Source organism: Sciurus vulgaris (assembly GCF_902686455.1).
Source record: "Sciurus vulgaris genome assembly, chromosome: 15".
Lineage (NCBI taxonomy): Eukaryota > Metazoa > Chordata > Mammalia > Rodentia > Sciuridae > Sciurus > Sciurus vulgaris.
Window position 1 is genome coordinate 88,182,273 of NC_136476.1, and position 140,260 is coordinate 88,322,532.

The 140,260-nt window shown below is 62.5% G+C and overlaps 2 protein-coding genes across 3 annotated transcripts; one reads left to right on the forward strand and one right to left on the reverse strand.

The window, feature by feature from the left end:
* Positions 1 to 25,443: 25,443 nt before the first annotated feature.
* On the reverse strand, positions 25,444 to 119,156 carry RXRA (retinoid X receptor alpha). 2 transcript variants are annotated; one of them, XM_079111932.1, is made up of 10 exons: positions 119,012 to 119,156; positions 52,940 to 53,205; positions 47,808 to 47,958; positions 47,214 to 47,393; positions 40,185 to 40,354; positions 36,259 to 36,388; positions 32,614 to 32,746; positions 31,106 to 31,197; positions 29,658 to 29,763; positions 25,444 to 28,515 (listed from the first exon to the last, which is right to left on the reverse strand). In XM_079111932.1, the coding sequence occupies exons 1-10, from the start codon at positions 119,037 to 119,039 to the stop codon at positions 28,368 to 28,370; spliced, it is 1,404 nt and encodes a 467-aa protein (XP_078968058.1). In that variant the 5' UTR covers positions 119,040 to 119,156; the 3' UTR covers positions 25,444 to 28,367. The 2 variants fall into 2 exon arrangements, with proteins under 2 accessions (XP_078968058.1, XP_078968057.1); XM_079111931.1 differs by lacking the exon at positions 119,012 to 119,156 and adding an exon at positions 114,093 to 114,112.
* On the forward strand, positions 91,909 to 105,145 carry LOC306644922 (uncharacterized protein; the record flags this gene model as incomplete). The annotated part of the gene is made up of 3 exons (XM_079112169.1): positions 91,909 to 91,989; positions 102,911 to 104,187; positions 105,050 to 105,145. 2 exons carry the CDS (start codon positions 91,909 to 91,911, stop codon positions 103,880 to 103,882), a joined length of 1,053 nt encoding a protein of 350 aa, XP_078968295.1. The 3' UTR covers positions 103,883 to 104,187; positions 105,050 to 105,145.
* Positions 119,157 to 140,260: the final 21,104 nt, after the last annotated feature.

Here is a 140,260-nt window from a genome sequence, read left to right on the forward strand (position 1 = left end):
CAGGCGGCCCTGGTCACCCACCTAGTATTCATGCCCTGGGGTGGCCACTTCCTGAGTCTAGGCTGAATTAGCCAACAGACTATGGAGAAGCGTTACACAAGACCATGACGTCCAACTCCCTGAACACCGTGCCCAGCTGGCTTGGCTGAAGCCAGCAGTCATTCTGGAGAGCCCCAGGGCCACAAACTGAGGACAGCCAGCCAATAGCCTGCAGGAAACGGAGGCCCTTGATCCTACAACGTGAGCTGAGTTCTGCGAATGGAGAGTTGGGAGCAAATCTTCCCATTGGTGTTTTGAAAAAAAGCATTCCATGCTGAAGCGGGTTTCTGGAGACTGGCAGGACCCCTCCAAGGCCTTACCATGTCTGAGCAGCGTAGCAGGGAAGACACCGGGACACCTCAGGGACAGCCCTCCTGCCGGACGGGGTGAGGACAGTGCCTCCCACCCAGATGCCACATGGCCACTAGTCCTGCAGGGAGCAGCTGCTGTCTCTGGTCACGCCACACTGGACCCCTGTCCAGCAGACAGAGTAGCCCGGGGAGCCCAGGTCGGTGCCAAGTCGCACTTTCTGAAGCCAGTTCCTGCCTGACTCACGTTCTGTTGCTGCCGTGTTGCAGGACTGAGAGGTCACCTCTCCCGTCAACCCCTGAGCAAACCAAAACGAGCAGCTCTTGCCTTCCTCCAGGAGCATGAAGGTGTCTGTGGTCCAGCCGCTCCGAGCTCCCTGCCCGGCTCATCACCAGTCCACACGGCGAAGCCCAGGAAGGACCTGGAGCTTCACCCAAAGCCCAGGGCCGACAGGAGCCCCCACACTGGGGGCTGGGCCTCCAGCTGCCACCTGCTTGTCCCATAAGCCCAGCTGCTGGGCTCAGAGCAGCACCCATACACCCAGCCAGATGGGCCCTGGTCCTGCCTGGAAGTAGGGTCAGGTGACATTGTGGCTGATGCCTTATCAGCCATACAGAGGGGACTAGCCCAAAGCAAGAAGGCACCTAGGCAAAGTGGACCAGAGGCCACGAAGGAAGAGCACAAGGGATTAGGTCCCCAGAGAGGTGGAGCCAGGGGCCAGGTCATGAAATCATATGGGGCAGGCGCGACTTGGGCGTACTCTCCCTAGACACAGGATTTGTACCCTGGCCAGGAAAGCACACAAGCCCCTTGGAGGGACCGTGGTTAGGACCCATGCCTCCTGCAGGGCCATCTGAAGAGAGGGTTTGTGTCTCTGCGAAGCAGTCCTGCAGAGACTGAGAACCCATCAGGGACGCCAGGTCCCCAAGGGCTGGGCTTGGACACGCCTGCCATAATCTTTCAAAGGATACTACTGCTACTTCCCAGAGCCCCTGGGAGCAGTGCCGGGGCACGAGCTGCCACGGTGCCCCCAGAGGCTGCTCTCAGTGTGGGCTCAGCCGAGACAGGATTCCCTCCGGCCGCCCCCAGGCGAGGCCTTGAATGACGGCAGGGCAGGCCCTCCCCACCCACCCCTGAGCCCAGCTGGGCAGACATGGGTTCCCTCAGCTCCCAGCTCCCTCCACTCCCTGCAGGAGAGACCCAGGCTTGGCCTGGGAGAAGCCGGGAAGCTTCCTCAAGTACTGACTGCAGGGCTATCGTCCGTCCCCTGGGAAGGAGTCTCCTGATCTGCACCCGAAGCGCCTCAGCGTGTGACGCGACCTGATGAAACCTAAGCCCGCCGGGCATCTGGCTCCCCAGACCAATCTCAGGGAGACTGGGCTGCTCCCACTCCAGTGAGCTCAAGAGCCATCACAGGGCGAGTGCGTCCCGCCAGGCCAGAGGGGAAGAGCCGCCGGCTCCAACCCACTCCAGCGCCGCGCCTGCCCCAGATTCCCAGCCCGGCGCACGCACGGCCTCGGACCCAGGTAGGGGCTCTCCCACAGCCCCACTCCCCATGGCTGAGTCAGTCCTGGTGGAGACCACAGCTCAACCCTGCCTCCTGAGGTCTGGGCTGGGCGCACAGCCTGCCTCCCGGTGACACAGGAGAAGCCAGCTGTGGGCAGCCGCAGGGAGAGGTAGGGAAGGCATCCCAGTCCTGCCTCCTCTCTGCCTGGGCCCTACAGCCTGGTGCCATGCTCTGCACCAGGGGCCAGGGACCTCTGGGGTTTCCGGCCGGGCCCCAGTCCTACAGTCTAGAACCTTCTACAGCTAACCCCACCGCCCAAGCTCTGGGCAGGTGGGAGGGGCCCCAGCAGCACTTCCAGAGTTTAAGAATTCAGGAAGTACCAGGCTTCATGAATTCTCTCAGCTGCCCATTGTCCAGGTGGGGAAACTGAGGCTCAGCAGAGCCATGTGCACAAGGCTAGTCCCTCTCCAGGGTCCAATGCGATGCCAGGGTGTGTCCTACCCTCGCCTCTACCGAATCTGTTTCAGAGCCACCCGCCCCTCGCACACCAGCAAGCAGGCCCTTGGCAAGCCCTGTGCCACCCTCACTGCCCCCGGCCTGCCCATGGCTCTGAGCTGGAGGAGCTCCCTTGACTCCAGGGCAACCGCCGACCCCCACCCTCAGAATGAGTGGCCCGGACGGAGGCCCCTGGCTGGACTGCAGGCCTGGCTCTCGTGAGGGGCTCTGGGGTGAGTGCAGTGGGCTTGCAGCTTGCGTGGGCACAGGGGGACAGGTGGGGACAGGTGGGGACAGGGCACAAGGAGGGCTTCCAGACCAGCCCCATCCCTGGGCGGGGAATCCGCCCGGGAGCAGCTCCCTGGCCAGGCTCAGCCTCTCCCTGCGGCCCAGACTCCCTGGGAAGCAGCCCAGAAAAGGAGGAGGGAAGGTCATTTCCTGAACGTGTTGGAGGAAAGGACAGTGTGCAGCCCCTCCTCCAGGGGGTTCCAGATACCACGTTCGCCCGCCACGGGCTAGGGGCCCCACAGATGGGCAGCACCCCTCCTCGCCCGGCCCTCACGTACCTTCTCTTCAAGTCCTTCTTGGCTTCTGCCCCTCCGTCCCCCCTGGGGAGACGGCTCCTCGCCCAGCTTCTCTCCGGACAGCAGGGAGGCTGGTCCCTGGGGCGCTGACCAGGGCGGGGTGCAGGCCAGTTCTCTCCCACCAGCAGGTGACTGCCCAGCCCTCTGGGGCCTGGAAGGCTCTTCCTGGGCAGCCTTCCCCACGCCTCAGCCTGTCTTCCTCCATATGCCAGGGCACAGGGGAAACGGCTGGGCACAGGACAGAGAGGGCCTCCCTTCGATGTCCCATGACTAGAGGGCACAGAGGAGCGTGGGGCACCAGCCCAAGGGGCCAAGAGATAAGACCAGCCAAGACAGAGGTCTGGGAGGTGCACCAGGCAGAGGCAGCAGCAAATGCCAACCCCAGCCAACAGCCTCCACAGAGGTCCTGCTGGGGCAGGGGCCCAGGTCACCAAGCTCAGGCTTGAAGCTTCTCCCAGTCAGACTTCAGGTGCATTCCCAGCGCAGGCTAACCTGGGGAGCCCGCTGTGACAGGTGCCCGCAGCTCTCAGGAGACGATGGGGCATTTGCCCAGAAACCCCCTCCGTGCTGCCAGCAGATGCCTCGACACACGGCAAGTGCATGGGGCTGCTCCCACCAGGGCAAGGCAGGCTGTGGGGACACAGGGCTCTGGAGGGGACTCGGGGGCCCAGGGGCTCAGCAAGGCTGGGCAGAGGAGCTGGTTCTAAGGACAGTGGGGAGCCCAGGCAGCTGTACTCAGGACACATCATCTCACATCAAGGAAGAGTCCTCACCTGGCCCATGACTCTCCACCTGCTCAGCTTCCACCCTGGCTTCCTCGGTGACCGCCTGGGACAGCTGCGTGAACAGGACTGACTTGGGCACCCAGCCCTCAGGTGGCTCACACCAACACAGAGGCAGGAACTTCACCTCCAGGCCCCCAGTCACCCCGCTCCTGGGCGCCCCATCCAGGAGATAGCCCACCTCAGAGCTGAGCCTCGTACCACCCCGGGGCACCCAGTGCTCAGCAGGCAGGTGGGCTCCTGAGTGCTTCAAGAGGAAGGCCAGTCAGCCAGGGCCCCGCATTCCGGAGCTGCCTGCTGAAGCCTGTCAAGTCCCAGCAGCCTCAGCAGGACAGGCGCTGCAGGACGCACTTCCCAGAGCAGGTACAGGAAAGCCCCAGGGCTGAGAAAAGGAGGGTTGAGAGGACCCTGCCCAGCCTGCCCAACTGTGCAGGCCAGCCCCCTCGCTCCTGCCCAATCCAGTGGCTTCTCCAGGCAGGACGGGGGTGAGGCAGCCCCGGGCTGGCACAGGTGAGGGAGCCCAGGTGGTAGGGCAGCTCCAACATGTGATCCTGCAGCCCCGGCCTGCAGGATCCCCAGAGAACACCATCACTTGATTCCAGACTAATTGGCATTAAATTGGACAGTCAAGTCAAGAGGTCAAATTCCAAAGTATCATTAAGCAAAACACCGGCCACGGCCGAGGAGACCGCCAGAGCCAATGGGAGGCCTGTCCCCTGGAACGAGACAGCGAGAAGCTCGGGAGGTGGGGGCGCTGGTCACTGAGCCCCGCTGCCTGGGCCCGCGGAACTGCTCCGTGCGGCCCCCTCGGGCTGCGGGGCTGTTTCCTCCCAGCCGGGGTAGATGAGCTCTCTCACTCAGCACCACTCGAGAGGAGCGCAAGTCCAGAGTCCAGGCCCGAGCCTCGCTGTTCCGTGCCACTGGGGACCATTCTCGGGGGCAGGAGAGAGAGGACACCTACCTCCCCAGCCAAAGGGAAAATGAACTGGAGCCACAGGGAAGCACTGACGCCCAGGCCCGTGCGTACACAGTAGGCATGGATCAACCTTGAACCTGAGCCTACAAGGAGCCCGCCTTGGAGGGCCACCCTTTGTCCCCTCAGCGGGGAAGCCCAGGTCCTCAGACTCTGCCTGAGAGTGGAGGGCGCTGCAGGGTGGGCCAGGTCCCTGGGGTCTGACCCCGGCTGGGTCTCCCTGCCTGGGCCGTGGCTCCCTTAGCCGCAGGGAGGTGACCTCCCACCACTGTTCATATCCCTATCCCAGCAGTGACAGGCACTGAATGGAGCCTCTTCAGAAGCACCAGGGAGCCATCCGGGAGCTGGAACTCAGGGAGGCGCTGAGTGACCTGCCTCAGGCACACAGGTCCGCAGGACCAGGACCAGGCTGGACCGTGCCTTTGCTCTGGGCAGGGGCTGAGCCTCCCAACAGCTCCATCCCTAAGAGCACAAAATAGCCTGAGGAAGGGGCTGTTGTCCAGTCCAGGGGCCCACCCACTACTGGGGCTCATACCCAGCCTGGCCTGCACACCTCAGGGACAGCCGGCTGGGGACACCACAGAGCTCCGACCACCAGGCTGAGGGCCAGGCACACATGTATCTAGGGCCACAAGAGGTTAGGCTTGGGGCAGCCACAGAAGCAGGGGGAGGCTGAGATCCACAGCCTGTGCACTGCGGTCCCACAGGGTCCCCCGCTCAGGAGGGCCTTGATCAGGAGGACCGTCCTGTGCCCAGGGGACGCTGCTTGGTCTGATGCTCTGTGCTGCCCTCTAGAAACTCTCCATGATTTTCATTTGAATGTGAGGCCCCTCGTCTTCCTAGTGTGCAGAGCTCTAAAATTCTGAAGGGTCCAGCTCCTGCACTGGGTGGGGGTAGGCCTGTGCCTTGGCTTCGGCTCTGAAATGAGGCTGGGGCACAGTTCCCAGGTGGTCTGGGGCAGGGGAAAGAAACAGGGGCAGAGCTGCAAAGTCCTGGGCAGATGGTGGGCTGGGGAGAAGGGCCAGGCCAGGATGGACCCCAGCACCCCAGGGGCTCTTGCCCTTTTGCACAGGACAGCCTTCCCTCCCCCAGAGATCCAGGCCTCCTGTAGAGGCTGCTGCATGTTTTCCGAGGTGTTTTAAGCCTCTTTTGGCAACGCTGCAGCTCCTCCATGGCCAGAGTCACCCTGACACAAGACCAGCCTGACCCAGCACCTGGCTTCCTGGCCCGTGGGTGGGGAGGGGCGGGAGGCGCACCCCCTCAGGCCTCTCCCAGCCCCGCCCGCTCCCAGATGCCATGCTACCTGCCCTCTTCCGTTGGCCTCTGAGCCTCTGCGCCTCTGCAGCGATCCACAGCATCAATGGCACCATTTGGACGCTGAGGTGACACTGGGCGGCTGCCCTCAGGCCAACCAGCCTAGACCCTTCATGGTGCAGGGGAGAAACCAAGGACCAGAGCGGGAGGAGTGGGCCAGTGTCTCAGCAAATGGCCAGCTGGGGACAGTCCGGCCTTCCACAGGCATGGGCCCCCAGGTGGCCAGTCTCCCCAGAGCTCTCTCTGGTGCATCTAAACTGACCCAAGAGTGGAGACAGAGACCCAGGGAGCAACATCGCCTCCGTGTCACAGACCAGAGACAGGCCTAGAGAGGCGAGCAGACCTGCTGTGGCCACTTACAGTGCCAGGAGCAAGGTTCCATGGGGCCAGGGCTGCGGCTGGTCAGGCCTGGCCCCATGGACGCACACAGCCTGAGCATGGACAGGCCTTCAGGTGGGCACAGAGGTCCCAGCCTCAGCCTGCCGGGCACTGGGGCCTGAGGCAAATGTGGACAGTCCAGCCTCAAATTCCCCTGGGGACCTTGGCCAAGTCACTTTATCCCCATCATGGTTTGAATTTAAATGTCCCCCAAAGGCCCACGTGATGAAGGTCTGGTCCCCAGTGGGTGGCAGTATTGGAGGTGGCGGAGCCTTTAGGCGGTGGGGCCCAGGGGAAGGGAGTTAGTCACTGGGGGTGCGTGTGCAGGGGAGCAGGGCCCTTCCTCTCCCTCTGCTTCCCGGCTGCCGTAAGTGGAGCAGTTTCCTCCATTATGTGCTCCCCACTGTAACGCTGTGCCCCGCCACAGGCCCAAAGCTTTAGGGCCAAGTAACCATGCGCCAAAAGAAACCTTTCCTCCTTTTAAGTTATTATCTCAGGGGTTTTGTCACAGCAGCAGAAAGCAGACCAGCACAGCCGCTCAGCCTTACCATCCTCTCTGTAAGCGAGACTAGTATGACCATGACTGATACTCTACCCCTATTGCTGATCCCAGGCCCTATTCATGGCGGGGGCAGTAAAAACCAGTAGCACATTCTAGAAAGGAGAGAGTGCCTGTGAAAGACTTGGGGGCGTGAGTAGGAGTTCCCAGTCTGACCAGCTAAGACGGGGACCCAGGCACCCTGGTGCACAGTGGGGACCCACCCTGGCAGGACCGGGCACACCTCCCCCTGTCACCTCAGTTGCCTTGGCGTGCAGGGCTCCAGGGGAAGCGGCTGTCAGGGAGGAAACCTTTTCCTCTACCTCTGAGGTGAGCTGACTGGGGTCCTATAAATTAAACTGGCAAGAAAATGATTAGCAAGAGGACATTTCTTTCGAGTACACATGTTGTAGGAGTTCACAGAAAAATGTGACTCTAATGGGCAACTGGCTTTTGGAGCTCACACGCCATCTTAGGGCTGCTGAACAGGGGGAGGGGAGGGAGAGAAGGGTGCTGGCAGGTGGACAGATTGCTCTGGGGAAGGGTATTTGGCCCCTAAGAGAGTGGATGTGCCCGTGTGTGCCTGGGGTGGCGGAGACGTCCCCTGTCCCGTGGGAACAGCTAGGGCCATGCTTCCAGACTCTGGTTTTAGGCAGGTCTCAGAAGCTCGCTGCTCTGCTGGGAATGGCCTGCAGCCCGCTCTGCGAGCTCTGCAGTCCCCACTGGATCTCTGTCCTGCAGGTCGGCCAGCTTCCCGGCTCAGGGCTGAGGGAAGGGGCTCAGAGAAGCTCAGGCTTGGTCAGGGTCCCTGCAAGGCCCTAAGGAGGACTCCCTGCCCCATGCCCGGGCCGTGTGCCTGTCACAGTGTGACTCCAGGCTGCAGGCTGGGGCCCTCTCCCTCTCTTCCTTCCCCTCTCACAGGTCACACGGGGACTCTGGGGCCCTGTCCCTGCATGCCAGTGAAGGGGACCCTAGGAAGGGGACAAGGGGAGGCAGAATCTCAGAGGGTTAGGGGTCCTCAGGGCTCCATTCCACCTCCAGCCTCCCCCAGCTCAGCCCCTGCAGGGGCCACTCATGCCTCAGGGTGCCTAGTGCAGGTGACTGTCCATCCCAATTTTGGGCCTTGTGGGACCATGAGAGCCAAGGCCAGTGGGCCTGGAACTGAGGAGGGACGCAGGTCCACAGTGGACACGGGCCGAGTCACTGCACAGACACAAGGGGGCCAGCCTAGGGAGCCACCTGTGGAAACGGGCACAGGCTCAGCACCACGGGCCTCCAGGGGAGACAGAGGCCCCAGCTTTCTGGCTCTCCCAAGAGGCCTGTGCGCCTCCCCCTGCCCAGGAGCCCACGTGCTCCTCCACGAAGCCACCTGTAGGTGTGAGGTCCTCACTGGTGATAGTCACAGCTGGGAGCCCCAGAGTGTCTCGTCCCCATGTGCCCCACTCTGGTGTCCCCTGCAGGACGACTCTCGCACTCAACAGGAGCTCTGCCTGTGGGGTCTCCGTGGGCGGAGGCTGCCAGCCCAGAAGGAACTGGCCACCCAGATCCCAAATCGACAGCACCGAGACTCAGGGATGGCACAGGTCACGGTGGGCAACGGGCCTCGTTCACATTCAGGAGGCTGCTGGGGCTATCATCCGCACCCAGGGCAGCCCCGCCCTGCTGGCCACGGTGCATTTCCTGCCTGGAAACACCTCCCCTCAGACACCCGCTGGACACCTCTGCAGGGTCACGCTGGGAGCAGGGTCATGCTGGGAGCAGGGAGGAAGGTGGCAGGCACAGCTCAGTGGGGAAGAGGACAGGCCACTTGCCCCCAGGTCCCACTCAGAGCTTCACCTGGGGGCTTTCAGCAGAATGGCAGGGGGAGGGTCATCTGCAGAGCGAGGTGGCCAGGGGTGGGAGGTCTGGGACACTGCTGCTGCTGTTGCCCCTGAAGGTCCTGTGGCAGTGATGGTGGCCTCAAGGGAAGTGGCCACAAGACAGACCGGAATGGGAGGCAGCCCACCAGGAGCCGAAGCCCCCACAGCGACCCCCAGGCACAGGTCCTTCCAAACGGCCTTGAGCGGCGCCCTCTTTCCTCCTTTAAAGGTTTTTATCCATTTTTAATTAAGAGACTCCCGGACTGCCCGGGACAGACTGCCCATGACCTGCACTGATGCCCAGCCTTCCGGAGCACGGCAGTGCAGGGCAGCAGGCCCACCGACAGACGCCCGGTGGCCCCGAGGACCACAGCCGCCTGTCCACGTGCCAGGGCCACGTTCCGGCCACTCCTCAGCCCCCGCGGGCCAGACTGTCTGGCTGCTGAGCTGTTTTAAAGGTCTGTTTTCCTCTGTCCAACAAAACGGATGCCTCACTCAGCCGCCATCTGTCCTCAGGCAGGAAAATGCAACAGGAGCTTCCCTCTGTCCTGGTGGAGCAGGCCTGGACGCAGAGCAGAGGCAGAAGGTGCAGGGACCTGAAGCCACCTGGGGACACACCCAGCCTGCCCTCCTGTGCCTGACCCTACCCCAATCTGGGCGCTGGCTTGCTCCAAAGCCCCAAGGGGCCTGGCACCCAGCCCATGGCCACTGCCTGTCCTTCTCCAGCTTCCCCACTGTGGCCCCCACTCTCCGCTATAGTTCCCCTTGGTCACTTCCAGGCTGTGCTGTCCCAGCTCTCCCAAGGAGGTGGCCTGGGCACAGACGTGCCCAGGCTATTGGTGTGGCCCCTTGTCCCCCACCTTCTGCTCCTGACTGGATGCTGGGCCGAATCTTCATGCAGCTTCCAGGGCCACAGAGGGACTTCCATGATTATGCTTAGGTCACAGGTGAGGACACAGGCCACATCTCTGGGCTGCAATGCTCATCATTCTCTCCACCCCTCCTCTTAAGCACATGTCCCATGAAATCCTTGCAGGACCCAATAAGCTCTGCAGCCCTGGGTGGAGACACAGCAGGAGGCATGGCGCCCACCTCACGGCAAACTCGCCCCCAGCCCCTCCTGCACAGGGGCACCAGGGTCCTGTCGAGGACATCAGAGAAAGTGGGCCACAGGTCAGTGCCACAAGGGTTATGGAGGAGAAGTGGCTGGTCCCACTGCTGGGACCTGGCTCAGCCCAGGGGCACAATCTGAGGGCCAGGTGACCAGGACGATCCTGGGAGTTGGTGGGGTGGCTACCAGGCCTGGCTCCTCTGCCTTGGCATGCTGGAGACCTTGTGCTGTGGACACCAGCCGCCATGTTGTGAGGACACTGGGGTGGCCCCCTGGAGTGCAGTGGAGGGGCTCCCCGGCCTCAGACACTGTCCCGTGTTCTCCGTGTTTAACCACTTGGCCCCCAGCCCACACGTGGCAGGCCCCGCCCTCCTGGGGTGGGCTTAGGGGCAGCAGCTTGGAGTAAAAGGGAGTCTCAAGGTCCTCCAAGACACTCCTGGGGATCCTCTCAGGGGACAAGGATGACATGTCTCGTCCACAGCCCACCAGGGACATAGGAGTAGCTGGATCCAGAGACAGCTCCAGCCCGGGAGGAAGAGGAGGCAGCACCAACCCCGGGGCCAAGGCCTTCCTCAAGGCTGGGCCCTCACCAGGGGCTCAGAGCCACTGCCCGGCCTCCAGCAGCAGGGAGGGGTGGAAGAAGAGGCGGCTATCACATAGGCCTGCCGCCTGCGGACAGCCGCTGTCCAGGACCCTCCGCTACCTCTCAGCTGCAGGGCGCGGCTTCTCAGGGAGGGGCCATTCCTGCCAGTCAGGGTTCCAGAGCCTTCCCTCCCTGCTGTGGCACAAGTCTGACAGCCTCCATCGCACCCAGTGCCCCTGTTGCAGCTTCTCAGGGGACAGTCTGAGGCGGAGCCATTTGCTTGGTAGCAGAGCTTCTGGAAGGAGGCAGACGATCCAGTCCACTCCTAGCTGATGATGCTTGCTAGAAGAGTGCCCAGCCAGACCCAGGTGGTTCTCACATCCTCCTGCTTGGAGGCTCCAAGCCCTGTCAGGCTCCTACGGATGCTAAAATCCCAAAGGCACAGGTCCTTTGGCACAGCGGTTCCACTTCTGAAACGCCATTTGGTAGAAATACTTGGAAAAGGTCGTGTAGAAGGCCCACGGGGGTCCAAGCTGGTAAGATTCCCACTGGGAAGAGTCACATGCACAGTGATTGTACACGATTAGGGGTCCCAGGGCCCCAGGACAGAAAGAATGGGCAGCTCCATATGCAATGCCCGGGAAAGCACCCGGGCTTGGCTGCAAAGGGGAGGGAGCTATGAAAGATGGTGTCCAAGTGTCAGTGTGGAGGGGCAAGCACCAAGTGGCAGAAAGACCCCTGAGCTCACCCTGGAAGGTCCCTTCTGGTGCACATGCACGTGTCTGTGCTCCCTTCTCCCTGCCTGAGAAGCAGCGTGTCTGGGCAGAACTAGGGCTTTGTGACCTTCAGTTAACATCTTCCCCTGCTAGGCCTCAGTGTCCCTTTGGCCACCCAGCAGGTCTCTCAGAGATGGGACCCCAGGAGGCCCTAGTGCACCCCACTGAACACAGGCTGCAGGGTGTGGAAGCTCCTGACGTGGAGGCCAGGCAGGTGCAGAGGGAGAGTACATGAGCATCCAGCCCACCTGTGCCCAGGGGTCAGGGTCAGGCCCAGAGTTCAGCATGCCCCACCATCTGGACCACACATGAGAGCAATAACAGGAGAGGTGAGCAACAGGCCTCCCACACAGCCAGAGACTGCAGAGCAGTGGCCAGTGCCCGGCCAGGCCCACGGCAGCAGCAGATCTTCAGAGAACAAGAGGACATCATCACACAGAAACCAAGACTTGAGACTGTCCACAAACACTTGCAGGACACAGAGGTCAGAGGAATGTGGTGGGGTTCACCTAAGGAGAGAGAAACCCAGGCAGGCAAGAGCTGCTCAGTGGGCTTCCTGGAGAGGGGCTCCCGGGAGGTCACAGGCCTCCTGGAGAAGCCCAGGGCTACGTGGCAAAGGCCCTGGACAGCGAGCAGTTCCCCAGAGCCGGGCCTCACCTGCAACCAGGCCCAGCCTGCAGGTCTCCTTCCGGGTCAGAGCTGCAGGGGAAGTACCAGGAGGTGAGGTCCCCAGCTCGGCTCTCCAGCTGACCCTGAGCCGCGGTCACCCCGCCCACAGCCCTGCACGCCCCCAGTGCACATCCTGGGCTCCAGAGCTGCAAAGGCACTTCCCTGGGGAGGGGTCAGGGCTCCAGGGAGGGCTTCAGTCCAGCCCTGCAAAGAACTGGCAGGGGACATGGGCAGGCAGTTGCCTCCTGTGTGACTGGGGTCTGAGGTCAAGGCTCCTGGGGGGTCTTCAGGGAGGCCGCTCCCAAGCCCAGCAACACAGTGAGCCCCACACCCTGCACTCCCCAGGAGGAGCCCACCCACCTCTGGGTCACTGGCTATCCCTTGTCCTTGCTGGCTGACTTGAGCAGGGACTCCCCCTTCCAACCCAGAGCCCCCACCCCAGCAGCAGCACGTCTAAAACCTGGAGTCTGACCCCTCCTGGGGCTACAGCCCCACCCAGGCCAAAGGAAAGTCCAGGCCCAAGAACTGCACAGCCCTGCCAGGCCCACAGGGGGTGGGAGGCGCCCGTCGCACTGGTACGCAGCAGCCAGCAGCTACTTTCCACGGAAAAAATGCCTTCAGGCCCCCCAGGCCGGAAGCCCAGCCATGACTCAAGCCTCTGCTGCCACCTACGGCTTCCCAGCCAGTCGGCCTGAGTCTTGCCCCCACCCCCGCCCTGGCTCCAGGCAGGGCCCCAAGGTCAGCCCCTGAGACCCCACAGCAGACCACGACCTCTGCCTCTCACCCTGGGGACAGCTGGAGCCCACCCACCCGACCAGCACAGGCCTCCTGACAAGGGCAAACTCAGCTTCCCATCCTATAAGACACAGTCAGGGTGACCGCAGGGTGGCTTCCAATGGTCCCTGAAGTTCCCAGGCAGCTCGCTCAGGGGAGACCCAGCCAGGGGCATCGGCCCTGAGTCCCATGGGACTGAGACCCAAGAGCAGGGCCTTGGTGCCCAGGCTGGGCCCCCGTGGATCTGAGCCTGGCCCCTGGGCAGGCCCAGAGAAGCCTTGCTCACCTGCCCGGTCACTGGCTTCTCTGTTAGATTTGCCCCACGACACATTTCTGACATGACACAAGGCCAGGCCACCTGTCCAGCCCTGTCTGTGCTGTCCTGCGAGAGGACAGCACTCGTGTCCAACGTGTTGACACGTGGCAGAGCCCCACCTCCAGCTGTGGGAGGGCCCTGGGGCGACCCCAGGGGAGGCTGTGGTCCTTCCCTGAGGGCTGGGCTCTGCCAGGTGGGGTCAGCACCCTCCTCTGTACCCTGAGGACCATGGCATGGCTGCTCCTCCAGAGTGGGCAGGCCCAGGGCTCAGAATCTTCCCCAGGCAGGAGGGACCAAGGGACGTTGCCATCCTCAACCTTCCTGCGCACAGTGACCATGGGGACACAGAGAGGGTCACGGACACCTGGCCCACCCGGGCGAGTGCGGCCGTGGCATGCTAGAAGCAGGGAGCCCAGCGGGCCTGCCGGGAAGCCACGCCTGGCCTGGCTCCCTCGCCACGCGAAGGCATGGGGAAGGGCAGGGCCTGCCCAGGGAAGGTCGGACTTCCTCCCCAGAGCCCACAGTCAGGACAGTGGACCGAGCTGAGCATCTTGGGAGCTGGCAGCCTCCCGTCCCACGGAGGGCGTGGGGAAGAAGCAGCCCAGTGAGCCCCCCGCGAAAGACTCCGTGCTGCCGGCCTCTGCCTCTCCCCTGCTGGGAAAGACCCCTGAGGTCCACACGAGGGCCAGGAGCCTCTGGGGACGGACTCCACGGTGTGTGTCACCAACCACCTTCATATTTTCCCACTGACGTCAGCGCGTGGTCTGAAGGGCTGCGAAACCTCACGGGCATAATTGCAGTTGTCTCTGCAAAGTGAAGTCAGATGGCCGCTCCCGCCGGCCCGCCCCCACGCCTCTCCCTGTTGTGTTCCTTGGACCCCGTCCAGATGTTCCCTGCAGCAACAACCCTCCAAAACTTCACAAAAAGAGAGCGAGCCGCGCTTCCTGCCTGCTGGGTGAAGTGGCGACGTGGCGGGGCGGGGGCGGCCACGTCCACAGGCCGGGCGAGGGAGTGGCCACGTCGCAGCCAGGAGCATCTGGCTCATTGGGTCCAAGTCTCGGACACTGAGAGGACACAGCCGAGGGGCCACGGGCATTGGGACTGTCCCAGATGCTGAGGCCCCGGCCAGGCTGTGGGCCGAGCAGAGGCTGTGGCCGACAACGGGCAGGGCAGTGTGGTTGAAAGCAGGCTCCGGACTCAGACTGCCCTGGATGGGAGTGGTCACAGGACCTTCCACTCCAGTGTCTGACCAGTCTCTGACCATCAGGACCTAGGGCCCGGGCCAATGCACCTGGAGGCAGGTGTGACCCTGCCACGCGCTCTCAAGGACAGAGAGGGTGGCCTCCACCGGCTCATGGGGAAGGAGTCTGAGCACCCTGGGGACACAGAGGGACATGCGCCCTGGGCAGGGGAAATGAAGACCTGGGGGCTCCACCCAGTGCTGCGGGCCACAACCACCTTGGGGGGCCGCCCTCGGGGCCCTGGTCTGGGCCCAGACGCCTGAACACTGCCGAAGCTGGGCAGTGGCAGTCTCCCCCAAGCCACAGGAGAGAGCCCAGTGCTGTCCTGGGGACCCACTTACCCCGTCCAGTCAGCAGAGTCTTCCTGTCCAGGGTCCTCCTGGGCAGCACCCTTCCACCTCTGCACTGCCTCCCACGCCCAGAGGATTCAGAAAATGGGGGCCAGGAGGGGTGCTCTCTCCATCTGCACCACCCCCAGGTCCCAGGAGACGTCCCGATGGGCCGAGCAGAGGAAGGTAGGGAAAGCTTGCGGAGGGTGTGAGAACCCGGTGGGGACCGGAAGGGACCGGAGACCAGCCCCTGCAGCCACCTCCCACCAGCTGCCCTCAGAACCGTCCACAGGAGCACTGACCCTGCAGTACAGGGTCCCCAGACCACCCTTGGGCCCAGGCTGCACAAGAGGACTCGTGGCAGGACAGTTGTACTCTTGTCAGGGCTTCCCACAGTGGAAGAACACACCCTAAGCCCGTGGAGGGGACGGAGCAGGTCAGGTCCAGAGAGAGGCACAAGCTCCCATCGCCCGCCCCGGAGCTGAGCGGACGTTCTTGGTGTTCCCGGAACGTGTGTGTAAGGGACCAGGAAGTCCACTGGAGCTCAGGCCCTGGGGCTTACAGGGGTGGACAGTCAACACACCTGACCGCTGCACGCTGACCTCAGTCCACGCCTGAAACCGGGCCTGGCGCCGGCTGCGGCCCTGGGTGGGCCTCCTTCTGGTCAGCACGGGAGCTCCTCTCTGTGAGACGCGGCTCGGACTTGACAGAGTGGGACGTGCTTTCAGACTGCTGGGCCCGCCAGACCCTTCAGGGACCCCCAAGAAGAACAAGATGGGACCAGCCAGCCCCGGAAGGGGCACGAGTGTCACGCAAGCACCACAAAGGGGAGGATGGAGCTTGTGACGTAGGGCGAAGCCCTGAGGAGGGCCAAGTGTGGGAAAGGGAGACCTGGCTGCCCTACCCCCACCACCAGAGCACAGGACATACAGCAGATTCCAGAACAATGCCTCTCCATCAAAGGGAGGCCGAGGCCTGGGGAGCAGAGGTACAGGCCTCTGGCCACACACACCTGTCAGGCTCAGCCTCACCATGACTGTGTCCCCAGAGGTGAGCTGATGCGGGTTTCACCCTTCGATTCTAGGACTTTCGGAAGATCCGTGTCTCAGAGTTTCTATGAGAACAGTAGCTGTCCAGACCGGCCTTGGAATACGGATGGAGGGAGCGCTGGGCAGCCCCACGAGGCAGCTCTCACCTGGCCCCCACTCCTGGGGAGGGTTCGCGTCAGGCTGCAGCAAGTGCCTGCACTTAGACCCAGGGAAACTGGCCATCGAGCCCGGTGAGAGGCCAGTTCAGGAATCCCACTGCCCTCCTCCCCAACACCGGGGAGAAGTTTCCAGAAGCTGCATGGGAAGCAGCTAGGTGACCTTGGTAAGCCTCGAAAAAGAGTGGTGGGACCAGGTGGCTCAGTCCAGTGGCCCAGCCATGTAGCCCAACACCAGGGCCCCTCCCTGGGCAGGCCTGTGGGCCCCCCAGGTCCTGGGCACCAGAAGGGATGACCAGGGTTGTCCTAACTGGCTTCCTAGGGAAGTGGGTCCCTAACCTCTCCAGCAACACCACCCACAGGAGAAGCCAGGTCTGCGCGGGGATCTGCCAGGCTCGGGAGAGCTCCTCACACTGCGCCCCGGCCACCCACAGAGCTGGACTCAGGGTCCTCAGGAGGTGGCAGTCAGCAGCTGGGCTTCAGGACCTCAGCGCTACGGCGGCAAGATCACCAGTGTGGCCCAAAGGGCAGGAATAGGTGACAGACTCTGGCAGCTCCTTGGGAGTGCCTGAAGGGAAGGTGTAGAGGCCTGGTTTCTGCAGACTGACCGATCTTCATGAGACTTCCCGGGAACGACACCGGAAGACATTCTTTTCCATACTTGTTCCCCAAGAACGATCCCTCCACAGTGCCCAGCTCGAAGTCACCTCTTCTGGGGAACTTCCAGCCCCTCCTCCACTGTCGCCCTGTGACCCACAGCGTCTAGAAGGGCCTCCTCTTGGAGCATTCAGCCCACACCTGCTGCCTGCGTCAGGCCCCAGAGAGGGTTCCCGGCCTGCACCATCCAACACGGGAGCCACTGGAAATGCAGCCTGCTGACTGCAGACAGACGTCCTCAGAGGGAAAAGCACACACCCAGTTTCAAGGACTTGGTACCAAAATAAACGTAGAGCTGGGTGTGGTGGCACAGCCCACGATCCCAGGTACTCAGGATGCTGAGGCAGGAGTGTCCCAAGTTCAAGACCAGTCTCAGCAACGTAGCAAGATCTTCTCAAAATAAAAAGAGAGGGCTAGGGAAGTGGTTCTGTGCAAAGCGCCCCTGGGCTCAATCTCCAGTACCAAAAAAAAAAAAAAAAAAAAGGTAAAATCTCACTAGTGATTTTTATATTGATTGCATGTGCAAATGATAACATTCTTATACACTGGATTAAAATATTCAGTTTATTTCGCCTGAGTTTAACGTGGCCTCTAGGGATCTTTTAGTTCCCATTGCATATGTGATCCATGTTGGATTTCTGCTCGGCAGACTTGCTAACTCTGCTCTCTCCAGGAGCCAAGCCCATGGGCTGGCCCACGCAGCTCCCAGGCAGTGTTTGTTGAATGAATAAGTGAACCAATCATGGATGAGTGGGTGCAGGGGGCAACACCATCCCATTGCCCTGGAGCCTCAGATTTACACTGCGCTGGACAGCTGTGCCCTGGCAGGGTACAGATGACTGGTCAAGTTCACTGCCCCAGAGCTCCCTTCTCTGGGTCTGCAACCCAGCCATGCAGTCAGCCCCCCGGAGTCTGGAGTGCATTCTCCAGCCAGAGAGGAGCTGCTGAAGTTTGAAAACCAGCTCCTGACCAAGCCTGAAGCCTGGGCAGGGTGCAGGGCCACTGCTGGGCAGTCTTGCACTCCCTGGCACCTGAGCAGCTGGTGGGGCAAGGGGCACCCTCCTCACCCACTGCACCCGGAGTGTGGGATGAGAGTGTGAGTGAGGGGCAGGCAGGGCTCCATCCTCCGTGGTCCACCCTGGACAGAATGCCCCTAAGCCTGGGACAGAGCAGAAAGAGGCATCTGCAAACCCAACTGAGCAGCAAGTTCCAGGGCTGGGCCGATGTGGGCGGGAGGGCTAGAGAAGGTTACCAGGGAGACGGCAGCAGAGCCAATCAGCGGGTCCGCAGTAGAGGATGAGGTGCGCTCAGCGGGGTGACGCTGCCCTCTGGTGGTGCACGGGGGTGCTGACAGCGCGGCGCTGGCTCCTCCAGGTCCGGGGCAGGCCCCGTCTCATGATGCTTTTCTCTCGGATATGTTTAAAATAGCCAGGTGGGGCTGATGTGCAAACAGCCCACGTGAGCCCCTCTGGGGAAGGAAGCTGGACGTCTCAGGTCGCAGCGGGTCTCAGAAGTGTCCTGCCCTACCCAGAGAAGTTTCTCTGGTTACGGTGTTCCTCTTCCATTGCCCCCATGCTGAGGAAGCAAAGCTGCAGGGACTAGAGTCCGCGGGATGCCTCTTGCCTTGAAGATGACTCCATTCAGCGTTAGGGTCCACAGACCCTGTGTGCAGACAGGCTTTAATGAACTTGTTCAATCAACTGTTTTGGTCTCATAAACCCTAAAGCTGCAAATGTGAGGCGACTCCAGCTTGGAATGATGGGGGGGGCTGCCCACTGTTGACGCAGAGAATCGCGACCCAGCTTGACAAGCCATCGCGAAGCATTAAGACGGCATGAGGGCCTCTGCCAGCGGCAGGATGGGGGCTGTTCAGGGACTCCACACAGGCTGGCAGGAGCAACAGAAACCGCCACTGAGGGCGCTGTCCTCTGCCACCCCACACTCCTACTGGCCCATCCAGGCAAGGTGGGCACAGTGGCACTCCCTGGGCCTGCGACGGTACCTCCTGTATGTTCCTAAGCTGGAGCAGAAGCAGCACTCCCGCCCGCCAGGCCGTTGCTGGGATGTGCACTCGGGATGCCCGCCCGAGAGCCCCTCACTCTGCTTCCCTTCTGTTCCTGACTCTCACACTGACCCTGACATCTTGGCCTCTACCCGAGACCCAAAGCACAGGTGAGCTGACCTTCTGTTCCCCGTCAGCCCTATGAGGCCCTGCTCACCCCGGGAGCAGCCCCACATGCCTGCGCCGCAGGGTGCCCCAGGACCCTCCTTACAGTAACCCACATCTCTCACAGACCTTGTGCACGCCACCTACCATCCACCTCCCCAGGCACCAGAGAAGCCACGTGTGGGCAAAGGCAGGGAGGCTGCCAAACCACCCCCTAGAGGGCGTCAGTCCTCAGTGAAGCACAGCGGCTACTAGCCCTGGGGGGGAGTGGTCACCTGCACTTGAGCCGCCACTCTGGGAAGTGGCTGGTGTGTCCCTCCATGCCTGAGCAAGGGCCTCGGGTCAGGTCACTTGGACCCTAACCTTTGAAGGGTAGGAGGGAGGGGAGGAGCCCAGGAGTCTCAGGCACCTCACAGCCTCTTCCCAAGGCCAGGCCCCAGAGCTCTGTGCTCACCCACCCATCTGCCTGTCTGTATGTCTCCCCTCTGTCCCCAACTATGGGGCAGTAACGAAGACTGGGATCTCTTTGGAAAGCGACGTCCTCTGGAATACCTGGAATACCTTGTGGCAGGTTTTTGGCCAACAGGCTGCTCTCCATGAGTAAAAGTTCAGGCAACCTTTGTGACTTTTTAAATGCACACCGCTGCTTCCATTTTCTAAATTAAAAAGCCTTTTCATCTTAGAATAGCTCTGAACCCGCCAAGGAGTTGCAGAGATGTGCCGAGTCCCCTGGTGCCCTCTCTGGCTTTCCCTCTTGCGTGAGCACGGCCTGTCCACATGACCAACGCAGCAGCACTGACACCTGGTGACCACGCCCCTTGGTCACCACCTCTCCTTAGGCTCCTCTTGGCTATGACAGCAATTCAGACCATCCTCGTTCATGACCTGGACAGCCTTTAGGAGACCAGCCTTGACCGTTGATGGGGGCCCCTTTGGGATGTCCAGGTCTTCTCTCATGGTCAGATGGGTGGCGGTGTCTGAGGGGACGGTCACAGAGGTGAGGCTGCACCAGCCTCCTGGCCGAGGCCCAGCTCTGCTCCCCTTCTCTTGCCCTGCCCTCTGGGTGGGGCGGTGGCTGGAGGCTGCACTCCACCCGAGCACTGGGCATCCACACAGAGTTCGGATTCTTCTGGTCTCCTCTCCATTTATTTATTTGTTCAATCACTTATTTATGTGAGCCGGCTCGTGGCTATTTTATACTTGGAGTTATGATCCAATTACCGTGCTATTTATTTTGCTGCAGCTCGTGGAGTTCCTGCCTTGGGCACTGGGGACCATTTGGGGCCATGTCCCCGAGACGCAGCCTCATCATTGTGTTTGTCTTTCTTTAGCACGTCTTCACTTTTGCTTCCGGCACTGCACGTGCTCCAGGCTCCTCCCAGGGGTTTCCAGTCCTCACCGCTGCCATCTCTCCAAGGATCGATCCGCTGTTCTCTGCTGGAGAAGTTTCAGAAACCAAGACCTGGGGCTGGGTGCTCGAGGCCGCCGGGAGGTATTTGCTCCTCTCGTTGGCAGACGGGGAGAACGCTGTCCTGCTGTGTGCCCCCATCTAGAGACCTTTCCATGGGCCCACCTGCACGGAGCTGAGGCTCACCCTGGCGTCTCCGCTCCACCCTCGCCGTGGCTCCTGCTCCTCCCTTGCTCGTCTGCACCTTCTGCCCCAGTAGGGACCCCCTGGTCCCCACAGCACTTCACTGTGCACATCGGGTCTGCCGCAGGAGAGCTGCCAGCCAGGGCCCAGGGCCACCCTCCAGCCCCCACCTCCTCCCATGCATTCTGGCCAGCTCAGCACCCTCCCAGAGGCCACTTCTTCATCTGTGACACGATGGACTGTGCGGTGTCCACTTTCTCCCCCACGTCCTCCGAGTGGTCCAGCAAAGCTCCCTCATGGGCTGTAAAGTTCTGTGGGTTTTCACGAGCATGTAGGGACGAGCATCCCCCAGTCTAGTGTGGCCAGGGCAGATCTGCTACCCTCAGAAATGCCCCCAGGTTTCTCCTGCGCAGCCCTCATCCCAGAGGACCACAGCCAACCGCGATGGAGCTTCCTAAATGCCACGCACTACGCGGCCCCGTTCTCCCCAAGCTCCCCCTAGTGAAGTGCATCTGAGACGCCTGGTGTCCTTGGAGGCCCGGCAGCTCATCCCATCACTGCTGAGCACTGCTCCGTCTGCCTCCAGAAGGGCGTCCTGCCGACTCCGGCTCGGGAACGAGGGAGAGTTGCTAAAACGTTCACCAGTGGGTTTGTGAGTGGACGTGAGCTTGCAGACCAGGGGCACATGCCTTGGGGCAAAATTGCTGGACGACCTTACACTCTGCGCAACCGACCAAGCTGCCTTCCAGATGGCTATCCCTAGCCTCCTGGAGGGGACGTGGGCATGGAGCTGAAGTGCAGGTCCTCTCTGAGCCCCCTACTGCCCTGGTGGGGATCTAGAGTCAGGATCGTCCCCACACAGGGCTCTCGCCAGGAATGGGAAGGAGAGGCCACAGGCGTCTGCCTAGGACACACCACCCTCAGCTCAGGGGCTCACATCAACACCCCTCTGCCCAGCCTGGGCTCCACCTCAGGTGCCACCCAGGCCTCAGGCAGCAGTCGCAGGCTCCCCAGGGCATGAGGTCCTCAGAGGCAGGTGTGGAGTCTGCTCTTGTCCAGAGGGCTGGCCTGGGGCAGAGGCCTACTTCTTGGGCCTGCTCTGCCTAGCCCGGGTCAGTAACCCCCTTGGGCCCTATTTCTAGCCTGGGCAGTGGGCTGTCCACCTGAGGTCACATTACTGCTCTCATCTCTGATAGGAGCTCAGGCTGTGGGACCCCAGGCATTCAGGACACCTCGCTCACCGCTGTCCTCTCACACCAGACAGCAGGCCAGATCAGGGGAACAGGCGTTCTTGCCCACCCCTCCTGGCCTCGGCTCTGGGCCTGGGGGTGCACCACCCACGACAGGCCGGGCCAGGCAGTGACCGCCGCCTGACTGGAATAGCTAGGGATGAAGGCCCGGCGCCAGCCAGTCGCCCCCAGACAGCTTCCTTTTCTTCACGGGGCCCGGGATCTTGTCAGAGCAGCTTCTCTCAGTGGGTCCAGGCTGGCACTCATCCCACCCTGAGGGAGGGGGCCAGGAGGAGAGGCCTGGAGGTCCAGGAAGTCCGGCTGAGCTGCCCAGGAGTTCAGCCCTACAACTCCTCCCTGCCCTGGTGGGGTAGCTGAGTGTTTCTTGGGGTGGGGCCCAGGCCAGATGGACAAAAAGATGGGGGGAGGGAAGAGGAAGGGAAGATGGTGGAAGGAAGGACGGAAGGAAGGAAGGAAGGAGGAAAGAGCGGGGAAGGAGGGAGGGAGGAAAGGAGGAGGAAGGGAAGATGGTGGAAGGAAGGAGGGAGGAGGGAGGGAGGAAAGGAAGATGGTGGAAGGAAGGAAGGAGGGAGGGAGGGAGGAAAGGAAGAAAGGAGGAGGAAGGGAAGGTAGTGAATAGAAGGGAGGAAGGAAGGAGGGAGAGTGGGTTGGTGGATGGATGGATGGATGGACAGATGGATGGGTATATGGAAAGACAGGAGGATAGAAGAGGGGAGGAAGAAAGGATAAAGGGAGGGAGGGAGGAAAGAAGAGAAGGCAGGGTAGATGAGCAGACAGATGGGGGAAGAAAGATGACAGAGCACCCAGTCCCCTCCAGGCCTTCCTCTCCTGGCGGGACCCTATCCAGTTCCGACCTGTCCTTGGACCTGCAGGCTCTGTGGCTCACCACCAAGGGCACCACAGGGTCTCACCTTCTTTAGTCCCTCTCCCTGCAGCAAAGAGCGTGGCACCTGCTCCAGGGCTCCGGGTCCACAGCTCTGACCTTTCCCAAGATGGATCCCCAGGCTGAATCCCCAAGGTTCCAGCCCCACCCCTGCCTCCCCCCACCCCCACCCAGCCCCTGCGTTAAGAGCCTCTTCACACCAAAAAGTATATGCAACCACTGGACCTTTGGTCACCCGGGTGGTGGGACTGTCCTCATTACAGAGGTGAGGAAGCCAAGGCCCAGGGAGGACAGGACCCACCTGCGTCCCACCCTGCTGCCAGGCACAGTGGGCTGCTCACCCAGCCTTCACCTGCTCCTCCTGGGTCTTAGTGAAACGCCCATGAAGGTGCTCAGTTCCTGCCCGGACCTGACCTCCAGCAGGGCCGCAGCTGGCCATCAGATTCTGCAAATCCCCCAGTGATTTTAATGTGCAGGAAGTCTGTGGACCCCGAGCCACCAAAAGAAACTAGCAGACCCCCGGGGAGAGGGGAACGGCTTGTCCCAGCGCCTCCAGCAGGGGGCAGTGCAGCTTCACACTCGGGCTCCGGAGCGGAGTTGCACGAAGGTCCTGAGGACCAGCGCACCCTCCAGGTGCAGGGCAGCGGTGGGGCGGTGGGGCGGGGGCCCGGTGGGCAGTGAGGGATACGGGTGGTCTGGTCTCATCTCAGCCTCGCCTCCGGGAAAAACTTCCCAGGGACTCTGCTGGGGCTGAGACCCCTCCCCTGCTTCCTCCAGCCTCTGTGGCATGGGGAGGCAACCTGCACTGCTGGGTGGTGGACCGTGTAGGCTGGACGGCCCACCTCACCTTCACTCTGGGTCACAGGGAGCCCCCAGCAGCCTGGACACCCACTCCCACCCGCGGAGAAGGCTGGGACCCTTGGAGTCTTTAAGGGGCTGAGGGCTGAGAGCAGGGAAGGCCCCTCCCCTGACGCGGTCCCTGCTCTAGTCCCCTCTTGCCTGGACTTCCCTGACCACCTCTGGTCCCTCCTGAGTGCCACTGTCCTTGGTGTAGCATGGCCCAGGCCCTCTGTCCTGGGCATCCACTGCCCACACCAGGTCCTCTGGGGGTTCATCCCCGTTCTCTCCTAGAAGCCCCACTCCCCAAGCACACCTTCCCCCCACGCTTTAATGATGAAAGAGCCCCTTCCCCTTGAGGCCCACACAGGGCCAGGCACACGAGTGCCCAGCAACACCCCACCCAAGGTCCTGCCTCCTCCCCCACTGAGGCCTGAGACCCCACCCCACCCTGGCCTCCTGGTCACGAACCCCAGGCCCTGTGCTGGCTTAGCCCGTCACCACCTGATTCTTGCTGGTGAAACACTTATCAAGTCCAGCATCTCTGGTCCAGAGGGACTGCCCCGGGCAGGTGTTGCCATGGCAACCAGGGGGAGCAGGGCGGTTGGAGGCCAGGTTTCCGTGCAATGCAGACACAGGCAGCTGCTGGGGCTTCTGCTCCATGGGCGGGGCGTTGGGTGATGCTCACACCCCTGGGGTCGCTGGTCATCTCCCACACTCCCTTCAGAGTCCCAGGCCAGGGCCCAGCCCACCTGGCCTCGCTTGCCTCAGTGCTGCTGGCCCCCATCCCACCAGTTGTGACCAGCACAGGGTCCTGAAGTACGCCCACCTCCTGTCTTCCCCGGAGAAGCAGTGGCCTGTTCTGCATCTTTGTCCCTTGTGCTCACCCTAGTCCCCCTGCAGGCAGGGGATGAGTATCCATGGAAGCCATGCCCAAAACCCAGGAGGGCATGGGGAGCCATCAGGATGGACGCAGCCTTGAACCCAAGACCGTCAGTGAGCATGTGCAAGGCAGGGCGAGACCTCAGCCAGGCGACACCAGGTTCCTGGGTCTCTTCTAGACGGGGAGGGGCCACATGTGTGGGATTCTATCACAGGGAGCCAAGCGAGTGGGCAGGCTGGGGGGCTGATGGGGCCCTTGGAGTTGGCAGCAGGACGGCAGTGAGTCCAGATGGCACGCCCTGTCTTGCAGTCTCGTCGGCACCCACCATTCAACCTCAGCTAGGAGCCCCAACCAAGGGTGAGTTTGGGGGTACAGTCGTCCCCTCCGCTCCCAGAAGGGGGAGTTGGTGTGGGGTCCTCCTCCACCTCCCCTCCTCCAGGGCTGGGTCAAGTGAGCGTGTTTGTGCATGTGTTTGCAGGTGAGTGTGCAAAAGCAAGTGTGCACAGAGGCAGTGACCTCAGGAAGCCCCAGCTCTTGCTAGCCGGCCCTTCTGCCCCACCCGAGAGCCACTCTGGCTCTGGGCACCAGACACAGTGCAGCCTGCCCACCACCAGGGCAGGACCAGGCTCCGGGACGGCACCATCAGGAGGAGGGTATAGGAGAGGGCTGGGGACACCATCACCAAACCTGGGGCCCATGTGGAGACAAAGGGCAAGTGTCACGCTAGAGGACAGACGGTAAGATACCTCATTTATGCTGCGGCCCTCCACGTGAACCTCCTGCCCGCTCAGCCCGCATCGACAGGGGCTGGGCGGGGCCAGCAAGGTGGCAACGCGGGCATATCCACACCCTGGTGCCCTGGGTGCCAAGGGTGGCACCCTCCACAGGCCTCCGGACAGGCTGTGCCACGCGTCCAGGAGCGTCAGAGCAGGGACATGGGGCGGAGAACTCGGAGCCTCGTGTTCAAGACCCCTGGGCCCAACCCAGACGGGTAGAGGCAGGAGAGAGGGGACGTGCGGCCCCAGACCCACAGGAAGCCCCGCAGAACAGACAGGACCGCAGAGGCGAGTTCTGAGACGCTCGGACTTTGTTTCTCCGCTCGCGCTTTGTCTCCATGTTTCTTTCCCACCATTCCGACGTCACCGCCGGTGGAACCCCCCCGTCTGCGACACCACGTTTCGGAGACCAGGGACGCAGGGAAGAACTTCACAGTCAGAGTCGCGGGGAGGCCGCGCCGGGGTCGGAGCCGGGTCACAGGTGGCTCCCAAGGGCAGGGGCTCCCCGGGACAGCAGCCCCGCGTCCCCGGAGGTCCCCACAGGTCCCCTCGCCCAGACCGCCAGGAGCAGAAACAGAACAGGCCCGCCCCACCTTCCAGCATCCATGAGGGATAGAATTACATTTGTACAAAAATAGATTCTTTTACCTTTCCCGACGCGCCAGACACCCTCTACCTCTGCGGATGTGTGGCCCTCGCGAAGGCCTCAGCACGTCTCGCTGAGGCAGCCAGACCAGGACGAGCGGACAGCTGCCCCAGGCATCTTAAAATAGATGCTCTCCCGCCTCAGGGGCTCACTGGGACCACCCACCCGGGTCCTCAGCACTTGCTCACAGGAAGCAAATTGACAGAACAGGGAGTCAATCAAAAACACACAGAGCTGGCCACCAGACGCGCCTCCTGCTGCCCGTGGCCCTCGCAGCCTCTGCACAGCACATCCAGGCTTGTGCCACACACCACGTCCGTGGGCCCAGGTCACACGCCCCAAGTCTGTGATGGGGACAACGTCAGCTGATTACCCACTGGCACCTGGAGACCCCAGGGGGTGGGGAGCTCTGCACTGTCACCAAGTGTCCCTGGGAGTGCTGACTTGGCAAGCCAACGGTGTGGGGCCAGCTTCCCCCAGAGATCGCCTGCTTCCAGAGTGACGATGGCCGACACGTCCCTGGCTCTGTGGCTGTCCTTGCTTCCCAGCTGGTGCTCCGTCTGAATGTCCAAGCAGGAAGGTGACAGCAGAAGGGTGTGCCTGGGGTGGCTGGGAACCGCAGATGGGGCAGCCGTCATCCCGCCAGGCCACGGCAGGCACGGCACGGTGGCTAATGAGCTGATGTTAGTGCTATCTTTAGAAAATTAAAGATTGTCCCACCAAAATAATAATAATAATTACAAAAAGTCAGCTTAACTGGGCCAGATTGGTAACACTACTAAAGGTCTGGTTGATAAACTCTGCCTCTCTCCTGGGCCACTTGCCGTTCCCACAAATCCCCTGCAAACAGCACTGTATGCACAGGATGTGACAGTGAGACTAAGAAGGGGACAGGAAGCCCCTGGGACGGTCTAAGATGACAGGACAGCGGGCAAGGCTGCACAGGCCCTGGGGGCTAGGGGTTCTGGCTTCGGGAGGTGTGGCCTCAGTGCTTTACAGAGAGCTAGGCCCCCAAACAGAGACGTCCCCAGGAAACCCCGTACCAGGGCTCCTCCCGGCAGCCACGACATGCTCTGTGGGACCCTGAGGAGCAGCAGAGCACTTGGCAGGGTGGCGTGAATGCTGGGCACGTCAGTTGCAGAAGGCACAGTGCTGGGTGAGGAGCGGGACCAGCAGTGTCACGCCCCTGCCTGTCCCCGCCACATCCCAAAGGCTGCCAAGACTTCCCGATAAAGCCTGGAGGAGGGGCAGCCGGCCCTGCTACAAGCGTGAAGTTTGCCCAAGTGTGCCTGAGCGGCCACACTGACAAGGGGGCACACACAGAGCAAAGGGAAGATGCTTCTGGAATCTTTGATGGCCTCTGCCTCCCGCACAGGGACCACAACCTCTGCCCAAGTACCTCGGCTGGGGACCCCGGAAGGCAAGGAATGGACATACCCTTCCTGCCTTCCTGACAGAGGCCTAGAAATCAGTCCCTCCCTCCCCACCCAACTGACTCCTCCCAGCCAGGGGCACAGGCACCCCCTGCAGAGGTGGGAAACAGAGGCCTTGCCCCGGGACACCTCCCCAGCCCCTGGGGTCTGAGACGTGAGCATCACAGTACTGGGGCCCAGGGCTTACAGTGCAAAAGAGGCCAGTCCAACCTGAGAGCAGCCGCACCTGGGAGCCCCTCAGGGCGTGCGGGAGGGGACCTGGCTGGGTGGGCTGGGCCCTCCGCCAGAGTGGGTATGAGATGGAGCCCCCAGTTAAGGTTCTGGGCGAATGCTGTCCACAGACATGGTGCTGGGGGCCCTGGCAAGGTCTGCAGAATCTTCCAGACAGAACCAGCCGGCCAGAGAAGGAATCCACACAGGGGCTCCACAGGGTGTCGGACGCTCCTGGGCAAGTGCCTCTGCCCACCCATATGGCTCTCTCGTCCAGGAGTTCCTCTGGATCTCAGTTGCCTCCTGCTTCCCTCTGAGGGAGCCAGGCAGCCTCTAGCCTCTCCTCCCTCACGATGGCCGCTGTCCACACATGAAGCCGGTAGAGCTACGTGGGCACAGGATGGCCTCTGTGCAGCCCACCAGGTCACTAAGACGGTAACACACCACCCTGCCTGGGACTGGGCTAGCCCTCCAGGAACCAAGGGCGAGCCCGGGCCCACCTCGCAGATTGCAAGAGAAGATCTGGGGTAGGGGAGAGGCCAGGGCATGAGGGTCCGTCACCCTGGCTGAACAGGAACATAGGTGGGGAGAAGCTGGAACCAGCACGATGACAGAAGAAACCTGGAGGCGGCCCCAACCTGTGGGGGTCAGCAGGTGTTCTGTGTCTCGGGGCCAAGCTGCAAATCATCTTTGGAAAACTGGCTGTTCACCGCCACTCCAAGTGCGGAGGCCCTGGGGCCCAGAAGGCCCCTCCTGGCTCCCGGGGCAGGTGGGGTCTTCTGCAGTGAGATGCCAGCTGCCCCACCTGCCCTTCCTCCTGACGTGGGCAGGCCCTCACAGCTGGCCAGGCTCCAGTACTCAGGGCACAGGACGGCTCACTCCACACGGGGCACACGAGGGGCATTCCCAGAACCAGCAACACCAACCAACCAAAACGAGGCCCCTCCCAGCGCCTGCAGCTCTGGGCCCGAGGCTCCTGGGCCACAGCAGGGTGCCTGACGGAGCAGCTGGAGAGGGGCTCAGGGTCTCACCAGATCTGGCCACCCTGGCGGCTGCCCTGGAAAAGCCACAGCCTGGGCCAGAGACAAGCAGTGCTAAGACGCTGAGCTGGCAAACATCTCGGGGCGGCAGTGACACACTGCGCCCACAGGTCCACACAGGCCAGGCGGGGGAGGGCAGGGGCAGGGCCGGAGCCGGGCAGAGCAGCCGCGTCCTGGTGGGCCCAGCCGGGCGGCACGCGGGCTGGCGCGGGCCTAGGTGGTCTGGTGCGGGGCCTCCAGCATCTCCATGAGGAAGGTGTCGATGGGCGTGTCCCCAATGAGCTTGAAGAAGAAGAGGTGCTCCAGACACTTGAGCCCGATGGAGCGCAGGGCCGGCAGGCGCAGCAGCAGCTTGGCGAACCTGCCGGAGACCGCGGTGGGTGAGGAGGGCAGGGCGCTCAAGGACCCCGGGCGAGGCCCTGAAGGACCCGGCCACACCGCCAGGGCTGGCCTGCAGCAGTCAGGCACGGGGCCTGTTCTGTGGGCAGTGGGAGCCACAGCAGAACTTCAAGCCAGGGGAAAGCAGCAGATGAGTGTCTGCAGTGTCAGGGACGCCTCTGCTGAGCAGCTGCACCACGAGACACCCGCCTGTCCTGGGAAGGTGTGAGTGGCCCCCCAGGGAACCTGCCAGGTGCTTGGCAGGCAGGCCCCCAAGCCCCGCCCAACACACCCACACCAATACAGGGCCGCCCTCTCAGGACAGCCCTGCGGAGGTAGGGCCAGCAGACACAAGGGGAGGGCGGCCTGGCTGCTGAGGCCCTGCCCACCCTGTGGAGTCTCCTGGGAAGGAATGTGGGGAAGGAAGAGGAAGAAGTCTCAGGGAGGAGAGACATGAGGGACAGCCACTGCAGGCTCCAGGGAGAGTAGAGAGGAGGGACAGGCCGGGGTAGTCCTAGGAGGTCCCTATCTTCCCAGGCCTCTCCACGCTGGCCCTGGAGGGGGGCAGGGGGGCTCATTAATTATTAACAATGTTTTTATTTCCGGGGAGGAAGCCCTGGATCCTCATTTAAAGGCACAAACGCAGCCTGGAGTCTGGAGCCCGGCCAGAGAACAAGCTGTGTTCTGCTGAGCTGGCGAGATGGGTCCAGGCAGGAAGCCAGGGAAAACAAGCCGCCTGCCACCCCTCCCGTCTTCATCCTCGGGAAGTCTCGCCTTAAACCAAACCAGATGAGGGTTGAGCAGGCGGCGCTGGACACCGTTAACTGTGTGCGCGCCAGCTGGCAGGGTGGGCTGGTGCTGTGGCTGCCCCGCCTCATGGCCCCCGACACCCGGCCTGCAGGTTGGGGGGCCAGGAGGCACCTTCAGAGCAGGGCAGGAAGGGGCAAAGCATATGTCCAAGAGCGCCCGCTCCTGCCCCTGCTGCACACCAGCACCATGGGCTCAGAAATGAGGGAAGACCCGAGTCCTCCGGCCTAGGGGGGTGGGGGGCGGAGTCCAGCCGAGTCCAGCATGGCCCTGCTGCGCCTCTGCTGGGCACAGGCTGCCTGGGGTGGGCGGCCTCACCTGCCCGGCTGCTCGGGGTACTTGTGCTTGCAGTAAGCCTCCAGGGACGCGTACACCTTCTCCCTCAGCGCCTCCACCTCCGCTGGGTTTGACAGCCCCTTGGAGTCTGCAGGGAGAAGCAGCCTTGGGTCAAACCCCTCAGCTGGGTGGACTGCCCCAGAATCCGCCCATGGACAGCCCCTGGGGTTGTCTCCCAGCCACCCCACACTCGGGCAGAGCAGTGTGCAGGTGCACTTGGATGTGGCCACTCCAGGGTCAAGCTACAAGACCACTGGCCAGTCCCTTGACCTCCAAGGACTCAGTTTCCCCATCTGTACCATGAGCATCCACTCCCTGATTGCCACAGTAACTGGAAGAGGCTATGAATGCCTTCCTTGCACCTGGGTCAGAGCCCCACAGACTCGACAGAAGCCACACAGCCACCCCTCAACACAAGCCTGCCCCTGGGGAGCCACCCGGCAGCCCTTCCGGAGAGCCTGGGATGACAGTCCAGAGCTCAGGCCCGGGACCAGTGCCCAGGCTGCAGAGATGGCATGCCCTTGGTCGCTAAAACCACAGGGCATGGCTGACCGGGTGCTAACACTGCTGGACAGCACCACGCTGGGCTAGAGGCACAGCTCAGGTCTGTGGGCTGGCAGGGGTCAGGGCCAGGAGCGCCCGAGGGGCAGGCCTCGCAGTCCCCAGGGGCTCCCCTACAGCAGCACCACGCCTGCTCCCTCCATGTCCTGCCACCACCCCAGAGAGGGCAGCTCCCACAGAAACCCTCCGCCCCCTCCTTAGCCCACAGGGTGTGGCTTGGGCAAGACCTCCAAGACTCCACCGGCCCCTGCCTCCGCCCTGCAATCACTGGCCCCCTGACCCTCACCCAGGTTGACCCTCACCCCAAGAGCAGTATCCTGCACACTGGGCCGTGCTGTATGCCAGCCATCAGATGGCAGTGGCTGAGTGGCACTTTCCACTGAACCCCCAGCTTTCTGAGAGGTCCAGCCTGCTGCTGCCCTGCTGCACCCCCCACGGCACAGTGCTATGCCCAGGGGTGACGGACAGCACCTTGGGGCCTCTGAAGTGGGGACTTCAGAGGCTGGAGGAGGGGCCTGCCCCGCCTTGCTCCATCCCAACCCAATGACCATGGCCCCAGAAACTTCTGCCTGAAGCTAGGGATGCTGGCGACCCCAGGACAGCAGGCCTGAGTGCTGGTCAACGCCGACCAGGACATGTCAGGCCAACCTCTGCTTGAGCTCAGGATGCCAGTGTAGGACAGCAAGGCGCCTCAGCAGGAGTCCAGAGGCCCAGCTGGAGACCAATGACATGCTGTCTCTGGGCCTGAATAGAGAGGCTGTGGCAAACTGCATGAGACCCAGGTCACCCTCACAAGCAGCGGCCAGCAGCACAGTGTACTCTGTAGGGTGGAGGCCACAGGCTGAGTCTGGGCCTCCAGGAGGGCGTACCGGGGTTGAAGAGGACGATGGCCCGCAGGCAGCCCAGCTCGGTCTTGTCCATCTGCATGTCACGCATCTTGGACACCAGCTCTGTCAGCACCCTGTGGTCGGAGGCAGATTCCAAGGTGGGAGTCAGACACCTCTGGCCAGCATCCCTGCCCAGGCACCCCTAAGGGACTCTGGGAAGCCTGGTGTGGCCCAGGACAGCTGCGATGAGCCATGCCGGTGGGGAGTGGCCCAGATAGTCCATGGGAAGGACATGTAACTGAGCACTGGCATTCCACAAACAGGGCATGGCCCTCCCAGAGGTCTACCCACTATCCAGGCTGTTCCTGGGATTTCACACGGGGAACTTGGGCACTAAGGAGGGGACTCATGACCTCCGAGTCCAGGTGATCCATGACCTGCATGTGGGGGACAGGGCCCCTGCCACACCTGCCCATCTGGACCTGCCCCTGCCCTGCTCAGCTGCAAAGACCTGGTCACAGTACTTTCTTTAGCCCACGAAAGACCTCCCACAAGGATGTGGCCCTCCTCAGTGAGGAGCCACGGGAGAGGGAGGAGCCACGGGGGAGGGAGGAGCCATGGGGGAGGGAGGAGTCATGGGGAGGAGAAGCCACAGGAGAGAGGAGCCATGAGGAGGAGCCACAGGGAGGGAGGAGCCATGGGGAGGAAGAGCCACAGGGAAGGCAGGAGTCCTGCAGCAGAGCCTTACATAGCATGTAGACCAGGGTGAGGCACAAGCCCTCTGTGCCTGCCACTCCTAGGCCCGTGGCTACTTGTGCTCTCTTCCTGAACCATTCCAGGGGCAGAGCAGCCCAGCGCTAGGAGAGTGGCTCACTCGCCTCTGACCCCAGGGCTCTGACAGGCTGCCCAGGCCCTGCCCACCTGCCCTGGCCTGCTCCCCAGGATCTGACGCTGACCCAGGCCCCCAGACTGCCTGGGTCTGGCACTGGCCTCTGGGCTCACAGATGGGGCCTGGCCAGAGCAGGGCCTGGCAGCATCAACGGGCCCAGCGTTTTAAAAGAGTGACCGGATGAAGCCCACCCATCCTGCAGAGGGGCAGCCCTCCAACCAGTGCTGCCTGCGTGTGTCCACCGAGCTAGCCGGGGCTCGTGCGGAGGCGTGACTCCACGCCCCGGGGGGCGTGAGGAGCAGCGGCTTGGCACAACTGCACCGTGCTGGGCGATGGGTGGGGCCGCAAGCCGCACCCAGACACAGCAGCCTCACCGTCGCAGCACCGTCTGTGATGCACCAAACTCAGTGACGCTTTCACTGACCGCATAGATGACAGCGCCCGCTTTCCTTACAAGTGCCACTCTCCCCTCACAGGTGAGAACACAGGACGAAAAAGAAGAACAGAAACCTCAGTGGTGGCCATCGGCCATCCCGGACGCCAGACTGATCCAGGACCCCACCCCCTGCACTGGCCTGTGTCTCTAACCCTCCTAAGCAGAAGTGGTGCCAAATTGGACCCAGAGGGGGGCTGAGGTGGCCAGGCTCCGCACCCACCCCACCTGTCAAAGATGGCGCCCACCCCTGCGCTGTGGGCACTGTTCCTGTGGACGTGCAGCCCAGTGGCCAGCAGGATCCCGTCCTTCACAGCTATGGAGCGATGGGAGAAGGAGGCAATGAGCAGCTCATTCCAGCCTGTGGGAGGAAGCACACCGTCAGGGCCGACTCGAGGCCCACTGGCCCCACCCTGTCCCTAGCTCCAGGGCAGACCCCAAAGGCAGCACATCATAGACCACACTTTCTAAACCCAAGCCAGGGTTCCCAGAGCAGACTCCATGGAACCCTAACTCCATAAAGTGCTCTGCAGAAAAGAGGCTCCTGGGCACCCAAGTGTGGGAAACGCCCCTCCTCTTCGGTGCACACGACAAGGTAAAGGCCTTGAGAAGCCCTGCATCAAGCACCTGCCTTAGCAAATGCAGGAGCTTCCTGCACATGGAGGATGCCCGCCTCAGAAGCGGGAGAGCTCCCAAGGACTCCTCTGGGACAAACAGGGAATGGCTGCCACCAGCTCTTGGGGACCAAGGGGTACCACGTGCATTCCCACAAAAGAATCAAGCATTAAAGGGAAACCCGGCTCCTTAGAGCCACAAGCCCAACTCCATATGCTGTCCTGACACCAAGTTCCAGTACCAAGCAAACACAGCTGGCATCAGGCAGAGGGCATGTGGGAGACACTTAAAGATGATTCCGCAACAAGACGTTTTGTGGCACCTGTAAGCTGGACTTAATGGCTTTAAAACCAATGACTGTCCACAGAGACACCTGGTGGTCAAAAGACTCTGGGCCCCATGCTGACCTATCCTGCGGTCTGTCCCACTGCATCCTGACTGCGCTCCTAGGATGTGGTCACTGGCCAGCTTTATAGAGGGGAAGCTGTGCAGCAGGCAACAGGGACCTGCCCGGGAGGCGTGCTCCCACAGGCATGCCTGCCCCTCCCTCCACTGAGTGCTCCTGGACACTTGCCTGCAGGGACCCCTCGCGGGGACTCGGAGGTAAGCCCCACCCCGACCCCCATTTCATAATTCCACACTTGAGGCCAGAGGGAGTCCCTGCCGACCAGATGACCTGAGGCCCTAACCCCAGGATGCCCCCAGCCCAGGTGACAGGGGCCCACCAATGGAGAGAATGAATGGCAGGCAGGGCCAGGCTGGGCTGCTCCCATCACCACGGGGAGGTGGGCTGCAGGCACTGGCCAAAGCACACAGCACAGACAGCGGGTGGTGACCTGGGCAGCTGCGCTGGGAGCACCATCACAGCTGTGCTGGGGTGTACCTGCCCGCCTGTCTACATGTCCCGAGGCCCAGCCAGGTGTTGGGAGGCAGCCCGTCGAAACGAGGAACGAGAAAGATGGGGTCAGTGGTCAAGTGTGGGAAATGGACACACCCCTGGACCAGGAGCTCTAAGTCACAGCCACTTGTTCCCTGTAGGCCTGTCCCAGGGTGCTGTGGTCCAAGCCCACCTGGCGTCCACTCTGCCCCAGGGTGAGGATGGGTCAGGACCAACCAGGCCAGAGGTACGAAGTGGCAGGCTGATCCCTCCTGCCAGGAGAGCCAGACCCTCCTTGCTCTAGCCCACCCCCCACCAGAGGAGGCTCCCGGGCAGCGGGCCTCTCTGCAACCGGCCAGAGTGGGAATGAAGTCTTGGAAGTCTCAGAATGCCACACAGGGTGTGGGCCCAGAGGAAGCGGGAGGTAGGACAGGAACCTGGAAAACCTGCGGCCCTCGCCCGCCCCGTCCACCCACCAGCCAAGCAGAGAGCCATGGGCTCGGCACTTCTGTGCAGGAGCCGAGACTACCCCACGCTGATTCTCAAGGTCTCCTGGGCAGTGGGAGTGGGAGCGGGCGCCTGTCAGGACACAGCCCTCACCCTGGAGCAGTGGACATGCAAATGAAGTCAGTCCTGACCGAGGCAGGACTGCCATCTCCTCCAGGTCACCACCGGCCCTCAGGACAGTGGCAACCCCATCGGAATCCAATACCATGGACTGAAACCCACACCGACCAGATCCAGCACCGGCTAGTCTGGGCTTTGAACCCCACTGGCTCCAGCTAGGCAGGTCCCATACTCAGGGCTGAGGGTCAACTGGTGGTATAGCAGGGCCCCAAGTGCCACCCACTCTGCTTGATGGGCATAATATTGCCAGCTCCCAAGGGACACTGGAGGAAGCCAAAGCAGTGGCTCAGCAGAGTCAGACCCTGGAGGGCAGCAGAGCTGCACGCATGCCCAGGAGGCCCAGCTCCGGCCCGGGGCTCAGTCACCCCACTAGGTGCCTCAAAGCCAGTGGCATGTTGAAGCAGGGACAGACCCAGATCTGAGCTTCACCTGGCAGCCAGAGGTGGGTCAGCAAGGAACCTCAGTGGGGTGAGGCTGGGGGACGAGGGCAGGGAGACCCATCCAGAGGCAAGGCACTGTAAAGATCTCCTAGGAAGAGGCCAAGAGGAGCAGCGTTCCCACCCTGGGGACATCCTGGGGACTTGGGCAACCCAGGTCCTGGGCTGAGGAAAGGGCTACACAGGTCCCAGTGCCTGCCTGCTGGAGGTGGGCATCCACGGAGGGGCACACTGAGGGCCAGCACGCTGTGGACAGCCTTGTCCACAGCCATCAGTGGCCAGCACCCCCAACATCCCATTCTGCCACACACGGGCCTCACGTCTGCCCACCAAACAAAGAGCTGCAGGTCCAAAGAAGAAACCAGCTGTCCTCACGTTCTGTGCCAGCGAGGCAAGACCACCTCCTCTCTACAGGGACCCCACCTGGCCACCGAGCACTTCCAAGGACCTCTGGGTCAGATGGACTCTGAAGCCAGCGAGCTCAGGGCTCTGAGAGGTGGGGAGAGGGGAGAAGCCCTGGAAGTGAGGGCACGGGTGGGGAGAACGCTCACCAGACCTCCAAGAGGTCTGCGCCCACCAAGGTGGCCCCAAGTGTGATCAGGGGCCTGAGATGGAAGGCTACTCTGACTCATCAGCACGGGGTCCTTCCAAGAGGGAGGTGAGGGTCAGGGCCTGTGCAATTCTGGCCCTGATTGGGTTATTTCCAGAACATTCCGTGCTTCAGGGGTAGCCATCTTTGTTTGCATTTTTCTTCACTTTCACCAGGGAACCACCTTAAAATGGCCAAGGCCCTTCAGGCTGGGGCTGGTGACAGTGCCCTCTGGGGGGCAGCCGGCATTCTGAAGCTCAGGCCCCAGGACAGCAGGACCCATGGGGGACTCGGGGCAGTCATCAACACCACGGCCATGGGAGGGTAGGCACTGGCACACAGCCCCTTCTTCACTGCAGGAACCTGGGCTCCCTGCTGGCCACTGGGGGAAGCCTGCCTCTGGTCATCACACCCTTTGCAGAGGAGGACACAGCCCCGGGTGGCCTGCCTGATCTGCTCCCACGCCAGCCTGACCCAGACCCCAGTGGCAACTCTGCACCCATTCCAGCTGCCAGTGCTGCCCCGGCCCTGGAGTGGACAAGGCCACAGGAAGCAAGAGAGGTCTGGCGGGCAGCCCCGCTGGGAAGGCCGCTGAGACCCCACGTCACAAGCCCCTCAGGTGGGAGGGGAGGGCAGCGAGGCCCCCAGGCCTCTCCCTGCAGTTCGGAGAGCACTGACAGGCCTGCCACTGTGCTACCTCCCGCCCCGCCCGCCAGGCCTGGCCTCACCTGCCCGCAGCAGGATGACCTGGTCGTCCAGGGGCAGCTCAGAGAAGTGCGGGATCCTCTTGGCCCACTCCACCAGGGTGAACAGCTGCTTGTCCGCTGCCTGGCAGATGTTGGTGACGGGGTCGTTGGGCTGTGAGGAGGAAGGTCACGGCGTTCAGGCCCAAGCTCACGTGTGGGCAGACCCAGCCCCGCAGCTGACTCAGCAATGGCCCCCGAGAAGCCCAGGTGCCAACCCCCCGGAGAACCATGAAAGCAACCACCCCAGAAAGGGACTGCCAGGGGGGTCATGTCCAGGTCCTGGGACAGGAAAGGACCCTAGGTTATTGGGACAGGCCCAATGTCACAAGAATCCTTGGGGGAGGCTGGAGGGTCGAAGGCAGAGCAGGCCCGAGAGGATGGAAACAGGTCAGGAGAGGAGGCACCCCTGGCTTGAAATAGGGCCACGGGGCATGGCGGCCCCCAGGTACCGCCCCACCGACTCCCTGACGTGCCCAGCAAGCCCGACTCTGGGTTTCCGAGTGTGGCCTGCTGAACCCGTGCCGTTCTAAGCTACTGCGTCTGTGGTGATTCGTCACCACGGCCACAGCAAGCTCACACGGCAGGCTCACGCGGCCTGCAGGAGCTATGCATCCCTCCTGGCCGCAGGAAGGCGCTAGGTGAGGAGGAAAGAGGCTAAAGGGCAGGTCACAAAGTGACAGTGTTGCAGCTGGGGTGGGCCAGCCCCTCACTGTGGCCATGGTGACCCGGAAGTCCAGTGCTACCAGACACAGGTGGAAGCTGGGGTGGACACTGCCTTAGCCGAGACACCAGGCCCAGGCAGAGGTCAGAAGCCAGTAGATGCCTTCCAAGAGTTCTGGCCAGGAGGGGTCACGGGCTCTGTCCTGAGTGTGGGGAGAGCCGGGAGGGAGCCAAGGCCCCGGGTCACATGCTGCAGGACAGAACCCTTGAAGGGGAGGGGCCTTCCTCCAGAGCGGCAGTGGCCGGGGCACTGGGCAGGAGGGAACACCTTTGGGCGGGCTCCCTTGGGCAGAGACCATCTGCTCGGCAGACATGCTAAATAGCCAGTCGCCCATAACGGGCACTAAGGGCTCAAGTGGGAAAGCCCCGACCAATCACCTGGAGGCCGTGGGGCCAGGTGGGCTGGGGTGTGCAGGGGTCCAGGAGGGAGAGGCACTGTAGAGGCTCCCTGGACCCAGCTTCGGGGAGAGGGACCCCCGGCCAAAAGGGGCTGCCCACAGCCGCATATGCGGCCCCTCGCTCGCTCCCTTGGGGACCCTCAGCAAGCCCGGCGACCAGCACCCCAGTGCTCACTGGGTGCCAGGCCCTTGCCCAGCGCCCCAGGCCTGCGGCGCCCAGCTTCTGCCCCTCAGCCTCGGCCTCCCCTCCTGTCCAACAGCTGGACAATAGTCCTCCCCCGTCCATCTGCTACAGGTCAGCCCAAGAGGTCGATGCAGGCGTAGTGGAGAGGAGGTCCTAGGCGGGCAGGCTGGATCGCAGGAGCCAGGGAACTGAAAGACCGCAGCAGACGGCCCTGCTCAGAAGCCTTACCCAGAGAACCGGCCTCGGCCTGGCTGACGGATGGCCGCCTCCCGGAAGCTCTCCTGGAGCCCAGGGTGGCAGACTGCCTCCAGGAAGAAGAGGGGGAGCTGGCAGTGGCTGGGCCTTTGCAGGAACAGCACACGTGGGGCTGGGGAGCAGATGGCGGGAGGAGGGGAGGCTCTGGCTGGGGTCCCAGCAGAGCCAGGCCCGGAGGGGGTCTCTGGGAGGGGAAGGGGCTGTGAGGGCTTCTGGCTCCATCCTGCTCCATCTCGCTGTGTGGCTCAGGCCAGGGCTTCACCCCTGAGCCGGATTCAACAGCAGACATCTAACGAGCTGCCACTCCCAAGCCACCAGGAAGCACGGGGACCACCCTGGCCTGGCCGCCCAGGGGCAGCGCCAGCTCCCAAGCTGAGGCAGGCGAGGCCCCTCCCTGGGCCCACTGGCCCTCCTGCCAGGAGCGCCCAAGCCAGTGTACAAAGGGCCTCCAGCATGAGGTCGGACACGGAGGCTAGGTGGGAACAGGCAGGGCTGGGGCTCCTTCACGGGATGGGAACCCGGTCCTGAGCAGCCCTGGCTCGCGTGGCTCCAAGCACTAACGTCACGGAAGAGCGACCGCAGCGGGCCCTCTCCTTCCTTGGGGACCTTGTCAGCCCCCCACCTCTTCAGTTTCTGCTCCGTCTGGAGCCCTCCCACCTGCCCGCCCCGCCTCTCCTCCCAGTGCAGAAGGGGCATGGGCACAGGACCCCAAACCAGGCAGGACTGTCAAGGGTCAGAGCAGGGTGAGGACAGCTCCAGGGGCCATTCCTGGAAGGAAGGCATCCCAGCCACGGATAGCCTGAGGGCCTGGGGCACTGGGAGCCCCACCAGAGAGGGCAGTGGTCAGGGACCTGGCCAGGAGAGCCAGCACACTTAGACTGGGGGCAGGGCAGCATGGCTGTCCCCAACCACACTGGGCAGGAGGCATGGCCTGTGCTTCACCCCGTGGCATCGACTCACTATGTGGTCACCAAGGGCCAGGACCGTGAAGGGGGGATGGGCACACTGAGCCCCTGAACAGCAACTGGTCTCAGGCAGGACACTGATGAGAGCTTGGGCAGGGACCCCCTCAGATAGGACAGCTCCGCTGAGGCTGCAGCAGCGGGAGTCAGAGGCAGGCAGAGGGAGCAGCTGGTATGAAGGTCCTGGGGCAAAAGGAGTAAGTGCCAATAGGTGCAGCCAGCACACAGGGGAAAGAAACATGAGCCCAGGGGAGGGGGCGAGGTCAGGATGACCTTGACCTGCCTGGACTAGGGCTCTGGCCCCAGCCCTCAACCCAACAGAGACCCAGATGATGTCTAGATACCAAGCTGACCCTGTGCCTGTGGCAGACACAGGACCCCAGGCCCAAGGCGAGGCGAAGCTGAGGTGAGTGCTAGTCCCTCACATGGATTCACTGATCAGAACCACCCCACCAACCAGGGGCACAGCTGAGCCACCTCCTCGGTATCCCGTGACAAATGGGGACCCTCACCCATGTGAGCTCATCGAGGACCAACTGTGCCCAAAGCGAAGCAGGACCTGTGCCCCAGGAGGGGAGGGGCAGAGAAAGTTCCTGCTGTGTGATGCCTGGCACAGGCCATAGCGGGAGGCCAGGCCCACGTTACAGGCAGGGCCACCCAAAAGCAGGAGAGGTTATTTCAAGTGAGGCCAGGAGGAACAATGTAGAGGCCAGAGGGTCTGAAGCCAAGGTCCTGGGCACAGCCAGGGACCACCCAGAGAGCCTCAGCAGAGGCCATGGCCCTCCCGTCCTCACCTGGATGCTGTAGGGACGGGGCAAGGTGGTCCAGAAAGGTAGGGAAGACCACTCTGACAGCAGTCAGCAGGAAGACAAGCAGCTGAGGGCCGCGAGCCGACCTCTGCGATGACAGCCGTCACAGTGACCTCTGGCTGCCAGTCCCCTTTGCTGGCACATCGGCCCCTCCTGCCAGCTGACAGGGGCAGGAGGCTCAGGGGAAGTCCCTCGCCCAGGGCACGCGGCGGCAGGCAGAGCCAGCCTCAGAGCCCTACCTCCCTCTTTGGAGCTTCTCCCCTGGGCTCAGCTCCTCATGCCTTCTCAGGGGGACACGGGGCAGTGACCCTCAGGTAGGGACAGCCCCTACACCCAGAGAGGCCAAACCCTATAGAGAACCCCGGATCCAGGTCCCTCAGAGTGGCCAGGGGTGCAGGGCGTGGCTGCAGGGCTGGAGCTGACTCCGGGCCTGGTCCCTGCCCCACTCAGGATCCAGACGGGGAAGGGCCAAGGAGCTCGCAGGTCACAGCTGGCCAGAGGCCACACAGGGGATGAGGATCAATAAGTGAGCCACCACAGGAAGTGGGACCACTGCCCTCCCTGCAGCGCTGACACCCACCGAGCTGGGGTTCAGGCCCATGTTCGCCTCCACGTAGGTCTCGGTCTTGGGCTCAACAGCCAGCTCAGCTTCCAGAATCTTCTCCACCGGCATGTCCTCGTTGGCGCTGCTGGTCGACTCCACCTCGTTCTCGTTCCGGTCCTTGCCCCGCTGCCGCTCCTCCTGCACAGCTGCAATGGGCGGTGCTGTCACTGCTGTCCCCCAGGCCAAGCCAGCGCCTCCCGGGACCTGCTGTGGCCAGGGCCAGGCCAGCCAGCTCAGAGCCAGTGTGCCTGACACCAGCGGGCCCCGGGCCAGGTGAGGGAGACACGCCCACAGCTGGCCTTGGGCCTGGCCTGGGCTGTGCACTTTGAAATCCAAGCCCACCTCTCATCAGCTCACTCCACCCACGTTCACACCGGGGAGACCGCCCGGGGCCCAGAGCAGGCTGTTCCGGGGTCCCAACACGGAAACAGGAAGCTTCCTGGAAGAAGGGGCAAGGAGGCGAAGGAGGAAATACAGCAGGGAGGGCAGTTCAGGCAGGAGACGGCAATGTCCAGGCCAGAGGAGAGCCGCTCCTGACCTGCAGCAGGGTGTCCATGCTGGCCGCCAGCAGTGCAAGGGGCAAACGGGCTCAGCATTGCGCCAGGGCAGGCGTGAAGGCAAGGCCCACAGCCCCGTGCTGGACTCCATAGAGGGAGGGCACAGGCCCGGGCCCCCAGCCGCACTTGGGCCACGAGGCTCTGCACTCCCACTGTGCCACGAGGCCTGGGACCACCTGCTCCCTGCCAGCCACAAGCTGAGAGCGGTCCTGATGCCCAAGCTGCCCTATGGGCAGCCAAGCTGGGGTGGGGGCAGCACGGTTAGATAAACAGAAACGCCCACAGGCTGAGGAGCCTACAGCCCAGCCTCCTGCCAGGCACAACTGACCCAACAGCCACCCGGCCTCCAGCCAGCCCTGAAGAAGAGGCTGCAGTGAAGGGGCTCAGACAGGAGCCTTCTGCCCCAAGGACGCCCACCAGGCCAGCAGGGCTCTGCCTCCTCCCCATTATCCACCACTCACTCTGGGCACCTGGAGACCCATCCTGCCCACTCTGCCAGCCCCCTGGGAGCATCTGGCACCAGGGTGTGCATGGGGCAGGCAGGGATCTGGATGTGCCTGGACAGAAACGGTCACTGGGCTTCTGGCAGTTCCCTTCAGACATGTGGCTGATCTTGTCCTGCCCAGGCAGGATGACCCTAGCAGAGGCTCCACCCAGCAGCGCCGGGCCAGGACTTCCACTACTCCCCACAGAGGAGGGACCTGAGGCTTAGAGGCAAAGCGACACAGACCCAGGATGGCAGCAGGGCGAGGGTCCCCAGAGCCGCCTCCGCCCCACTCCAGCCCAGACTTCTCTGCCTGCCCCTGCCAACTCCTGGGTCCTATTGGTACTGAAGGGACACTGAGCCCTCCCTGGGCCCCGTTGAAGGGATCGGCACTGAAGGGACACTGAGCCCTCCCTGTGCCCTGTTGCCAACCAGCAGGACTCGCTCCCTCGCCCCCGCGGACCCCACAGGACCAGGCCTCTTCCTGTTGCCTCACCCCCCCGCAGGGCAACGCACGCTGGGCTGACCACCACCCAGCCACGTGAGGGGCTTGCAGGCGCCAGGTGATGAACCCCTCTCCTCCACCTCCAGACCCCGTCCCTGTGCTGCCCCAGCTGCCTGACCCAGGTCCTCTCGCTGGCTTCCCGAGGGACTGGGCCAGTGAAGCAGGAGGGACGGCAGGAGCCAGGAGGCGGGAGGGGTCACATGCAGGGGCCTGGCAGCCACTTCCTCTGTGGCCACAGCTTCCAGGGAGCAGGTCATCCTGGTGACCCCACTGCTCTAGGCCTGGGGCGTCAGGGCTGCCAACATTCCCACGAGGACCCCTCCCAGGCACCGTGCCAGCTGCTCCACACAGCGGGGTCTGGCAGAAGCCCCTCTCCAGGCTCCCTAAAGGCAGCCCAGGCATCCTCCTGCATTGCTGCCCCCCAGGACCCAGTGGCCTGGCCTGAGCCAGGGACTTTCTGCCCATGTGGACTCAGGCTGATCCAGCATCTCTAGGATGCACCAGCTGGGCCAGGGAGCAGGCAGAGGCCTCAAGCTGGCGGTGTGCAAAAGCTCTTCTGGAAACTCTGACAGCAGGTGCAGCTGGGTGGGGAGCCCAGGGCTGCGGGCAGATGGCATGGAGCTGGCAGCGGATGTGGAAGGCCAGCCGCCCAGCCCCTCCCCAGATGGAATTCCACAGTCCCTCCGTGTGGCAGGCGCCTGTCCAGTCACAGAGGATAGTCACAGAGGGTACGGTCACAGAGGGTACGGTCACAGAGGGTACGGTCACAGGGCCAAGAGACAAGCCCTCCACACCAAGCAGCCCCACCAGCAAGAGGCACCTACAGGCCACTGGCGGTCAGAGTCAAGCAGACCAAGTGCCTAAGGCCCTGGGGCAAGGCTCTGGGCAGAATTCCTAAGCCTCAGAGCCAGCACATGGCCCAAAGGCACAATGCAGCCTAGACACCCACTGTCCCAGGTGGGGACACTGAGGCTCAGAGAGTCAAAGGGGTGTGGCTGGCATCTCTGGACAGTTAACAGCTCAAAGCTGCGAGTTGTGGAATCAGGCAGCCCCTCGACCCCAGAGCCTGCACTATTTCTAACAGCTGTGTGGCCCCCGGGCAAGTCCCCTAACCTCTCAGTGCTTCTCCATCTTCACAGTGACAATGACAAAGCCTGCCTTCAGGATGGACCTATGAGCAGGTCCACCTGCACAGCCGAGTCCCCTGCCTCAGGCTCCGGAGCCCAGCTAGCCTGGTTCCGAGGGTTTTCTCCGGGACAGTCCTGGGATACAGGGAGCTTCGACCACGGCGGCGCTGAGCACAAGCCTCCAGGCTGCCAGTTCTCCCTGGGTGCCTGCAGCAGGGCGGGCGAGGCGGGCGAGGGGGGCTCCAGGGCACCTGCCTCCTCACGGGGCGGCCGGGAATTAATTAGCAAATGTTTCGTGAAGCACTTTGAAGCCGGGAAGGGCCCCAGCCGCTCCGAGCAGCATCATTATAAATATTATCGTTTTATTTATAGAGGCAGAGGGGTGGGAGGGCGGGGGATTTACGTTTTGCCAGCTCCACCACCTTCTAGACGCAGGCATGTTTGACTTATGTTCCACTGGCGCCGGGAAGCCGCGAGCGGGAGGCGTCTGTAAATACAGGGCCTCGTTATCCTTCCAAGAGAGCCGGCGCGGGAGGAAGGCAGGGGCCAGACGCCCACCCACGGTCCACCGCGGACTGTGGCCCGGCTGCCTGTCCCTCAGCATAACCAGAGTCCCAACTTGAGGAAACACGCTGTCTCAGAACCCAGGGGCGCAGCAGTCCCTCAGCCAGAGTGGGTCTCAGCGGGGGCAGACAGCTCAACAGCAGGGGTGTCCGATACAAGGGCCCCCAGGCCCTGAGGCCTCCTCTGTTTGGGGCACTGCCATGGCTAGGCCCTTCTGTCCCTCGTCAGCCCAGGCAGGGACCAAGTCTAGCAGGACTGAACTCCAACAAGATGCTCTGTCCTAACCACCCTGCCCAAGGCCAAGCAACACAGATGCCAACCTAGAGCAGACCAGCAGGGCTCCCTCCAGCTCAGAGGAGGTGGGTCCCCTTCCCTGCAGGGAACCAGCCTCTCGCATGGCCGAGACCCCTGTGGAGTCACCACCACTGAGCAGCATGCACGCACACACACAAGCCACAACTCCCCAGTTCCACCACCAGCCAAGTCCCATGCTACCCTCCACCACACTGAGGCAAATCATGGGGGACCTTGCAGATGCCCCCATGGTACAGACGAGGACACTGACAGGGGAGAGGCGAAGTCATGGGCCCAGTGTCACAAAGCCAGAGGGCGACAGGGCCAGGTCTCAGCCCCAGCAGGACTCTTCCTGTGGAGGACACGGGCGGGATCGCCCCAATCCACGCGCTCATGCACATGCACGCAAACACACGCACGCACTAGCACACACGCCAGACACTGCTGCTTCCGCATCCCAGCCCTCTGGAGTCAGGGGATAGGGCGCAGGAAGCAAAAGGAGGCAGAAAGGAAGTGGGAAGAGGCACGGGCGGCCACAGGACAGGGTGTGCAGTGGGGTGCCCCCAGTCGTCAGCCAGGTACCCCCATCAGACCAGGCCCACCAGCAGGCCCCTAGCCCTGCACCACGTGCCCCAGCAAACAGGCCTGGGCGCAGGCTGGCAAGGAGGACCCCCCCAGGGCACTGCCCGCCCCCCAGCTGGGAATGCTGCTGAGCAGGTCCAGCCAGTGCGTGTACACGCACGCTCCAGCTGCTGCCCGACACAGATGCTATCAGCCTGTACACCCCCAACAGGGGTGGGGGCACCTGCCCTGCAGCCAGGGCTGCCCCCAAGAAGACCAGACCCTCCCTGTGGTCAGCCAGCCCCAGCTGCTCCTTGAGCCTGGCTGGGCAGCCCTCTCAGCTGGAACATGGCAGAGGGATAGTGTGGGGCTCCAGCCTCACTACCCGCAGCAGGCCTGGTACTCAGGGGAACTGGAGCCAGCAGCTCACACTCTCTGTGCCCTGGACCAAGGGCCCTGGGTTGGCAAGCTGGCCCCGCAGCTCCGCCCAGGGCTGCCATACCGCCAGACTCACGTAGCCCACACGTACTCCACCCACTGCTGCCAGGTCTCTTGGGTTGACCTGAGAGTGCCAAGGGAGTAGTTCCGGGCTCCAGGGGACAGCCCAGTCCAGGAGCCATCACCCAACACCTAAATGCAGGCAGGGACAGGCAGGCAAGAGGTACCCGGCCCGCACAGGCCAGGCACTGGGCAGCAGGGTCCCTCGGGCACGGGGCCAGCCCTCCTGCAGCCACCCTACGGCATGGTATGATGTTCGGGGCACAGGAGCACTCTGTGGGAGGGTCTCTACTGCGCGTTCAACGACTCGTAAATCCAGCAGGAGACAAAGGGGAGGTGGGTCCCTTGACAGGACCAGGTGTTTATCTAATGGCCCATAAATCAGGTCTGAAGGGGCCCAAAGACAAGGCAGGCAATAATGACCCACAGCCTAGGCCCTGCACTGTGCCAGCCTGACACCTCCCCAGGCCCTCGACTCTCTGCACCCTACTTTTCCATCTGAGAAGTGAGGACAGCATTGGGGCACTGAGTAGGTGGGGTCAGCCGAGTGTGCATGGACATCAGCAGGGGGTGCCCACTGATCCCCATGCAGCAAGTACACACAAGACCCCATCCCTGGTGGGAGCCTGGGAGATCACAGGACCCAGAGACTCAAGGGCCCCCAGCCCTGAGACTGCACCATTCCAATGGGACAGGATGGGGTCCCCATCCACACCCCCAGGCCTTAGGGGGACCAGCCAGGGGATAGGAGAGCACCAGGCTCACAGGGCGGCAGCAATCTCGGGAAGGAGAGGTGCATGCTGATCTCTCTCTGGGACTCACAACTGCCATTCTGCCCATGTGCCAGGTGTGCCAGTGTCTTGGCCTTGGCAGACACTGTTCCCTGCAGCTGGGCATGCAGGTCTGACCCAAGCCATGCCCAGTGCCCAGTGCCCCTGAGCTTCCCATGGAGCCCTATCGGCTATCTGATGGTCACTTTCAAAAGACACTCACATCCCACAGCCAGTGCTGTGCTGGCACCAGGAGCAAGACTCCAAGAGGGACAGAGCTCAGCAGCAACACCAAGCTCCTCCAGGGCACAACACCCCTGCCCACTCCAGCCCCACCCCTGTCCCAACGGGACCCAGCTTGTAGCCTCTTTAAGGAACAAAGCTGCACCTGCCCCTCCAGCAACCCTCCCTGACCACATGCAGTGCCCAGGGGAACCAGATGGGCCACATCCTCCCTTGAGGGGCCCTCACGTCCCCTGCACTCCCACTGGCAAAAGGGATGGGCACCAGAGCCCAGGTTCCTAGCCCAGCTGACCACAGTCCCCGTTTCCTGACCCAACAGCAAAGGACAGGCGGGGACAAACCAAGCACTCTAGGAAATGCAGCTGAGCCGAAACAACGTCCTGCCCGGCGGCTGGGAGTGGAGACGAGGCCTGTCCCAGGCCCTCGCCACCCGCACTGCACGGCCAGCCCACAGCCCAAGGGAGTCCCGCAGGAACGCAGGGCCTCAAGGCTCCACTCCTCGAGGACACCGAGGCCAAGGACGCACACACTCCAGGGACAGACGGACACGAGCTGCAGTCCTGCAGCCACCACCCAGGACACTCCTGGGGAACACACTAGCTTGGGTCCCACTTGGGGACCCCCTCGGGGGTGAGCATGGCCACAAGTGGAGCCTGGGAGCAGCCAGGGCAGAGGAAGCAGGAGGAGGCTCCTGCGGGTCTGGAGAGCAGAGTTGGAAACCCTGACCCAGACAGTGCCTGCAACCCCATGAGGGTGGGCCTGGGGCACGTGGCCACACCTCCGTGCACCCAGCGCACAGGTGCGTGCACCCTCACAGGGACTTGCTCAGCATGCAGGGGCCATCAGGCTGTGCGCAGAAGGGGACGTGCACGGCTCCGAGGTCACATGGCACACGGAGGCCGAGGACCTGGCTGGACACTCTGACGATTTTTCTGTGACCCCAGGGGAGTGACCGTGTTGCTGCACATGCCCACACACCTTGTCAGAACGACAGGCTCAGACATCCAGCTGCTCCAAGGCCCCGTAGGGCTTGGACACCCCCAAGCGAGAACCGGAGTCAGGCTGAGGAGGGGGCGGGGATGCTCTGGGGCTCTCTGGAGGGCCCCCACCACCTCTCCAAGCTAAACAGCAACACCCATGGGCCTCCTCCAGCAGACCTTTGCTGGGCGGCTGGCAGACGAGCCCAGGGCACACACGTCTCCTGCTTCCCCACACGGGCCCCTCCACCTCGTCTTGGCCCCGCAGCCCACGAGCTGGGCCCTGGCCTGCTACGCCCTCACAGGGGACCACTGGGTCACCACCAGGCAGGCTGTGGAGTCAAGGGCTGGCCTCATGCCCAGGCCCCTGCACCAGGAACATCGGGAGGAGCCGCAGGGAGGCGGGGCCCGCCCACCCCACCTACCTTCCCGCTTCATGCCCATGGCCAGGCACTTCTGGTAGCGGCAGTACTGGCACCGGTTCCGCTGCCGCTTGTCGATCAGGCAGTCCTTGTTGTCGCGGCAGGTGTAGGTCAGGTCCTTGCGCACGGTCCTCTTGAAGAAGCCTTTGCAGCCCTCGCAGCTGTACACCCCGTAGTGCTTGCCTGCGGGTGGGCACTGCTGAGAGGCTGCCCCGGTGGGACCCTGCCCCGGCCCAACCGAAGGGCCGCCAGGTCTGCAGACCCCAGCCTGGACTGGCGTGGGCTCCGCCTTAGGCTTCCTGCTCTGAGGCTGCTCTGAGCCCTCCAGGTTCCAGGGCCTGCCCCCAGCGCCCAGTGGCTCCTCTGTCCAAGCCGCTGTGCCCTGCAGGGGGTCGCTCTGCACTCTCGGGCTGCTGGGTTCCAGGGAATAATGCAGAGGCCCTGTCCCCAGGAGCTGTCGCCCCTGCCATCCACTCGTCCCAGGACGGCCCCCAGCCTACTCTCCAACCTTGCTTGCTGCCCCCTGAAGGTGGGAACTCTAGGTGCAGCCCTCAGGTCTCCCAGCCCACTCCTCTCCCACTCCCAAGGCAGCCCTACCTGAGGACCGGTCCCCACAGATGGCACAGATGTGCTTGGTGAAGGATGCCATGTTTCCTGAGGGGTGGGCGGGGACCTTGAGGACGCCATTGAGGCCCAGTGGGGGCTTGATGTCCTCGCTGCTGCTGACGGGGTTCATGGGCGAGTTGAGCTGTGGGGGACACAGGAGCAGGTCAGCCCTGGGAAGACTGGTGACGGGCACACCCCAGAGTCCTCCTGACAACCCGAGGTGAGGAAGGTGTGGCCATACCCCACTTTACAGAGAGCCCCCAAGGCCACACAGCTAAGGGGCAGCAGGGCTGCTGCCCTTGGGAAGGCCGGGTCCAGCCCTGCTGAGCAGCAGCTCTATGCCAGCCAGAGCCCAGCAGACTGCTGCCCTGCCCAGGGCTCCCCTCCTGCAGCAGACCCCAGGCTCCAGGAAAGAGGGGCTGGAGGTGTGAAGACCCCTGGTAACCTGAGCACCTTGGTCCCCCGCCCTGCACAGGAGGCCCTGCGCACCCCTGCCTGCCGCCCACTTTCAAGCTGCCTCCTGTCCCTGGGCACCTGCTAGGTGCTTGCTGGACGCTCCATTGGCAGGCACTCTGGGCCCCGCACACGGCCGGGAACACTGAGGCCCCGCAGGGAGGGAGGAGGGCCGGGCTCCCCGGACACGCACGCGCCCACCACACAGCAGGGTGGTGATCTCTGGCCACGAGGAGGGGAGGTAAGCCAGAAAAGCCCCCAGGCCCCAGGTGGCAGGGGCTCCTTAGCCTCCGCACAGCCCTGGGCCTCCTCTGCCGCCCGCTGCTGCCAGGGCAGGCGTGGGAAACTTGCCGTCACCCCGGCAACAGCTGCAGCCCGGTGGTGACACGGCACTTTTGGTTCCGCCGTCTCCGGCCCAGCTCTGCAGCCAGTGCAGGCCCAGGCGCTTCCCGCGCAGCCCCCCAGCCAGATGTCTGCCAGGGCGCAGGGCCCCAGCTGGACACCCCCACCCCGCCAAGCCCTGACGCCGCAGAAAGCGCTCAGCAGCCGCCCCGGGCTCCACGCTGCCCTCACGTAGCCCCAGGCCACCTCACGTGGGGGACCTCGCCTCCTTCCTTCCTCACCCGAGCCATGTCCCCTTCCTCGTGAGACAGGAAGAGTTCGTGCCCAAAGCAAGCAGAACAGAAATGCCCCAGAGCCTCCTGTGCCATGGCCCCAGCGCCCAGAGCGACGCTCCAGTCCTAGGGGCTCTGTGTCCTTCCGGAGCTGTCGAGGCGGGCCGGGAGGCTGTGTGAGGGTGCTCCGTTCCCGTGGGCTCAGGGGGCCGCAGGGAGGCCCAGGGGTCCCCAGGACGCTGGGTGCAGCAGGGGCAGGCATCAGGACGTGGGCGCCACGGTGAGGGCAGGGAACCAGAGTTCCACCACAGAACAGAGCGGTCCGCCTGACTCACCACACGCTTTGTGTGCACACGGGTCTCGGGATGCCCGGGACCGTCACTGGCCTGTGGCCAGGCCCTGCCCATGCATGGCCCTGCCTCTCCTGCATGGGAAGCCCTGGGGCTGTGATGCCCTCCCCTTTCCTAGCCTAAGACCCTGAGGCTCCGGGAGGTGGGCTAGAGGGTCACACAGCAACTGAGTGGTGCAGGGGTGCTCACCAAGCACCTGACCCCAAGTGCCAAGGAGGGCACGGTCGCCAGTGCCACAGGCCAAGCCCCTGCCCACCTGAAGCTCACTGGCCCAGCGAGTGGCAGAGGGGAGACACAGACAACCCGAGGCCGTGGAAGCAGGTGGGCATCAGAGGTGAAGTCCTGCCCGACCTCCAAGGCTGCCGCCCCATCCTCCTGTGACGGGGGATTACTGAGCCTGAGCCCAGGTCTCCTTCCCAGGCAGCTGGACCTCGCAGTGCTTCCCGTAAGACTGACACAAGGGTGACAGACGAAGGAGGGGCAGGCGGCCAGCACAGCAGGCACTCAGCAGGTGCCCTACTGACCGCCACCTTGGGAGGCCAACCAGCAGCAGCTGCAGTTGGCACCTGGCCTCCATGAGGGAAAGCTGTGTCCTAGGCCAGGGCCGGGCCAGCGTATGGAGGTGGAGAGAGGACTGTCTGGACAGGGGCACGCAAGGTGCGGACAGGGTCAGTTCAGAACCGTGGACACATACGCCTTGTGCTTCAGCAGACAGGAGAGCCTGGGCCTGGGGCCCGAGCCAGAGACCCTGCCATCTGTGAGAGCCAGGGCGTCACGACACAGGGCCATGCTCGGCAGTGCACATCCATGCTGGGGTACACCTGCTGTCTCCTGGCCTCGCAGGCAGGCCAGGGGGCCTGGTAAACAGAGGCAGGGCCAGAGAAGTGAGGAGGGCTGAGGGCTGGTTACAGCCCCGGGGAGGACAGGACAGCAGGGAGCAGCGATCCAAGTCAGTGCTACCCCATGCAAGCGCCCCAGGACTGGGAGGGCATCCCTGCCCTGCCCTGCCAGCTTCAGTGAGCCCAGAGCCCCTGGGCAGCCCAAGAGCCTCAGGCCTACTGAACCCAACGCCTGAGCAGGGTGAGGTCGCGCTGGGAGCATCCATCCTCACGGAGGCCCTAGAGCCACCCACATGGCTCCTCTGGGCTCTTCCAGGGGCCAGCCCTGGCATGGTGGCCACAGCAAAGCTGGATGGTCTTCCTCCCCTTCCCAGCTCCGAGCTGGCTAGCCTAGGGTCAGGGTTCAAAGACCCCAGAACAAAGCACAGGGTAGCCCCTCCCTCGTGGGCACCCCAGTGGCTTCTGCACTTATAATTCATCTCCCAAGAGACCCAGGACAGCACGGACCCTTGGCTGGAGCCTGTGCCCCCACGGGGGGCCAGGGCAGGGCTACCCCATTTCCCCTTTCATATCCTTGGTATTTATTTCAGTTCCCGCCTCATCAATGCCCCACCCAGCCCTGCCCACCTCTGCTCTCCTCTCTTCCGTAGCACCACGCCCACCCTCCAGCCCCAACTCAAGGAAGCTCCCCTCCCCAGGAGCAGGCCTGAGCCTCCACCCACCCTCAGGCCTGCCACGCTCCCTCCCAGCCGGCCCCCCTGGGTGCTGGCCACTTCCGACACCATAAAACGCACTGGTCTCCTGAGCAGGCTGCCTCCTAAGGACACACAGCCCCGCAGGCCTGAGGGCCTCCTGTGGGAGCCCTTTGCTGGAGTCCAGAGGCCTGGTGCCTCACCCAGATCCCCATGTATTCCAGAGACGCTCCCTGTAGGAAGCTGCCGCCAAGGCCTGACCACACAGGTGCCATGGGTCCTACCCTGGTGGACCCCCAACCAGGAGAGACTGACCTGGCTCTACCTGCAGGCTCCCATGCCCCTGTGGGCAGGAGGGAGTGGCCTGGCCCCATGACATGGACAGCCCTTCCCAGCCACCACCTGGGGCAGGCAGAGCTGGCAGGACGTGGGACCTCTCCAATGTGGCAGGACCTCACAGGCTCTGGCAGCTGGCTCTGCAGTTATAGTTTTGTGGGTGAAGGTGGGGCCATAGCCCCAAATTCACCCACATTCCCAGGAATATAAGGAACCCCAGGTTCCCAGTGCAGACTGCTGATGTGCATGGGGTTATGTGTCCAGGGGAGCCAAAGGCCCACTAGGAAAGGGGGTCAGAGGCCAAGCACAGGCTCAGAGTGACCACTCTGCAGACCTGGCAGAGGGACCCTTAGACAGATGGCCAGCCAAGCAGCTGCAGGGCAAATGTCAAGGACATACAGGATGTGCTCCCCAGCCTCACCCAGGCCCCTGCACAGGCAGCCTAAGGGGTCTGGGTAACTGGTTCCTAGGAACCTGGCTTTAACCAGGACCACTAAGTGCCAGGTACACAGAAAACAGGACAGATGTGGCCCAGAAGACCCTCCCATGCCCCCACATTCCCTGCCCTCTTCCCAGAAGGACTAACAGCCCTGGGCTTTGCCCCACAAGGAAACTCAGAACCCAGACAGACACCTGCTGTGCGGCAGCCCAAGGGTGTCCAGGGCAGGCAGCAGGCCTGGGGGACCCAGTGAGAAATCTCATGGAGCAGGTGTCAGCCAGTGAAGCCAGGGGACTTTGGAGACCAAGTCTTCACCTGCTCTTACTGTGTGGCATCAGGCCCCCAGCAAGGACAGGTGTGGGGCAGCCATGCCAGATGGGGGAGGTGGCCAGTCCTTCCCATGCCGGCACTGCGGGCCTCTGCCTGCGTCTGGAAGGCCAGGTGCCATGAGAGGGAGCTGCATGCTCATGGACAGAGATCCTACCCTCTACGCCCATCCCCTGGGGGCACAGGGGCTTGTGGGGTTAGCCTAGAAAAGCTGCAAGTCTCTAGGGAAAGGGGCTCAGCTGGATGACAGCAGGCTGGCCGCAGACCGCGCACACCCCAGTTCTCCTGGGCCGGGAGCAGGGCTACAAGGGAGGCAGCCAGGCTCAGCAGAGCACGGCAGAGTTCTCCTCTGGTCATAGGGTCAGCTATGGAGGCCAGGTGACGGGACCCAACAGACTCAGAGCAGGAAGGCACATCCCCAGCCTCTCTGAGAAAGACAGATGGGGTCCACCAGAGGGAAACCTGCATCGAGGTGGTCCAGCGGGAAAGCCTCCAGGAGCCACACAGCCCGGGACAGGGAGTCCAGCTCCACAGGGGATCCGAGAGGCACTTGGGGCCTTAAGGGAGTGGGCTGGACCAGGTCCCACCATGCCAACAGCAAGACCTCGCTGTGCTGCACCCTGCCAGGCAGCCCCAAACAGCCAGTGCTGGAAGAGTGTCAAGCAGACCCCAACTGTGGAAAAGGGCACCAACCCTGCAGATGACAGTACCCACACAGCCACTGGGCCACCGAGCACGGACTGTTCCCCCATCCCTGCATAGTGTCCCTGTAGGCCCAGGGATACTGAGACCACTGGCCTGGGTGTGAGCAGAAAGCCCAGGAAAGAGGCACCAGGAGGAGGACCTGTACCAGAGGAGGCAGAGCCCCCACAGAGCTGGCAGTGCTGCCAGGAAGCCCAGCTGGCAGGGCCTGTGAAGGCCAGGCCCAGGTCAACCAGACAGCCAGCCACTGAGGCCAGATCTGTAGAGGAAGGGGAAAGGACAGCCCCTCCCCCCAGGTCACCAGGCAATCCACCACCCTGCTGGGGGAGCCTCCTGCCCAGCCCAGCCCCCCAGCCCAGCCCAGCACTCACCTGGGGGCTGCCGGTGCCGAAGCCCAGAGTGGGTGTGGTGGGCACAGACATGGAGTGGGGGCCCACGGGGGAGCTGATGACGGAGAAGGGTGGGCCCATGCCGTTGATGGGGGAGCTCAGGGTGCTGATGGGCGAGTGCAGCTGCCCGGGGGAGCCCAGCGCGGAGCCGAGGCCAGGCCCCAGCGAGGGGTGCAGCGAGGGGGCCGCCATGGCGCCTCGGCCCGCCGGGGAGCTGAGGGACGAGGAGCTCACCTGGCTGGAGAAGTCTGCAAGGCAAGAATCCACAGCGGGCGGGTCAGAGCAGCTCTGGAAGCCAGACCACCACCCTCCACCAGGCCCCGGCCCCAGCAAGAGCCCACCCAGGGGCCTGCGAGGCCAGGCTGGGGTGCCCAGAGCTCCCTGCCGAGGCTGTCCCCAACCAGCCCAGGCTAGAGCTGGCCCAAGGCAGGGGCAGGAAGAGGACAAGGACTGGGCCCATCCAGTCTCCGCAGCCCGGGCTTGTCCACCAGGAAGCAGAGGAGGAGGCCCGGAGGCAAGAGAAGTCAGCAGGCTGCCCCTCTGCACAGGGCCCAGGTGGCTGTGGTGAAGGGGCCACCACACCAGGAACGGTGTCCTGCTGCAGTGACAGGTGGAGGCGGGGGGGACGCAGTGGGGATGCAGGGGGGACGCAGGGGGGACCTACACCGCCCCATGTTACACATAGGGGCAGCAAGGCCCCCGTTCTTATGGGTGCAGTACTCAACCAAGACGCCCTGCCGGCTGAGCCACACCTGCCGGGCCACACCCCCAGGACCTACCAGGGACGGCCGCAGTGGAGGCCCACACACCAGGACCTCAGCCACCTAGGACTCCACGATCTCGGGCCTGCTTGGCTCCTTTTGGTCCTGAGGCACGAGGGGACCAGACGGAAAAAGGGGCACCTGGCATTTCCCATGTGGGTGGGGAGCTTCCCGGGGGTCTCGTGCAGGGCTGGGCATGTGCCAGGCGTGCACCCGGCAGCCCAGGAGGCAGGCAAGGTTGGGACCTCCCACACACCAGGCTTTCATGCCGGGTTTCAAAGCCCTGAGCGAGCACTTAAGAAAGCCTTCCCCAGCCCACTCAGGAGGCTCCCCGGGGAATCCACTGCCCACAGGCCTGGCAGGCCGTCCAGAAGATGTGGAGGAGCCCACACAAGGCAGCAACACCTCGCAGCACACAACAAACCCTCCAGCGGGCTGGGTGCTCCGGGAGGGCAGTCTCCCTCTCTGGGCCCCAGCCCAGCCAGCTGCAGAAGAGCCCCAGGCCCTTGCTGCTGGTGCCCCTGGGATCACGCAGACTTCTGACCAGTCTGGCAGAAGCACGGTACACAGGAGCTGCCACAACAGAACCCACAGCCAGGCCGCTGCTGCACGGGACGTCCTCGGCCTCGACGGCAGTGCTCACGTGCCTGCGTGTGCTGATGGGGAAGAAGCCTTAGGCAGTCTCTGGGACATGTCGCCAGCCTTGGAGTACTGCCAAGCCGCTGCGGACTCGGCGCTCAGACCAGGCCCAGCTCCAGCACAGCCTGCACTCCTACCCGATCTCCTAAACCATTCAACATGGTGCTGGGCGGGCAGTCATGGATCAGGTGACCCCAGCAGCTGTGCCACTCCCACCCAGGAGCACAGAGGCCCTGCCCCCAGGACCAACCCCTCTGGAGGAGGCTTCACCCCCTGCCACCCCCAGCCACATGGGCATTTTATCCCCACTTCCCTCCCAGGGAGAAGGGCACAGGAACCAAGACCGGGCTCCGTGGGGAAGGCCAGCCTGGCTGCCCAACTCAAGGAATGCACTCCACCAGCAAATAAACCTCCTCTGACCCACTAGAGACCTGTGCCATTCACAAAATCGGGGACAAACTGTTTTGTGGATGTAAAAAATGCCAGCTTAAGGAATTCAGAAATAGATGGCACAGCGTCTTCTGGCAAGAAGAGTGCTGCAGACCAGCCCTGTGAGCCACTGAGGCCCTGGACAAGGACGCCACACCCCGTGCAGGGCCAACTACTGGTAGCCCAAGGGGTCCCTCCATGTACAGGGACAGTCCCGAGAAGGCCAGGCAGGAGAATGTAACCAAGGGAGCCACACAAAGTCAGGCTACTCCTGAGATGAAACACCGTCCTGTGTTTGAGGTCACTGAACTCTTGAGACCCTGCTGAAGAAGCCACCACCATCCACCCGTGACTGACAAGCAAACTGAGGCACAGAGAAAGCACACGACAGCAACTGCCCAAAGGTATACCTTTCTGCAAACTGCAGCTGCCCCTGGGCCAAGTGACCACTGTCATTTCCACCAGGGAACTGCTGGGACATGTGGAAGGCCACCAGGCTGGCCCCCATCAAGTCCCACCTCACCTGACCTTCCACTGCCCCCCACGAGCCAGCTCTCCCCTCTCCAGGCCTTGATTTCCTCAACTGTGACATGCAGACAGGCCTAGGACTCTGCTGGGCCCCACACCCATGCAGGCTGAGCCCTAGGCCAGGTTGGGGCCCATTTCGGCACAGTTGTGACATGCACCCCGCTGACTTTGAAGAGGCCAAAGGGACAGGAGCTCAAGGCTGACTTTGCACAAGCAGGCCCTACAGTCACCTCTGGCAGAGACAGGCAGGGGCAGCCCTGTGGGTACTAGTCCAGAGTGGCCCAGCCCTGGGTCCTACCCACCCCCAGGAAAGCTGCCCACCTTTCTTCCTGGCTCCTGAGAGGTCCCTCTCAGATTATCCCGGTTTCTCTGCCCCTACCCTCTGCTCCAGGTAGTAATGGGAGGACTGGGTGGGGGCTGTGGGTTGGTGAAGGGACTGGGGGGTCTGGTCAGCCTGCCACACCACTCCGGGGTGGCCTTCTTTAGCCAACCATCCCCAGATACCAAGGCACATCAGAGGAGGAGGGGGATCACTCAGCCTCAAACTCCAGGTGAGACACCCACAGCCATGCAGGCCACCAAAGGCCTTGGGCTTCAGCTGGGCCTCCCTGGACAGCACTGCCAAGCCTGCCGGCTTGGCCGTCAGCTTGCTTGCTCAGCCTGGCAGGAAGAGGAGGGAGAGGCAGAAGACAGCTTCAGCCAGAGGGAGCAAGGGAAGGAGGGAAAGGAGGGAACCCACTTGGCTACTGGCTACCAGGATGCATCCCTACCACTGCACACCTGGCCCCCAACCACTGCCACACCTGGCCCAAGTTTGAAACCACTGAGGAGGGACCATCAACCAGGTGGAGGAGAAAACTGGCCACGAAGGCTGCAGGGAGGGTCCCTGGGAGGAAGGAGAGAACAGGGCAGGAGCCCCGGGCCCCAGCCTCCCGGTGCGGAGTGTCCTTGGGCATAACCCTGCCTGGCCACCAGCCTAACAGGGCAGGGGAGAGAGTCCAACAGGCCGCAGCCCGGCTGACTGTGAGCCCCAGGCTCCTGAGTGCAAAGGGGTGCCACCTGGCACACCCCATTGTCCTGCAGCCCCACTCCGGGCCTTCCTGTTTACGCAGAATGTCCACTGCAGACACCTTCCCGGAGCCTGGGTGACAATATGCTGGGTGTGTGTTTTGGAGCCTTCTGGAGAGAGACGCTTTCTGGCCAGGAAGAGAACGGGCAAAAAAATGCCTCTACATCCTCTGCCTGCAGCGCAGGCCTGCCGGCCCGCCTGCCGCCTGCACTCCACAAGCCTGCAGGCTTGGCCTTTTCCGGGCCATTTATCTGTCCCCACCCCTGATAAGCTGTGGCCACGATAAGGCCTTATTTTGAAAAAGTCCCACTCTGGACTTCAGGGCAGGCCCCAGGAGGCCCCTGCACGTTCACCCTGGTGCAGTTCCTCTGCAGGCGGGGGGCAGGGCCCCGGCTGAGCACACCAGCCTCAGCACGCAGACCCAGCATGGGCCACACAGCCTCCCCTGCCAGAGGTGGCAGACGGGTCTCAGAGGGCAGGTCCAAGCCAAATCACAGAACCTGTGATGCCCGGGGGACCCACAATCCCAGAACCTCATGCCCCTCACCCCATCCAGCCCCATGCAGCCTGCCAGCAGCCAGGGTGACTGGCAGAGCAACCGGGGAGACCCTGGGAAGGAAACAAGGCCAGGGAGCTCACAACAACCTTCAGGTCTGGACAGAAGAGAGAACAATGAGGCCTGATCCACACGGCAGCTGGCCCCAGCCCCCATGTGAGCAATGTCCCCTCGCAGGCCTGCCTTGCTGCAGTCCTGGAGGGCTGCATGGACGAGGCAGTGGAGAGATCCCTCCCTTGGTACAAAACTGACTCTAAGATGCGAATGTCTAGAGACAGACATGGAAACCTGACTCAGAGATGGAATGTGCCCACAACTGGCACCCAGAGCAGGTGCTGGGCACAGGGCTGGGCACAGGGGCTAAAGCAACGTTTAGTAAAACTGTAACGAAGAATGTTCTCATCAGAACTGCTCTGACGCAGCAGGGGCATTTGTGGGTGCCAGACGTCCCTGGCGGCTTCAGGCCTGCACAGGCTGGCCACCCCCACCACCGCCGGGCAGGCCCAGGCCTCGCAGCCCAGGCTCCTCTGAAGAGGGAGGGGTCTCTCCACCACCCAGAGTTCACGAGCCGCCCAGGTCCCTCTGGAATGCCCACCAACACCCAGACCCTTCTACCCCTGCACCCACCGCAGGAAACCCAGGGAACCCCCACCAACCCTCTTCCGGCCTCTGCCCGGCAGGCGGGGAGGCAGGGGAGGTGGCAGGAAACGCCAGCCCACTGTGGCTGGGGTGGAGGAGGCCAGCCCACTCCTAGACAGCAGGGAACCCCCAGCTCTTGAAGAGGGAACTCAGCTCCCACAGCACTGGATCCCCGGGCCTAACGGGCCCGGTCTGCACGGAGGCCCTGGGGCTGCCCTCCAGGGCCCTGCGGGGGGCGCGCAGGGGTGTCCAGGAAGGTGTGAGAGCACCAGGGCCAGGAGGCCCCAGGAGCGCTGGCGCTCAGACGGCGCTGGCTCTGAGCAAGCGCTCCTCACCCCGCCCGGGACCCCCGGAACCGAAACCCTGCGGCAGAGGCTAGCGGCCCTCGGCGTTTCCTGGGACGCCCACCTCCAGCCCCCACCTCCCAGAAGCACTGCTTCTTCCCCTGCTGCCCAGGGAGAAGTGGCAGCCCTGGTGGGGACCGTGACGGGGCCGCGGGCACCGGGGCTTGGGGGAGTCCGAGGGTGGTTAGAGCGGAAGGGAGGAAGGAAGTGCCGGGGGAGGGCCCTGGGGAACAGGCCAAGGCGGCAGACGGGACCCACGGCAGGTGCTGCCACAGGAGATGGGCAGCCACCCACCCTTCCCTGGACTGCCTTTAACCTTGCGGAACCTAAGCTTCCCCTGCTGTAAAATGGGCATGTCAACAGTGGGGGCCACAGTGGGCCCAGGGGAAGGGCCCAAGTCCCTGCTGTGAGCCTGCTTCCCACCTCCCTGCAGAGGGCAGGCGAAGACTCAGGCCCGGTCACCCAGCTGGGAGCGAGGCCCACCCTCTGCCTCCTAGCTAGTGTCGGCTTACGGCTCAAGTGGCCTGGGCTGAAATTTCAGCTCTTCGGGGTCACTCTGCCCTTTCCCCAGCCGGGCACTCTAGCCCCAAGTTTCAGCACCTGGCAAGGAGCTCCCAGGAGCAGGTGGGCCCTCACGGTGGTCATAAGAGCCTGGGTCTGCCTCCAACCGTCCCCCAGACCTGAAGACCCCAAAGCAGGGTTGGTCAGCCACCCCAGGAGGTCTCCGAGGAGGGGCCTCAACAGGCCAGGAAGGACCCAGTCCCCTCCCCAGCCAGTCCCGGGAAGTCTACCAGCTCACAGGGATCAGAACTCAGGGCCCTGCCCTGACCCGATGGTGGCTCAGACCCAGACCCTGCAGGAGCGAGAGGGAGAGGACCCTTGGTACGCATCACCTTCCCCCTGGTCCCCATGGCCCACAGGTACCCACAGGAAGGCCGTAAGGGCTGCCAGCACCAGGCACCCAGCAGGGATCCATTCCCTGCAGGCCACAGAAACTGGCTGGCCCTCTCCTGGCACTGCCCACCCACCCTCCCTGCTGCAGAAAGGGATACCCAGCGCCCCCAGGGAAGGCCCTGCCACATCGAGATCACTGTCCAGTGTCAGCACCTGGCGCCCACAGCCAGGGGAGAGGTGAGGAGGATGCGGGCAGGGTGAACGCAGGAGCCCAAGGCCCAGGGACAGCGATTTGGTTCCATGCCAGACATACTACCACAATTCTGTCAGCCCCGAGGATCCCTGGGAGCAGGGAGTGGCCAGGGGCTACGTCCTCAGTGCTGACAGCTCCCACCATAGCCCAGTCAGAGATGGACGCTCCGCTGGGAGCGGAGACACCCAGGCCTGGAGAGTAAGTGCAGGTGGGCAGGCTGGGCAGGTCCTGGACGCCAGTATGGCACTGCCTCTGTGAACTCCATCCCTACCCCAGTCCCACTGGACCCTGCAGCCCTCAAGGATTCTGAGGCCAAAACTGCCTTGTCATCACCAACCCTGTTCAAATCGGAAGAAAGTAGGTCTTGGTTTCCTGCCCCTCACCCAGCAGGTACCACACGGAGCGGCTCTCCCTCCCAGATCTCACCTCTCGCTCCCTTGCCCTACTAGTCTGGAAGGACCTCGATGGTGGGGACCTTGCCCAGTTCCCCCAGTGTGGGACCAGGGACTGACTCAGAACAGGAGTGTGGGAGACATGGGGTGGCGAGGGGCACGGCGGAAGGTGAGCAGCCCGGGGTGCTGCTCGAGGCCTCTGACCCCTGACGAGGGGGGGAGTGCGCCGCGAGGACATGACTGGCCAGGCAGCCTGGTCCCCAGGGGAAACAGATACCAAAGCAGCAGGCTCCACAAGCCAGATCTGCAGGAGCACTGGCCAGGATTCTGCCCAGATACCTGGACCTTCTCTGAATACCAGCCAGAAGATCCCAACCAAAGGCACCTCAGTCCTAATGGACCTCAAACTCCCAGGACAGAGGACACAGCCCTTGTAATGATACACACAGAGACAGGCTTCACTGAGACCAGAGGGTCTAAAAACAATCTCTGTAAAGAAGCATTGGGTACAGCAACGTCTGTGAAGGCATCAGGAATTAGTGATCACACATCTGTGCCATCACCACCATCACCACCAACACCAACATCACCACTACCAGCAGCAGCATCTCCATCAACATCACCACCATCACCACCGTCATCACCACCATTAGCAGCAGTAGCATCATCACTAACTGCAGCAGTAGCACGACCATCACCATCAGCACCACCACCAGCACCATCATTACTACCAGGAGCAGCAGCACCATCTCCATCATTATCACTATCATCATCACCAGCAGCAGTGGTACAACACCATCACCATCACCACCATCATTATCACCACCACCATCACCATCACCACCATCATTATCACCACCACCATCACCATCACCATTGTCAATGTCGTCATTTCCATAATCGTCAACATCATCACCACCATCATTATCACCACCACCATCCTCATCACTGCCATCAGCAGCAATAGCAGAATCACCACCAACACCATCACCACCATCATCACCGCCATAACCACCGTAAACATCGTCAGCACCACCGCCACCACCTGAGCAATCCCTCGCCCTATTCCATCATGCAGATGAGGCCGATCGGTTTTGTAAGTGACACAGGGATGGTATTTGGGTTCCCTTGGTGGTACTCAGCAAGTCTGGAGCTGGCCAGGGGCACAGAGAGGAACAGGAAGTGGTGCCCAGACTGGCAGCTGCCTCTCACATAGTCCAGAGGTACTGTGGTTGGACCCAATGGTGACAGGTGTGGCTGGAGCCCAGCCGCAGTGAGGGAAGTGGGAAGCACAGCCAGGAGGAAGGAGGTGGTCAGGAGGGGCGTCCCATGACTAACCAGCCCCTGTGCCCAGGTGGCATTCAGAAGACAGCCGAGGAATGAAGATGCCACCACCCACAGGCACCAGGGCCAGGGTCTGTGCATGAAGCTGCCCTCCATGCCCATTCCCTGGAGGACCATGGTCTAGGGGATGGGGCTGTGGCCACAGGTCTCACACTAGACCCAGTTACAGAAGCAATCAAATAGGACTGCACCACGCTGCTCCCGACTCTTGCCACAGTCACTGTTGGACCCGAGGAGCCCTGACCGGTGCCTGTGGTGGCCATGGAGTGCCCCAGTTGTGGGTGCACACTTCCCCTGGGGGCAGTACTGCCTGAACCACCACAGAACAGGCGGGGAAACTGAGTCCCAGAGCACACCCACTCCAAACTCATCTTGGTGTGGACGTGTTAGAGGAAGGATGGGGGCACACCCTAGCCAGGCGGCTAGACTGCATGGACTTGTGGACTCTTGCCAGCCCCTGCCCTCCCTGGCCCAGGCCTCCCTTCACTTCCTTGTGTGCACCCAGAAGCAGCAGAGAGAAGAGCCCATGGCTGCTCGCAGCTCTGGGTCAACAGGTACACGCCCTGCTGGCTCCATCCTGCCTACACACAGATGCCCTGGTACTGGCTCCCCACAGTGTCCTCCCTCTTGAACCTGAGTCCAGGGTCTCCCAGTTCAGGGCACAGATGCCTTTCTAGAAGAAGCCAAGTGACCACCCGCAGAGCTGGACCCTAATGAGGACCAGCAGACATACCTGTCCCGAGGGACCTGGGGGCTATGCTATAGGGACTGGACAGAGGCATCCCAGAGTGCCTGGGTAGGGCTGACCCCTGCCTCAAGTACTGTTCCTGCATCCACCCAGTGGGTGAGGACCTCAGTGGACAACCGCCCCCAAGGTGCAAGCCCAGGGCCATTGGCCTGAGGTGGCTGCAGAATGAAGTCTGAACCCAGGGGCCAGGGCCGGGGCCCCCGAACCTGAGGCTGGCCCTCTGTCCTGCCCCCAACACGTCTAAGCCATGACGAGTCTGGGAGCGGATGCTGCTCTGGGACTCAGTTGCCTCACCGGTCCTGTGGTGGTCAGATGGTGGTCAGAGCTCCAAGGCATCTGATTTTACCCTACATCTTGGTCTTGCCAGCCTGGACATCACCAAGTGGGCCAGGCAGCACCCAGCTCTGGGGCTGACGTTCTTCAGCTAGTTCCCAGAGAAGAGCCCTAGGTTGTCGGTGCCAGGTGGAAGGGGCTCAGGGCCAACCAAAAGGATGCCAGGGGCCCAGAGTCCTGGCAGAGGTTTCCAGCCCCAAGGAGGGCCTTCAGCAATCTGATCTGTGACCTGTGTGGCCACCCATCCCCTGGCCACAGCAGGCAGACCATCCCCACCTTCTGCCAGATACTCAGCCATGCCTCCTGCCCCGCAGCCTAAGAGGTGCTGCTGGGGAAGAGATTGAGAGGGCTGGGAGCTGCCCCTCCAGGCCTGGTACATGCGGGATGAAAAGAGCCAGGTGAGGGTGTGACCAAAGGGACAGGGCCACTGCAGAGCTGGGAGCTGTGATTAATCTGCTGCATGACAACCTTCCTGCCCGTCAGCCTGCACAACGAGAACTGCTAGCCAGGGCCCGCCTCACGCCCACTCCCGGCCAGCCGTCGGCTCCCCAAACCTCAGAGACGGCAGTGACAAAGCAAGCTTCGGGTGGCAAGGGCCGAGGCTCGGGAACCTACTGCAGGTCCACACCTGGCTGGTACCTCATCACACAAGCCCACGGGAGTGGCAGGACAGGAGGGGGCTGCCGTCCACCCTGCAGAGGAGGCGGGCTCAGTGCGGAAGGCGCTTCCCAGCCAGGGGAGAGCTGCTGACCAGACCCGAGCCCTGCTTTCTGCCTCAGGAGCCCACCACAGCTCACCCTCACAGACTCCGCCCCCCGCAGGCAGGATGGGATGCGCTCGGTAGACAGCCAGGGGCCCTGGGAGTCCCAGCAGGGAGGACAGACCAGCCCCCGGGATCAGGAGGGACGCTCACCTCTCCAAGGCCAGGCAGGGGCTCCTGGGCACCGTGACCTCCCTTCCAGGCTGTCCCCCTGTACCTCGTGGTGCCTGCCCAGGCCTTCGAGGAGGGTGGGCGGGGGCGGGGGGAACTCGGGGAGAAACCTCAACTGCTCCACGGCCGCCAGGGGCCGGGCGCACGAGCCTGGGGACTCTCACAGCACTCTCTCTTCAACAGGAAAAGAAATGATTGTTTCATTCTGAGCCACGCTCCTGTCGGAGGCCCCCCGCCCGCCGCCCACAGCTCTGTCGTGGAACCTGCCCGGTGCTTTCTGAGCCCCCGCCCGCTGCCTTTCTAGTCTTCGTCTGCATCCCCAGCTGGTTTCAGAACACAGGGGCTGTTCCCGGGCCATTTGCTGCCACATCCCGCCACCAGCAGTGGAGCTGGGTGGGCTCCATGCCAAGAGGCTTCGGGGAGAGTCACGTCAGGGGCTCCGGGATGGTCGGGGTAAAGGGGATATCCCCAGGTGCAGCTCCGGGGACCCCGTGTGGGGGTGGCCTCTCCTGGGGACGTCCCCGATCCTCCCACAGCACCAGTCATGGGCAGGGATGCTGAACACCAAAAGGTGTGGCTGCTCAGGGACACATGGTGGACCGAGGCGGGGCTGGGCAGGGAGCCCTGCAGGGTGGAGCAGGGCTTGCTGGGCGGCAAGGCAGGGAGCCAGGTCTCCTCCGGCCAGTCCCCACCACCCCACAGCAAGTCCTGGGCCATGCCAGCACGAGGGCAGCCTCCCCTTGGAAGGAGGGCACCCATGCCCACGTGACTTGCTAGCAGCTCCCGAGCAGGGTGCCCGCCACCTGCGGGGCCCTGGCTGGTGGGGCCCCTGCAGACGGGACAGGGCCTCGCCTGTGAGACAGAACGAGAAAGGGACGTGGCCCACGGCAGCGGGACTTCCCCAGCACCACCCCAGGCCCGGGCCCTCCCCACCCGCACCCCCAGGCGGGCTGCACCGCAGCTCTTCAGGACCAAGGCAGAGGTGCTCCACCCTCGCCCGCTGGCTGTCAGGCCCCTCCACAGGACCCAGCCACACGTGCCCCCGGCCCGCCAGCGCCAAGTAGACAGACCACCTGCAGCCCAGCCACCCAGCACAGTGATGGGTCCAAGTTCCTGCTCACTCAGTCAGGGTCCCCTGCTGAGAGTCCCACCAGGTGGGAGCCTGTGGGTACCAGTCTCTGTCTCCCCTCTCAGAGCCCCAGCAAGCCCGGAGGAGGGGAGGGGGCTCCACTCTGCCCCAGGGAAACCGGGTCAGCCTGAGAGGAAACCCTGCCCAGGGGAATTCAGAGGAATCCAGGCAAAAGCAGGACCAGGGCCTCCCCCCGCCTCACCTTCATTGAGGCTGTGACAAGACCCTCACTGTGGCCCTCAGTTCCCTCCCCTGCCAACTGGAACACGCTGGGGGTGATGTGGTGGCCACAGGGGTGGACAGGTGACAGGCAGTGCGGGTGCCCACAGCCCTTGCTCCAAGACCCCAAGAGGGGGCTGCAGCAGAGTCCGCCCACCTAGAGCAGAGGACAGGGACGGAGTGGGACAGGCAGGCGTGGATGGCCTCATTCCAGGCTCTACTCGTGCAGGCCCCCAGACCGGCATGCCAGCACCCTACAGGTGACAACCAGAGGCTAATGCCAGCTAACCAGGTGCAGCCCAGGCCAGGCTTATGCCAGCTCAGCACAAGCTCTGACAAAGAGGCTGCCACCCCCTCCACTGGTCACTTGTCCACTCTGTTACCACCAGAGCCTCCCATTACGCCTTCAGCCCACCAGGCTTCCAGCCATCCACCCCCTGGGAGTGGCCGATTGCTGCCCCTTCCCAGGGCCGTTCCTAGCCTCACCGACATCCTCATCTCTGGGCCCCACAAGCATCCCTGGGGGACAAAGGCCTGGGTCACATAGGGCCCTGAGAACCAGCATTTCCTCCATGGGCTCCTCTCCTGGATCTGAGGACAGCTTCAACAGAATGTGCACACCATGCATTTCTGAACAGTCCAGGGCAAGGACAGGGTGTGGATCGAGGCCATCCACAGTTGGCCAATCAGGGGGCTGGCACCAGGCTGGGTGGCAGGTGACCAAACTCCTGCCCCGGGGGCCTCGAGCCTGCTGAGGAGCAAGCTGGTCAGGCAGCAGCACACAGGTCTCACCTGCCCCCAGGGGTGGCGACGGCAGCCTCCACACCAGGGGGGTTCTGGGGGACCCAGAAATGAGCTGCCAGGCTTCAACCCCCAAGCCCACAGCCAGCCCATGGGGAACACGCGGTCACCAGGTGCCTGGGGGGCCCTTCACGTGGCATTCGGCAGCCACCTGACTCATCAGGAGAATGTGACAGAGAAAGGACCTCACAGGTCAGAGGCCAGAGGTCCACGCACAAGATCCTCCTCTACCCAGATGCAGAAGGCAAGTGAAGCCAGCCAGACTGTGACATGCTCAGCACGCCTGCCACCACCGCAGCAGCTGTGAACGCCACACGTCCCCGGGGCAGGGCCTCGCTGGGAGCCCAGGACCCCTTGCACAGCGCTGTCTTGCTGCCTTGCTGGACCCCCAGAGAACCACGACTGGGAAGAGACAGTGCCAGCGAGAGACGACAGCAGCCACAGGGACAACTGTCAACGGACACCCGCAGGCAAATGAACTCTGTGGAGTCCAGGGATGCCGGGGCCACACACGGTTGGAGCACACACCGAGCCGCCCGCAGGGGAGGCAGGACGCGCAGCAGGACGCTGAGAATGCCAGGCCCAGCCACTAAGTGGCACAGTGACCCACGCACTCAGGCTGCAACGACCGAAACGCTCCGTCTAGAACGCACACGCGGGCGCACGCACGTGGTCTTGTGGAGAACAGCCAACAGAATGTCACACGTTGCCCTTCCCCGAACTGCAGAGGACAGAGAGGCGTGACCGCCTGGGTGTGTCCATGTAAAACGCACTTCACATGAATTTCAACACTGCCCTGTCAAGAGGCAAGCCCACCTGGAAAGTTCTTTCTATAACCAGTTTACAGAGAAGACGTGAAAGTCAAGCAATGCAGAGGCCTGCCAGTCCCCACATGGGGGGACGAGGGCCCAAGGTGCAGGTCCCGACCCTAGGAATTTGCCGGAGAGATGGGAACACAAGACCACAATATCACCTCCAACCGAGACCCAGGCAGAGTCCTCTGCTGCAAGAGGCCAGGGCCTTGGGGAAGCCCTGGGCTCACAGATGTGTCTGGGGTGGGCCTCCACCAGCTGGGCTGCCCAAGCAAGGAGGCAGGAGCGAGCCCAAGCAGGCTCCCCGGTCCCCAGAACACGGGCGCCAGCCCAGGACGAGCAAGCAGGGCCAGGCACCACACGCCGCTCGTGTGCTAACCCGGCATACGCGGGAGACACCGTGACTGGCACGTTAGAGGCCAGTGGCCCTGTCAGGGACCACGTAGTGCCCAGTGTCCCCGGCACTCTCCTAGCTCCTGTTTCAGCTCGCAAGCAGAGCAGCTCCCAGACACTGCCCACATGCCTGCCTGGCGTCCACACCGTCCACTCGGTGCTCAGGGGCAGGCTGAACATTTACGGACTACAAGGCCAGCACCATGGCCATGGGGAGCACGGACTCCAGACCAACCTCCTGCAGAGGGGCTGCCAGATGGCGCCAGCCTGCCCTGCCAGCCTCCACACGCACACGGCCGCCAGGGCAGAGACCCCAGGCAAGCCAACCCTGGGCTGGCCATCCCTGGACAGGTGCAGGTAGGCCTAGCCTCTGCCAGTCCCCTCACAGGGACTCCCATCACTGGGCCCGGGAGAACGGGCCAGGGCTACCACGGCCCTCCCACAGTCCAGCCGCTTCCCTACCTGGGACATGAGTGGAGCCCAGGTCTGTGTGCAGCCTCAAGGTGAGCAGGGCCTCTCTCCTACCCGCCCAGGAACCAGAGCCCAGGTCTGTTCTCTAGAACCTTCTGGTCTGAGGAAGAGGCCCAATTACCAGAGGGAGATCAGAGGGCCCAGGGCTCCGGGGCTGAGACTGGGCTCTGGCAGATGCAGGGCGGGCTTGAGCTTGCTCTGTAGAGAGCTGGCAGGCAATCCGAGGCGGGGACGGGACAAGAACATGGCAAGGTCCCCTCCAGCCAGGCTGCACAGCAGCAGCCGTGGGCAGTCAAAGGGCACGCTCCCCGAGGGTCCTGGAGCCCAGCCCCACGCCCGCCGCTCCCTCACCTGGGCCCCAGGACCTCCTCTCCCCAGCAGACCTGCTGATGCCCACACTCACAGCCAAGACCCTCCCCAGCCCTCAGCCCCCAGTGCCCATCCAACCTCACCCTCACCTGCCAGCCACCTGCGGTCCCCTGTACGCCAGGCGAGGCCCCCTCCTGAGAGAGAGGCGAGAAGGTGCAGCCTTGTGGCCAGAGCAGGCGAGAGGTCCCACCACAGGGGCGGCCCCATCGACCCCCGGCCCCCCGGCTGGGGGCCCCGCAGCCCCAGGCGGTGCAGCGTGGCGGCTGGGTCAGCGAGCAGGGGTCTGGAGGACCGTGCAGAGGTCAGCCTCTGCAAGGCAACCGGCACACGTCTGGAGCAAGTGGCACTAGTGCTGGCGGCCCTGCGGCCCAGTTCCCCTTTCCCAGAGCCGCCCGGCCACCACCCTCACCCAGACACCTGGGACCACATGCGTCCCCAATGGCCGAAACCCAGAGCTTCTTGGAAGAGGACAGGCCCGGCCTCATTTCCTCAATCTGAGGCACCCCGCCACAGCCTGCACACAGTGCAGATGGACACCACGGCCAGGGCCCGACGGGGGCAGACGGTGCACATCCCGTTCCCCTCAGCCCAAGCCTGGCTGCGAGCAACTCACACAGCCCGGCTGGGCCTGATCCCCGTCCACATGCAGGCACAGTGAGGGGCCTCCTGCCAGCTGGCAGGAACGCTCCGCGACCCAAGCACCGCGTGCCTGTCCTCATCCTGGCCTAGGTGGCAATACTGGGGAAGCCCAGGCAGCTCTCACTGATGCCCACACCATGCCCCTGCCCCCTCCCCAGTACACGGCACTCCCAGCAGTAGGCAGAGCAAGTGATGCCAGCGTCTGGGTCCTGGAAGTCCCTCAGGAGGGACGTAAGGCCAGTCCTGGGCACCAGGTGAGAATGGAAGAGAGACGCTGGGGCACAGAGACCACAGCCGGAGAAGCCAGGGCAGCCCAGGACACACCCCACCTCTGGCACACTGGCGAGGGCACAGCCTCTGCCTGAGGGGCTTCAGGAAGTCTGGGAGGAAGGAGGCCTTGCCTCGGCCGCACGACGGGCTCACTCTTCCACAGCACCGAAGACTCTGTGGTCCAGCAGCCAGTGGCCAAGCCCGGGCCGATGGCAGGAGCAGAGCAAGGGACACAGCACACAGCCTCCAGCCTGTCAGTCCCTGGCATCCTTGATCCTTGTCCCCAAGAGTTCTGAGGCCAGGCAGGCACTTCCTGTCTGTCCTGCTGGCACAGGAGATGGGCTGGAAGGGAACTAGAAGTCTCCCATGGTAGCACCCCCCATCTCTCACACCCGTCTGGAAACCCTCCCACTGGCCACTCCAGAGAGGGAGGGCAGGCTGGCCTGGACAGAGACAGTGCTGCCTGGCTTGAGTATGTGTGAGCCCCACTGGTCGCCACGGCCAAGGTACCCACATTGATTGGCAGGTGGGATGCATGGTGGCTCCTTGACTCTTACAGAAAAGGGCCAGAGAAGCCTCAGTCCAGGCAGACGGCCCAACAGCAGCCCTGCTGGCCCCTTCTGCAGCCCCTTACTGTGCTGACCCCCACGGGCCCTGTACTGCCCTCACAGCTGCTTGCACCACAGTGGGAACCTCAGCCTACGGTCCGCACTCTGGAACGCACTGGGCCTGCCTCCCCTGCAGCTCCCAACCCCACCCTGCAGCACGGAGCACCCATGCCACAAATCTTCTCCCCTCTGCTCCTGGGCCCAGCACACGGAGCAGGTGCCAGGAATGTCCACCCAGGCCAGGCAGATCCAGGCTACCCTGTGCAGGGGAACGTTCAAGATCTGGGTCTAGGGTAGGCAAAGAGGCCTTTATGGTGCTTTTATTTAACGGGGTCATCTGCACGTGTTATTTTCACATAACGATACAACTCCTGCAATCTGATTTTAGCAAGACCCTGGCCAGGCCATCCCCAGGCTACCGCGGCCCCCTCCTGCCTGCAGGCTTCCCCACTCCTCTTTGAACGCGACAGCTCCCCCACTCCTCTTTGAACGCGACAGCTCCCTGCTCATCTGACTCATTCCAGGACCACACCTGGACAGGTTCACAGACCGGTGAGGACAAGGAGTCCCACCTGGACCCACAATCACAGCCTGGCTACCTCATTCCTGTCCAGCCCCATCGAAGGCTTTATTCCCAAAACTCACTTGTGGTGGGCGGCTCACCATGACCTCCAGATCCTCCCAGCTGCCTGAGGGCCTGGCCAGGGTGGAGGCGGAGGTGGCCAGTCCTGCAAGACCCTCGTGGCCAGCATGTCAATGCACAGGTCCACGTGCACCTAACAAGTCTACAGGAAACTGTAACTCTTGTGTCTTGGTGGCCAGAATGCTCAGCGCCACCCTGCCACTGTTCCCCAAGCTAACCTCAACCCTCCAGGTGATGGGGGTCCGTGATGTGGGGCGACCTCTCAAAGCCAACAGACTTGCCTCCTTCCTCAGCAGGGCCCAGTGCTGGGTCCTAGGCATGTACCAACCAACACTGGGGTGTAGACCCCAAAAGGACTCCACCTGGCCTCATTCCACCCTGATGTGGATTGTCAAGGACTCTGCAGTGTCTGCGTGTGGCCTCAGGTGTGGCACAGGGCCCCCAGGGCAATACCGCCTGGTCACTCAATCCCTCCACCTGTGGGTGCTGACAAATGGGCAGGCCCCACATGCAGATGCCCCGCCTCGTATGTGCCCCGCCTCTGCGCACAGCTACCTGAGTCACATGCAGTCTGAGATCCAAGCCACACAGGCCTGCACCTGGCCCAGTCCCTCCCAGACCCTCAGTCAGGGTCTGCCAGCCAGCCCTGCCTGGAGCAGGCCCAGCTGAAAGTACTCGCACTCTTGCCAAGCACCAAGGCAGGCCCAGGTTGAGCTGAGCACTAAGCAGAACTGTGAACAGCCAGCATGGCGGCCCCGGGGCAGGGGGGCAGCAGCCGGCCGACAGCCTGGACCGCTCTTGCCGATTCTCCCAGCACAGCAGCACGACCACTCTGGAAGCTCAGTCAGTCACAGAGGAGTGCTCACACCACGGGAACTGTAAACTGCCAGTGCCGACACCCACAGTACCAAGCCACTGTCATGTCCCAGCACACCGTGGCATCGGCTCCCCATCCTCGATGGGAGGGTGACGTGACTGAAGGTCCCAGCCCTCACCTCTCACGGCCCATGAATCCCACAGACCTACTTACTGTTCCAGTGAAGCACAGGAGCCTGTCTGGCCCATCCTCTGCCTCTAGTCTGCTCAGTTAGTCCAGCAAATCCAAGATGGCAGCCTGGAACAGCCCTGGGGAATGGGCCTCCCTTCTTGGGCCTGCAGGCCTGTCTTTCTTGGCCTGCCCAGCACCCGAGGTTGGCCCCAAGGAGGCCCCACCTAAGCTGCCCCAGGCCCCCTGGCCTCGCCAGGCCTCAGCCCTTCCAGTCAAGGTGCTGGAGGCCAAGACTGGGCCCTGACCAGAGCCCTCTGCACTCAGTCAAGAGCACACACACACACCACCCAAACCTCAGCTTCCTCCCTTCCTGCACGGCTGCGTGAGAGAGGGGCGAGGGGGCAGACGCACCCCAGGGTTAAACACAGGCCCTGCGGCCACACCTTAGCTCGCATCCTGGCAGAGAGTATGTGTGCTAGAGGTGGGAGGGTGTCAGCAGAGTCCACAAGGCCCAGCAAGCCAACCAAAGCCCTGGGTCTAGGCAGAGGTGAGGAGGGGGCCTACGGAAGGCTTGCAGACCACACTGACTAGAGACATTTCAAGAGCAGCGAGCCTGCCTCTGCCTGTCCCCCTCCCTATGAGCAGCCCCACCCAGGGGCTGCATCTGATTCCTCCCCGTGGGGCGCCTGCCCAGGAGCACCTACTGAATGGGGACCAGGCCCTTCTGCCCACAGAAGACCCAAGGGCAGGGCTAATTCACAGCAGAGCTGCAGCTCAGAGTCCAGCCCAGGAAGCTGGAAGACGGGCGGAGCAGAGGACCCCCACCCCATTCACCCAGGGCTCTCAGGCTGGCGCTCCTTTCCCAGGGGACCCCGTGCCACAGTGGTGGCACCCAGCCCTGTCCAGTCTCTACAGTGCAGGAGTCCCTCTCAGCCCCAGGTCGGCCCTGGGCACACAGGTTCACCCTCTCTGGGTCGACTCCTTTGAGAGGACAGCAGGAAGGTCCAGCAGAGCTCCAGGGCCCAGAGACCTCTCAGCCATCAGCCAGTACACCTTGCTTCCCATGGCCTCCTGGCCCCGCAGACTGACCTGGCCAATGCAGGCCCCCGCTCAGCTCCTGCCAAGCTGTGGGCAGCCAGCAAGCCTCGGCACATCAGCCTGCAGCCAGCCCTGCCACCCCCACTCCCAGGACCAACATGACTCACGGGCCTGGCATGCCACCTCCAACCAGCACTGAGGGCAGCCGCCTGAACACTCACCTGCCCAGGCTTGACGCCGGCAGACAGTGGCAGACCCAGGGCCAGGCCTGGTCCACCAGGCAGCAAGACAGGCCATGGGAACCACGTCCTGACACTGTGGGACAGGCCAGGCACTGCACCACAGAGGGCCCTGAGGGAGGGGCCCCAAGGGCCATGCTCAGGCAGGTGGCCCAGGTATCCTGACCCTGAATCTCCAGCAGCCCTTAAGAGTCCTACAGCCCTTCTACCCCCAGGGGAAGAGCTGCCCAGGGGCTACATGGGAACCCCTAGATTCAGGTCCTGGGCCCGCTGCCCCTCCCATCTGCCTACAGGTTTTGAGCTCTAAGAAGGCTGAGCTTTGTCCTGAGGATCTAGGTAGCCACTGTCCCTCACAGGCTACGGGTAGCAAGGCACTCAGTCAGAGCTCCACATCTGCTCCAGCCAGGGCTCAGGATCTATAAACCAGGGTCCCATCTACTTCCCAGGAATGAGGGACACCAGGCACAAGGGCGAGGTCCTGCCAGCTTCTGGGGGAGAGCCACACCTGGGCTCCAAGACTAGAGTGGCCTCTTGAACCATAGATACCAGGCCATGGGCCACTGGGGCAGACCTGGATGTCCCCATCTCACTGTCCCATAGGGGCTACTACTCAAACTTCCCAGACGTGGTTCCTCCTGACCCAGAACCATGGAAGGCCATGCGAGATGCCCCAGCAGCACCTCACCCCTGTACTGGGCATGCTCTGGGCAGCCTGCTCCCCTCCCACAGCCAGCCACTGCCCCCAGCCCTCCTCCATCCACCCACACATGCACAAGGTATCTGTCCCCTTGCACACTGTCACTGCCCAGAGATGGCAGGGACTGTGGACGGGCAGGTAGGCCCTGCTCTCTGGGAGGGCGTGGCAAGTCCCAGGGGGTGGGGCAGTCCTCACCTAGCACCTGTGAGGGAAGGGTCTCAGGGAGAGGTAAAGGGCCAGGGAGGAACACGCCAGGCAAGGACAAGCAGGTTAAACGGGGCACAGTATGACGTCAGTCCTACCGTGCAGAGGTGGGGCAAGGCGGGGCAGGGTAGCAAGGCTGGAGGAGGTGACAGGCACCCCGGCCAAGTGACTGGAGCCCTTACCTAGGCCAGTAACCAGACACAGCCAGGGCTGCTGACCGACCACAGACGCAGCAGAGGGACTCGAGCACAGGCACAGAAGGAGCAGGACAACCTGAGTCCAGGAAACAGAACAAAGCCTCAGCCAAGGACAAGGACAGTAAGGCCCCACCCCGGCTGCTCCTGGGCATTCCATGGCAGCCAGCAAGGGAGTCAGGTCCGGCAGCCGCCTGGGGCAGGAGGTGCCTTGGCTCCTAGAACCAAGTGGAGCATGCTGGAGCCCATCATCCACGGATACCCAGCCTCCCCCACGAGCCCAGGTCCAGCTGCCCATGGGAGTGGCCGGGCCTGGCCAGCACAGCTCAGGGTCAAACTCCTACCACCTCCACATCACTCTGAGACATCGACAGAGTCTGACAGTCCACGGTCCTGAGACTGGTGGGGCAACCTCAGCATCTGTGTCAGGACTTCTCCCTGAGGACGGAGGCCACCTCCCTTGGGACAGGGCCTACTCTCTGGCCACCCTGGAGCCTGGCCCTGAGCAAACGAAAGAGCAATCATCCACATTTCCCTCCAGGCTGCCTCTTCTGCTCCCTCCTCCAGACAGGGCTGCAACTACCTGCTCAAGTGGCAAGAGCTAACTGCCCAGGGGTGTAGGACCAGGTTCTGAGCACAGCACCACCCAGCACCGTGGCCAGCCTGGCTCCCCGACGCCAACCTGGGCTAGACACAGCCCCGTCCCAGAGCACACCCCTGAAGCAGCCCAGGTGGCCAGGCAGCCTGGGAGCTCAAAGCCCGCCCACTGCTGCCCTGCTCTGGCCTTGCCCACAACCCTGTCTGCCAGCTTCCTGCTGGGCTTGCTCCCTATCCTGTCACCCTCAGCACAACCCCACTCACCACGCGGGGCCTCTGCCTATGCAGCCGTCGCTCCAGGACCATGCCAGGGACAGGCCCAGGGCTGGTCAGCTCAGCCGATGGAGTCAGAGAGCCTTGGCTCAGCACTCCTGGGGCCTTGCCTTAGATCCCCTGCCTGACTGACTACAACACACAGCAGAGTGTGAACAGAGGAGGAATCAGATGCTGGCACGAACATCTCGAGTCCCCAGAGGAACCAGGGGCTCCTCACTCCCCCAAGATCCAACACATGCACTTGGGCCTTGAAGGCCTGGAGGGACCTGAAGTCTTGGTCCTGGCACTGATGTGGTCAGGGGCTGGCAGCTCAGGCAGGCTCAGGGCTCCACGCAGGCTGAACTGGGAGATGCCCAGCAAAGCCCCAGCCCACTGGGACCTGGACCTCATTAGGAAGGTCGCTGCCCTAAGCATGCTCCACCCTTAATGAGGTGACCACAACCAGGAACAGCACATACTCAGAGAGCAGCTACACGCAGAGGCCCTCAGAGCCCACGGCCAGCGGCACCAGCACAGGCAATTCAACGGGCACTCCCGTGACCACAAGAGGGGAGCAAGGCAGGCAGAGAGGATGCCCTGGCAGGGGAGACCAGCCATACAGAGCGGGGAACTGCTGGCTTCACTTACGGGAGGGCCAAGAGCCGACCACAGGGAATGATCCAGCAGCAGAAGTGGCCCGTGTCCCTGAGGGTTGACAGGACACAGGAGAGCCTCCCAGACCACTCTACAGGACGCCATCACGCTGTGCAGAAAGACTGTGCGTGTATGTGACCCGATCACTCCCCAAAGCAGGGTACGTTCCCAGCAGGGCCACACCTGTGGCTGCCAACACCAGGGGCCTCTCCGACACTCCAAGCTTCGCTCTGAGGGGCCCTGGACAGAGCACAGGTCCTTGCCAAGAGTTCCACTCTGCTGTCAGCATGGGCCACCTGCCCCCAAGTTAGCTGGTGAGGACATGTCATCAGCATGACACAGGATAACCAGCTCAGCTCCATGGACACCCAATGACTACTGTGCTGGTTGGAAGCAGTAACTCCTCACACATTCCAGAGCCCCCAGAAACAAAGAGCTCAGGACACTCAGGAAGCTCCCCAGGTTGGCTCAGAAGCAGGGAGGTCGGGGCTCCATCCCCCACTGGGTTCCAAACACCTCGCCTCCAGAGGCTGGGCAAGACTGCAGGGTACCTGCTCCTCACTGCTGGCCACTGGAAGACCTGGCTCAGGGGACAGCACACAAGTCCAGAAGGATGCACGCAGTGCCCAGACGTCAGGCCGGCCTGCCCACTTGCTTGGCCAGCCACCACAAGAAAGTGACTGTGTCCTCACCCTCCCAGAAACCCAGCGCCCGCACCCCTGGGCCCGCAGCCAGCAGAGCCATGCTGCTGGCACCTCGGTGCTGGACCTCTCACTAGTCTCGGCTGCGAAGGGCCAGGAGGGTTCACTGCCCACACTTTTGCAGCCCCAAAAGGTGTCTGCCCAATGCCCCACCTTCCACCTGCAAACGCAGCCAGGCAGAGGCTGCCGGCATGGGATTATCAAGATGCAGCAGACCCTGCCCTGGGCACCTTACAACACGCACCTCACTCAGCTCTTTCAAAAACTCTATGGCCATTGCCTTCTTTTCCCAAAAGGTACGAGGAGGCTCAGAGACAAAGTGCACCCTGCCCAAGGCCACCAGCTGGTCAGTGGCAGGTCAGATCATGAGCCCAAGGCTGCCTGAGCACAAAGTGCAGGGGGCGGGTGCAGGGGGAGGAGGGGGAGGTGCAGGGGGCAGGGGGAAGAGATACCAAGGGGAGAGCGGCTGGGGGCAGAGGGGAAGACGCCCAGGAGGAACAGGGAGCTGTGGAAGGGCAATGGCAGAGACAGGCAGGCCGGCCACCCATGGCCAGCCGGGCAGCAGGGGGCTGAGGTCAGGGCCCTGGCAGCAGCCCTGCCCCCAGGGATGGCAAGGGCACAGGCAGGACATGGGCACACATAGCACATCCACGGGGCAGGCACACAGACCTCCTATGTACGCAGGAACTGCTGGAACCCCCACCCAGGGCAGGGTCTGTGACAGCACAGCCCCAGGCAGAGGCTTCCCACTGGCTCGCTTGGGACTCCAGAACCCTCTGGTTCTTTTCCCCAGCAGCACGAGCAGTTCCAGGGACCCCTCACGTCTTCCAACACCAGTGGCAGGGGGCTGTGTCTTACCAAAGACCCCAACTTTGATAGAAAACAAAAAGCTGAGTTCTACTTTTGCTTTAAACATGAGCAAGTACCAATGAATGCTGTTATCTTGCTGCACAGGGAGGAAAGGCCAGGGCAGCAGTGAGCGTGGGGTGGGCAGGCCTGGGCCGAGGGGTCTCTCCAGCTTCTGTGACAGGGCCTGGGGAGGGCCTGCTGTGGTTTGATTTTGTTGAGGGAGTCATTCTACACCCAAAGGACCCCTCCAGCCCCTCAGCCAGAATAGGATTGTTTCTAAATCCCACCCCACCCCAAAGTCCCTCAGACCCCTCCCGACCCAAGCTGGCAGCCCCCAGCCCTGGGCCCACCCACTGGGCACCCTAGGCACCTGTGGTGTCCTCACTGGAAACAGAGCCCATGCACTCAGCACTGCTCAGCCCCTGACTCTAAGCCCACCCACTGTCCCAGCCGTCCCTGGCAGCCCTGAGACAGCATTTGTTCTGGGACCCTCTGCTGCCACAGGGGTCAAGCTTCCCAGCATACCCGACAGAGATCCTGGAAGGGCGGAGGGCCGTCCAGACCCTGCCTCCCAGGCTCAGGGGCCACTTGTTTCTGAAGCAGCCAGCAACAGGCCAAGCCTGTTCCTCACCAGCACTGTCCACATGCACCTGCCCCGGCCCTGCCCACTCCCTGCCCCAGCCGGGATCATTCCAGGAATGGCCAGGCTCCTGCCCCTAGCCTTGAACATACTGTTCCCTGGGCCTGAAACTCCGCTCCTCCTGGCTGGCTCCCACCTGCCTCCCTGACCCACACCCCCTCCAGGAAGCCTTGCCCAAGCCTCCCAGCCACACAGGCCTCACCTCCTCCTTCCACTCCTGTGGGCTCAAGGCCTGCACGCATGGCCCGCCCACTCACCCAAGGCCACGGAGGCCTGCAGGCTCCTGAGGGAGGGAGGCCCCGACTGGCTCTCTGTGGCATGCAGGTCATCTAGGCTTGGCCCAGAGCAGGTGCCAAATATGGACTTGCTGAACAGCTGGATGGGGCGGGGTGGAGAGCCAGGCACAGTGAGTACAGGCTGCAGGATAGGCCGCGGGGGTGCACGGCCAGCAGCCAAGTTCGCACACATTCCTGGAGACCCAGGGCGGTACCCCACAGCACTGACCCTAGGCAGGCTGCACTGCCTCTTTGAGCCTTTATTTCCTCTTCTGCAAAGGGCTGTCAGCTAAGAAGGAAGTGGCTGGAGGCAGAGGTCCCGACTCCCCTGCTTCCTCGACCGCCCACCTGCCGATCTCCTGGAAAGCTGCTCCTCTCCGGGCAGGCACCACCCTGCAGCTGCGCACCAGCCTCCAGGCCTGTGAGGCCTGCTCTGCTCTCCTGAGGGGGAGGGGAGCGATAGGAGAGGGTGACGGACACCCCCAGGGCTTCCCATCAGCCAGAGCCTGCAGGAGGCTGGGCCAAGACCCCCAGGCTGACCCAGCCCCCGGGAGGGTGGCCTGAGATGCACTCCCTCCAGGCCAGCTAGAAGCCAGTGCCCCTCCCACAGCAGCCAAGCACCACACGAATTATGGAAGTGGACTCAGGACCACAGGCTGGCCTCTGCTCACCCAGGCCCACATGTGGTGACACTGATTTCTGGTCCCTGGTTCCAGCCCCACTCACACTGCATGGCTGCAGGGGCTGAGCACATGATCCAACCCCACAGGTCTGAGAGTCCTGTCCTCAGAAATGGGACCATGTCCTTGGCCATGTGAGGACCAACTGAGCCCATGGACAGTGGCCTGCGCACACTGCTCAGCGCTTGCTGACAGGACACCTGCTCTCCTCCCTCCCCAGCCTGTGCTGGGGCCGGGCAGATAAACAGGGGCCTGCCAGGGACACCCGTCCAGAGGTGGGCAGACAGAGACAGTGTCCTCCAGAGCCCCCAGAGCTGTCCTGTGGTGACGCAGCAGAAAGCAGGGCCCCAGCCTCACAGCCCACAGCAGGAGGGTGGGCAGACGAAGGAGACCAGTCAGAGGCCCGCTCCCTCTCCTGGCCAAGGACCCCAGCAGTGATGTCAGCTCTCTGGGCTACAGAGTCCACACCTGGAAGGTGGCAGGAAGCCTCGGAACCCTCAGGGCTGCTGGGACGCAGTGAGGAAGGAGCCCGCACGCCTGCCAAAGGCAGGCAGGCACCGGCCGCGGACCCCAGCACGCAGCTGACGCTCGGTGGCCAAGAGCCCCTTCGTGGCCTTCATCTTCCTGCTGCTGTCCCTCTTCTCCCCAGCCTGGCCACCACAGCCGCCAGCTTACCAGACAGCATGCTCCTGACACCCCTCCTCACAGTCCTGGCCCTGCGGCCACCGCGCTGTGTGCCCCAACCAGGCCCCTCGCCCTCTCTGGGCGCCTGCTTCCTCCTCGCTAAGCAACCGGCCTCCAGGGCCCCTCCCAGCTGATGAGGGACAGATGCCACAGCCTGGCAAGGATTGGCCTCAGGGCTCCTAGAACCCCAGGGTCCCACCCAGCAGGGCTGCTGGGTTACAGCAGTGCCTTGGCTGGAGGACAGTCCTGAGCCCGCTGTGCCAGATTCCAGTACATCCACCACCAGAGCTGCACCTTGGACAGAGCAGGCAGCTTACACGGGCTACTGGGCTGGGGCCACACAGCTCAGGACGGCACAGGACCCACTAAGGGTGGATACGCCACCCCTACCACATTCCTACGTGTGGTATCCCGGAAAGCGGGTCCTGCATGGTCCAGCACTTGGACATGGTTCCCCTGCCCAACAGTGGGTGCCCTCAGGAGTCACCGGGCCTCTCTGAGCTTCCGTTTCCTAAACAGCAAATGCAAAGCATCACGCTGTGCAGTGACAAGAAGGCTCCACGGCTCTTTCTGAGTGGAGTGTCTGGAGTGTGGTGAAGACAGGCACACCCTGCAAACACTCTGGACACCTCTGCCCCTCACAGGCCGATTCCAGGCACCAGGCCCCTCCAGCCACAGGGAGAGGGACACCACTAGGTGCTACCGAGACCCCACATCCCACCATCTCCAGTACTCGGGTACTGCAAGGGCCCCACCAGCCCTCCCTGGCCACGCCAGCGGGTGGTGTACCCCTCTTCAGAATCAGCTCTGCCTCTGGGTCACTCACTCCTTCCTGCTCAGAAAGTCACGGGATCTGAGTTCACACCCCACCCTCCCTCCTGGCCAAGCCTCACGTCCCCCTCCATAAAACAGGGAAGTGCCAAGGATCACAGGCCCCTGCCACACCACCCTGCCCTGGCCTCAGGACCTCTGCTGGTGCCCGTGTACAGTGCTGGGGCAGGCGGCCCGCCTGCTGTTCGGGCCAGGGAAACAAGGCCCAGGCACCCCACGAGGGAGGCCAGGCAGGCCTGGCACCCTGGCGCCTGACACCCAGTCCTGTGACAGGCTGGCAGGATGTTGGGAAACTCGGCACCTATTTCAACATCACCGCCGCGTCAGACGGGTTTCAACAGGACACAGCGCCCAGGAAGGACCACGGCCACTCAGCCCAGCCACGCACCCTCCACACCAGGGAAGACAGGCCAGGCATGGCACCCCTGCCCACCCCTGCCACCCCAACTTGGGGGACAGCTCTCATCATCAGGGAGGGGCAGAGACGAGGGAGGAGGACCACCCCAAAGCCTGCTCCCCACACCTGACACCCGGCTACGGACCCAGTGAGCCCAACGCCCTGCTCCCAGTTGCCAGCACAGCCCCCCAGTGGGGGGAGGTGCCCTGCCCACCTGCCAGGAGCAGGGCTCGGGGAGACCACACTCCAGAAAGAGCCCGTGCCGGGCCATCTGGGCCTCCTCGGAGCACTCTGGGAGTTCACCGGCCAGGGCAGCCCTAAGCCAAGGCCGAGGAACCTCTGCTGCACTGTCTCCAGTGCACGGCGGCCATCCCAGGCCACGCGGCCCACAGGACTTCGGCAAATTCTGCCCAAAAGTAGCCCAGCTGCCACTCCAGGGCACTCCAAGCCCTCACAGTAGGCCCACCACACAACAAGGAAAAGGTCCAAGGAGGTCAGGGGACTCCTCCCAGCCCCAGTCCAGCCCCTCACCCAGCAGGGAGAGGCCTTCTGTTAGGGGGTGAGCAGCAGGTGGGATTGACATGGGTGTAGTTCCTTGTTGGAGTGCTCTCCACCATGTGTCCTGGGCATGCGGGCTGTCCATCTGCCTGCCAGTCCAGGACCCCACCACGCAGCTGACCGCAGGACCAGCAGACCCCCACACCACACCCCACCCTCAGCAGGTTCCCCGGCTCAGGCTGACCTCTTCCCAGGCCTCTTCTGCAGGCCCTCCAGCCGCAGCTCTCCTCGGGAGGTGTTCCTCGGGAGGGCCAAGTTAGAGGAGGCAGCCCTCTCCCTGCTGACCACCCGTCTCCTGGGATGACACCAGCACCCGCTGTTGGCAACGTCATCCCCCAGGGCCTGGGGGCTCTGTGCTCAGCTGTACACAGGCCCCCAGATGAGGCTCTGCCAGCCCCTGGCTTACCCAGGGGGCCAGCCACACAGTGGGCTCCTGGCGAGCACCTCTGTCCAGGAGTCGCCAGCCCCTAGTATCCACCACCATGCCCAACTGGCTCGTGGCTGACTCTCAGGGACAGCTTGGGCGTAACCAGGAAGGATGGCTGAGAGGGTCATATTGCGACCCGTTCTGAAACCCCGAAGGCCTCAGCACCGTGCTAGAGGAGAGACTCAAAAGCTGGGCCTCCGACCCAACTGTGAGCTCTCCATCAGACAAGACCTGGGGACACAGCGGAGACCGGGGACGGTGATTCCCCAACAAGGAGACAGAGCCAACCAGCAAGCCTAAGAGCGGGAGAGTCAGTCAGGGCACAGTGGCCAGGGAAGGCCTGGCTGAGACCCTGGAACGAGAGCAGCAGCCGGGCAGGAGGCCCATGTGCGGAGGGAGCAGGACCTGGGCCCCTGTCTCACGAAGCTCGTGGGTGCCACCCCAGCTCACGCCACCACGGCTGTCACCCACACGTCCTTCTGGGGTTCTCAGGCTCACAGAGCTGAGACATCCCCCATGAGGACTGACTCCACGGCACTCCAAAGAACCGGGTAATGACCCTCACACCACCCTGCAGCTTCCCGCCCAGCGAGGACACCGGAAGGGCCTGAGAACACCCTGCTTGTGGCACTGTGCTGCTGGCAGCGGGGCTGCAAGCCCAGGGCTGTGTCGGGCCAGAGCATCACAGGTCCCAGGGTGCAGTGGGCCTGGAACGAGGAGGGGCATCCAGCCCAGCACTATCCTCACACCCACTTCACCTCCAAAACACAAGGCTGCAGGTAGGGCACGCGGAGCTTCAGGGCAGGTGCCCCTGCTTGGCCCCAGAACAGAAGGGACTTTCCCAAGGTCAGTGAGGGACACAGCAGAACGGGGCTGGACCTGGAACCCCGGCCTACGAGGCCCAAACCCAGGGCCCATGAGGCTGGAGCTACAGAGAGCTCACAGGGACCAGGTGGTTGGGCCCAAGAGCTCCTCACAGGGTGGGGACCGCCACCTCACACACACCACACTTACACACACACAAGGGTTCTCACGCCTCCTTTCTTGCTCTGGCTCTCTGGAATCTTCTGCTGCCCGACAGGGTGAGCACCTTCACTGCACTGAAGGGAGGCCCAGGGTCAGGGGCCATCTGCCCAGGAGGGAGACCCCACCAGAGCACAGGGAAGCCAGAGCAGAGCACCCAGTCTTCCAGAAGGGGACCTCAGGCTCACAGAGCTGGCCCCTCCTCAAGGGGACCTGAGGCAACAGGAAGTGTCCGTCAGGGAGTGAGCAGGACCGTCTTCCCTCACTGGGCAGAGACCTCTCCAGGGATGTCAGGTAGCATGACACCAGCCGTTCCAGACAGGGAATGAAGTGCCTGGGGAGTGCAGGTCCCCTTGGCCCCTGCTGGGAAGCGCTTTTCCCTCTGCTGCAGAAGGCAGAAGTCTCTCCAAGAGTGGCTCAGGAGACCCACAGCCCTGCCCACTGCAGCCAAGCTCCCTGGCAAGCTGGGCAGTCCCAGCCGGCAGCCCCCACTATGCAGCTGGCACCTCCACACAGGGCAGCTGCGCTGGCCTAAAAACTGGAGGCATAGTGCGCAGGAGGGACCCCACCAGGATCTGCAGCAAGGAGCTCTGAAAGCTTGGAGAGCAGTGCTGCAGGGTCAGCCAAAGCCACTGCCAAATTGTACCAGCAGACAGGTCGGGCAGGCTGGAGGAGGACAGGGACCTGGAGAAGGAGCAAGGAGCAGCCAGGCACCTGGGCACTGTCCCCAACACTCCCCACCCAAAGGAGAGCTGCAAGTGCAGAGGAGTCTCCATGCCTCTGGAAGGGCGCCAGTGTGCTGCCTGCCCACGTGCAGGGGCAGGCCAAAGCCTGAGAGGCAGCATACCGCAAGGCCCCAGGAGGAAAGGCCACCAGCCCTCCTGGCTGTGGCCACTGGCAAAGGGCTGAGTCTGCCTGGGTTCAGATCCCATCTCCAAGGGGCTGATTCCATGACAGCTCGGCTTCCCCACCTATAACACAGAATTGCCATACTGCAGGACATAAAGCAGCCTCTGGGTCAGGACTGTGTGTCGGGGCACGGGATAAACATGGGAGGGGTGCTTTCCAGCTTCCTGCTGGGCACCATCTGGCAGGGAGAAGCCCACCTATTCAGTGCCCACACTGCCCTGAAGATCAAGTCAAATCACAAACGTGGGACAGCAGGTGGACAGAGTTCAGAAACAAGGATGGCCAAGGTTAGGCAGGGCAGGGAATGACTGATGGTGGACATGGGGTTTCTTCCTGGGACTGATGAAAACAATCCCAAATGCCAAGACTGGTTCTGCTGGTCACCATACCAGCTCGTGAATACAGTAAAAACCACTGAATTCACCTAACAGTGAATATTTTATGTGAATCGTAGCTAATCAATCAGCCGATCAAACAGTGGGCCTCGTCCTGGGCAAAGGCTGAGAGCTGCCGCGAGGCTCGGCAGACCTGTGAACCGCCAACGCCCTCCCGCGGGAGCCGGAGGGACCGGAAGTCAACGTGCCGTGGCCCTTCCACCACAGCGCACGGTGAAACCCCGACTTCTACCAGGCACCCAGACTCCAGGCCCCGGGCGCCTGGAACTGTGGGGTGGCTGTAAGCTATTTGGGGGCTTCCACCTGGCCAACCGCGGCAGAAAGAAAAGGAAGGCCTTCTGCAGACAGCTCCTGTCCCTCCCCGCCAACACCACACTTCTGGGCTCGGCTGCTGACAGCAGGAAACGCAGGCTGCGGAGAGGGCTTCTCCAGCTCCACCCGCTCAGCACCAGGAGGCCCGGTGCTTCCTTCCACCCAGCCCCCTCCGGGCCCTGACAGGCTGGCCCTGCCTGCCTTGTCCTACTCATGGGGACGGGCCCAGGGCAGGGGTGGCTGCCAGTGGTGCTGGGGAGGGGGCCCCGTCCACTCCTGCGAGGAGCCCGCCTCGGGCCCAGCCACCAACACTGATGTAATGATGGAACGGGTTCCAGATGTGGCTGGGGAGACGGGAGCAGCCGGGAGCAGCCAGCACCCTGCTGAGGAAGCTGCGAAGGCGGATCACGTGAATTCCGGAGCCCCTGCCAAGGCCTGCTAGACCGGGAGTGGTGGCCAGTGCGGCAGCAGAGGAAGAGGCTCCTCCTCAGCGTGCAGGAGACCACCCGGCGGCACGGGGCTGAGCCACCCCTGAGTCCCACGGCCCAGCAAGCCTGGACAGACCCTGGAGTGTGGGCCCAGCTTCTCTCCGTCCCCAAAGGCAGCAGCTCTCCCCAGTTGTCGCTGAGGCACTGGGGGCTGTTCTGAGAGATGCTGATGAAATGCCAGCCCCCAGCCCCAGACAGGGAGGGGAGCGGTGCAGGTGGCTGCTAGACAGCACTCCACCCAACAGCCCCAGACTCCCCTGGCCCACTGCTGCAGGGGAACCACCTCCAGCCCTGCACAGCCCTGGGGCTGGGCCTCTGTGCCTACCAAGCCCCGGGCACGGGACCTCCCCAAGGCAGGAATGCGCATGAAGGAGTGGGCTTGGAGGGTCCCACACATCTCCCCATCCAGGAGGGACCCTCACCAACTGACCGCCTCGACTCTGCCCAGCCACTCCGAGTTGCCCCTGGTCTGGGTTTTAAGCCCACCAAGAACAGACGTAATGTTCACCCCCCATCCTCTCCCAAGCCCTCTGAGGGGAAGTTGGGGCCCCAGTCCATCAACAGTAGCATGGGCCAGAGACAGGCCTCTACCAAGCCAGCTCCTCTGGCCCACAAGGGCTAAGGCCAGCAGGAAGAGCAGGGGGCCCACCAGTCACACTGGGGTCCCTGGGCCACACGGAGGCACATGTGCAAGCCCACAGGTGAGCCTGCACCGCTGAGCTCTCCCCCGGACACGTCCCAGAGCCCCTCCCGTGTGCAGCTGCCCTTGTGAACCCCATCCAGCCCGGGCAGGGCAGGCCAGGCCACACTCCGGGCATGCGGAGGCCCAGCAGCACAATACGGCCCACCCACCCAGGCACCTACTGCTGCCCCATAGAAACAGCCAGCGGGGCAAGGGGGCCGCTGTCCAGCTGTGGCTGGGGTATGCCCTGAGCCCCACTCTCACCTGCCGAGCAGGAACTGCAGAGCAGACTCAGCAGGGGCCACACACGAGGAGCTGTCCTGAGTCCAGGTGTGCAGTGGGCCCAGAGCTCGCCCACCATCTCCCGCCAACACCGGCACCCAGGCAGAGTCCCACCCAAGGCCTCAGTCTGTGCCACGGAAAACACTGGCCAGACACCGTGGGCCTGCTTCTCCCTCGCTGGGGTGACCCTGGACAAGGTACCACCCTCTCCAGTCCCAGTTTCCACACATGCAAGAGGATTTGAGATCTCGGTCTATGACACTTATAAAGTCAGGGCCACGGCCAGGGCCCGGACACCAGCCAACACTAAGAACCCAGCTGGGGACAACAAAGGCAGGGCTGTGCCTCCCCACAGAGGGTCTCCCCCAGCTCCTGGAGGACCCCACGGCTGCTGACCCTGCCCCTACCTGGCCAGGCCAGCCTGGATGGGCCACTCCCCGAACCCACACCTCAGCAGGTCTGCAGTACCAGGCCAGCCAGGCCGGTCACAGAGAAAGCGTGTGCTCAGCCCTTGGTGCAGGGTGGGACACGGCAGGAACGGCTGTCCTCCTATCGCCAGGGTCACCGAAGCTTTGCCACGTGCAACATCGGTCCTTCCTGGAGGATGGCGTCGCCAGCCAGGCCTGGCACAGGAGGAGGGCGGGGAGCCCCATGGCTCAGGCTCACCCAGGTCCATGCCAGGCCCCCAGGGCTGTTCTCAGACAGGGACCAGCAAGGTAGGAAACGAGCCGATTAAGTGAGCACCTCCTCGCCTCTCCCCTCACACAAGGAGGGCACCAGGGATGGAGGGAGGCACTTCTGAAGCCCCAACAGCCCTGCCGCCCACCAGGCTGGGAGAGGACAGAGTGACATCTCCACCACCCACTGGCCAGGGGCCACTTCCTGGGTTATGCCCATCACCAGGGACACAGTGGTCCCCGGAAGAGGCCCATCCGTGGAGAGAAGAGGTGAGACAAGAGTGCCACTCCCCTTGGAGCTGAACCTGCTGCCCTCACCTCGCGGTGCTGCTGCTTCTTAGAGGAAGTCTTACATGTTGCCCAGACTGTCCTTGAACTTGCGGTTCTCCTGGCCCAGCCTCCCTAGCAGCTGGAACACACCGGTTTTCCCAAGCTCCTGTCTAGAAGACAGGGTGAGAGGAAGGGGCGCCAGCTCTGCAGACCTTCCCCAGGCCCCTGACTAACCACAGAGAGGATTCACCAGAATGGACCTCGGAGCCCAGGGCAGCTGCTGAGGGTGGATGCAAGGCGGATGCGACACGCAGGCCCAGCGTGCAGCCCCCTCTGGCTCTGACCGACCAGCCTGGCCTGGCCTGGCCACCAGGCATTCTCCCAGGCACAGTCGGACACAGAAAGCAGAGGTGGGAGGGCCAGGTTCCAGCGTGGACCCCGGGCTCGCTCCCTGCAGGGCCCTGGTCAACCCTGCTAGGACAGCAGCGTGTGCCCCAGGCCTTTGAAGCAGGGCAGGACCAGAGCAGCTCAAGGTCAGCTCCATGCCTGGTCCACTGCCAACACTGTGCCCAGGGTGGAGCCTCCAGGGCAGGCCCCAAGTCACGGAGCGCCCTGGGTACTTGCTTCAGGAGTCCCGAAAGCCCCGGCTGCACTGGTTCCCGACCTCTCAGAGGCACAGCAGGTGCTTGGGGCAACCGAGCTCCGCAAGGCCACTGAAGCATGGAGCTTAGGGCATGAAGGGTGATGACAGGCATGCTCTAAGGATGCCCCTGCCACCTGGGGGGCAGTGCCTAGGGAGGGTCAGTCAGCAGGAGAGGCCAGTCAGCAGAGGAGCTGCCCACGTGTGCCCCTTGGGGGAAGGGGCTACTCCAGGGGCCAGGGGAGCCACAGAAGGCCACCCACAGGTGCCCCTGGGCCCCACCCCTTCTGACCACCACAGGCTGCAGGTGGGCTGAGGGCACTGCAGGCTGCCCAGACAGCAGCTGGAGGCAGGGTGGCCGGGAAGCCAAAGCCGTGGCCCTTCCAGCATGGCTCAGCCAGCTCCAGCGGGCAGTCTCCAAGGCATGCCAGGAGGGTGCCAGGGACTGAGGGTCCACTTGGACATCTGGGCACTGTGGGCACTGCAGGGGACAAAGTACTGCTATCCCCGCTCTACAGACAAGAGGAATCCCTTACTTGGGCCAGATCCAAAGGAAAACCACAGCACCCACTTTGAGTCCTCTGGAATCTTCCCCTCTGCCTGGACACCTGGGCAGGTTGAGGGCGACCTGGAAGACCCAGCCTGCTCCCCAACAAGGGTCATCCAGAGTCCTTCGAGGTCACTGTCCCTGTCCCAGTCACCAGGACACCGGCCAAGGAGGGCCCCCAGCAGGAGAACAGAGAGCAGCATCAGCACAGTGGAGCCAGGCAGGCCCTCAGCCACCTGCCTGTGTAAGATGACCCCTGTGCGCACCAGGGCAGGGGACTCAGGTGCCGTCCAGGGAGGCCGGAGGCCCATGGGCTCTCCTGCATGGGAGGCCTCCGTTTGCTGAGAAGTGAGAGTATTAGAAAGGATCTCCAAGTTCCCTTCTGGCTCTGGGACTCACCACAGGACCTGGAGAAAGTTCCAGAATTGGGCAGTTGCTGAGTGAATTAGCAAAATGCTCAGTCTTAACCTGATGAGTCAAACAGGGCAGGTGGGAAAGTCCAACCTGACTTGGGCAAAGGAGGATTCTCCCACGGGTGAAGTTCCGAGCAGAGGTGAAGAGCAGGACCTGCCCATCCAGGGCAGCCACCAGCCAGGCAGGTAGGGGACGCTGCCCCAGAGGGAGGCCCCACTGAAGAACCCCCTTCCTCCTGGCTTGCCCAACTATTTAGGGGCTCTCAGGCCTTGGGCAGGGGAAAGGTGGGGTTCATCCAGGGTTTAGGACCCCTGTACCCCCACCCTACACTGGCACATGGGCAGGCCTCAGTGGGCTCTGCCCACCTGAGGGATTAGCACCCACCCGGGCACACCCCAGCCTCAGCTGGGGTCCACTCTCCAGCCCACGACTTCCTGAGACCTTGGCCTGCCTGGGGGCACCCCCTCTCAGGATTCCAGTCAGACTCCTTTCTAGACCACCCCAGAGAAGGACCCAGGCAGCGCAGTCAGGGCCTCCAGGACCAGGAGCACCTGTTTCAAAGAACCTTCAACTGGCCAGGGCAATGGATGGGGGCCTGGAGCTGACCACCCACACTCGAAGAGGAACCCTCCAGAAGGGGAGACCAAGGCTCCGGGAGGGGAACACCTTGCCTGAGGTCAGCACCGTGGAGCAGGAATTCGAATCCAGGACGCCCCCCACCTGGAAGACAGTGCGTCCTGTGCCCAGCAGGGTGGGAGCCAGAAAGGAACAACTGCTTCCTACCCACTCTGTCCTGCCCAACAATCTGCAGCCAGGTCACCTGCTCAGGAGTACAGCCTCATTGTCAGACACCTAGCCCAGCACCCCAGGCTCAGGCTAAGCCACCCGAGCAGCTGGCAGCTCCAAGGTCCTGGCCAAGGGACCCTGGGTTATCCCAGGCAAGATGGTGTAAAAGCAGGGCCTTGGATGAGGACCCAGGCTCCCTGGCCTGTGCCTCCTCACGTGCGGAGACACAGCCAGTGTGCCTGTCTCTGCCAGGACAGGGCCACCTGCTTGAGAAGCACATAGGCCCACATGGAGGTGACCTCCCTGCTTCCCTGCCTAGCCCTACAGTCCTAGCCTGGGGACTCAAGACAGCTCTAGGGTCTTCTGCTCGCTCTCCATGGGGTAAGGAGAGCCAGGTCTGCCCAGAGCCACGAGGTTGTCCAGTACAGAGATGAGGAGCAAGGCCCACAGAGAAAAGCGTAGGGGGCCTGGGTCAGTGCCAAGGACCTTCACAAGGGGCTCCCCCAGGGCAGGACGGGGTCTGCAAGAGCCCACAGCCGCCCCATCAGGCCCTGCCATGGCTCATTCTGCACTCCAGAGCACATTCCCCCTGTCTGGGCACAGGCGAGACCCAAGTAGCTCCTGGGATTTTATTATTAACTCAACAGTGAGTGAGGGTCTTTCTCTGCCAGTCTAGGAAAACACAATCTGGGCCCACTAATTTAGGAGAGTAGCCAGCTGCCCTCTCCAGGGTCCCCAGCCCAGCACCCTCCCCCTCTGGACAGACAAGACTGTGACGGCCCCCAAGGAGGCCAGAAGCAGGGCAGGGGAAGCTGGGGCGCCCCGGAAGGCCGGGGAAGCAGACGGGGACGCCGCCACGGCGGCACACCTTACTGCAGACAGGTGCTCTCCAAAGCCTCAGGCACCAGGAGCGCCTCAGGAGCCCACCGCAGGATTCCTGCACTGCCTCAGTCTCCCCAGTCGCACAGCAGAGCAGAGGCCGACCAGGCGCGCACAGTGGACCCCGGCCCCGCAGGATACCTGGGCCCGCCAGGTTCCATGCGGATCCGCTAGGTCTGCGCCCTCCACCCGCTCCCCGCTGCGCCTCAGCCTCTCCCCGCCCTGAGTGCCTCCTGCCCCACCGCCACATGGCAGCTACCCAGGAACACTCAACAAATGTTCATTGTACCTGCCGAGCCTCCCCCCAGATGGGCAAGAAATGGGGGGGGGCACACAGCTTAAAGAAAGACCTCCCACCTCATGAGCTTTGAGACCCCCAGCCAATCCCCACTGGGGGCTCCACCTGCCCCTCTCCATCTCTAGGGGCACACTGGGACCCCTGGCCCTCTGGCCATGGCCTTCGCAGCCTGCCCTGGTGGTCACTTGCCCTCACACACACAGGTGCCCATCAGCCACCTCTGTGGAGACTCAGCCAGGGCCGCCTGCCTCTGGCAGTCCTGCCCAGCACTGATGACATCCGGGGACAATGGAGGGAGGACCTGGTCAGTGCTGCCCTGTTGGGACAGCACCCAAATGGAAGCCTGAGAAGCAGGGTGCCAGGGCCTGGAGAACTCGGGAACGGTCCCTCCGCGAAGAGCCCTCCATGGCTGCCCAGCACCACAGGCAAGTCCAGACCCCACACGGGCCTCTGGGAGCCGCCATCTCGGTTCTCGACTATCCCACCCCAGACTAGGGAGGCCTTCTGCGTGGGCTGCAGCTGACCACACCGTGTCACCCTCACCCACCACCTCACCCACCACCCAGCCTGAGTGGCCAGGAGCAGCCCGACTGGCTGGTGCCTAGTTCACGGCCATCAGGATGCTCTCTCCAGGTGCAGATGCCAGGGCTGAGCAGGTGGAACTGGCCGTTTCGGCTCTGACCTGGAGAGGGGCTCCCACCTGGCTCCTTCCTGGCATGCTCAGTGGCCTCCAGCCTCCCAGCCTTGGGAGGGCAGGCCATGAGGGCCTGTCTGAAAACACCTGGGTGTCCCTTCACTCCAACTGCATCCAGAGCCCAGAAGGATGCCAGTGTCCACCCACAGCCCAAGCCCTGCACCTCCTGTGTTCCACGGGGTGCCATGGGCAGGTGGGCCACCTCTCTCTTCCAGGGATCTGCCTCAGACGGCCCCACAGTCTCATCCCAGGACAGGACATGTCATAGGCTGTCACAGAAAAACTGAGAAGAGCCAGGGCCGCATCAATTTTCTAAGAGCTCAGGCTCTACCCCACAGGCGGCCCTTCCCGCTTACTTCTGGCTTTACGGCCTCTTCTGGAAAGTTTTGGGAACAGCACCAGATCTCTGGTTAGGTAGGGAGGCCGATTCCTACCTAAGAGCCGCCCTTTCTGCTTGGGACTGACTATCCACATACTGACCCCTTGGCCTGCGACTCTGGCCTATGTCCTGACAGCCCCCACTGGTGGCCCTCCACCAGGTATGTGTGGACAGTCCTTGTAGCTCACTGCCGCTCCCTGGGCGGGACCGAGAAACGAGGTCGGGGAAGGGCCCAACTGCACAGCCACAGGAGGAGCCCCAGGACCCAGCCCTCAAGCCCCTTCCTAAGGGCCGCAGGCAGAGGCTGCCGGGCTGCTGGCTCGCTGGGCAGTGAACTCTGGCCAGGTTTCTGCTCCTGGTTCTGGAAGGGCTCTTGCTCCCTCCAGGCAGGAACCAAACCTGTCCGACCGCCCAGACACGCAGAGCCTGGAGACTATCTGCTCATCACATTTCTCAACCACACGGAGCAGGTGATTGCGACAGGCCCTGCAGACTCGATAAGGAGCGGGCGTGGGCTGGGTGGGCTTGGGGGCGTGGCCTGGCTTTGTTTTGCTTTGCTTCACTTTGCTTTGTTTCCGCCCTGGCTAAGCCTCCTGCCTCCCGGCTCTGCTCAGGGGCCTCTGCTTCCTGGGGGTGCTGTGCTGTGCTGGGCTGGGCTCAGGGGCTGGGAGGGAGGCAGGGTGAGAAGACCCAGGAGACAACCTATCACAGCATCTAGGGCGGTGGCTGAGCGGGCCCCCAGGCTGGGCAAGGCCAGCAGGGTGGAGGCCCACACCTGGGAAAGCCACCCTCTCCCAGCCCCAGGAGGACAGGCATGCCACCAGCAGGCCAAGGATGAGAAAGCCCGTCCCCTCTGAACACTGCCCTAGGACCTCTAATTCAGGAGCCATTCCAATGGGTGGGACCTCACAGAGGCCCGCATACAGTAGGTGCTCACTGAAGGGGGCCATCAAGGCCCTAGGTGGACATGGTTTGGGCAAAGTGCCAGGTCTCCCCGGCCTCCTATGTCAGCCGGCAGAGCCTCTGCAGCTGTGCAGCCTCTGGGCACACAGAAGGGGCTCCAGCAGTGCAGGCTTGCTCCTCAGTGGAGCCAGCACTCACTCCCCACCCAGGCCACTGCCAGGCCCCAGGTGTGTTCAGGTGAGCAAGCCAGTGACTTTCCACCTAGCCAAACCCCAAGGAGGCAGCGACTCCCTTCTCCCCAGTTTACTGATGAGTAACCAAGTCTCCCCCTGAGGGTCACCCCCAAGGGCCTGACACAGTCCCCTGCCCCATGGGGTGGGGCTGGAAAGCCAGGAAGGTGGGGTGGCAGAGGCAGGGCAGCAGGGATCCTGCTTTTCCAGGTCACCAGGGCAAGGAGGCTGGCCTGAGACAGGCCGGAGCCAGGTTCCCACAGGGACAGTGTCCCCTGCCGCCCCCTTGCTCGTGCACACACGCCCCAGACCCAGCCAAAACTCAGGGCAAGCAGCTGCCCAACCCTAGAGCGGCCCCTTCCCGGGCCTGACACCTGGGAGTAGACACCCCCCCGCCCCCTGCACACCGCCTGCTCCAAGTCTCTGCTCAGCTGGGAGCTGGGACTCAGTGCCAAAAAGCTTTCCAAAAACCGCAGACTCCAGGGCAGGGCGAGTGGGGTGGGGGCTCCCCTGCCAAGCAGGTTGCACAACAGTCAGCCGGGTCCTTACCTGCCTTGCGGTGTAGTAGGGACCTGCTTTAGGGCTGCAGAACTCTGAAGGCGTGGGCACGGGCCCCCACTCTCGGCAGGGTCCAGCAGCCCCTGGGTCCACCAGTCCCTGTGTCCCAGTCCTGGCTGCAGAGAGCAGCTCCGAGAGCCTCTGCTCATGGGCAGCCACCAGCCCTCCCCTTTGGGCTCCACTGCCCCCAGATCCCAGGCCTGTGCCTCTTCCCTGCCCACCCTGCAAAGTCAAGCCCAAGTAACAAAAATGACAACCAGCTACTCAGGGACTGGCCGAGCCAGGTGAGCACCTTGGGATTCACCTCCATCACCCCAGCTCTCCACAGAGCACAGCAGGACACTGAGGCTGGGAGGGCTGGGGGTGCCCAATGCCTCCCTGACCCTCGTGAGGGGGTTCTGGGAGGTACAAGCCCACTGCAGGTGCACCTGCCCCAGCAGGGGATCTGGGATGCAGGGATGCCATGCAGGTCCTGGACCACAGGGTGCAGCTCGTAGAGCTGGACCCCAGAGATCCCAGATACCTGAGCCTGCACCTCCCACAGGTAAGGATGGACTCAGAGGAAGCAGAAGTGCAGACAACGGCGGGAGGTCCCTCCGGGTACACGCTAGCCTCATCCCTGGGCGGCGCCCACGAGGGGCAAAGCAGGAATGGAATGGCCCTGCACCCCAAAGGCCACCATGAGCTTGGCAAGAGGGACACACGAGCTTCCCAAACCTCGGCCCAAACCTCTAGGACGGAGCCCCCACTCCACAGTCTCCTGGTCCAGACACCCCAGAACTCCAGGCCAGGCACCCTGATTCCAACTCAGACTTCCCCGTGGCCTCCCTGACCTGCATCCCCATGCTCACCTCGAAGTCAAAGCCTGCAGGTGCTCACTCCCAGACCAGGGCACGGGTTCACAGGACAGGGAGCAACCAATCAGCAACTCGGGGACTCAGGCATGGCCCTGCTGTGTGGAGGCAGGTCTGCCCCAGGCCCGGACTCTGTGCAGCAGCAGCGTTTCTAAAGAGCTGAGCCTCACAGGAGGCTGTGTGAGCCCACCTGCACACCTGCACAGCTGCACAGCTGCAAATGAGCTGGACAGCAAGGGCACACAGGAGCCACTAAGACCCTGCGCCCAGGCCCCTCCCAGGGCCGCTGACCTGCCTGCCAGCCTGGACTGGGGCCTGGGTACCAGGGGTGAGAAGCCCCTTGGGTGACCCTAACGGGCATCAGGGGAGAACCCCTGAGCCAGAAGGCACAGTGGACCCGGTGCATCCACTCTTTCCCCTGGACGGGTACACAGGTCTCACACCAAGGCCATCGAGAAGAGAGGCCAGCAGCAGCACTGTCTGGAGGTTCCACAGGTGCTGTGGTGAGGACAGAGCAGCCTCAGCTCTGCGTGCAAGACCACGGGAGCCACCAGGATGGCCACAGCAGCCCCAAGCACCGCGGCTCAGACCTCGAGCCACAGTCACAACAGGTGTGTGCAGGGAGCAGGCTCTGCTTTCCCAGGTGTGGCCCTCCTAACCACAGTGTGCCAGCATGAGGCGGTGCTTAGCCCTTGTCTCCACCAGCTGTCCCCAGGGACCAGTGGTCCCCCTGCCCCAGCAAACAGGCCCCAGGCACACTGGGCCACAGCCCTGATCCCACAGCACAGCAGGGCACGTTCCCCAAATGCAGACGGGACTTTCCACTCACCCTTGGCAGGGCCCACAGGTGTGTCTGGAGCTGTCCGAATCCTGCCGACGTCATTAAGGAGAGGATGGACACAAATCAGACAGCGTGGCCCCACGGGCGGGTACACCACCAGCATCAAGGAAGAGTCCCGCCCAAAGGCACTGGGGGTGACCCCTCCTGCCCCCCGCCAGGCTCCGCAGCCTTCCTGGCCTGGGGAAGGAGGGGCTACACAGACCCCATGCGCGTGGTGCCAGGGGCCCAGCTGGGCACACGGGACACACGGGCACGAAGCAGCTCTAGAGACGATGCTCCTAAAAGCAGCGAGGTGCCAGGCGAGCATTCTCACGTGCACAGGAGAGTGGCAGGTGGGCACAGAGGTACACACAGCCCAGGCCGCCGGAGCCCTCTGCACACCATGCTGACCAGAGGCCCCCACCTCCAGGAGGCTCGGGAGCAGGCCTCCGGCAGCCCTTCAAGTCCACTTAGGAAAATAAACGCGCCCCCTCCCCAGCCGAGGCAGCTCCCTTCAGCCTTCAGTCACTTCAAAGTTAAGTCTGGCTTTTTCCTTGAGCCCTGGAACCCCCAACAGCGGGCCTGCTCCTCACAGTCACACTGGCGCCGTCGTCCCAGTTATAGAGGGGACCCTGCATCCCCACTCTCCAGGCACTACGAAGCTCATCCCCTAGCCTGCACCCCACAAGCACCCACCCAGCCTCCATATCAGCCTGCCCCTCTGAGCAGATACCAGGGAGTGCTGAGCATCCCCGGGAGGAAACAGCACTGGACCAGCTTCCTCATGCCAAGGGAGCAGAGAGAAAGAGCCAATGTCCCCAAAGCACTTCCAGCTGACTGTCCCCACCTCCACCCCAGAGAAAAGCCAGCTAGTCCTTGGCGTCCCCAAAGAGCTAGGTCCCTCTGGCTAGCTAGACGATGCGCTCCCCCAAGAGGACCCTGGGAACAAGCTGCCACACCCGGCCCCTCAGCACCTCGGCCCCGGCCAGGGACACCCCATCAGCCAGTCTGGGAACACGCACGTCCTGCTTCATTACTGGGGGAAGCTGACACCCCAAGCTAAGCAAGCCCCAGAGCTCACAGGCAGGATGGAGCCCGGGCAGCCTAGGGCCCCACCAAAAGAAAACAAGAGCAACAGCCCAGCACTGGAGGCGGGAGGTCCAGACGCTGAGCCCCAGAGCTGCACCTTGGCCAGCGGCCACGGCACACTGCTGGGCAGGGGCATCCCTGTCAGGCTTTGTGCCAGCCATCTGGGGCCTGGAACGGGGCCCCTGCTCACTGCAGGGAAGTCCGGCCACTCGTCCACCCCAGCACCCTCACGCCCAGGGCCGCCGGATGCAGCTCTTTCCAGTCCTCACCTGTCAGACCCCAGGGGCTGGCCAGACACCCTGCCTCCCTGGCCCCTCTCCTCCACCCCAGCACACCCTGCCCAGGGTTTCCCGTGTACCATATCCCAGTACGGGCTACCCCAAGGCCCACATCGGCTCGGCCACTCCTCTCCTCTCTCCAGCACCATCATCTCCAAGGTGCACCGTCCTGGGCTCACCCCAAGCCTAGCACTCCTCCCTCTGTAGCGTCCCAGCTCTGCCTCTCCTTCGGGACCCTCTGCCTCCAGCTGCTGGGTGACCGCGCTCCCCTCGGACACTCCAACACACGGCACCAGCGCCAGGCACGCCCAACAGTCCCCTGAGCCCCTGAGCACCGAGGAGCCACCCAGGCCCTGCCACTGCAGCATACCTCCACCCACCCCGCCTGGGCCAGCCCCATCAGCTCTGGGCCCGGCGCACCCGCTGGACAAACCCCCCAGCTTGCGCCTCTCATTCAGAAGGTTAGACTCAGTGTTGGCAGCAGATTGGTCACCACATCTCAGCCTTAATTAAAGAGGGCCATAGAATGACATTTTAAGCAGCAATGTCATTTTCTAATTGACACGACTCCATTATCAAGAAAAATTCACAAACCAGCCTGAAACGGAGCTGCTCCCTTCCTCTGTCTTCCCAGGGGACAGGGGACAGCACGGCTTCAATTTTTAATCTGCTGATGAAAGATTCACGGGCCAAGCAAGGGATCACGTTTCCCGAGGCACAGGATCACTGCCCTCTTCAGGGGCTCCCTGGGTCTGGGACAGGCCGAGTTTGGGGTGATGGAGTCAGTGCTGTCTGGAACCTAGTCGGGCAGAGGCTGGAGACTGGCCTTCCCAGCCAGCCCCGCTCAGTCTGGTCAGCCTTCCTCCCACCTCACCCCACACCATCCCACCGCTGGCACGGGGCCCTGGCAGGTGATGCTCTGCACGCCTTGCCAGAAGCAGGGCACTGCAGCCCAAGGGCACCTGCCCAGCGCCCCCTGTGCCTTCCCACGAGGCCTCCTGGCTCCAGTCTGGGCTGCCCATACAGAATTCAACTCTACAGAAGAATCAGGCCCCTGGACATGGCAACTTCCCAAAGTGCTCGGAGGGCCTGACGCCCAGGCCCACATCTCCCGCCACGGGCATCTGTGCCTCAAAGGCTACACGTGCTTCACGTGAAGTCGAGCGGAGTACCACCGCTCTACAGGAAGGCACGAGGCAGTCAGGGGACGTTCTGCCCACCCTGTAAGGCTCAGGCATGGCCACAGGGTCAAAATGCCAGCAGGGACAGGAGCCAGTGAGGGAGGCATGCACCCAGGGCAGGGCCAGGGCCAGACGCAGTGTCCAGCCAGACTGCCCCATGTACAGCAGGAGGGGACAAGAGGGAGGCAGGCCCACCACCTCTACCTCGGAACAAAGGGCCGCCCCAGGGAAAGGGCTCCCTGGCTCCTCCTGGGGCAGCCAGGGCCAGCAGGGAGGAGCCTCAGCAGGGCTGTGGCTCCCCGCGTAGGCTCACCAGGTGAGCCCCGGTGCACACAGCCCTCCCTGCGGCACTGCCAGGCCCACCCGGGGGAGGAGCCTGGCAGCCACGGGACCCAGCCACCAACGTGCTGTCAACACGGCCTGGGCCTGACACCCGGGCCCTGGGCTGGGCCATCACGCACGAGGGGACGCCACCCTTGTTTCACAGGTGAAACTGCGGCTGGAGGGATGAAGGAGCAGCGTCCATGCTGTGCTGGAGGCCAATTCAAAGCCAAGGACCCCCCGGGGCCCACCCTACCTCGGTGGCTGCTGAAGCAGGGTGGGTGGGGGCTGGCCAACACTACCAGCTGCCCAACAGCTGGACAAGCCATTTGATCAAAGCACATGATCAGCACAGCATCTCCTGATACTGCTGGGCAGATGTCCTGCCCGACCATCTGGTGGGCCTGATGTTCCTGACCCTGGATCTGATCACACTCAGGACAGAGTTGTGAGTCAGGGGTTCAGGTAGTGGGGAGGGAGCCCAGCAGTGCCTGGGCACCTCCAGGCCTTAGCTGTGTCCAGGAGCAGCCCAGGCCAGAAGGAGGAGCATGCTGACGGCATCAGGGGGCACTGCCACACACACCCCTCCTGCCACGGAGCAGCCTCACCCGCTCTGCCCACTCCCCTGAGCCCGCCTGCCTCTGTCCCTCCCGCACAGCCTCCCCTGAGGGAAGCCGCCCAGCAGGCCCAGCTCAGGAACTGCGGTGCTTCCAAGGCACAAGCAACAAGGTAGGACTGAAGAACCCCAATCTCCTGAGACAAACTGGAGGTACGCTGGTGCCCAGCCCACATGGAGTCTCCCAAGGTCATCGGCACAGGAGGCTGCCTAAGGGAAGTTGCCCCTGCCCAACCTGTGCCCCAGGATGCTGGGTCTATGTCCACATGCCACTCTGCACACGATGACCTCCTGGGCAGTGACCCTCCATCTCCACCACCCGCTGCTGAGGCTTCACACCAGCAGCCAAGGCCCAGGAGCCGGCCCCTCTCCACCACCCACTGCCCAGCCAGGCTTCTCGACACCTGGACGCTGCCTGTCCCTGATGCTCCCTCCTGATCCCTTTGCAGATACCACCATCCCTTCCTCCTCCAAATCCAGCCAAGCCCTCTGCCCAGGCCCAGGCACACCTGCCTGGAGCTGCCCAAAGCAGGACTGTGGACAGTGCAGTGTCCAGGCCCAAAGCAAGGAGCCATCTGGGACAGAAGGGCCCCCACAGGGCCAGCATGGAGAGGTGGAGACTTTTGGCCCAGCTGGGGCAGGGAGTTGGGGTCTCCAGGGCCAGCCAGACGCCCTGCTGGGAGGGCTTCCAGGCGGCCCTTGTGAGGCAGTGTCCCCCGCCTGGCAGAGGAGCGCATGTCTGCATCTCCAGCTCCTCCGCAAGGACCCCTGCACTGCCAGGACAGCACGGGCCTGGGACCCCTTGCGCCACCCCAGAGCCTCACGCAGAGGCACAGCTGCCACTCCCAGCCGCAGAGCTGGCGTCCCAGCAGAAGCCCTGCCAGGCCCAAGAGGCCACTGCCCTGGGCGGGGGCTCCCTAGGCTGGGGAGGCCAGGCGCTCCAGAGCCACACGCAGGAGGCACGCCGGCTTTCCCATCCAGCCTGGGGCCAGCACCCAGTGGGCGTCTGAGGCCTCTGACAGCAGAGGAACAGGGTGCAGGCTGGGCCGCACCAGGCAGGAGCTGGGGCGCCATCCCTCCGAGCCGCGGCGGCTGCCTGGGTCTGGCTGACCTCCTCTGATTCCACCTGCCCGTCAGCCACTGGTGTCCTGGAGACGAGAAGAGTGCACAACGGCCCTCAAGTTGGCAGCGGGGGACGAGAGGCGGACCTGAGGTGCCAGGGCCGGGGACGGGCCAGGCACCTTCCCGGCCACCAAACTGAGCAGGACGCGGCTGCATACCACACCGTCTCCACCCTCAGGCTCCAAGCCATCTGGCGTGCTGCAGGGGCCGACCACGGAACCCAGAGCTCCGCTGTGGGAGGCCGCCTGGTCTCCCCAGCCCCAGGGCGGCACCCACAGCCCTGCCAGCCTCCCCACCCGCCCAGTACCACCTGCCCTCCACCTGCGTCCCACGGCAGCGCCACCACGCAGGCCCCACTCTGCGGCCACTCGGAGCCCACGCCCCGGGCTGGACCCTCCACCTCAGCCCAGAGCCACCAGCTCCTGCCACCCCACGCCACATGCCCCTGGGCTTCTGCACTCACTCCTGCCCGCAGGTCCTTTCTCAACCAGAATCTGCTGCCCTCCCTCCAAGGCTGTTCATGGCTGGAGGGACAGACCCCGAGCCCCAGGTACCCTGCCTGGCGCTGCCACCTGCCAGTCTCACTCCTGCCCCTACCTCATTGCCCTGCTCTGCACTGACACTCCCAGGCAGAGTCCCCACTCAGGACCTTTGCACGTGCTTCTGGCTGAGCTATCACCCCATAACTTGGCTCAAAGATCACCCCAAGGAAAATCTCCCCTGACCAGTGACCAGTGACCCTCCACATACCCAGGATTGGGTCATCATCAACACAGGCTCCAGGTTGTCCTCGCCCCTGCCCCTGCTCCTGGGCAGGGTGGTGCCACCGGTCAGAGGAGTTGCTGGCTCTGACCAGCCAGGCCACCCAGGGCACCTCTGCAGCCCTCCTCGTGCTTCTCCAGCTGCCCCTCCAGGCAGAGGGCAAGGTGTGCACCCCTCAGTCTCTGGCCTCCTGGGCAGGCCGAGGAGCTGGCCCTGCTCAGGCTCAAAGACAAAGGCAGGCTGACCACCAAGCGCCCGCCATTAATCTTGGCCGACACCATGGCCCGCGTCCTCGCCCGTGATTTACATTTTTATTAAATCACCCAGGAAAATTAGAGACATTATTACTTCCCTGGGCTCATCAACCCTTTCTCTGCCGGCTCTCCACATGGCCGCCCCTGCTGTCCGGGAGCCAGGCCGGGGCTCCCACCCCACCCAGCTGCCTGCCGCCACATGGCAACCACCCACGGGGTCGGGAGGCAGCGCCCCTCGGCCCTCCGGGCCTCCCGCCCCACGAGGACTGTGCCGGGCAAGGCGCCCCCATCCCCAGGGCAGCCAAGGCCAGCAGTTGTTCCTCCTCCAGCTCTGACTGTCCTGGTCCAGCCTCTCCTGAGGCCTCCTGAGGAAGCCGTCCCCACAGGCTCCATGAGGCTGCACACACGGGAGGCACCTGGCACATCCTCCCTCATGCCCCCACGCCACCAGAGCCGCGCCAAGAGACACAGCAGGTCCCCGATGCCTGGGCACCCGCAGGCCCCAGAGCCCGGAGCCCACCAAGGGGAACGACAAGCGCCGAGGCCTCCAAGGGATGAGCAGGTTAGGGCAGGAGGGCGGGGGGACAGTAGTGGCCAGAGGTCAAGGCCACCGTAGCCAGGGGCCAGGGAGTCCCTGGTGTTGGCAATGCCTAAGAGGCCCTCGGGGTGGCGGCCACGGGAGGACCCACAGAAGGGCACTCGGGCCTGGGCAGCAGGCACCCGGGACACACCTGCCACAGGAGCACCACCTGCACAGCGAGCAGAGGGGGCCAGGTCCTGGGCCAGGAGGGCTCAGGAGGCAGCCGTGCTCGAGGTCACCGCTCAGGACGCAGAGTGCAGGTGGGACCAGAAGGCCCTGGGTGGGCCCCACCATCACGTCACCGGGGGCGTCGCGGGTCCCTGCCACACCCCACCCCAAAAGCCACCAGTGCTGCTGCCTCCCACCACCAATACTGTCCCTACAAGAACAACCGAGGCACAGGGTCCGGGAACGTGGGCCTGGGAGACTCTGCGGCTAGGGACATCCAGGAGGCCATCCCGCAGGAGGGACATCTGAACACGCAGCTCCACCACTGCCCAACTCCCGTGTTTCTCTGTGCCAGGAGCTGACCCAGGTCTGGCCATGAGTGGACAGGCCAGAGACCAAGGAGTTCTCACTTCCTGTCAGGCGCTGTGCACGGGCAGAGGGGGCCAGACAGGCTCAGGCACTGCCCACGTCGGCTCCAGGGGCTCTCCGGCCTCACCAGCCCCAGCCACCGGGAGGAGTAGGCCTTGTGAGCCCCGCCTCCACAGACACGTCAGGAGGACCAAGACGGGAGGCCCAAGGCCTCTGGATCAGACCTGGCAGCCGCCAGGCAGACGCACCACAGAGCAAACTCCCCAACCCACCCCAGCCTCGTCCCTGCTCGATGCAGGCCAACAGCAGGGTCCCAAGTGCCAGAAGCCAGCCAGGCTGGGGACACAAGACCCCAGTCACCGGTGGCCCAGACATGCAGCCCCTTCCTGGCTGCTGCTCTTAAGGAGCACTGGACACCTAGCCCCTGGAGCCCAGTTTGACCTTGAGCTGCCAACATCGGCTCCCACCTCCCAGGGAATGTCACCCACTTGCCAGGTGGGGACACTGAGGAGTGCCGGGGATTTGCTAATGGCCTCTGGGACACAAACACTTTCTCTGTTCCCAACCTCTGGTTCAGGCAGAGCAGGAGCTGTCGGACCGCTGGGCCTCAAGGAGGAGCAGAGGACTCGCTGTCCACCCAGCAGCTCAAGCCAGGCCTCTGGATGCTGACCCCAACTCCCTCCCAGGTACCTCTGCCTGGCTGAGGCTTGCTCATGTGGCCCAAAGCCCTGGGGGGTGGAGCCCCGTCCCCTGCTGCATGCCCACTGCCCAGGACCACAGGTCCACACCAGGCACAGCCCAGCACTGAGACCCTGGGGAAGCACAGCACCTGGAGGGGAGGGGGAGGGGACCTGAGAGGAAGGCTTCCTGGAGGAGGCGGCATACAGCTGTCAGAGGGGGAAGCTGGCTGGTACCCAGGGGAACCCGCGCAGGGTCTGAGGTGGTGTGAGGGGCCCGGAATCCCCTCCTACCCACCTGCTAGCCCCCAACCCCAGAGACGAGAGCCCAGCACTCCGCACGCACCGTCACAAGAGGAATCTGGGGCTGGGCGGGTGCCCAGGCCTGGGGTTTTGTGGAGAAACCTCGACTCCCCCACCCTGTGGCTGCTGAGTCAGGCGCACGGGCGGACCCCAATCACGGCCCCTTCCGGCAGCGGCAGCGAGGGCAGGAAGCCAAACCCGGGTGCCAGCGCCCCCGAGCACCCAACGCCCACGAGCACCTGAGAGCCAGAAGCCACTGCCCTCACCCACCTGTGGGTGCCAGTGCTCAAGGGGCTGGGGAGACCTAGGCCCTCGCGGCAGGGGCGCCTTGTCTGTGCTCACGGACCTGCACACGAGGACCTCCCCAGGGGGCAGCGGCTGGGCTCAGGCCTGGGGCTGCTCCCCGGGGAGGAGGCGTGAGCAGGGACGGCCCCAGGGACCCCGGCTCCACAGGCCAGGCCCCGGGAGGGAGCTCAGTCGCACACAGGCAGGGCTGGAAAGCCGGAGGGCGCCAGAGACTCACATCTGCTGGCCACAGGCTCCGCCCGGCCCCACCTGGGGAGGGCCCTCTGCCTGGAGGAGGAAGACAGCAGCACCCGCCCCGGGGGGCGCACAGCCCACCCAGGAGCCAGCTCCTCTGCCGGTGGAAAGGCCAGAGGCCATGAGACAGAGCACTGGTCCCTCAAGTCCATGTGGAAGCTGCATCCAGCAGACAGGTTCTTCCAGCCCTGGGAAATTCCAGGGCCCAGGATGATTCTAGAAGAGCTGCCCCTAACTGTCCCTGGAGGCACAGCCTCCACATCTCCTCACTCCATAGCCACGAGCTGAGGCCCACACCCCAGGCAGAATACTGACAGGCGATCCTCCACCAGCCTCTGGGACCTGGAGCAGGCCACTCATCACCCTCCCCAGGACAAGGATACTGAGGTTCAGAGTGGCCCCTAGCCTCCGCCCCCTGCTCCAGGGCAGGAGCTGAGGGACAGCCATGCTCCAGAGCGCACTCAAGACCACTCTGGACGCAGGTGCCATCACCCCACCTCACAGAGTGGAAGTCAAGGCTGGACAGCAGACCCGCTGCCCAGGGTGCACAGCCTGGGGGCTCTGAGGGGGACCCGAACCCTGGTGTCCCCTCCCAAGTGGGATTCGCCCACAGGACTCGGTTTCCTGGCCTCTAATCAGAGGATTACGGGACCATCCTGGCACCCACACGTGTACCTGCACGGCCACACTGCTCACACTACCAGGGCTGAGGACGAGGCCGTCGCCACAGCAACAGCGTGACTGCCACCAACCACACGGGCTGAGCCAGCCAGGGCAGGAGGGCGGGGACTGGGCTCTGTGGCCTGCCTCCTGCACCTCAGCCTCCTTGTCTGCAAGACTCAGTGCACACACAGACTCCTGCCCCCATGCCCCAAGCTGGGGGGTCCCCATGCTCTGCTTGGCCTCTCTGAGCCTGGTTCTCCCCTGTGAACGGGGGTAACTCCCTCCCAGGATTCCCAGCGTGCAACAGGTTAGGCGCCGACTGCCCTGAGGCACTGTGCGGACCCCGCTGGTCAGCCCTCCACCTGAGCACCCACCCTGCTCAGGCCTGGGCCTTCTCCAGACTGCTCCACACAGGAAGGCCTGGCGGAGCTGCGGCAGACAGGAGAGGGCCCCACTGTGGGCCCAACAGAGCCCTCACGGAGACGCCCCGGAGCTGGGGGTCTCGCTCCACAGCCAGCAGCACCCAGCAGGCAGGCCCCATTGACTGGAAGCTCAGGGGTGGGCTTCCATCTGCAGAACCCACAGCACAGTGGGTCCCTCGGCAGGTGGGCCAGAGCCTTGGTGGACAGTGGGAGCAGACCTGAGCTCGGCCCTGCCTCCCCGTGCCCTGCCCAGCCAGGCCCAAGCCAGGAACACGGGGCATCATTTACCCAAAGTCCAGGTCCTGCCCACCCAGCATGCACACCTCCAGGGGGAACCAGAGGAGGCGGCGGGAACCTGAGTGACCATCCGAGGCCGCCACCACCTGCCACAGCTGGTCCAGAGCACAGAATGACCAGGGGAGAGGGGAGGAGTTCCCCGGCCCCAGGTGTGTGCCAGCCACCGACCTGCCGAGGCCCCGCCCCGAGGTCACACACACACATGCACACGCACACGCGCTTGCTGCCCGGAGGACCCGGGCCTGGGCCAGGAAGCCGGGTGGCGGCTGGAAGGCGGGGGCCTATCTGACCCAGAGTTGCTAAAAAGAGTCAACAGGGAAGTAAAAATAGGAAATAAAAATAAAATCGCCCCAGTCTGCCTGGTTGTTTGTGTAGGAAACAGGGCATCCCCGCCTAGGAGGGCGGGCTCAGCCCGGCCGCCCGCAACCCCCACCCCAGACACCCACCAGCCACCCGGGACTCAGGCAGGAAGCATCCCAAGGAGGAGTCCAAGGACCGGGGTTCGAGTCTTGACTGCCACTGACCAGCTGCATGACCTCGGCAGGAGGCCAGCCCTGACCAGAGGCTCGGCCTCCTCCGGGCAGAGTCGGCCCCTGGGACAAGGAGCACACCTGCAGAAGCCCCTCCGCAGCAGGGACTGTGGTTCCCTCTGCCCCCCGCCGGGGACGTCCCCATCAGCAGGCACCCTCTGCCCCGAGGAGGGTGGTCAGGAGACGGGCAGCAGGCTGGACAGGTTCGGCCCGCACGCCACTCAGCCGTTTCCTCCCCACACAATCGGAGGAAGCCTGGTCCTGTCCCTCCTGGCACCCTGCCAGGCTCACCCTAGCCTCATCCACACCCGCGCAGGGTGGCAAGGCCCTTCTCCCGGGCACACGGGCGCACCCGCCGCCCCTCCTGACAAGAGGCTCCTCCGCCCAGCCCCCTTGGCCGGGCACCCTGCGCAGGCCCGCGTGCCGGGTCCACAGGCAGGTCTGCCTAGCGCCCAGAGGACTGGGAGCACTGCGTGGCAGGGGTGCGCGCAACACAGACCCCGGCCCAGGAGGCGCCACGGCAGCGTCCCTCCAACCAGGAGCCCCTCGGCCCCACCCCTGGAGCTGACCCACCACCTGGGCACTTCCTAGGAACTGGCCAGTGAGGTGGAGCAGAGACATCCCTGGTCTGACCCTCCCCACAACAGCTGGGGTCCTTCAGGGACATGCAGCTGCCCTGGGCCCTCCACAGCCCCCGAGCTGCCCTGACTCCGCAGCTCACACCATGCGGGGCACTGTCCCCTCTGCCTCCCAGACACCTGGCCTGGCCGCCTGCACGGACACATATAGGCCCACGTGACGCAGGCACACACACCCACACACAGGCTCACACAGGGACACACACACACACAGGCTCACACACAGGCTCACACAGACACAGGGACACACGCACACAGGTGCACACACACACAGGCTCACACACACAGGCGCACACACACAGGTGTGCACACACACAGGCTCACACACAGGTTCACACAGTCACAGGGACACACCCACACAGGTGCACACACACACAGGCGCACACACAGGCACACACACACAGGCGTGCACACACACAGGCACACACACACAGGCTCACACACACAGGCACACACACAGGTTCACACACACAGGCACACACCCACACAGGTGCACACACACAGGCTCACACACACAGGCACACACACAGGCTCACACACACAGGCACACACACACACAGGTTCACACACACAGGCGTGCACACACACAGGCACACACACACAGGTTCACACACACAGGCACACACCCACACAGGTGCACACACACAGGCTCACACCCACACAGGCGCACACACACAGGTTCACACACACAGGCACACACCCACACAGGCGCACACACACAGGCTCACACACACAGGCTCACACACACAGGCGTGCACACACATAGGCACACACACACACAGGCTCACACACACAGGCACACACACAGGCACACACCCACACAGGTGCACACACACAGGCTCACACACACAGGCTCACACACACAGGCACACACACACAGGTTCACACACAGGCTCACACACACAGGCACACACCCACACAGGCGCACACACACAGGCTCACACACACAGACTCACACACAGGCGTGCACACACACAGGCACACACACACAGGCTCACACACACAGGCACACACACAGGTTCACACACACAGGCACACACCCACACAGGTGCACACACACAGGCTCACACACACAGGCACACACACACAGGTTCACACACACAGGCGTGCACACACACAGGAACACACACACAGGCTCACACACACAGGCACACACACACAGGCGCACACACACAGGCACACACCCACACAGGTGCACACACACAGGCGCACACACAGGCTCACACACACACAGGCGCAAACACAGACTCACACACACAGGCGTGCACACACACAGGCACACACACACAGTTTCACACACACAGGCTCACACACACAGGCACACACACACAGGCGCATACACACAGGCACACACACACACAGGTGCACACACACAGGCTCACACACACACAGGCGCAAACACACACAGACTCACACACACAGGCATGCACACACACAGGCACACACACAGTTTCACACACACAGGCTCACCCACACAGGCACACACCCACACAGGTGCACACACACAGGCTCACACACACAGGCGCACACACACAGGCTCACCCACACAGGCACACACCCACACAGGCGCACACAACAGGCGCACACACAGGCGTGCACACACACAGGCGCACACACACAGGCTCACACACACAGGTGCGCACACACAGGCTCACACACAGGCGTGCGCGCGCAAACAGGCGTGCGCACACACACAGGCGCACACCCACACAGGCGCGCACACACAGGCTCACACACACAGGTTCAAACACACGCACACACACAGGCACACACACACAGGCACACACACACACGCACACACACAGGCTCACACACAGGTTCACACACACACGCACACACACAGACTCACACACAGGCACACACACACACGCACACACACAGGTGCACACACACAGACACACACACACAGGCATACACACAGGCACACACAGGCTCACACACACAGGTGCACACACACAGGGATACACACAGGTACACACACAGGCTCACACACACAGGCGCACACACACAGGTACACACACAGGCTCACACACAGGCACACACACACAGGCACACACACACAGGCACACATACACAGGTACGCACACACACAGGTTCACACACACAGGCGCACACACAGGCTCACACACACACAGGTATACACACAGGTATACACACAGGCTCACACACAGGTGCACACACACAGGCACACACACAGGTACACACACAGGCTCACACACAGGCACACACACACAGGCTCACACACAGGCTCACACACACAGGTGCACACACACAGGTATACACACAGGCACACACACACAGGCACACACACAGGTTCACATACACAGGCACACACACAGGCACACACACAGGCGCGCACACACAGGCATGCACGCACACGGACACACACACAGGCCCACAGGACACAGGCCAGGTTCTGCACACATGCGCTCTGCCCTGGACACCGGCCACCTGCACAGGCCTACACTCCCAGGGTCCGGGCTCTGGGAAGAGGTGGGAGGCAGCATGGCCAAGGTTGGCAGGAGGGAAGAGAGCAGAGGGCCACACGCGGCCACCCTGGTCCTGGGCTCTTTGCTAGGTGGGCTCCAGGCTTGCCCCAGAGCTCCCACAGACAAGGCACCAACAGTGGGGGCTGAGGAAGGAGGAGCAGCACAGGCCTCTGAGGACCCCAGGGTCTGGTGACTGCCAGCCCCACCCAGATGCCAGGCACATCGGCCAGCAGCCCAGGTCCTGGGAATCCCCAGGACCCTGCAGGCAGGAGCTGCTAAAGAGGCCACTGTGGAAGGCAGACAGTGGTGGACGACGGCAGCAGGGCTCCCAGGACGCCAGCTGGGGAGACCTGAGGGGAGGGAGGCTGGCAAACAAGGCCACGGGCCCACAGTGAAGAGGGTCGGCAGGAAGGGAGGCCCAGAGCCCTGGTGGGATTCGAGCTCTGGGGACCTCCGGTGACTTCTGGGGACCCCGAGTCCCAAGGAGCCCACACGTTCCCACACCTGCCCCCACGAGGCGGGCAGAGAGAAGGGTCTGTCCTCCGCACAGCAAGGGGGTGGGGGCACGGGCTGCCCTGGATAATGAGCTCCACAGCTTATCAGCCACGTCCAGGGCTGCATGGGCGCAGGGAGTGGTCGCTCCCCCACCACAAGCTGTCCCTGCTGACCAGCAGGGAGACACCAGCAGATAAGCCCTGGCGGGAGGCCACTAACGCCAGTCCACTGGCCACGGAGCAGTCCTCTTCCCAGCCCTTCACCAGGGGATGGCCCCGTGACCCAGGGGATGTCCACCTAGGTTGGGGGCCGGGTGCCACCCATGCTGGCCTGAGGAGTCTGAGCCCGGAAGCCTTGCGGCAGGTGGGCGGGGTGTGCCCCACACCAGGAGGCCTCTGGCAGTCATGCAGGGTCTGCCACACGGCCACCAGCCACAGCAGCCGAGAACAGGCCAACGGGACGGGATGCCCGCGGGCACCGCACATGCACCTGCCCGCCCTCCCCATGGGGGAGGCCCATGGACAACACTGGCCAGGGTGGCCAGGGAGCAGAGCTGCAGGGACACGTGAGCCACAGTCGGGAGCCACAGAGCACCTGGGAGCCAGGTGCCCACCGGGGCCTCTAGGCCCAAGGAGTCCGTCCCACGTGTGTCTCACGTGGCCAGATGAGACCCCAGATCAGGGTCACCTCCCAAGTGCCCAGGCTGGCTCTCCTGGTGCCAGCCACCCAGCAGGAAGAGGAGCGAGCCCTGGGGAGGGAGGTCGGGTCACGGTGCCTGCCCACACCCGCCAGCCGGCGAGCATAGACACACCATGCCCCGCTCAGCTGCGCCCTCCGGGTGGCTGCCAGAGCCCTTCTCTGGGAGGCCCACAGCCCTGTGTGGGGCGGGCGCCCCAGAGCCACGGGGTCCTGGCACCGCCCATACAGTACCAAAGGGGGCCCTTCGGGGGTCCCCACCACTGCCTCTGCCCAGGAGAGGCCACCCCAGGTCGCCCACACCTGCAGCCTGGTAAAGACTCCCCACCGCCCCTCGTCAGCAGTCTGTCCGTCCCCCCCACAAACGCAGGTCTGATGCCCCGTCCCAAGGGGTGCAGGGCCCTCAGGGGCTCCAACCCCATCCTCCCCTGCTAGCAGATCCAGAGCCTTCTGGCCACGCGCCCAGGGACCATCCCCGCCTCTCCCACATGGACTCCCCGGCTCTTCCCCACGCCCCAGGCGTAGGGCCCCCATGGCCTGTCCCTACTGCCCCCCTCTAGAGCCCTGCTGTGCCCCTGTGTTCAGAGTTGCCTCTGGTCGCCCATCAGCCCCACGGTCCCTCTGTCCCCTACCTGGCTCCCTTCCCTCCCCGCCCTTCATCTGCTGCTTGCTACCCCCCTCCCCACCAGCCTGGCAGCCCGGGGGGCACCCTGAGAGTGGCACCCGCGGGACTCTGCAGACGAGGGGCCCTCGGAGTCCTGGCAGCCAGGGACGCTGTCGCCGGCGCTCCGCAGGGCTGGCGGGCAGTGGCTGGACTAAGTGAGACCTACCATCTCGATTCTCTTTTGGGGTCAAGCTCTGTCCCGACACCCACTGACTCCTGTGGCACAAGGTCCGAAGCCGGTCCCTGAGGGGGAAGGGGCACTGCTGTCTGAGGCCCGGGGACGCAGTGTCCACAAGCTCTGCCAGACGCCCCCGAAGACTCGGGTAGCGATGCCAAGCCTGCCTTCTTGCTGGACGTGCGCGCTTCTCATGGCCGCTCCCACCCCATCTTCTGAGACCTCCTCCCCTCAAACTGACACCATCCCCACCCCCGACAGAGACAGGAATCCTGTCGGCCGACCCGCACAGGCCTGGGCCACGGGCTGGGACACCCATTACCACAGTTAACTCACCCCGTCACCACCCTGTGGGGGCTGGCCCACCGCTACAGGTAAGAAAGCTGGGGCACAGAGAGGCTTAAAGAGATCTGGCCCAAGGTCACTCGCTGTGGAAGGGCAGCACGAGGCCTGCCGCTCCTCTGACCCCCGGCACCATGCTGCCCTTCCAGGGCTGGGCCTGGTCCGGCTCTCTGCCCAGGGCCAGCAGGAGCCGGCTGAATGTGCACAGATGGGTGGGTGAACAGACGGGCAACCGGCGGTAGGAGGCCTGTCCTGAATCTCTCGCCTGGCCGTGACCCCCAAGGCCAACAAATCTCCACAGACCACTCAGCCAAGGAAGGAGCCAGCCCCCACACGGATGGGCATGTGGGCTGCGGCTCCCTCCCTGAGTCTGGAGCCTGTGTCACAGGGACACCCAAGTGCCAGTCTGCAGCAGGTGCGCTGGGCAAGGGCGGGGGCAGAGGGAGGCCCCAGGGCCCAGGTCAAGCACCGGGCCAAGAATCCTCATGTGCACAGCCCCCACCCCAGCACCAGGATGGACACAGAGCAGGACTTCCCCTCGCTGGAAGTTGGATGGAGCCCCAGAGAATGATTCAAGTAACCGCAGTCATTTTAAAGTCCCCTCTGCAAGGGACGGTGCACCCCTGGACATTTCTGAACTGGGGAGGCCAGCAGGGCAGGGGTGCTGCAGGGCACATTAACTCATTCAACAAACGTCACGAGGCCCTGTTGTGCCCGGTGCCACACATTCGGCAGCAAACATGACCTGAGAGCCAGCTCCCACTGTGACGGGGTCAGGGCCAGCCTGGGCTGAGAAAGACTCAGAGGTCTCAGGGCCTGGCAGGAAAGATCCGTACCCAATCAGCCATGTCTGCCAGGGTCCCCAGCCCAGACCCCCATCTCCAGTTCCTGTCTCCTCCTCCCGCCCCCCGCCTTCCACGCTGCCCTGGAGGAAACCAAGATTCAAAGGAGAGAGAACATGCCTGGGTACAAAGTCCATGTGGCAGGGGAGGGGACGGGCCAGGGCTGACGCCCTCACTCAGCACGGTCAGCCGAGGCCCAGGGACCACTGCACTTTTCCTCACAGGGGGAAGTCCCTGGCCCAGCCGCGAAGCGGGTGGGCCCCACAGGACAGGGAAAGTGGTGCCCACCTGTGCCAGGGAGGCTGGGGTGAGGGAGGCCTGCCCCGCCTCGGGCTGCCTGCCCTGGGCCCGCCCAGCCACGTAGGGCCCAGGAGGCCTGGCATCCAGTGACTAGGCCCCCGCCCCCGCCCTCCTCCTCAACCTTGATCCTGGGCAGAAAGTCCACTGCAGGGGTGGAGTGGAGGCGGCTCCCGTGGACTCTGGTCCCAGTGGAGCTGGTCTCCCTCCGGCAAAGGAAAGCATCCCCCCATGGCCTGGCACACGGGGGCTCCCGAGCAGGCGATGCCCAGAGCTGCCCACAGGACAGGCAGGGCTGGACTGAGGGGTATGGGGCAGACTGGCTGTTCCAACCACAGAGGCCCTACCTGGGGCCACTCACCCCAGGGGCCAGAGCCCCGTGCTGGGTAGCAAGAGAGGCGGGCCAGAGTGGGGCACACTCCACACCAGGAAGGACAGGGGACATCAGGCCAGCGGAGCATGGCTCACAGGGGCTACCTGTAGCAGAGCTGGGGGCGGCCAGGCCCAGCCCAGCCTGGGCTCCTGGCAGGGTTAATCATTCCCAGACGCTGACCACACCCCCGGGCTCACATGGCTCCCACAGGCACAGACCTATCACCCAGCTGGCAAGGGGCAGGCCAGAGGAGCCTGGCCAGCTGATGGATCTCCTGAAACCCTCTCAGGAGGACCCACATGGGCACTGCCTCCCTGGACCCCTGGCTGGGGTCATAACTTCCTAGAGAGGGTCTATCCATTCTCTTCACCTTAACCCCACAGGCCACCCAGCAAACTCCTATTCATCCTTCAAAACCCAACTACAGCATCACCTCTATGAAGCTTCCCTGACTTCCTTCTCCAAGTAACTTAGAGGTGAAGCAACCAAGGCCCTGAGAAGTGAACGTGCTAGCTGTGGGCCACACCACCCAACTCAGAGCTGGCCCTCTATTCGCCCTGAGGAACCATCTGTCCCTGTAACTTTCAGAGATGAGGAAACCAGGGGAACAGTGAGCGGAGCTTGAGGAGGCAAGGCTACAGGTAGCTGACACCAAGTAGGCCTGCTTCCACGCTGGGGCAATGGGGAGCCACGGAAGGTTCCAGGCAGGGGAGGGCAGAGCCCAGGGACAGACGCAGCAGGTGTGAGGTAGATGGTATCTGGCATGGGTGACCCACTCATCAGTGGACCCCACTGTCCCATCTGGTCACCTCCACTTTTAGGGGTCACCATTTCCTCAATACACACTCCTCACCCCCGAAGCATTTTCCCACAATACTCCCACTGGGGCGACCCATACTCCTGACTGGCTCAGAGGTCATGGTCTTCTGGAGCCCTGGGGCCCTGGCCCCCAGTCTAGCTCCCGTCCACTCAACCAGGGAGGGCGTAGAGCCAATTCCGAAGGAGCTGGTCCCCAGCTGGGCCACTAGCCCATCAGAACAAAGCCAAGGAGGCAGAGGCAGGGGCCCCCGCTGACAGTGAGCTCCAGGGACACAGAGGCCCAGAGACAAGAAGGGGCCTGCCCAGGGCCATGCAGTTGGCCATCACACAGCAGGCCAGAGCCAGCCCCTCCCCGCCCCAGGCTGCACCCCCTACCAGAGCAGGGCAGGACAGGGGGCTTGGGAAGATGTGGCACCCATATCGAGTACACCCAGAGCCGCTGTGGACAAAGCTGGGTAGCCAGAGGTGCGTGAAAGAGGCCACTGGAGGGCAGAGACCAGCTATGGACAGTGGGCTTGGACCCCCGGGCTTCTTCCCCAGGCTGGGGCTGCAGGCACAGCCTCTACCCCCAACTCGCACACTCACCTCTGGTATGGACGCACTGGCCCCTCCGCAGGGTCCCTCCCCATAGAGAGTAGAGCTCAAGGGACAGCCAGCACATGTGGTCACCACTGTGTGCTGCCCAATGCCCGGCCCTATCGGGGAGCGCGGCTGACAGGCCTGGGCTGTGCAGAACAGGGACTATGCGCCACCCTCCAGGATCCAGGCACATCCTCCGTGGTGCAGGCCGGTGGTCAGGCACGGGGTCCTTCCAGGCACTCCTTGAGTTGAGCAAGCCTCAGACACCTGTGCGGGGAGCTGCCGGGGCTGCACCTCTGCCAGGCCTGCCCTCAAGAAGCCGGAGGGTGGCCACATGCTGCAGCCACACCTGCTAAGCCCCGGCCCTACCTGGGCCTCAGAGCCCAGCACGGGGTGGTCACCACAGGACCAGGAGGTGCCTGGGCCACAGCAGCAGGGTGGACAGCAGGACTCGAACCCTGCAAGCCTGGGGCCAGCTCCCGAGCCGCGGCCACCACGGCACTCTCCACTGTACACGGCGGGGGGTGGGGAGGCCAGGACACCGAGGACCCTGGAAGGGAAGACCGCTGGCCACGGACAGCGGAGAGGGCAGGGGCGGGCCCAGGGCAAGCAGCTGGGCCCTGCTGAGTGCAGCGACTCCAGTCGGGGCTGTCACCACCTGACCTCGGCCAGGGCCAGCAGAGACACTTACGCTAAACGGGTCAATTATGGGATAGTTAGATCCACGCCTGGGGCTCCCCGGCCTCGCTGGCTCTGGGCTGCGGCACCAGGAAGCCAGTTGAATCAGTAACCTCATTACCGCCCCACGCCAAACCCGGCGGCTTTGAACTCCGCGGGGTTTATCCGCGGTAGCTGCAGGATTTACACACGGCCTGGCCCTGGCCCAACTCACTCTCCCTCCCCCGCCAGGCGGCACACTGGACGGCCGTGGCCCGATGGACACCCGTCAGCACAGGCCCCACGCCCAGGGCAGCCAGGGAAACCGAGACCCCGCCGACAGGCCAGCCTAGGCACGGGGCAGCCAGGGCAGGCCCCAGGTGCCCCCAGGAGCCGGGCCTCAGGCTGGGGCGCCCCGTCAGCCCTAGCTCAGCTGTCGGATCGCGACACAGGAGGGGCGGAGGCGGTCATGAAGGGCAGACTTCAGCCACCCAGGTAACCCCTCACCTCCCCCCAGACCCCGGGGCTGACCTGAGCACCTCAGAATCCCGCTCCCCAGCCTCCACCCTGGTCCTCAGGCCCCAGGGGCAGTGGGCTCCCGCTCACCTCGTGCTCAGGCCCAATGTCCTTCCCAGCCTGGGCTTCGACTCTCTTGACTGCTGCTCTGCTTGTCGCCTTCCCCACGGAGCCGGGACCCCACCCTGATGCCAAGAGTCCCCAGGCCTCAGATGTGTCGAGGGGGGTACAGGCGGCGAATTTCCCTGGGGCAGACCAGGGTTCTAAGGGCCAGGATGGGCTGAGCTGCAGGGCAGGGCAGCAGTGGGGGACACGGAGCCAACCTGGGCATGGGGAGTGGACGGGGGAAGGGTTCTCTCCCTCACATGTGCAGGGAGCCTCTGGCCAGGAGGGTGAGACCCCCAGGCTGGCCCAGGACAGGCCACTGGGAGCTCCCGCCCCACCCTGGGCCCCCACTGACCAGCAAGCTGCCAGAGCGGCAGAGAGGACAGCCTCCCCCAGCCCTGCTCTGCCCGACCCACTCCACTCAGAGTGCCACCCCGCAGGACCTCAGGCACCCAGCCCCCAGCCTACCGCACACGCTGGCAACGCTCCAGGCTCTGCCACAGCCCTGCCCTCCACCTCCACTCCAGGCTGGCCTTGGGGCCTCGGTCTGGCTGTCCCTGCCACAGAGGGCACCGCCCTCACCTGTGCAGCCCTCCCCTCACGGCAGGGCCACACCGAAGGCCAACGGGAGCCTCTGCCTTTGCCCCAGCACCTGACGGGTGCTCCCAGCCCACCACAGACGCAGCCCAGGCAGGCCTGGGTCCTCCTCAGGAAGGGCTCCCCACCACTCCGCCAACCCCAACACCTGAGAGCAGGCCTCCACGGGGCACATGTGTGCATACGTGTGCATGTGTGTGCTGGGGGCACCACAATGACCACATCCCTGTCCTGCCCTGAGGCCCCAGTGTGGCCACCCTTGCCTGGCCCCTCCCCCAGGTCCCTCTGCAGCCTGCTGCCAGATGCCTGGCCTCAGTGACACGAGCTGCCCAGCCTCTGCTGCTCATGACCCCGCAGCCATGTGGGGGCGTGGCCTTCTAGCCCACCCACCCCTGCAGTCCTGGAGTGGGACCAAGGGTCTCCATCCCTGGAGGGCTTGGGAGGGGGAAAGGGGACAAGACTCCCACGGCCAGGGGTCAGCCCTCACGGGTGTCCCCACCAGTGACAAAACACTCACCCAGGTGGAGTTCACGGGGTCTCCCAGGGAACCAGGCCTGGCGCAGCCCTGCTGGCAGATGGCAGCTTCTGAGGATGCTGAGGCAAGAGGAGCCAGGAGGAGACCCCCACCCCGGCCAGGTTCTGCCCAGGCCCGTGGAATCAACTGACTGAGCAAAAGCAGCACCACGCAGGGGCACCGCAGACGCCGGGCGCCACACCCGACAACCCGCCAAGGGGCTCGGACTCCCATCTGCCAGGTGGTAAGTGTCTGTGAGGCTTCCAGGAGGTCCTGAAAACCAAGTCTCCAGGACTCAGCGGGGCCCACTGGGCAGGACCACTGGCACCCTGGCAGGGGCAAGTTGCAAGGCATACAGAAGAATGGGGCTGACGGCATTGGGGGCGTCCCATGACCCAGTGGAGGGACAGACCTGCCCTGTGCCCTGCGCCCCCCAGTGCAGAGCATGGGCGCGGCCCAGCACCTGGCCGGACCACAGGCAGGACTCGAACCTAGAAAGGCACGTGTGTGTGCATGCGTCCACGCGTGTGCACGCCAGGCCTGTGTGCGTGTGCGTGTCCCTCGCTCCCCCGCGCGGCCTGGGCCAATTTTATCTAGCTGCTTTCCGCTCCGTTTCACGCTCGTTCAGCTGCTGAGCTAGACGATTGCTTTGTAACTCTAGGGTGCAATTTCCCTGTCTGTGAGGCGCTGGGGCACAACTGCTCAGAACATCTCGCACCAGACGCGGGTGGGTGTGCAGGCACGCGGCCTCGCCCCCACCGCTCGGCCTCAGGGACAGGTCCTGCCGTGGGGCGGGGGCTGGTCCCAGGGGCCAGCAGGGACCAGGGCAGGTCGATGCCTCAGGAAGGGGCCTTGTCTTCTCCCGTCTGTTCCCACCCTGGCTGGCACCAGAGAGCCTCAGGTCAGTTTTGGTCCAATACTAGAGACTGGCCGCACACTGACCCGAGCCTGTGGCACAGAGAGAACCCAGCTGCAGGCCTTGCCTTCAGAAAGTGGGAGAGACAGCCCACTGCAGAGCTCCCTGGACTCCCAGCCATCCTCAAGCAGACAGGCGGCCTGCTCGGCACCCTGGACTTTAGCAAGGACTACGTCCACTTCACAGATGCAGACAGCCAGGGTGGCTGCCGGGGTGCCCAGCCTCAGGAATATGGGGGAACTGCAGATGGGGTGAGAAGTACACGAACACAAAGGGAGGCCGTTATGAAACGGCCATGCTGAGGCAGGCAGTCAGGGGAGAGGGGGACAGTCCCTTCCCCACCTGGCATACCACCACCTGAAACTGACCTGCTCAATGCACTTGGGGACAAAGGCCTGGAAGGTGACCCTCACATGGACACGAGCTTCCACAGACCGAATACCCAGACTCGAGAGCTCACACCCCTGCCCATCCTGGACCTGGCCAATGGCCAGTTCCCACAGAAATTGGCCAGCCAGAGGGACACCTCAGGGCCCTGGCCCACAAATTTCAAGCCCAGCAGAGAAGAAGAGGGCAGGTGTTGGCTTGTCCTGGCCTTGAGCCAGTCGGGAGCCCCTGCCCTGCACTGCTGGGGCAGCTGGGCCAGGCCAGGCCCAGAAGCCCACGTCTCAACCAGGCTTTGCTTGCCCTCAAGACCCCAGCCCTGAACACTCCAACCATGGTAAGACCACACACTACCCAAGAAAACAGTGCCCAGGCAGCCCCCTGGCTCTGGAGGACCTGCAAGACTTTCCCCTGCCCCCACAGCAATTCCCGGGCAGGTGAAGTCTGTCCCACGCCTCCCGACACAGAACCCCCTGGTGTGCTCAGCCAGCCATCCAAATGGGGTTGCACAGGTTGGAGTACCCACTCTGTGCCCACAAGGAAATTCCAGAAGAGAAAACGAAGACCACCAACTCCAAACACCACAGCCAGGGAGGGGCTGGGACGGGGCCCTCGTGGGCAGTCCATGGGGCCTCCCGGACAAGGCACGCCTTGCCACAGGCCCTGAAGGACAGGCACAGCTGGAAGAGTGGCCTGGACACTGGCAGGGCCAGGAGCTGGGAGCTGGCCCACTGCAGCCACCCAGGCGATCGGCGACGGCCCAGCTCTGAAGCCCACGCGCCCCTAGGACTGGGAGCCACGCACGCCCTGGGCTGCGTGCAGGCCCCCCTGCCTCCCTGCTCGTCTGGCCCACATCTGGACCACATGCTCAGGGCCAGGCACAGTGGTCAGCCCCAAGCTGGCAAGGCCCAGCTCCCACCAGGTCAGCGTCTGAGGGCCATTTTTCTCACCCTAACACTTCTGAAGTCAACAGAGCCCCCTCCAGAGTTTACCAAAACAAACGCCCGACTGGCATGCCCGGGGCCCAGCCACGAACTGCCTCGTCAGGCCCGAGCTGGACGCCAAGCCCAGCCTTCAGAGAGTCACGTGGCCCTGTTATTTCGGGAGGCCCCGGAATGTGCTCTATTTTGGGTCCCCAGGGCTCTGATGTTACCAGAAGCCCCTTACCCAGCCAGGTCCCTGAGTGTCCCCCCAGAGAGGGCCTGGAGCTTTGCTCCTGCTTCTGGCCGCCTGGTGCCTCCAGAAGCAAATGCACCACTGGCAACTGAGAGGGCCTAGTGTGGTCTGACCCCTCTGGACTTTGCAGGCTCAGCCTTCAAGTCCCACCATCCAGGCTGAGACCAGCCCAGGCCTTCTCCCCAGTGGGCATGGAGCAAGGCCAGCCCTGGGTAGCAGGGCCAGGAAGCAGGGGCTGCCTCGGGCAAATTCTCCAACCTCACTTTCCTTCCAGATGCATCTCACACCGATGGGCTCAGGGGTGGCAGCTGGGACACTCCTTGGCCCAGCAAGCCCCGTGGTGGTGCTGAGAAGAAGCCCTCTCAGCCCCAAATGTCCAATGAACAGGACAGTGGAAGCTTCCCAGCAGCTCCAAGTCTGATCACAGCAGCCAGCAGGCCCTGGACACACCAGGCCCTCTGACACTCACCCCCCATGAGGGATTAGGCTGTGTTGACAAAAGGGCTTAGGCAAGTAGCTGCTTAAATGGACCTTCAACTGCACTGGACTTCAGAGCCGGTCACAAGCTTAGGAAAAAATAAAATGTAATCAGAGCCCAGGACTCTCCACTCAGCCCGGGGGTTCGGGCTGCCTGGGAGGCAACCAGCTGGGCCCACAGAGCTGCCACTTCACCAACACAAGACTCCCGGGCTCCTTGTGGAAAGAACGGTTCACAGAGGCCCCTGGGGGACTTTAGAGGTACAACCTCTGCTCTTCACAGGGACTCCAAAACAGCCACCCTGCAGCCTGGTCACCCTCAGCCCCAGGTCCACACATACCAACTACTAGGACTAGCCATGTCCCTGCTGGGGACATGGGGGACAGGGACTTGTTCTTTCCCAGGAATTAGCCAAAGTGCAGCCAGGCCCTGGTCATATCCAGGGGCCAGAAACTGAGCTGAGCACATGTTCCTGCTCTGGAAGTGTCGAGCCCAGCTCTGCGAGCACATGTGTGTGCAAGGGCTTTCACAGAGGAAAAGGAGATGTCCCCAGTCATGTCCCACTGGGCTCAGCATGCCCAGCTGGGGGCCCCAATCCCAACCCATCGCCCAGAAGCTTAGTTTGACTTCTTCCAACTAGTGTTCTCATCTGCAAAATGGGCAGGAGTGCCCAGTCCCCGAGGCTGGACCCCAGTGCTTACTCACCAACTCTACCCCACTTCTGTTGGGGAATTAGTCTTCTCAGAGTTGACACACTTGGAACCTCCCACCCCAGTCACCCTGCAGCAGGCCTGTCCTGAACGGCAGGCCAGGGTACTCAAACCAGCTCCCTCAAAACCCTGGGGGACTGGCCTCCCAACAGCACCAAATGTCCCTGCAGCCATGTTGGGCTCTAAGCACCTCCCAGGGTGGCCAAACTGCACCCCAACCCCTGCTATAGGGGGTGGGCAGGCAGAAGGGGCAACGGTCATGGGGTTTGGTTCATAATCAGTTGTCTTAATTTCCATTCGGCACAAATCCTTCACCAGCCTGACAGCCTGGCTGCCGTCCCCAACACCAAATTAATGTCCTTCCCAGAGATCATTTATAAAGCCCCCTGCTTCTCACTGGCTCCCAAACCCTAGGGAAGGCAATGAGTGGGGGCCCCTGGCCATGCCGGCTCCTGGCAGCTAGGACCAGGGCCTGGAGTACGCAGACAGTCTGGGGCTGGAAGCTGCTGGGTAGGATGGCAGCAGGAGGACAGGAAAACTGACCCTCCTGCCTCTGGGCTGTCCTCCCCATACTATGGGGCTAGCCAGTCCTGGAGGACAGCTGGGGGTGCCAGAGGGAGGGGCCCCGGTTCTGGGCTTGATGTTCCTGTGCTGCTGGACCCTGGGTGACCGTCCCCACACGGCTGGGCTGCTATAGGGGAGAAAGGGGTCGCAGCTTGCTTCCCAACAGACACGCACCCAGGTACCAGCGGCCTGCTGGAACCCGAGGCTGTCCGACGGGCAGGCGGCACAGAGACCACTCAGGGCCCAGCGAACCACCCCGTCCGGGTGCCAGGGAGGCCGAGAGCCCTCGAGCGAGCTCAGAAGTTGCTCCTCCTGCTCGCGCCCGGTTCCTGCGCGGCCCGGCTGGGGCTGGGCGCCGGGTGGCCCGGGGGCCGCGGGCGCGCGGGGCGCAGAGCCCGCGCCGGCCCTGGGGGCCCCCTCCTCGTCCCGGGCGAACCTGCCGCCCCGCGCGCCCTCTGCCCACTCCGGCTCCCGGCAAGTGGGGCTCGGCGCCCTCGCCCCCTCCCCGCCCGGCCGGGCCCGGGAAAAGTTCCCCCGCGCCCACCCCTCCGGGCCCGGCGCCCGAACTCGCGGGAAGGCCGGGGGCGCAGGGCCGAGCCGGACGCCCCCGCCGCGCCGCGCACGCGCCCCCGCCCGCCGGCCGCCCGGGCCCCGGCCCCGGCCCCCGCCCGGCCCCGCGGCGGCCAGCACTCACCGAGCGGCAGGAAATGTTTGGTGTCCATGTCTGCCGACTAACTCATGCCCCGCCGGCGCGGAGCTGCGGGCGGCAGCGCGGCGGCCCCCGGCGCGGCCGGCCCGGGCCCGGGCGGCGGGGAGCCGGCGGCGGCGGCGGCGGCGGCGGCGGCGCGCGGAGGCCGCGGCGCGGCGAGTTGTTGCAAAAGTCGCCCAACAATGTAAACTACTTGTGCCTGCGCGCCGCCGCGCGCGCGCCCGCGCCGCCGCGCGCCCGCGCCCCGCTCCGGCCCGGCCTGCAGCGGGGGGGCGGCGGGGGGCCCGCGACGGGCGCGGACCCGGCGCAGCGCCGCCGCCGCCGCCGCTCGCCCCCGCCCGCCCGCAGCCGGCGCGCGCCCCCGCTCCGCCGCCCGCGCCGCCCCGCGATCGCCGCCCGGCGCCGAGTTGCGAGCGCCCTGCAAACTTGCAAGTTTGCCTCCGCCAGGGGTTCCCGGGAGCCGCGGGCAGGCGGCGCGGGAGGAGGGCGGGGCGCGCGGCGCGGCGGGGCGGGAGCAGAATTCCCTCCCCGGCCTGCCAAAAAAAACCGCGGCCCGGCGGCGGCGGCGGCGGAGGCGGAGGAGGAGGAGGAGGAGAGCGGGGCCGGGAGCCCAGCGACCATTGTCTGCAGCGGTCACACAAAGAGGCCGGCCGTGGCCGCGCGGGGACCCCGGCCGGCCCAGCAGACGCCCTGCGGTGAGCGCCGGACCAGCGCAGGCCGCGCAACCCGGCGGACACATGGGGAAACTGAGGCCCCGGAGGGGCGAGGAGCCCCGACGTCAGTGGCCTGCTGCCGCCGCGGGGAAGCCGTTCAGCTTTGGACGTCCCAGCCCGCCCCCTCGCACACTTGCATGCGAAGGGCACCCAGTCCCTCTCTGCTGACAGACCCGAGGGCCGGCCGGGCAGCGGGCCGGAGCTCACCCTGCACCTCCACATTGGCCCCGACGCCTCGGGAACCCTCCTCAAAGGCGCCAGGCTAGAGAGGCGCTGCTGACAGACTTGGACATTGACTTTGTGGCCCGTGGCTATTTTTATACCATGGGTAGTTCTCTGCCCTGACTTTTAAATTCATGATTTGTTTGTTTAAAAAAACGAAAGGAAGCACTCCTGCCCTGGGACAGCCTGGGCCTCCTCCCGCCCGCCGTCTTGGGCGGCTGGAATTCGGGTTTGGGTGTGAGCTACCTGCGCAGAGCCAAGCCAGCCTTCCTGAGCACGCGCAGCGCCTCTGCTCCTGCTGAGCCAGGCGGGCCAAAGCGGCCCCGCCTCCCACGCCCCCAAACCCCCAGCTCGCTGCTGCCAGCCCTATGCCCAGGGCAGAGACCAGGCAGAGGGACTTACCCAAGCCAACCAGCTGCTCATGGCAGCTGGATCGGGGTTCTGGTGAAGAGCAGGACTCTGACCACGTGCGGATAGCCCAGAGAGATAGTCACAGCCTGGGACTGGGAGAGGGTCCTTCTGCCTGGGGCGCTACTTCCACATGTTCCACCCCCTTCTAGGCTTCACCTTTTTCCTCTGGGAAATGGGGCAGTAACAGGAGGACCCCTGTGGCCTGTCCTGGAAGAACTTTGTTCCATAGGGCAGGAGCACCCCCTGGGGAGAGCTGGGAGGGTAAGCCTTGGTTGGGGAGCCCACCCCCAACACAGCCTCAGGCCCAGGCCAGGCAGTGAACCTGGTGGGCAGCCCTCCCAGTCTCTCCCCTCTCTGCTGGCTTCTCCCCACCCCCATCTCCTCGGCCACACACACGCACCATCCAGCCAGACAGCCTGTCCCCCAGGACCCTCCCTCCAGCAGTGGACTTGAAATGTGGCCCTCACCTTCAGTCATCACCTCCCGAGACACAGCCACAGCCCACTGATTTCCTACAGGCCTGGGAATGGGCCCACGCAGGACCAAGAGGGAGGAAGAGCAGGCCCAAGACTGTCAGGTTCTGGGTGTGTACTATGCACCAGGTCATTTCTTAGGCTTGTCCCCTTCGTCCCCAGACCAGCCCCTGGTGTGACCCAGAACCAGTGGTCTTTGGGGCCCCATCCCTGCCTGCATCTGACCCCCAGCTCTATTTGGAACACATGACCCGGAAGAGAAGCCCCAGTCCTTGTTGCCAGCTTCCTCCTGGACAGGGGTTACTGATGAGACCTCTGGCATGGGCATGGGCACTGCAGGCCCACCGGACTGTGAGGACAGGAGCCAGGGAGCTGAAAGTTTGGCACATGCCTCACGTGGGAGGGTCACATCAGCATTTGAAGCCACGGCCTGTGCTTAAAACCACTGGCCACCCAGGGTACCAGCTGCCCAGGCTTACAGTGTCCCTGCAAGGTGACCAGCAACGCAGCACTGCTTCCTGCCACGGCCCGTGGTCTCTGACTGTGCACAGCTCACTCCCACTGAAGGGCTGAAGGGACGGGGATGGGTCGGGGTGAGGGAGGAGGAATGTGAATGATCCTGTTTTCCAAACATCTGCAGAGCCCACATGGAGGCCTGGCCCTGGGCACTCCGAGGAGGTGTAGCCGCAGTGGGCGAGGCAGGGGCCAGACCCTGCTCTGGCTCTCACCAGCCATGTGACCTCTGCACCTCAGTTTCCTCATCTGTAAGTGGGGACAACCCCGCCCTCTCACTGAGTCACTGAGTTGGCTCACAGGCAATGCAGGGACACTGGCACAGAGCAGGAGCTCTGTAATGGCAGCTGTTTTATTACTATTATGGGATGGATGGGCAGCTCACTCTCCCAAGAGCCACAGCCGCAGCCAGAAAGGCCATGGGCACCCACAGAAGCCATGGTTTGGAGTGGAGTGCAGTAAACAAGTAGGAAGCACTAGGGACGGTGCAGGAGGGCAGGGTCCGTAGCTAGGGGCCCCGGCCTTCGGACGGTTGGTCCCCGGGCTGGGGTTTGAAGAAGCGCTGTGTTTGTCTGGTCGGGGCACCCCAGGCTGGCGTGGCAGTGGCCTGGAGGTGGATCAGAGCAGTGAGCAGCAACCTGGCCGACGGCAGGTTGGAACATGCTGCAGAGTTGTGGGAAAGCTGGTCCCAGAGGCCTCAAAGGCTGGGCCGAGCAGCGGAGGCCACCTTCTGACAGTGCCTCGCTCCCACCGCACCCCTCCCCGAGCCTCACCCCTGCTGCTGGAAAACAGCTGGGACTGAGACCCAGGAGCACCTCCCAGCAGCTTCCTCACAGTCTCCTCGGCCCAGGGAAGGCTGAGGCCCAGAGGGGCCCGCTGCTCCCAGAGCCTGTGAGTAGTGGGGAGTTCAAGAAGCCACGATGCTCGGCTCGGTGGTGGCACATGACCAGGCGGCTTGTTGATTCTGCGACCGCTGTTCGCCGCTCTCCCCAGTTTGAGCTCTCGGGTGCTAATGGTCCCGCACAAACCCTCCGGGAGCAGTAGCTGCCCCTTTTGAGGTAGCCACGTCCAAACTAACCACGGAAAAAACTACCATGTGCTTCCGAAGCCAAAAATATTTTTAGAGTCATATCCACCTGTTTACAAGCTGCCATCTAAGGGAGTTTTGTGCTTTGTTTTTATTTGGGGCTTTTTAAGGCACCTCGGCCTGTACCATGTGTCTGTCTCGGCTCAGCCTTGTAAACAGTCTCTGGAATCACCTGGTGAATAATATCTCTAAAGGCCAGTGTCTCTGCCACCGGGCACCCTGGAGCTGGCATTGGGGTGGACGGCTGGTGTCCCAGCAGTCCTGCGGACCCCACAGGGTGCTGAACCACCTCCAGTTCCTTCCCCAAGAGAGGGTCCATGTGGCCCTGAGCCTGTAGCTAGTGGAGCCTCATAAGGCTGGAATGCTGGGTCCCCAGACAAGGCAGGCCAAGGGCTCCTGGCCAGGTGATCTACCTCTGTCCCCAAGCAAGCATCGCAGAGGGGCCTTTCCCACCACCCCTGTGGCTCTGTTGAGAGTAATGCTTTCTGCCTGTGGTAATAGATGACCTGAGCTAGGAGATGGCAGGTGAAGTTCAGAGAGGCAAGGACCTTGCCCAACGTTACCCAGCAAGCCCAGATGGAGCTGATGGCTAGGACCCAGGGGCTAGGACACCGCCTTGCTAAGTCACATCCCATTTCTCCACAGTTGGGGGGGGTTGGGAAAGCTACTACCCCACTCAGACCCCTGCCTGTTCCGCCTAGTGGAGGGAGAAGAGGAGAGGAGGGGAGAAGAGCTCTGCTCCTTCAGTGCCTGCGTGGAGTGTTCGCCGCCCTGCGGGGCGCTGCCTCATCTTTCAGCAGGCAGTGGCCAAGCTGGCTGGCCTCCACACGGATCCAGTGCAGAGGAGAGGGCGAGGACCAGCCGCCCAGAGGCCAGGCGCTGCCTCCCTCACAGGTGGGTCCTGTTTCCAGAGGCACAGTTTGCTGAACAGAACTTGAGCAAGCTGAGGAAGATGGGGCTGGTTTGTGAAGGACGGGGACTTTGGGCGGCTCTGGGCAAGAGCCAGGAGGGACCAGCAAGGGCCCCCAAAGAACTAAAGAGATGCTCCTGCCCAAACCCGGTTCACCAGCAGAGTGGCAGAAGGCTTGGGAGGAGCAGTCCAGAGAACGGGAGCAGGACACAGGTGATCCCAGGTACCCCAGGGCTGGCCCGCTGCACGCTGCCCAGCCATCCCCAGGCCAGGCTCCTTTCCCCATTTCACAGAAGGAGACACAGAGGCTGAGGCAGCAAGAACCGACCTCAGGTCACACGGTGGCCCCAGTGCCATGGTCACAAGCCAATGGTCAGACACCCCACTCAACCACCAATCTTGCACTCTGACCTCCAAAAGCTCCTACACCACCTGCTTGCCCTTGCGCATGGGTAGGCAAGCCAGGGCTGCCGGTGCCAGGTGAGACTGGAGTTCAGGCGGAAGGGACAGGTGACAGACTTGGAAAGCAGGGTGCTGGGAGAGGTACTGGCAGAAGAGGCCAGAGCTGGCTCTACACCTTGGGCAAGGATCCCCTGAACTTCAGTGCCTTCTTCCGTAAAATAGGAGAAAAGAACTAGTTAATCACAAAGGCTTTTGAATATGAAACGAGACTTGACAACAGAAAACCAGAGGCCACTGTATCACAGGCGTTGAGAAGAGCCAAGGTGGAGGCTCCCAGCCGTGGGCACCAATGCCAGCCACACTTGACTCTGAGGCTGGCACCTCCCGGGCTCTCTGCACCATGCCCCTCTCCGCACACCGCCTATCAAGGGAGAAGATAATGTGCTTTATAGGGGTCATTTATTATCAGCGATTGCTTCATAAATCTCCCTCTGTTCACATACATATACAAAAGAGGTGGATAAATACGCGGGGAGACACCTGTGCCCGATCCCCCAATGTCGTCAACTTGCCCCCATAAAGATAACGGGAAATGATTCATAATATTTATTTGACAGACATGATATGAACCATAACAGTCTGTTGGGATTAAAAATATCTGTCCATCCCTGTCATCCCCAACGTGGTTTAAATATTATATATGTGGCCACTGCGGCGGAGAGGGGTGGGGCGCGGTTATTGATGGTGGCCATAAAGAGGCGTCGTTTCTCAGTGAAGAATGGGGAGCGGCCCCAGGAGCTCGCCTGATACTCCTTGGTGCTCCAGCATCAGAAGGCATCTTTCTTAAAACTGCTGCTCACTCACACCAGGCTGCCCGCGAGTGGGGGTGAAGACAGGCCGGCATGCATCATTCTGTGTCCCAGGAGGGCCTGGCCCGGCCCCAGGCCGCGGCTCAGCCGGGCAAGGTTGCCAGCCTCACAGTGTAGGCCCCGGGCCAGGTCCAAGCCCTGGGAGGCTCCTGTAATAGGCCCTAAAGGCCCAGGCCCCACCCTGCCACTGGTCTCCTGTCCCTGCCTCTGCCCAGCCCAGGGTGGCAGCGCCCCATCCCCGCCCCCCAGACACTCCCAGCTTCCAAACCCACCCCTGCCGCCATTGCCCTAAGGATGAAGTCCAGACTCAGAGCAGCGCTCGCCAGGGCCTCTCCCCGCATCCTCCTCCTGCACAGCCAGCCTGGCCACAGCCGCCCCTCCCTAGACCAGCACCTGGGCCACAGCGGCTCCTCATCTCCTGTGGCACACTTCCACCCACCAAGTGTGCAAGCACACACACACACACACACAAGCTTGCTGTGGTCAGGGGCTGGGATCCATGGCTTTCCAGTCCCCATGGGAGCTGTCACTGGACCCTGAGAACTCACTGAGGAGAGGGACATCGCTCTGATGGTACTGGGTCTTCTCCACGCCCTTGGCACGCACTCAGTCCTTCTGTACCTAACTCAGAAGGTCATTTCCTCCACAGGCCTCGGTTTACCTGTCAACCCAATGAGTCTGTGCCGCCGGGATCAAAGGCCTTTACAACCAGTGCGAGACCCATGCAGGAGACTTTTGGGGCTTTGGAAAGCCCCCACAGAGAAAGAGCATGGAGAAAATCTTCGGGGATCCCTTTACCCTGCACCCATGCCCTGGGCCCACCAGTCCCCAGCAGACAAGACGGCCATGCCCCTGGGTAACCCAGTCCACAGGCTGATCAACTGCCAACTCCTGGGGACAACTGGCCTTTGTTTCTCCCACCATGAGGGTCCCCTCCCCCAGAAGTGCCTCTTGTGAGCTAAGGCACAAGCAAGGGAGGGGCTATCCTGGACGTAAGGTCACCCAGAAGGACCCCAGATGCCTGAGGTCTCCAGGTCTGGCCTCGGCTCTCCACCTGGGGGCAGGTCTGCCGCTGAGGGGGCGCCAGCTCTGTCCTGGGCCCTTCCACACAGCCTCCAGGGAAGAGCCTCTCCTCTGGCGTCCTGCCCACTTGCTCTAAAGTGCCCATGTGAGACTCCAGCCAGGCCCCTGCCCAGCAAATTCCCACGACCAGAGGGGTCTGTCGTCCCCTGCTGGGGCCTCTGTTAGGCAAAGTACCCCGGGCTTCAGGCACCCTCTGCTTCCCCCACAGAGCCTGCAGGAGCCCTTCCTCAGGAGTGATGGGCATGAAGAAAAGATGAAGAAGAGGGCTCAGGTCCCCAGGGGGCTTCATGGGGCTCAGTGACCAGCCCTCCCCAAGTCCCCTAGAATGGAAGGGTGGGAGTAAGGCAAGGGGGCCATACCCTGGTTGAAGCTGCATGGGGGCCCCAAAGCCCGGCCAGTAAGCCCCACCCCCATGGCACCTGCTGGACCACAGGGTCCACCAAATCTGGAAGGAATCCCAGTGTTCCAGACCTGTGCCTCCTGCCCAGTGGCTTTAAGAGCAACCTGAGGGCGGTGGGCATTTGGGAAGGGGAGCCAAAGGCCCAGGCCACCCTGCCATGACAGCCGCAAAGGGTAGCCCCAGATCCCGTCCAGCTGGCATGTCCCTGGAGCCAGCTGCTCCCCTACTCTGGCAGCGTGGCTGAAGTTTGAGGTCTCCTTGTTATTGAGGTGTTTAAAAGTGTGGTCACTCCCTGTTTGGTCTTTTCCAACTTAATCACCCAGCAATAAATCCAGGCCAGTGACAGGAGTGGGGGCCCTGAGCCTCAAGGGGTTCAGGGGCCAGACCACAGCCTGTGCCCCCACCACCAGCGGCAGTGAGGCCTCAGGCCTCAGTTTCCCCTCGGCAGGGCTGGGCTGGCTCTCTCACGTGGACAGGCGACAGGCACCTCTGGAGCGCACCCCGAGGAGCACTCCGGTGGGCACAGAGCAGAGCAGTTCACACGAGTCTCAGACCGGCTGGTGGAAACTCCCCACGGTGACTCCTCAGCCCCGCCACCCAGGAGCCGCTCCAGGGAAGGCCTGGAAGCTCTGTGCAAGGGAGACTGACCCAGCTCAGGCCCAGCACTGCCCAATCAAAGCCACATGGCCAGGCATTTCTAGATGATCTTGGCAATCACACACAACCCCACAGCCCAGGGCACCAGGGCTCTGGGGTGGGGGCGAGTCCATCAGGGATGCCCCCGGGATCTGAACTGTCCTAAGGTGCTCCTCACGGCTCCTGGCCGCTAGTCTCAGCTTTTAAGAAGTCCTGTACTTGGAAAGGCAGAGGGGGAACAGAGGTGCCTCCAGTGGGCTCGGGGGTCATTGAGAGCCAGCCGGGGAGGACAGAGATTCCTGTGGCCAGCTGTGGCAGCCGGGGCACCAGCAGAGAGGCAAGCTTTGCCTTGCCAGACCCACCTGGAGCCACCACATAGCAGGGAGGATAAGCGAGAGTCTCCAGGGCAGCCACTGCCCTGCTCCATGCAGCCCGCTCCTAGGGTCAGTGGTGCAGAGAAGCTGGCCAGCCATGAGCCCCTGGCACCTGGCAGCCAGCTGCCAGCCTCCTGCTCCCCGGTTCAGTAGAGCACTGGGCAAAGGGCATGCTGTCTCCTTGGCATCCCGGCCCGTCCCTCCCAGGTCTTCAGAGCCAGGGAGGGGCCCGGGTCCCGAGGTCCTGCCTGGAGGCTGACCATGGGGCCATGTGTCCTCCCCAGCCTCAGTTTCCCCCTACAAGTGTGTGCTCAGAACAATACACCAGCAAGGATATGAAGGCAGCTTCCAGTCCCACACCGTGGGCGGCCAGCTGCAGATACACACACGCAGGTCCAGGAAGAAATGCCCGGCGTAGGTTCACTCGGAGAGTCTGGGCCCAGGAACGCTCATAGCCTTCTTCCTGCTTATCCTCTTTTTCTACAAAGAGTCTTTATTTTAAAAATAGGGCTGGTCACAAAGTCCAGCCTGGAAACAATTGGGAGCCTGACCCCAGCTTGGCCCTGTGGCCCTGTCCCCTGGGGCTCTGCCTCAGAGGCTCAGAAGCCCCTACCCCTAGTCACCCCCTATGGCATCCAGAAGCCAAGACTGTGCTGTGGAGCCCTCCCCACGCCCTTCACTGGCCAGCGGCTCCCCCCAGGGCGGCCCCACTCCATCAGCCGTGTCCCGAACTCCTGCGTCTGCTTCCTCCGGCAGGGCTATGTGCGCCCTTCCCTTGTTGCAAGGAGATCTATCTGATCTGCCCACCCTGTCACTGGGCCAGGCAAGATTAATAACACACTTAATTTCACAAGCACAGAAGGTTGCATCTAAATGGCCAAAATATTTGGACCACAGCACGACAAGTGAGCTCATTTCAGTGGTTTTAAAGCTGACAGAGACGCCGCTTGGCTCGTGTTCGTGGTGATCGTGTGCCAACACAGCTGAACGGCCAGGTTGCCCAGGATGGGGCCCCAGGCCCCGGACCCCACAAACACCCAGGATGGACCATAGAGGGGGAGCAGACAGCAAGGGGTGGCCATAGCACGGCCCCGCCTCCCAGTCACATGTGTTGGCACCCAGGTGCCCTGTGGGCAAGGCCTGCCCAGGCCTGCCCAGGCCAGACCGGGGACCCGAACCACGAGGGGAAAAAGGAGCTGAGGGTCCAGAGAGGCCAGAAGGTGGTCCAGGAGCTCCAGAGGTGCCTGGAGGTGGGTCAGCTCTGCTGAAGAGAAGGGGCCAGGCCTCTCGCGGGGGCCACAAAGAGGGGTCCAAGTAGGCGGGTAAGGACACCACAGGGTGATTGGGTGTCTGTGGGGAGCCTCTGAAGGTGGGGTGGCCCCTGTCTGAAAGAGCCCGATGACCAGAGAGTGGACGGGAGCTGTGGGAGAGTCTGACCCAGAGGGGTCACACTTGGTGGCCCAGTCCTCTGAGGCTTGCTCCGGGGCCCTCGTCCTCACGCCAGGGATTGAGGAGAGGTTGGCTCCATTTCACTGAGAGGAAAACCAGGCCCAGAGGTGGGAACTGGCTTGCTTCACCACCCACCCCATGCACTGGGGTACCCCCGGGAGGCCACCAGGCCACCTGTCGGGGGAAGGCTGACTGGGGGCCGCTGCAGGCACCTTCCACTTAACCCCTGGGAAGCCGCTGGACCCACCCTTCCCAGAGGAACTTCTGAAACGAACAAGAGTCCCAGGCAAGGCTCAGAGGCCCCTGCAGTGCCCCCACCGCCCTGTGGAGACCTGCTCCCTGCCCAGCCCCTTAGTTCTGCACACAGAGACTCAGCCCAGAAGGAAGGTGCCCGTCCATAACCTCCCAGCACGCAGGCCTCCCCAGCCTGGCAGCTCCCACCGCCGGCCCTCCTTGGACTGCCCCTCGGAGGCAGCGCCTGGGCCTGCCCTCCAGGAAGGCCCCTGCTCTTCCCCACGCCTGCTGCCCCCAGGAAGCCCTCAAGCCAGCCCAGCCAGCCAGCGGCTTTGCCACAGGTCCCTGACACGTGCCCTTGCTGGGACCTGAGCGAAGAACCCACAGGACTTCCCAGCTGGCCTGCCACTCCTAGAGTCCCCTCAGGGTGTCTGAAGAGGACTCAGCACAGGCTCCCTCCCTCCACCCACCCCCATCTGCTCCAGGTGGATCTTCCTTCTGCATTCAGCCTGGCTCCTGGTGAGGCTGGACTCTGGGCCAGCCGGGAAGGCAGCACTCCTGTGAGGAAGCCAGTCTAGGCCACAGGGAGGGGCCGGGGTCAGAAAGTGCTCAAGGAGGATCCTGTCCTTAAGGCCCAGGCAAGCACCCCAGGCTCTGACCCTGCCCTCCACCCTAGAGCGCTGTGGGGACTTGCTTGAGGGTTGCATCTTGAGACAGGCACAGCTCTGAGCCTCAGTTCCCTCACCTGTAAAATGGGCGCCAATAAAAGCCAAAGAGATGCCTCAGTATGTATAACGCAAACAAGACATATTTTTGCTTTTTAAAAAAGATGGAATGTGGCGTTGGAGGAAGCAAAGGGAAACCCCAGACACTGCCAATTCTTTCTGCGTGGTCAAAGAGGACGGACTCCTCTCCTCTGCGCAGCACAGCCCACTTCTGAACAGCACCTGGCCTCCTGTCTTTGCAGGGGTCTCTTCAGGAGGAGGAACCCACCAGGGCCAGTACCACCAGCAGAACAAGAGAGCACACCATGCCCTCGCCCATGTCAGCTCTGAACCCACTGTCCAGTCCCCAGGAGCCTGCCCAGCCCCTTAGGGAAGGCCTGTGGTGGACACTCGACTACTCAGAGATAGGCATGTGACTCTGAGCCTGGGCAAGTCTTGTTGTAACTAATCTGCAAAGGAAATTAATAACCAAATTAAGCACGACAACAGCACCCATGAGGTTGGGAAGTCACTCAGGCACAGGAAAGCTGAGGGCCAGAGAGGCAAACAGGGCTGGCACCACGGGGCGGGACCAGCGGGCTGGAGCATGGCACAGAGTGAGATGATGCCGAGCCAGCACTAGACAGGCCAGCAAGAGCAGAGGATGGGTGGACCCAGGTGTCAGCCTGCTGTCCTGAGGAATGGACTCTGAGAGGAGGAGGACGGTGAGGTCCGAGCTGGCTGAGGCAGAGGCACCAGGGGAAAGAGGCCCGTGAGGGAGCCATGTGATTTACTTTAAGATAATTTTCAAAAAGAAGAACAAAGTAAATCCAAAGTGAGTAGAAAAAGTATTAAAGATAAGCACAAAAATCAATGAAATTGGAGCAGATCATAGAGAAAGTTAACAAATGCAAAAACTGGTTCTTTGAAAATATCAACTAAATTGACAAGTGCCTGGTCAGAATAACCAAGAAGAAAAGAGAGAGCACAAAAGTTATTTTGACTAGGAACAGGAAAAAAAGTCTCCTCCATAGACACTGTACCTATGAAAAGATGACAGAATGCCACAAACAACTTTTTGCCTAAAAAATGTGACAATGTGGAGGAAATGAACACTTTTCTTCCTTCCTTCTTCTTCCCCCAACCCTGAGAATTGAACCCAGGGGCATTCTACCACTAAACTACATCTTCAGCCCTATTTATTTTATTTTCAAACAGGGTCTTGCTAAGTTGCTGAGGCTGGCCTCTAACTTGCCATCCTCCTGCCTCAGTCTCCTGAGCCACTGGGATTACAGGCATCTGCCACTGTATTTCTGTATCCGCCAGCAATATATTTCTTGTAAAAGAAAACTTACTCGTAACAATGTAGTTAACAGTAAAAATACGACTTATTTGTCCCTTAGACTGGGAACAAGCAAGTATGTTCCTCTTGCCACTTCTACCCAGCATTGTTCTGGCAATCCCAGATGCTACAGTTCAAAAACTCAAAAATTGACTCAAGCTGGGTGTCATGGTGCATGCCTGTAATCCCAGTGGCCGGGAGGCTGAGGCAGAAGGATCAAGAGTTCAAAGCCAGACTCGGCAACTTAGGAGGTACTTAGCAATTTGTTGAGATCCTGTCCCTAAATAAAATATAAACAACAGGCTGGGGATGTGGCTTCGTGGTTAAACACCCGGGGTTCAATCCTCAGTACCAGGAAAAAAACAAAAAAACAAAGAAAATTGACTCAAGAAGGAATACCAAGTCAGATCAACCCTGTCACTCTTCAAGAGATTAAATAGACCAGAAACCACCCCAAAAGAAAAGCCCAGATCTCAGTGGTTTCATTGGTGATCTCAATCAGTCACTCAAATATTTTATGAAAGATTTAAGAAAAAATGTTTTTTGAAGGTTTAATGAAATTCTTTTCAAAATATTGAATTAAACCTAACAGCATACAAAAGGGTAATACTTCATGACAAATGAAATCTCTTCCAGGGATGCAATGTCAGTTTCACATTTGAAAAACAATCAATGAAATTCACCATATAAATAGACTGAAGGAGAAAAATCACATAAAATTTTGATTATTTCAAAAGACTCTGAAAAAGAGTTTGACAAAGTCCAACACACATTTATACCAAAAATTCTCGGAAATTAGGCATAATAGGAAATTTCTTTAAATCAATAAAAAGAATCACAAAACAAAAACAATCTCATAACAATGTAGTTAACAGTAAAAATACGACTTATTTGTCCCTTAGACTGGGAACAAGCAAGTATGTTCCTCTTGCCACTTCTACCCAGCATTGTTCTGGCAATCCCAGATGCTACAGTTCAAAAACTCAGAAAAGAAGTAAAAGTGCTCCTATTTGCAGGTGATGTGTTTATGTATGTAGGAAATCCCAGGGCATACACAAAACAACAATCAGAACCAGTAATTAATTTAGCAAGGTCACAGTATACAAGGTTAATATTTTTTTAAAAAACAAAGCTATTTTGCTGTTGTGTGTTAGCAGTGAACAACTGGAAATAAAATATTTAAAATTTCACTTACAATAGCACAAAAGAAGTGAATTGCTTGGAACAAAACTAGCAAAATTTGTCCAAGAACTCTATACTAAAAAGTAAGACACAACCCAGGGGAAAAACTTAAGAATTTATAGATAAATGCAGACATACCATGTTCATGGATTGGAGGGCTGCATATTGGATTACGATTACCTCAAACTGATTCAACACAATCTCAATAAAATCCCAACATGATTTTTGATAGAATTGACAATCTGATTCTAAAAGTCCTGTGGAAATGGAAATAAATCACCTAGAATAGTCAAAGCAATTTTTTAAAAGAAAAACAAAGTTGGAGGCTTGACCCTACCTGATTTTAAGTCTTCCTATAAAAATTACATTAATTAGAACAGTTTGATATTGGTTTAAAATAAAAATTGAAATATGCTTATGTATATTTTAGAGGAATGGAGCCCAGAAATAGCCCTCACATATATGGTTTATTATTTACAAAAGTGCCAAGGTAATGGGTAGAAATTTTGTTGAAAGGAAGGCTTTTCGATGCTCCACCAACTAGATATCCATATAAAAAAATGAGGTATCAACCCTTATACCAAATGCAATAATTAACTTGAAATGTTTCATAGGAACATAAACCTAAAAACATAAAGCCCCTAGAAGAAAATATAGATATTTGCTACCTTGTGGTGAAAATAGGACTCTACAATAGAACACAAAATCATACAACCTTTCCTTTAAAAAGGCAAATTGGACATCATCAGAATTGACAGATTGTGGCCAGGTGTCATGGTCCACACCTGTTGTCCCAGAGACTCAGAGGCTGAAGGAGGAGGATCACAAGTTTGAGGCCATCCTCAGTAACTTAGAAAAACCGTGTCTTGAAATAAAATATAAAAAGGGCTGGGGATGTAGCTCAGTGGCAGAGCATCCCTGGTTCAATCCCTGATACCAAATACACAAAACTTAAATCAAAAAGTTTCATTTTGCAGAAGATACCATTAGAAAATGAGAAGTCAAGGCGTGTATCAAGAGGAAATATTTGCCAGGCATACACTACACAAAGGATTTGTGTCTAGAATATAAAAAGAATTTTTAAAATTTGGTATTAAGAAAACCAACAAAAATTTTAAAGGCAAGAGATTTGAACATACATTTCACAAAAGAAGGCACATAAGTGGTTGATAAATACATTCAGTAATGCCACCCTGAGATATCGCCACATCCCTGAAATGACCAACTTTCAAAGACGGACCATTCCAGCTGGTGGCAAGGATGTGGCCACTGGAGCTCTCTGGCCCGGCCGTGGGGATGTGAAGGGCACAGTCATTCTGGGAAGCAATGTGGTGTTTCCTTTAAACGTTCAATACACAGCTCTTGTGTGACCAAGCAAGCATTTACTCTTGGACACATGCCCACAAGAGACCTGCACCCTGGGCTACAGCAGCCTCTGGCAGTGTGGGCCCCCACCCCCGACTCCCGCGTGTGTGGCCGGCGGAAGCAAGTGGAGGAGACCACGCGCCATGGTGGTGTAGGAGGAAGGAGGTGGCCGGAGGTCCCGGAGCCCCAGCCTTGGTTCTGCCACTTGCTAGCGTGTGACTTCCCCTCTCCAGCCCTCTGCTTCCTCACTGTGAGGCCTGGGAACAGAAGAGCCGTGTACTGGGCTCCAAGGTCACAGAGGGGGACAGCAGCTCCGTGGGCAGCAGAGTCCCAGGAACAGGAGGGACCGGTCTCAGAGGGCACCAGCAGGGCAAGCACACACGTCCGTGGCGTGTGTGCTCCAGCGTGGGTGCGTGTGCTCCTGCAGCAGGCTGTTCATTTGGTGGGTGCCGTGCAGTGGGTGCACTGTGAAGGCAGGCCCAGTGGGCAGATGGCAGGTGGAGGGACGGGCCACTCAGACAGGGTCAGCACAGGCACCTGAGGCAAGGGTGTCGGGTCTCAGGTCCCGGCGTGGCCTGCCCTCCTCACGCCTGGCTCTGTCTCCAGGCCCCAGTGACTCCTGCAAGGCCTGGAAAAGCTGCCCAGCACCCGGAGCACAGCCAGCAGGCCTGCGCCAACCCTGCTCCCACCTCCGCACTGTCCAGCTTGGCTGCATTCCATTTTCAAACCCTGGATAAAAGGCAGCGAGCTACTGTGTTGTCTGCCCAGAGCAGGTCTCGCCTCTGCCTTGGCAGGGACCCGGCTCTTCTCTGTAGGGACAGCAGCGGGGCCAGGGGAATCTCATCCAAGGCAGCAGGACTTGCCCCTCCTGGGAGGAAAAGGGATGCAGACGGCACTCTCACCTTTAACCATGAACCTGTCCATCTTGCCAGGTAGCCCATAAAGGGGCAGGGGACACACGCTTGGGTGTCAGGCAGATCTGGGCTCAAATTCTAACCCAGTACCCAAAGCCCCAAGACCCCAGATTCTCAAAAATAATTGGGCAAGAGAGCTAGCAGGTCCTCCAGTCGGGTACAGGAGGAAGTGGATGGGCCATTCACTTCACCGTCCACGCCCTGTCCCCCCAGGGATACCTTAGGCAGCAAAGCAGGGCCCTCCAGTGGCTCCTCATTGGCAGGCTGGGCAAGAGAAAGCCCTGGGTGGTGGTTAGCATGGAGACCCAAGAGCTGATGGGGTAGCCAGCCTTGTCTTCCTGGCTGTCCTGCTCCTTGGTGGCTGCACTCAGGCCTAGGTGGTACCCCTGTGCCTGGCGGCAGCTCCTGACTTATACTGTGCTGGGCTTGCTCCCCCTTCCTTCCTTCCTTCCCTCCTTCCTTCCTTCCTTCCTTCCTTCCATTGTATTGGGCATTGAACCCAAGGGCACTTCACTGCTGAGCCACATCCCCAGCCCTTTTCTTTTTAATTCTGAGACAGTTTCTTGCTAAGCTGCTGAGGATCTCACTAAATTGCTGAGGCTGGCCTCTGACTGGCCATCCTCCTGCATCAGCCTCTTGAGTCTCTGGGATCACAGGCATCACCACTGTGCCCCACAGCACTGGGTTCTTCCTGGAGGCCCACATGTGGCCCTGCTCAAGGGAGTTCTACAGCTCTGTGGACTCTAAGTGTGCTGTCTTTCCTGTGCTGAGAGGATGGAAATTTGAGGGTCCTTGATCCAAAGGAGGTGGCCACAGTTTCAAATGGATCCCACAGCAGGAAAGGCCCAGGCAGTGGGTTGGGCCAGTGCTGCTGAGCCAAGATGCCACCTGCAGACATGGGGACACACTGCCCCCCAGTTTAACAGCTCACAAAGACAACTTATTGTGTTTCACAATTGGGTAGGTCAGGAATTCCACTGGGTTCTTCTGCTCCACGTAACGTGGACTGGGTTTCAGGGGAGGAGTCCAGCTGGCAGCAGGATGCTCTAGAAGGCCCACCACAGTTTTATCACAAGTCCGATTCCTCAACAGCATGACAAGAAGGCAGGGCTCAGCTGGGACTGTCACCCTGTGTGATGCTTGGACTCTAAAGCACATTCTCAGGGTAGATGGACTCTTTGGTCACAGCTCAGGGCTGCCGGCATGTCCCAGGGGGCCCAGAGGAGAAGCCACAAGCTTCCTCTGACCTGGGCTTGGAAGTCACATGGCATCACTTCCAATGCAGTACATTGGTTAAGCATGCTAGAGTCAGCCATATTCAAGGGCTGAGGACTGAGACCCGATTTCAGCAGAAGAAGTATTATATTGGAAGGGCTCTTTGCAAGACTGTTTAATCAGGGAGCCCATGAGAAAGGCATTTATTAACCACCGATAGCATCATCATCCTGACCCTTATCATTACCAACTTCACCATCACCAACATCATTATCAACATCAACACCATCACCATCACATCTTCACCACCACCATCATCATCATCATCATTACTATCATCACCACCATCATCTTCATCTTCATCACCATGATCACCACCATCATCACCATCATCACCATCATCATCACCTTCATCACCGTCATCACCACCATTATCACCCCCATTATCACCAGCATCATCAACATCACCACCATCATCATCTTCATCACCGTCATCATCACCATCATCATTACTGACATCACCATCACCAGCATTACCACCACTGTCACCACCACCATCATCACCAGCACCACCACCAGCTTCTTTACCACCATCGCTGACACCATCTTGGCAACCTCATCATTGTAGAGCACCCACCATGCTCTTGTAGTCTCTGTAGTTACCAGTACACCAAGTCCCAGAGTGACTTACCCGAGCCACCCTGGCTGCAAACTGGTGTTCACCACACCCCACACCACCTTCACGCACCTGCTCCTTACCTCATGAGGCCGACTGGGCTTAGCCCATATGTCCTCTCCACAAACCTGTGAGGTCAGGCGGGGGCTCCCAAAGACCTGGGCTCCTGCCGAGGGAGCCTGGGAGCTGAGGGGAAGGGGACACAGCTGAAGTCCTGGTGCTGTCTACCCCAATCAAGTTGATTGAATAATTGCCACTTTTGTGTGTGGCATCAGTGCAACCTTGAACTTGGTCTCTCGTGGAGGTTTCACCAGACGACTCTGGCTGGTCAAGAGTGCTTCCTGCCCCCCCAGGTCAGGAGTCTCCTTCTCCAGCTAGAGGAGAAAGGTTAAATGGCTGTCCCAGTCAGGGAGCGACCCGTGAACGAGCTGACGAGAGAGCAGCGCGCCTGACCACTGCCTCGGGCTCTGATGACTAAATCACCCCAAAGAGATGAGTGTGGTTTCATTTCCATTCCATCTCCAGGAGGGGAAAAATCAATGTCTGCTAAATGAAAAGGAAAAAGATTGGCAGGAGGAAAATGCATCTCTAACTTTTAATAGGGCGTTATCGACAATGACCAGTCAGAAGTAAAGAGGGAGGGCCCCTGGCTGGGTGGCTTGGTGGTGACGGGGGACATGGCCTGGGGTGCTGAGAGCCAACACAATGGGAGGGCAACAGAGCCCACTGCCCAGTTGGGGTGGCCAGCACTGTGGGCGAGCCCAGTTGGATGCCCTGGTGGGCCGAGGGGGGCAGCAGGGAGGGCGGGTAAGCAGTCATCTGTGGAGAGAAAGGAGAGAGTAGAAGACCTGCACTCCTAGGATGCCCAGGAGGGGGCAGAGAGGCCAGGAGGGGCTCCTCCCCGGGCTCGGCCAGCCCCGAGGCCCACCCTAGGGGGCTGGGCGACCATGCTGGGTGGGAGGGTCTGCTTTTCTTCCTCTCTGACCTCTGGTGTGCATTCAGAAAAGTGCAGCCCAGAGGCTCCTAAATAGTGGCCTAGTTTCCAAGCTGGGGAAGAAGCTGTGCCCAGTGCACAGCCTGCCCTGTCCCGGGGGACAATGGTCCAGCAAGTTCAGTGCTGGGCTGAGGTGGGGGCAGAGGCTGGGGGCCCAGTCCGGGCTGGGCAGAAGAGGCCTCCCGGGAGGGACGGGACGTAGTGTCAGTCTCAGGTTGGCCAGGCAGTGGAGGGAGCCTCAGGGACAGTAGGACTGCACGGGGGGCCGCTAAGAGGAGGAGGAGAGCCCGGGGCCAAGGGCCCTGCATCGGCCTCGCCTACGCCCCGGCTGCGCAGGAGCATGTTTGCTGCCAGGGCAGACCCAGGCTCGGGGAGGCAGGCAGGTCCACACTCGGAAGCCTCAAGCCATCCAGACTCAGGGATAGGAGACTCTGGGCCTCGGAGGCTGGCCTTCAGGGGACAGGGCTCCCTCACAGAGGCATGGAAACCCCACCCATCCACACCTTCCCTTCCTCCATGGCTCTCTCTGAATCCTGAGCCTCCTGGCCACAAGCTTGGGGTTGTCTGACCCGCACTGACCTCGGGACACCAGTCGTCCTCTGTGGCCCTGGCTCAAGTCCTCCCTTTGGACCCAGCTCCTGGTCATTCTCTCCTCCCAGGATTAACCACTCAGCTATGCACATCTCCCAGGGGCTTCCAGGGGTTGTCACTGTGTCCCCAGCCAGACACTGCCCAGCTCAGGAGTCTGGGCCTATACAGACACCCTTCCTTTGACCAGGCCTGGATGTCCCCTGCAGAGGGAGAGAGTGGACTCATTGGCAGAGGGGGCAGTAAACCCCAGGAGGCATTTGGCCAGGTCTGGCCCAGGCCTAGTAAGCAGTTTGCCCAAGTTCACACGGTGAACTTGAGGCAGGCGAGAGCCAGGCGCCACCAAGGTCTCGGGGCCTGCCTCGGTCTCCCAACCGCTGTGCAAATTACAGGCATCTGTGAACTGCAGACGTCCCACCACGGGCCCCAGGGGCACCTCCAAGTGCAGCATCCTGCGCAAAGTGCATTGTTAAGTCATTTCTGCTTTAATCCAAAAACGCAAATTCATTTGAGAAAGTCCAGAAAATACAAGACAACAGATGAGAGGCGAAGAAAAGTGTCAGTAGTCTCTCCTAAGACATCGCCCTTAATAATACTCAATTGCCACCTCGTCTTTCTTCTGGAAGTAGCTGAGTACGTGTAAGCTGTACACAGCGTACAGCGTACCCCATTCCATGTGGAAGCTGGCAGTTTGGATCCTTCAGTTCACTATTTTGCACCCTGTGTATCAATCAAATAGTTGATCAGTCTAGTTAGGTTGGTATCAATGCACCTCCCACCAATTGCCAGTTTAATGCACCGTTTTCACGGCCATGGCTCAGGCTGCCTGCGTCTCCTCGAACACGCTTGAGGAGGGTCTCGTTGGGGTCCTGGGGAGGCTGGTGGCAAGCCGACATCCCTGGAATGAAGAGCCCCAGGCGTCCTTCTCTGCTGGTCTTCATGGGGCCTGGCAGTCTCCTTGCAAAGGTCCCTGGCCTGGGAGGTTGGGGGCGGTGGCTGCCAGGCGCGACACCTGTGGCAGGTGGTCCGCTGTCCCCCTGCACCCTGCAGCCTGGTGGGCTGCAAAGGACTGCCCACTGCTGCCGTGCCCTTGCCCTTGACCATTCCTTTGGCTCCTGGTGTCGTCTTGCTGGGGCTTCTGTAGCTGGATGTGCTCTCACGTTCTTACTGTCCACAGTAGTGACCAGGATGGGTGCCTCTGCAGGCACCATCTCTAAGATGGAGGTTCACCTGTCCACCACGCCTGGCCCACGCTCCCTGGAGATGGGCACCGGCGTCCTCCCAGCGACTGACACCCACCTGCTGTTCAGAGAAGCTTGGCAAAGAGTGTGGGGACTGCAGGGCCGAGGCGCCCTTGGGGCCGGAAGTGAGGGAAGGACTCACCTGGGATTGAAGGGACGCGGGAAGGCAGCGAGCTGACCCCAGAGACAGGGAGGGCCGAGGGAGGGGCACCTGGCAGGGGTGAGACCCGGGCCCACGGGGAGCTCCAGAGAGGGCGTTGGGCAACTCCACAGCCTGGCTGGGCCGGACTCACTGCTCTCTGACCCTGGCGAGCAGGGGCTGTTGGTTCAGCCTTGAGGACCCCGAGCAGGCAGTGGGCAAGGGTCCCAAGGGATAGAGAAGATGTGCAGTGGCAGCATTTTTCTTATTGATTTGAGAATGCTCTTTATTATCACGGCGTCGGCCATCCCTCCAGTAGCTTCGACAGGATCCCTCTCATCTTCACTGTCCTGTGTGAGCCAGGGCCCAGGGGACAGCACGGGCTGTGCCCGGGGACATTTCTGCCATCAGTACTCAAGTTTGTCAGCCTTCCTGCCTACCAAACAGATAGTGCTAGGCAGGCAGCTTTAAAAACGTCGCCTCTGGCAGAGAGATGCGCCCGGGACTCGGTGCATCTCCGGCAATCACAGGGAATCACCATCAATTTATTTGCAAGGACTAAAACCAGCAGCAGGGAGAGCTGGAGAAGCCGCACTCGCCAGCTCCCAGGAGAGTCTGGTCTGCAAAGCAAACAGCAGAGTCCCTGCTTGACAGAGGCAGACACCAGGGTTTCCAGTGACCCCACTCCGGGTGGTCCTGTCTCTCTGTGGTCCCCTCCCACACTGGACAGGGCTAACCTGTGTGATCAGCAGGATGTTGTGGAGATGAAAGATGCGACTCAGAGGCTGGAACGTAAGAGACGAGTGTCTTCTGCCTTCCCTCCCGGGAAGCCGACACCATGGTGTGAGAGCAGCCCGAGGAGAGGGTCAGGGCCTCCTGCCCGCAGCCAGCGCCCACTGGCCAGCCATGTGCAAGGGTCCCCTGGAAGGGGATCACCCAACCTCACTGAGCCAAGCCAGCCCATCGGACAGCTTGGTGGCCACCTCTCAAGGGAGCAGGCCAGACCCTCCTGGCCACGCTGCTCCTGGATTCCTGACCCACAGCTGGGAGCTGCATATGGTGATTGATGCTTTCAGCTACTGTGTATCCAGGAGGGCA

What these genes read in the sequence shown, in the direction of transcription:
- RXRA (XM_079111932.1), bottom strand. Translation starts at nt 119,039, where the DNA reads ATGGACACCAAACATTTCCTGCCGCTCG. An exon ending in TCGGCACCGGCAGCCCCCAG is followed by an intron (nt 47,959 to 52,939) that starts GTGAGTGCTGGG and finishes TGTCCCCCACAG; the next exon opens with CTCAACTCGCCCATGAACCC. An exon ending in TGGGCCTGAACCCCAGCTCG is followed by an intron (nt 36,389 to 40,184) that starts GTGGGTGTCAGC and finishes TCCTCCTCACAG; the next exon opens with CCCAACGACCCCGTCACCAA.